This window comes from Ruditapes philippinarum, unplaced genomic scaffold (genome assembly GCF_026571515.1).
Source record: "Ruditapes philippinarum isolate M1 unplaced genomic scaffold, ASM2657151v2 ctg319_1_1_1_1, whole genome shotgun sequence".
Lineage (NCBI taxonomy): Eukaryota > Metazoa > Mollusca > Bivalvia > Venerida > Veneridae > Ruditapes > Ruditapes philippinarum.
In genome coordinates, this window is record NW_026857916.1 from 67,581 (window position 1) to 211,759 (window position 144,179).

Below are 144,179 nucleotides of genomic sequence, written 5' to 3' on the forward strand. Positions count from 1 at the left end.
TTCTCTCTATTTTACAATTCTTATCAGTGTGCATGTATAAAATTGACCTCACATGTCTCTCGATATTTGCTCCAGTATTCTAAAATTGCCAATGGATACAGTTGAGAGACATGATATGATATTAAAATTACTTAATTTCATTAGGAATACAAATCCTACACAGCTGCCCAATAAATAACATTGGCCCACTATTGAGCTATCTTTGCACGTATTTTGGTACTGAACATTAAGGGCAATCTCAACGCCGCTTTGAAACAAGTGCTTCCAACTGAGCTATTTTTACTGACATATGTTAAGGATGCTGCACGATGGCGTACCAGCCAAACACTGCACAGTTTTTCTGTACCTTAACACATAAATGTGATTAACATACCACAAAAGTCTTTAGATTTAAATGTGATAGCAAATTTACGGGATGGATTGACCGGTTGAATGTACACGTCTATGTCAATTCCATACTATGACGGCTGTGACCGAGAGTTAGACTTAGTACGTATACGTGGTATTATAAGAAAAATCACTGACGTCGTCATTTTGCAACACTAACTTTTCCCTTACCATCAAATACATTGCTCATTTGTGTAAAATTTGTGTTTGTTATGAAATCAAATAAATGATATATAATATCATATCTCTCAGCTAAATGTATTGAACATTTCAGCATGATCGGGCAATATTGATACAAATATGAGACCATTTTAACATACACACTTATAAAATTTGTTAAGTGTATATATGAATAACTGTCTAATCGTTTTGAATGAATGAATAACGATTATTTCGATAACAATTTTTATTATTAACGTCAAGAACAAGTTAAATACAAACACAACAATTCATATAGACATCTACTACAGAACAATAACCTTTTTGGCAAACATTATATTCTCTCCGAATATGAGAAATAAACACAACAATGACTATGCTCTGCTGGATAAATCAAATATTTAAAAAAAGGAGATAAAATGAAGTAAAAATAATTAATGAAAAAAGAATTAAAAAAATAAAAAACAAAACAAGAACGTGTTTTGTAAACACAAATGCCTCGGTGCAGATACTTGTAACAATTTTTCAAAAATATTTCGGGTATGCCAAAAAAGTAAACACGGTCATGACATTCTTTTATTGTGAAAAATATCTCTGACTTTGAGAAATAAACGCAGAAAGGACTGTCCTTCACTTTCCTCAGTGCTGTATAGTTAAAAAAAGAAAAGAAATAGAAAAAGGGCCATAATTAAACAAAAGTGATTGCTATAGTTACCGGCCTTTTGTAGAAAACAATTACGTCAAGTTTGAAGAGAAAACATTTGATGGTTTTTGAGAAAAGGCAAATATTCTAAAAAATATATAAAATGAAGTAAAAATAATAAATTAAAAATAATATAAAACACAAACGTGTTTGGCCTACATAAAAGTCCCCGGTGCAGATACTCGTAACAATTTTTCAACAAAAAATGATTATCCAAGCACTCATTTCTGGACAGAAAAATTGCCAAAAAATGTAAATAGTCATGGCGTTTTGTTATTTTGAAAAATATAAGTTGGCATGTCATTGCTATTAAATATTCAACTTATCGTGAATAAGAACTCCAAGCATGAAGTGAATTTGTTACATCTTCGATAGGTTTTGACAAAATGTACCTTAAGAAGTCAACCAAAAAAATTGAAATTAACAAAGTACTGAGCTGAGCAAAAATAAATTATAAGGTTAATTGTATTCAAATTTTGAAGAGATATGGACCTTTTAATTAAGAAGAAGGGCACACTTTTACAAAAATAAATTTTAGGGTTATCTGCCTTTCTGAATTGGTGACATATTTAAATAGTGAAAATGTCCATCAAATGTCATTTAAGATTTCAAAATATGCAAAATAGCCCTTACTCGAAAGCCATGCAGTAGAAATATGGAGAGGAATACAGTCTTAATAAAATCAGTCCTTAATAGCATATAATTAACAAGCAAAGTATTCTTTTATCTTATTATTTTTACATTTCTTAGAATTATTATACAATTCTCAAGTATAATTTCCATGAAATATTATGGTTCATCTTGAGGCACGCACTATATAATGGCGAGAGGGTAATGCTAACAGCTCCTAAAACACTAGCGGTAACTTCATGGGAATATACATTTGTATATTTTACTAGAATACAACGTTCATTTATATATTTATACATAGCCTTTGTATAAAACTGTAACAAACTCTAACAAAATGTATTTTGTATACCATAAGTGTATATAATTATTATAATTAATTCATTGATCCAAAATATCCAAGACTTTTTATTAAAGCCGTTTTTACCCCGATAAATTTTTGATAACGAACATATTTTGAGACTTAAACTTATTGTACATTTAAAATAAAAACTTTCCTCATTTTAAACAACTAGGGAAAAAAAGAAGAAACTCAACAATAAAAACAAATTCACCACTATTTGCAGTGTCCTCACAGAACTATTGTGTAGTCTGGAACTTAAATCAATAAGTTTTTGTCAAAGATGTATGTCTTAATATGACTAACTGTCCTACAATTATGTCGTCCATGTTTTCTCTTATCACACCTTCAAGGATTATCTAAAAACAAGTTGCTAGTGATATCAAAAGTATGTATCTTTAACACTATGTACCGGTAAATTTGTAAACTTACTGTGGATAGTTACTTTCAGACAAAGGTATTAACATTTTAGGTTAAAGCACAACACTTTAGCATATATAAGACATAAATTGATGAATTTGACTATTAAACGCATTTCCTACAGGATGAAGATTTTCACTATTATGGGCAATTGTTATTGACCAAACATCTAAATATATAACTTTGTGTCTGAGTTTTGAAAACTCTTCTCTGATGATTTCTTCAAAGAGAAGTGAAATTTTCGCATCAAACCATCGGCTATCATCTATACAAATATGTGGTCCCTTAAAGAATATTTTAGTATTTGGTTTTCTAATAACAAAACTTTCGATGGCCATGGCCAAATGTCTTATTCTTTCCCTAAATTTTGACGGCGGATACGCGGAAAAATGAGAATTATAATTTATTATTAAAATCAATGAATTATTACTATCATTGTAATTTTCTAGTGAATGCAAAAGTTGGGGCACAGATACAATACCATTTGGTGGAAAATTTGGATTATGGAACGGCATCTCATGTTTAACATACATTAAATTAATTCCATAATTTGTGAATAATTTCTTTGCATGATATTGTTCATTTGGCCCTATGGCGTCTTTCATGTTAACATGTCCAAGATCTAGGACGTGTTCAATGAAATATTCTGCATATTGTCTTACAGTAGAATCTCCAATTAGCACAATATTTTTATTTTTCAGACACCGCACGTAAGATGGTACATCATGTTTTATATTGCTGAAACAATTCACAAAATTCCATCTATTATACAACCAGTAACCACTTGGACCAGATTCCGTCCATGATGACGACACTGGACGCTGACTGCATGAAACCTCCCTTATTGCTTTATTGAATGTTGGGATTTCAAGATACAATGTCTTTTTAAAAATTCCATGTCCTTTATTTCGTATCTTTTCTTTTTGAGGCACCATACTGTTATAAATTGACCCAGTTCCAAAATATTTAATATCTGAGCACTTTACTGTCGCGCGTTTTGGTTTTCCACAAAACCATGACATACCACCATTAAGACTTGTAAAATTGCAAACTTTTTCATATTCAAAAATCATTTTGTTAGCACCACAAGCAGTAAGCTCCTTAAGTAGATTTGTCCGGAATGTTCCCCTTATTCCCCATGCCTTTTGCATAGCAAATACTGTATTTCCGTATTTTCTCAAGGCTTTCATACGGAGACAAGTGTTTTCAAGGGAAGAAGCCAATTTCAATGTCACTTTAGTCTTTCCAGTCCAGTACACTTTTACACTGGCCGTATATGAGCCATTTTTGTGATCAATCACGTGACCGGAAACGGATCCGTCTCCATTTGCTTGGCGTGCCCAGACGACAATGACGTCATCGCCTATTGTTTTTCTTCTATTGCTCATATCAAACGTTTCTATAGCAATTGTTATATTCCCTTCATCATCAAGTTTTATAACCGTTACTCTAGAAAATTTCAGACTTGTCATTTTCAGCCTATTAACAGTGTCCACATGATTGCAGAATGATTGCAATCGTTGTTCCGGTTTTAACTTTGTCACAGTGTACATGTATCTGGAAACGTTAACCTCGCTGTGATTTGCCGGTTTGAACTGACGTAAAAAATTTGCATATCTTTCAGAAGCATATTTGTCCTGAATCTGTGTCAATGAAATTACTAAAATTATAATTGTAGCAGCTGCCAAATAAATGTAACGTAGTTCCTTGGACGACGAACTTGTTTGTGCCATTTTCTAATCGATTTCACTTGGCAAAGCTGAAAGAATAATAATAATAATAATAATAATAATAATAAAGAACTGAAAACGTAAGCGTTAAAGTTATTGAATTACAATATTCAATCATAAGCTATTATAGAGATTTTATCTTAGAAGTTATTGGAAGTGAACAAGAAGACAGTACTATATCACACATTGCATAACTTTAATTCAGTTGACACGAAATACTTGTGCACTGCAAAATATGCGGGACAGTAAATCATTATTGCCCGGTTATTTTTACATCGTTTGACAATATAATTTATGAATGACACTACGTCTGATGCAAAAATAAAATAATTAAAAAAAGAAGTCTATTTGTGAAACTCGAACTCGTGACAAAATATTTGATCGCAAGGAATCCCGATGTAATATTAAGGTTCAAATACCGTTATATTTGATTTAAGGGTCGTACACAGACTTTTGTGTACACATTAAATGAAACGTCACTCTCACATTATCATGCGGTAATTATTTATATAAATAAAATGTAACCTATTCATAGAGTAAGGAATCGTTTGTTTTCTTTTAATATTCAATGACCTTTCAGCAACATTATAAATAGTTTTAATAGAAGGAAACCATTTAATTTTCTCAATTTTCCTGAATACAAATGTGTTGTTGCCTTTCATGTAATAAATATCATATAATAATGTCTCTTTCTTTGTCGTTTTTAAAGTTGTCAGATTAGAACAGTAGTGTACATAATTTTTTATTCATCGCGCGGAATGTTGTAAATGTCGGAATGTTGTAAATGTCGACCGACTTCAATTAAGTTGACAAAATTTAGCTATATATTTATATATTTTTTATATTCTAATAGACTAATAATGGCTGCTCAAACGTATAAATTAGACATTTAGAGATGATATAATTTATCTTAGGCAGCTATGAGCTCACTGGTCGAGGTTAACTTAAATATTGTCACTGACTAAGTCTATGTTTGTCTTGTGATGAAGTACATGCGTCAAAAATTCCGTAAAATAATGAAGAAATACAAAACAATAACTTACATGATCAGGAACAGGTAATCTTTACTTAGTATATGGCGGCTTTGCAATGTGCAATTATCGATGAATAAACCCAGCTTAATTGATACTCACACATTCTTGTTACGTGATAAGACATATTCGTAATGTATACTGATGTAAAAACTTGTAAGTCTTAAAAACTTCATCAGGTTGACACTTCTTGTATCCTGTCAAAAAAACCCCCCATCAATCTTTGACAACTGTATTTGAATATGTTCGTTTTGTAATGCTTTAAGCTACGCTTCACCACATACCTAACATAAATTAATTATGACGTTTATTTTCCCGCAATTTTAATCGTTTTATTGTAGTGTATAGAAATATATACTAGAATAAAAATTTAGAATTAGAATCACGTAAATATTATTCTAATTTAAGACAGCTATCACACTTGTGTTGAGAATAACACAAAACAAAACTATCACTTAAAATTTACACAGTAGCCAAAGAAATCTGTCATCGCACAAACATTTAAAATACATGTATCTCGATTTATTTACAGATTAAGTGAGAAGAACACAATTTTTTTTAATCTTACTTCACGATAACGTTTCAATTATGAAAAAAAAATTTCATGTGCTGCGCATCGTTGAATTTATTTCGATTTTGTTTTTCTATTCGAAAACGTCCCATGATAATAATTTTTATATACATTGTGTATTTTAATACTGATGATATATCCGTAAAGAAAAATTTCTGTCTCACATTGTCTACAGATGTATACTGCTACCAAGAAATGGTGCTTTTCTGATTCGGCGATTGTCTGCAAATGCCATTATACTAACATTGATTAAGTAGACTTCATAAAAATTATTCATGTACAGTTTTATAAAAACTGGTTAAGCTGTTTTAGAAAAACATGCACACAGATCACACAGATCACCAGACAGACAGTGAGACTGACGAACAGCCTCAGACCAGCATGCCTACTTATATCAAGGGTAGAGACAATTAAACACAAGTTTGCGCATTTAAAAAGAAGCATGCGAAAGGTCTTTTGCAGCTGTGGAAAATGTGTTAAATTCGAAAATACTTGGGGATATTTTTGCATAATAGGCGTAATGAATGATTATAAATTACAATTATTTAACAAAATATAATTTACCATATATATTGAATATAGTATCGTAATGAAAGTTTGTTTAACACTTCATTTTTTTAATGTTTTGAAAGATTATATGCATGAGAAATTGACTTTTTTCTTGGCGCATTAGAGATACTTTTTCTACAAACGGAACAAAATATGTTATGTCATCAAACTAAATCTAAAATAGATGCTACATATTTTAAAAGTAGTATAAAAATAAAAGTTTCTAATAAAATTCAATAAGCAAATTTTCGGTTAATGTTTTGTTAAGTATATGGAAATATTTCCTCTACATTTTCCAAAACGGGCATAGAGAATGTTAATCAAACAATTTTAAAGTGTATAAAGCTATATATCTGATGCAAAAATTATTGTTTGGATTAAAAAAAAAAGATTATTTTTAAAATGTTTGTGTGAAATAAAAATGGTGATATTGTAGCTATAATGTTCACTGCTACTATTTATCGGAACATGTAATGGTAAAACACTACTCATAAAACAATGATCGATTTATACATTTTAAAAGATTCAAACGGAATTAAACATCCACCTAGCGCTAAATAACGTAAAAGATATTTTCCGATTTTTCTATGTACCGATTTGTCCACTTCAATATTAATTTTTCGTTTAAGTTTAGTCGTATTTTAAAGCGGAGCATGCGCATAATAGTACATTAGACTGCTCCTAATGATTTTACGCTTTAAATGAAATTCATTCACTACAATCAGATTAGCAAAAATGGATGCCACCAGCAATCAGTTTGAACACTGTGGAGAGGTCTGATGACCATATCTAAACTCAAAGATGTGCCATTTCCTAAAGAATTCTATGTAAAATGAGTGACCCTCATTACGTGTCCAGTTTTGTCTCCGGAGCCATAATTACATTCTTTTTGTTGAGAGCCTTAAAGTGATGCTACATCCTAAATATGAACACTCTGGACATTGATGCTTCTGAAGAGCCGAATTAAAATATTTCTCATACATGTCTATTTAATAAAATATGAACCTTTGTGCAAACCACTTTCAATCCCATTGAGGGCCGTGATTTGTATAGCTTATATTGAAGTCAACAAAATAATGTCCCATGCTTAATTCAATAGCTCTAGGGAAGTTAATGGAAATATGTTTTCTTTATAAGTGTATGTTAAGTTAGTGCCTCCAGTAAGGGGCCTATAATGACCCTCGATAACTCTTTTAAGTTCCTTTTGAAAACTATTTATGTGTATCCGAATACTTGTTCATTCTTAAAACATTAAAATATGTGGAAAAAAGTGATCCCTCAGAACCAGTAAATACAGCAAAATTCCAGACTCGGGTTGTTTGAGTCTGTGCATTAGGGATACTGAAAAAGTGCAACATCACTCACTAAGTTATTAAAATCACCACAGAAACAATTATGCTAATTATATTTCAGATATCTGGCATGTAGCTTTGCACTTCTACAAGTAATTGAAATCATACCCTTGCCTTTGAGATTTGTCTCGCATTTGGGGTACACTTGAAATACACCTATTCTATGTTTATAAAAAGAAAGCATATATCAAGGGGTATTTTTACAGAAACTTTTTGTTTGAATAATTGAAAGAATGAAGGTTATTTCGATATACAATTTTTATTGAGACCGTAATTAACAAATTTCATACGAACACAATTCATATAGACATTTAAAATAGAACAATGATCTGTTTGACAAATAATATTCTCTCAGATTTAGATTTTTGTGTTCCACTTTCCTCAGTGTTTGATATCAGAGTAAAAGAAAAACAAAAAAAAAACACGAGCCGTAATTATGCAAAAGTAATTGCTATAAGTGCCTGTCTGCCCTTCATAGTGAACAATTCCTTCAACTTTTAATGTTTTTCTTAAAAAAGGCAAATATTCAAAAAACGATGAAATGAATGAAAGAAAATAAATTAAAAACAAATAATAAAAAATGGGGGAGAAGTGGGGCATTTCGCTAAAATCAAGTGTCAAGTGTTTTCATTTTTTATATATTTTGTAAACTCTACACCAAATATCGAAATTCGGAGAATGTTATGCCATGTAGATTTGATTAAAGATTCCAGAAAACGTAAAGTTGTTAGAATTGTGTTTGAAATGTAATCGTAGCGGCGTTTCCAAGTTAACGAATTCAGCATTGAAATGGACCGTTTCATCATGAAACAGCATATTTTTCCCTCCAATTTTCATCTAAACAGCAACTCAGATTAAATACAAATACATTTTAAGTAGATATAAGGCATACTAATAAAATAAGATTGAAACCAGATCAAAACATAAGTTAATGAAGAAAATATAGGATATTTGGTCTGGGAGACAGCTCTGTCGTGAAGAAAGTAGTCATGTCGCTAAGGAGATAGCTATATGGTTTCAAAGGGGACCAAAAATGATATGGGCAAGAATGTAAAAGGTTTTCGGTGAAAAAGATCTTAAGGATGTTGATACAACGGGTATAATTATGAAGAAAGAAATAGAAATATGAATGCGATAGTTGCGACAAGAAATATTTATTGAGCTTTTGGTGTACTTGTTTTTAAAGGTTTCTGAGAAGATTTTTTTCGCTATTTAAAATGCAAAGTTAGTTGCCATTTTAGCTAAAGTGCTAGTATCTACACTGTTTGCAGCTTGTCCTTTTTTCCGTAAAACCCCTTGAATATCCAGTAACGCATAGTGGTGCACATAATGCAGACATTGTGAAAAAGTAATGCAGAAGTGTGCAGTTGTATGGAAGAAACGAGCACAACGGAAAGAAAATAAACTGATATATCTATTTTACATGAAACATGAAGATACGGTTGCTGAGAAATTATAATTTAAACATCATGAAAAATATTTCCATGAAAATGTTTATTTTTCAAGATCATTCGTGGGAATTTCGATATGACTTTTGAATTTCGTCGTATCTTAAAATACAATATCGTATATACATGTATTACATTATGGATTTTGATATTCGGCGTATCCGACATATTAGCAAAACTACTCGTGTCTTGATATACACTATGTAAATGTAGCCATCTGAAAAGGGCAAATATTTACTATGTTTATGTTTTGTAAGTTCTGTACAAAAAGTTAAAATTTTATCATGTACTTTAAAGTTAAGTTTTTGATGTAACTTGGAAAAAATGATTGTACATGTATAAACTAAAAGGACATTGAATGAGCGCAGGTTTAATACTTAATTTAATACTACACAAATATAGATACTACAGCATATACAAAGTAAAAGTTGTGTACAGTGAAAAAAATGAGTCGAAAACAATTTGAACGCTGTAAATGTTAATGTTTTGTTATGCAAATTACGTCATGATATAAATGCATAGTAATTACATTAGTATAGTATTGTTTTCATTATTTTTTTTGTGCCGAGATTAATATAATGAATAAAATATACACAAACAATCAGACACTTTGTACGTAACCAAAGAGCTATCTCCTCGAATACATGACTACCTCCTTCACGACAGAGCTGTCTCCCAGAACAAATATCCTATATTTTCTTTATTAACTAATGTTTTGATCTGATTTCAATATTATTTTATTTCTATGCCTTATATCTACTTTAAATGTATTTGTCTTTAATTTGAATCGCTGATTAGATAAAAATTAGAGGGAAAATATCCTGTTTCATGATGAAACGGTCCATTTCAATGCTGAATTCGCTAACTCCACAACTACATTTCAAAAACATTCTAACAACTTTACGTTTTCTGGAATCTTTAATCAAATCTACATGGCATATCATTCTCCGAAGAGTTTACAAAATATATAAAAAAATGAAAACACTTGACACTTGATTTTAGCGACATGCACTAGCTCGGAAGTAGCGACAGAGCGATTTACCGTATAGCTCCGAAAGTTTTAGCTCTATCATTTACCAGGCGTGAATGCATTTCACATTTGATCGTGAATAAGAACTCTAAATATGAAGTGAATACATATGTACTCTCTTTGATACTTTTTGACAAAATGTGCATTTAGAAGTTAACCAAAATATTTAAATTTGAAAAAAAAATTGAAATAGTTTGATCAGGATCCATGCTGTTCGCTAACCAACTCTATTACAAGTAGAGGAACTGATAGCGAACAGCATGGATCCTGATCAGACTGCGCGGAAGTAAATTTCCGGGGCATAATGTCCCTTTAAATGGAGTCCATTTTGAAATTAAACGTGAGTTTCAGGCGTTGATATTGTTTTGCTTATTCATAACATACGCACTATTTCATACTCGTTCGTGTTTTTGATAATATCAACGTCGATTTGCCGAAAAAAGCACATCAAAAATCGAGAGACTGGAACCAAGGCTAGTGTACACACACATAATTAAGTACCTAGTTTCGAGTAATAAGCTTTTATAGTAACTGAGAAGGACCTTAAACGACATACCTCCAGATTGATGCTGAATTTCATGAAAATATTGAAAAATATATTTTGAATTAAAATATTGTGAAGTGATCAAAGAAAGAAAATTACACATTGCAAACGACACTCACAATCCGTGTAAGTTACCAAAAGAGGTAAAAATATGCAATAATATCCCTTACTGCGTTACCATACAATAGAAAGATGGTGATAAATGCTGCAAAATCAGTCCTTTATCGTATACAATATTCAAATTATTACTTGAATCTTAAATACTTTTTCTTTTCTTAAAATTATAGTACAGTTTTCTTGAACTATTTTGGCTCATCTGGAGGCACGCACTTTCAATGATTAGGATAACAAACGCCAACGCCGACGAGAGAGGAATGACAATAGCTCCACTTCTTTTCTTTTAAAACACTATATATTACACTTACAGTATGATTGCAATAAAACTTCCCTCAACAACATATTATAATACTTTAGTAACATATTATCTTGCAAAATCATAAAAAAACAACAACAGACACTTTACAATAAAAACAAATTTACCACAATTTACAGTGTCCTCACTGAACTATTGTGTAGTCTGCATGGAACAGTGTTAGTGCGATCAAATCAGTAAGATTTTTTCAATGTCAAAGATTGTCTTAATATGACTAACCGTCTTAGAACTATGTCGTCCATTTTTTCTCTTATCACACTTATCACACGCTAATTCTCTAGTAAAAATATCAAAAACATTACTGTATTCTTAGAAATTATTTCGCGCTTTTTAAGTAAATACACATTTCAAAGTAAAATTTCACTTTGAAAAAAAAAAAAACAAAACAAAACGGTTTTGCTGTTATTCCACTATTTTCAGATGAAATAAAACATATACATGTTATTTACAATTTGCATAGTTTGAATGAATGTAATTTTACTCGTTAAAAAGGAAGGTGATATTTTTGTAAAAAGTACAATAGCAAACAATACATATATCGATAAATATTTACTATTTACTTGTGTCGGTTAAAATTCATTTCATTATATAGTTAGGTCAATCATTAATTACACAATTATTTAACTCGACATTATAATTCAAATGCACATAACATTATTTGCAGTGAAATAAGTTATGCACATGACATTGTGTGTGTGTGTGTTTGGTTTGTTTACCCTCGCCACCGGAGTGAACCATATGGGCGAGCACATACTTCATTTAAAACTTGCTTAATTTATATGGGAACTAATTTAATTTGTCTACAGTTTTATCGGTACATGTGTTTACGTGTGTGCCATAATTCCTACCACAAGTTCGTATAAAAGTACGTAACCCATGATAGGAATAAGATGGGATTGCTCCCATACTAAGTTAAAATGACGTGTATTTAAAAAAAATTGAACAGCATATTTAAATTACCTAAGGTTAAAAGGGCCGAGACGTTTATAAAAAGCACCGTCTCTTATAACAGGTCAACTATTATAATATTCTATGATTAAAATGATAGAGAGAAAGTCTTGTTAAAGCAATGTCAGGAACGCATTTTCCCAATTCAATGTGGCTAGTCATTAAAGGCCTGATTTGATCAGATACATACACAAAGGAGTGTCAGAATATTAAAAAACAAGTTTGTTTTAGTGTGGAAAAGATAGAATTTAATAATTTTCTAGTATATTTCACCCGAACACCTGCTTAGTTAAAGATGTTCTTATTGGTCTAAAAGTGATTGCCTCCTTTGTTCTCATTGGCCGAAATTTCTTTGTTTACAAAATAAGGAGGTCAATCCGATTTTGTGATATTTTGCAAATTTTCTTAATTTTCGGATTGACCTATATCGACAAGTTTGTCGCGCGAACGTGATAGAGATTTAGCAGGTGCCCTTAACACTCCATTGTATTGCATCTGTACAACTATTAACAAATAAGGATAAAACAACAAAAAGCTTGTAAAATAGCAATTTTTATATCAATGGTCTAATCTAGATTAGAAAATTCCCAAAATATGGCTATTAAGCACATGACATTATCTCAATGAATTGTTTTTATATATTTATCTTATATCCTTTTTGTATAAAAAGTTACGTCATAATGGTATTTTATATAAAAACAATTTATAGGTTTGTCAGTATCGTATGTCGTAGTCTTGGCTTGCAAGAATAGAGAGAACAAGTAAGGAAGCTTAATTGTGATACCAGAAATATGCATGTTCTTTAACACAGCAACTTAACATTTGCGAAATTCGCGGTCGAAATTATTTCGCGAAAGTTTGTCTCCGCGAAAGTTTCTAGGAGTACAGTAATATCTAAGTATGTTGAAGTCCACAAAATAATGCTTCATGCTAAATTTCTTAGCTCTAGGGAAGTTAATGAAAATATGTTTTCTTTATAAATTAAGTTAATTAAGTGACAATTGTTTATACATTGTATGTTCCTTTTGAATACTATTTATGTGTATCCGAATACATGTTCATATTTAAAAAAAAACTAAAAATCACCTCATAAACAATACTGCTTACAGCATAGATATCTTGCATAAAGCTTTGCACTTCTACAAGTTATTGAAATCATACTCTTGTGGTTAAGATTGGTCTCGCATTTTGGGTATACTTGGTTTACAGTTATGCCGCCTGTTGGTCCTCTACAAAGCTTATATGAATCATATCTCACAAATTAGTCAGAATTGGATACCGCCTTAGCAGTTCCATTTGCTTTCATGGACTTATACAAAAAGGACACTAATTATTTTAGAACGAATGAATTAAGATTATTTCGATACAAAACTTTTATTGAGACCTTCAGTAACAAATTTCATACGAACACAACAATTCATGTTGACATTAAATGGAGAACAATGACCTGATTGATAAATAATATTCTCTCCGATTTTGAGAAATAAACGAAAAAATAACAAAATCCTGTGCTCCACTTTCCTCAGTGTTGGATATCAGAGTAAAAACAAACAGAAAAATACAAGAACCGGTTGAACCGGGTTTTGCTCCCCGAGTAGGTTTTGGACACAGAAAAGAATAAGTGTCAGTTATGTCCTTCACAAAGTTCAAAGTGTTAAAATGAACAAAGGACAATAACTCCAAAATTAAGCAAGGCAGAGTTAAGGTTCCTTTTTGCACTTCACTTCTATTTAGTGAGATCAATTTACCAACAACAGCTATGTCTCGAACAAAGTTCAGAGTGAAAAAAATACCAAAGGCCAATAACTCCGTAATTAGGCAAGGCAGAGTTAAGGTTATTTTGCTCTGCACTTCTTTCCAATAAGCTCTATCTACCTACAAAGTTTCATGTTGACATCTCTTAGAGTTATGTCCCGGACAAAGTTTAAATTGTAAAAATGAACAAAGGGTAATAACTCCAAAAATGGGCAAGACAGACTAATGGTTCTTTAGCATTGCACTTCTACATAACTAACGATTTATCTACCTACAAAGTTTCATGTTGATATCTTTTATAGTTTTAGAGTTATGTCCCGGGCATGTTCAAAGTGTAAAAATAAACAAAGGGCAACAATTCCCAAGTTAAGCAAGGCAGGGTTACGGTTTTTGTGCACTGCACATCTACTCAATGCGATCTATCTACCTACAAAGTTTCATGTTGATATCTCTTGATGTTTCAAAATTATGTCCCGGACAAGAATAGCGGACGGACGGACGAACAAAGCGGAGACTATATGCTCATCCTTTGGGGAGCATAAAAAAGAAATAATTGGACAATATTTGTAAAATATACATAGAATGTGGTGATGAAGACGGTTAAAGTCGGTCAAAAATGTTAATCTCTGTTAATAGGCCAACTGTAGCTAGATTGTAAGTTTTTCAACTTAGAAACAAACACAACACTTTAGCAAATATAAGACATAAGCTGATGAATTTGACTATAAAACGCATTCCCTTCAGGATGAAGACTTTCACTATTATGGGCAACTGTTATTGACCAAACATCTAAATATATAACGTTGTTTCTTAGTTTTGAAAACTCTTCTCTGATGATTTCTTCAAAAAGAAGTGAAATTTTCGCATCAAACCATCGGCTATCATCTATACAAATGTGTGGTCCCTTAAAGAATATTTTAGTGTTTGGTTTTTTAATAATAAATCTTTCAATGGCTTTTGTCAAATGTCTTATTCTTTCCCTGAATTTTGACGGAGCATACGCGGAAAAATGAGAATTATAGTTTATTATTAATATCACTGAATTTTTGCTTTCATTGTAATTTTCTAGTGAATACAGAAGTTGAGGCACAGATTCAATGCCATTTGATGGTAAATCTTTATGTTGGAATGGCATCTCGTGTTTAAAATACATCAAATTAATTCCATAATAGGAAGAATTTTTTTGCATGATATTCCTTTGGGCCCCAACGCTCGCAAATTGATTTTTCCCGGGGTCTAGCACTTTTTCAAAAAAATTTTTCTGAATTGTCAAAACAGTAAAATCACCAAAAACACAATTTTTTTATTTTCAAACACTTTGTAAATGTACACATTTGATATTGCAAACAGTTAAAGAAATTCCTTTTACATACAACCAAAAACCACTGGTTCAGATCCGTCCATGATGAGACATGACGCTGACTGCAGAAACACCCCTTATTGCTTTTTTGAATTGGGTTTTCAAGATACAATTTTTTTTAAAAATTTCCATTCCTTTATTCGATTTTTTTTGGGAGGACCATACTTTTTAAAATTTGACCCAGTTCCAAAAATTTTTAAAATACGGGCACTTACTGCCGGGCGTTTTTTTTCCAAAAAACCCAACATACCACCATTAAGACTTGTAAAATTGCAAACTTTTTCATATTCAAAAATCATTTCGCTAGTTCCACATGTAGTAAACTCGCTCTTTTGATTCGTCTGGAATGTTCCCCTTATCCCCCACGGCTTTTCCGTAGCAAATACTGTATTTCCATATTTACTCAAGGCTTTCATACGGAGACAAATATTTTCAAGGGAAGAAACCAATTTTACTGACACATTTGTTTTTCCGGTCCAGTGCACTTTAATAACGCCCATATAAGAACCGTTTTTGTGATCAGTCACATGACCAGAAACAGCCCCGTCTCCATTTGCTTGAGACGCCCAAACGACAATGATGTCATCGCCTATTGATTTACTCTTATTTCTCATGTCAAACGTTTCTATAATGATTGTTATATTCCCCTTTTCGTCCAAGTTAATATTTTTAATTCTAGAAAATCTAAGACTCGTCATTTTCATTCTATCTAAAGTGTCCACATGTAGGCACCGATCTTTCAGCTGCTCTTTCCGGTTTAATTTTTTAATATCCTTAGCAATGGAACATTTTTTTTTTGGTTTTAATTTTTAAAAAAATTTCATATTTTTTAGCACATTTTTTCCTCTGTATGTATTTTTCAAGAAATAAACAGAAAACAAATTAGAAGCTAAACAAAAAGAATATAGGCCTTGTAACAATCGGCCCCATTTTTTACGAACGCTGAAATTAACATAAACAAAAAAATTATAACTGTACAAAAAAAGATAAGCATATCTAAAATTTGTCGCAGCATTATTTTATTACGTTTTCTGTTTAAGAAAAAAAATTTTTCAAAAACATTTAAAATAAAAATTTTCGAATTACCCCCTATAAAATGGCGGGGCGACACAAGTGTTAATAACACCTTAACTATTACATAAAATACATTTTTTAAGTTAAGCACTTATTATCGGAAATAACTGAATCAAAAGGGTTTTAAGTAACAAATTTAAAGAAATTTGAAAAATAATTTTTAAATTTACAGACAAGATCTATCGGAACATGTATTATTTCAATTATCAATAAAACAGTGAGATCTATATTGATACATGCAAAGTAACTATGCTCTTGTCGCAAGAAGACTAAGACATACTTTTATTATGCTTAAATTAGAAGAGGTATTTTGTACATGTATATAAATACTGACTTAAAACAATATTTTTTTTATTAATGATAACAATTTCAAGAAACTTTAAAATAATATATTAGCAGAAATTCAAAAACACAAAATATTCTACAAATAATTTTCTTTTTCATTTCCTGCCTCAGTGGGGTCGAATGTATAGCGGTGCGAAACTTTTAAAGCGGGGTAAAATGTTGCGATACGGAATAATGGCGGATTTTAGACTGAGTATAGTTTGTAAAAATGTAACAGCCATTGACTATTAAAATTGCAAATGTTGTGTGGAGGATGTGGAACTCTGACCTACATGTATTTCCTCAAAATCAAATGAGTTTAGGTCCAAAAGTAAACTAGAAATGTGTCCATAGGTCAAGCGGGCCCCCACACTCCACTGTTTGGTCAATCTTATCTAGATCAAATATTTTTGGGGCTACATGTGCCACAAGTTGAAAACTAAAAATATTTTACTAAGTAAATACTGAATAAATCCACAAGCGAACCCCAAGTACACACGCTGACCAACATTCTTGTAAACTTTCAGGCCTACAGGTCAAATACTTTTTGAGCTATGCATGAACAAGTTGAAAATTGCAAATATATACTAAGTCAAGGGCAAAAAAACTCCAACAAAACTGAAAAAAATCCACATGCAAAATCCCAGGTGCATAGCTTCACAGTGATGTTGATCATTATTCCTGTAAAACTGGTTTATTCTAACTCAAGCACTCAGGAACAAATATCACAACATAATGAAACGGTTTTTACTAATTCAAGGGCAATAGCCCTACAAATACTGGATAAATCCACAAGCAAAACCTAAGGTGCACAACTACACATGCTGGCCAATATTCCTGTAAGTTTCATGGCTCTAGGTTAGATACTTTTAAAGCTATACACGACATACATTGAAAATGCAAAAATTACACTAAGTCAAGGGCAATAAGTCTGACAAAACATATAAATGCACGATCGAAACCCCAGGTGCACAACTTCTCATGCTGATGAGCATTCCTGTAAGGTTTCGTGACCCTATGTCAAATACTTTCGAGCTACGTGTGACACAAGTTGAAAATTGCAAAATTTTACTAAGTCAAGGGCAAAAACTCTTAAATACTAAATAATCCACCAAAAAACCCCAAAAGGGGCACAACTTTACATCTGATCAACATTTCCTTTTAAATTTTAGACCAGGGCAAAATTTTTGAGGACTGGACACAAGTTTAAAAATTTAAAAAATTTTTCTAATAAGGGGAATAACCAGACAAGACAGAATAATTCCACAAGCGAAACCCCAGGTGCACAATTTCACATTTTCAGCATCATTCTTGTAAGGTTTCGTGACTAAGTCAAATACTTTTTGAGTTACGTGTGACACAAGTTGAAAACTGCAAATTTTTACAACCTCAAAGGCAATAACTCTAAAAATACTAAAAAATCCACACGAAAATACCCATGTACACAACTTCACATGCTGGTCAACATTCCTGTAAAGTTTCATGACTCTAGGTCAAATATATTTTGGGTTACGTGCAACACAATCTGAAAATTGCACATTTTCACTTAATCAAGGTCAATAACTCTAAAAATACTAAATAAATCCTCACGAAAATACACAGATGCACAACTACACATGCTGATCAACATTTTCCTATATTTAGTAACGGTAACCTTGACCTTGATCTCAAGGGGTCCAAAAGCAATCTGTACCTGGGTACTTATGTAAGCTTGCTATATACCAATTTTTATTACAATATCTCAAAACTGACTCTAGTTATTGTCCAGAAACCATTTTTCTATTTTAGTAACAGTTTTATTGGCCATGCCGAAAGCAATCCTAAACCGGGGTTTTCATATACTAAGTTTGATTACAATAACTTATTCCTAACTCAAGTTATTGTCCGGAAATCATTTTTCTTTTTTTAGTAACGGTGACCTTGATCTTTATCCAAAGAGGTCCAAAAGCAATAACAATCTGGGTCTGTATATAAGCTTGCTATATAACAAATCCGATTACATATATCTCTTTCCTAACACTAGTTGTTGTCAGGAAATCTTTTTTTCTATTTTTAGTAATAGTGACATCGCCCTTGACCATGAGGTTGTTATATACCAAGTATGATTACAATAACTTATTCCAAACTCAAGTTATCGTCCGGAAACCAAGATGGAGACCGACCGACGATGGACCAACAAGCTGACTCCTTTATACCTCCCTTAACTTCGTGGTGGGGGTATAAATCATCTTTACTGTTCGGGCACCATGACTTGATAGGACCCCCCCCCCCCGCAAGGCTTGTGTTTAAATAGTTCAAGCATAGGCTTCTGAAAATGTCAAAAGACAAAGAAATTTGCATAAGGGCTATTTTTGCATAAACCGTTATTTTGGATTCGGTAATTCCACATTTCGTTTTTCATTTGTTATTTGTTTTTCCTATTTTCGAATAAAGAAACAGGGTTAACATTGCTTTTCAAGTACTATTGTTATGTCATTTGACAATTGAGTTTTGATAATGAAATTACCGTAGCAACCATTGCAGTACTATATTTTTTTTTACTATTTTCAGTATTTTTTTAATTTTTTTTTTAAATGTTACCCCTAGGCACGGATATTAAAAATATGTGTTAAACGTTGCATGGTTACGAAAATATATATGTTAATGCATGTTTTCTTTGTCTTTAATGTATACCTGCCTGTAAGCATATCAAATATACTAAAACTATATGTTGCTTATGTCCGACTGTAATATATCTCTTCAATTTCCGTTTTTGGGGATGTCAAGTTTTATTTTGCAAATAAAAGTTAACTACACGCGTTCAGCTATCGATTTAAGCAAGTATTATATCTTTATGTTTCTATATGTTCTTAATAATAAGGTCGTATCTACAATTTACGCCCCTTATTCACAACAATATATAACAAACTGCCTCAATGTTAAAAGGGCGTATCTGCCAGAAAAGGTCTTATAGGAATGCAAGACTGCAGTCTAACATGATTATATTTCTGATCTAAAGTGCACATACCACATTCTTGGAACTTCTTTTCATGAAACAAGAAATATGTTCCGACATTAGTGTTTATCTGTTTATGTACTTACATAATATTATTAAAGCCACACCAAGCCTCAGAAACAAGTAAGTGTTTTCTTATTCATAAAGGGCAGCCATGATTTTTCTAACGCTTAAATATTGGTTTTAGAGCATGGTACGTGCGTATCTACTGAAGAAAGAAACCGTTCAAAACGCCTAATATAGAATTGTTTGTCATAAAAGTAACAAAACAATACCATTCCCATGGTTTTCGACAAATCCAAACAACTACTGACTATAACAAATATTTACATTTCCCAAGGAAAATTTTCACCAACAGACCTTGTCACCATGTTTGATTCCATGTTCAGTAAGGTTGTTGGCCAAATTGAACATACATCTGCCCTGTTTTGATCTTTTTAAACTTTTATTTTGCTTTTATACCTGTTTTTATCCGTCTTACTAGTAACGTGCAATGTCAAGGTTCCCAGCTATGGAAGGCGTTCGTTGCCAAAATTCCAGACATGTAATGTGTTCCTTTTGAAAACTACTTTTGAAAATGCGAACGTGTATGTCTAGCATTTTTGATTATATTCGTGCAAAGCAATTGATATGTCTCTGAATCCAATCTTTTAATTGGAGGCCACCGCTTTTAAATAACAAGTTTACATGTAGATCTTAACAAATGAATGAACATGGAAAACAAGAACAAATTTACAAGTTCGTATCTTCTATTGCATGTAATACATAAGCAAGTTTGCACACTTACAGATATATATCTGTTCCTGAAATATACAAATGAAGTGTAAAACTCGAATACAGAAAATAGAGTTTAAGAAAATGTGCTTCCAGTTGTAGAACTACAAGAGTACGTTAACGAATTCTGGAGAATGTTTAAGACTAATAAAAATAATTCTGTCAATGAGATTTCAAACGAACAATTGTGTGAGCATTTTAAAACATTAGCGCTGGACCATAATACCCCGGATGATGATATCGAAGACTTTTTACGTGATTTTGATGAACATGACGGAAACAGTACATATGAGGAACTCGATTTCCCTATTACGTCAGATGAAGTGTTAAAAGCATGTAAAACATTAAACAGAAATAAATCACCTGGAGATGATTCCATTATAAATGAATATTTGATTGAAACCTGTGATCTATTAATACAGCCATTAACTACGTTATTTAACATTATATTTGAATCGGGACAATTTCCTACAACTTGGTCAAATGGTATTATTATACCTCTTTTAAAGAAACAACCTGGTGATGACCCAAACAATTATCGCGGGATCACACTCATTAGTTGTTTGGCAAAATTATTCACTTCAGTGTTAAATACGCGTCTTAAAAATTGGACAGATATTCACGAAACAATAACTGACGCACAATTCGGATTTAAACCTAATTATGGAACTACAGATGCGATATTTGTATTACAGTCATTAATTGACAGATACTTAAGTCAAGGGAAACGTCTATACGCTGCTTTCATCGACTATCAAAAGGCATTTGACTCTGTTTCTAGAAGTGCATTATGGTATAAGCTAATAAAACATGGAATCGACGGCAAACTTTTAAAAGTTCTACGATCAATGTACGCAAATGTAAAATCTTGTGTGAAACAAATAGACAAAGTATCCGACTTCTTCAGTTGTGATATAGGCGTATTTCAAGGAGAAATAACGTCAAGCATATTATTCTCGCTCTTCCTAAATGATATTGAAATGACCATACAAGAAAATACACAGTCTGGATTAACTCTTGACCAATTAAACATTTACCTTCTGCTCTATGCGGATGACTGCATACTATTGAGCGAAACCCCGGAAGGAATGCAATCACATCTCGATTTGCTATATAACTATTGTGTAAAATGGAGATTAACCGTCAATGTAACGAAAACAAAAATTATAGTATTCAAAAAAGGTAACGGGCGTGTGAGAGATAACGAAACATGGACATATAACGGCAACGGGATAGATATCGTCGAATCTTTCAACTATCTGGGCTACGTACTAAGCAGTAATGGTTCGGCGAAACGGGGCATTGATGCCCTTGCATCAAAGGCTATAAAATCCATGAACAATTTACTATCGGTAACAAAAGACATATAAATGCCAGTTAAGATAAAATTCAACCTATTCGACGCATATGTTACTTCTATTCTTTGTTATAGTGCTGAAATATGGGGTTTTTCATCCGCAGAGGTAATAGAACGTGTACACCGAAAATTCATTAAGCGAGTCCTAAATGTGAAACTATCGACAAGTAGCCATGGCATATACGGTGAAACGGGTAGACATCCACTAGTTCTTAACAGAAAAGTTCGAATTGTTAAATTTTGCTTGAAACTTTTACACAACGGACAACGGAACTGTATAATATGGAATGTGTACGAATATATGTTAAAAACAGCTGAAAATGGACTGCAAAACTGGGCCTCCAAAGTGAAGAAACTACTTGATGTATGTGGCTTTGGGGAAGTATGGCTATATCCACGTTCGGTAGATATTAACGCGTTTATACCAATATTCAAACGAAGATGTTATGACATATATGTTAGTGAATGGAGAGTGTGTACGCGAAGTAGCCCAAGTATTATGTTATTTAATAGTATTAAACAAAACTTTGGAATGGCAGATTATTTAACATTGATGGAAAATAAGAAATATAGAAATGTAATAACAAAAATACGTTTGTCCTCTCATTGCCTTGAAATTGAACAAGGTAGGCATAGGAACATTCCTAGGAACGAGCGTCTGTGTAAATTATGTCTTCAACGAACAATAGAAGATGAATTCCACTTCATATTAGAATGTCCGGTGTATAATAACATTAGAAGACAGTATATACCACATTGGTACAGAACAAGGCCAAATATGATTAAATTCATTGATTTATTATCATCCAGTGATGTGCAAATTTTATACAGACTGGCAAAATATCTAATCAAAGCATTTGAAGAAAGAAAGACTCTCTTAAATACAAATAGTTAATTAAAATACTTAACTTAAAAATACTGTGTCATATGAAATAACAATTACCAAGTTTGACATTTTCGTTATCATAATTGTATATGAATAGTCAGAAATAGCAAAGCCGAATATCTCAAATCTATCGAAAAAATGTAGACTTTGTATTTATCTTTGATACATTGATTCATTATTGTATATGCTCTCATTACATACTTTTATGCATGCATGTAAAATATTATTGTTTAATCAATATGCTGTTCGCATACGATTTATTAATAAACTTATGTTCTGTTCTGTTAACAAGTTTTAAATGACAAAAGTAGGTTCACAAAGTTAAACGATTTTAAGTCATGCATGACGCCCCGCCCCTCTTTAAGTATTTACGGACAGGTATAAAACCCGGCTCCCCTTCTCTATTTCTAAATAAAACAGAAGGAAAACACGCCGCATTATTCTTCCTTACATATTTTTGTTGCATTTGTTACAAATGTTTTATCACCAGCTAAATCACCTGAAAATTGCTAATTTTACTATTCATTTATACAAAATAATTAAGATAACTTATGCACTAACTTACTATTTAACCTCGTGTTTTCCTGACAAACATCGGCAATTTGGAAATTTAAAGGGGAAAATGACCAACTACAAGCGAGTTATTTTATTCATAATCTAAAGACCAGCCAATATACGAGGGGTGATCCAGAAATAACAGGACTTACTCTCTAAAATATTTATTCTTTACGATTTTTGCATGAAGTCTGTACCAAACGTAATTCAGATCAAACTGATTCTGTTGGAAATTAAAATATTATTCTTCAGATGTATTCCGTTGTTTTATGCGTAGTCATGGAAACACACTAGCGCAAGAGCGGGGGAAGTCATTTTTCATTCACAAATTGCTATTTTATAGCTTATTTTGAACATATTTCGGACTTTGCATTTTGGAGCAAATTAACGTCAGTTTGACATAATGTCCATGACGTCTTTGTTTCAAAGTTTCAATGTCATAACGTTTTTCGTTATCAAACAACAAACTGGACATCATCTGCGCTTGTGTCTTGACAATGGCGTCACATCAGTATCCAGAACAGCGCAAAATTATTAAATTTTGGTGCGAACTTGGTTATTTACCTACAAAAACTTATGAAATGAAAGAACAGTCATCTGCAGGAAAGATAGTATCAAAAACACAAGTTTTTGAATGGCATCGGCGATTCCGTGAAGGCAGACAATCTCTAGAAGATGATTCAAGAGAAGGTTTTAGACGTTTGTTGAAACAATCAAAGACGTCATTCTCAGCGACAGGCGTGTAACCATACGAGATGTTTGTGATGTTACTGGATATAGTTACGGGACTGTACACAGTGATCACTGAACAATTAAATATGTCTAAAGTCAGCGCCAGATCAGAAGTGTGTGGATGTAAACGGTGATTACATAGAAAAGTGACTGTCAGAATAACTTTGGGTAACGTCAACGCCGTCAACGTTTGTTGGATGACTGCCCCAGCACACGCAGAACACATAGTGTGTTTGTATGTATATTAGTGTTGTTTATTGCCATAATGCATTGAAATTTTCAGGAGTCATGCATTAAACATTGAAATTAATGTCAGATATCTTTTCGGGATTTTCTCTTTGTCCGTTTCTAAGTTATGCGCCCAGTCCGGTTATTTCTGGATCACCCCTCGTATGTATTGGTATCATTGAAAAAATGTGTAAGCACAAATTTCATTTTAAACAAAATCTATAGATACGAGTAATTGGTGATAACGTACATATATTTGTAGTTTGAAGTAGATGCCTTAGAAAATAAAGAAGTTATAGTAAAAAAACAAAACATTTTTTAAAGGAAATTCTAAGTTTAAGAGGGAATACTTATCTAAATTTTCATGCTTGACTTATGAATCTCGTCACACTTGTTATGTGCGAGGAACAGGAACATATTTTGGAAGTTTGTAGAAGATATCTTAGAAAATAAAGAAATTATAGTAAAACATAGCATTTTTTGAGAAAATATCAAAGTTCATGGGAAGATAATTCTGAAAATATTCATGCTAGAGTTATGAATCTTGTCACACATGATGAGAGTGGTGATAAGTAACAAATATTTAAAGACTGAAGTTTATCCCATGTGAAATATAGAAGTAAGATTTAAAAAAATATCATTTTTAAGGAAAATTCTCTGTTCAAGGGGAGATAATTCTAAACAATATTGCTTTTAGAGTCATGAACCTTGTCACATATGGTGTGGTTGCTGATAAGGAACATATATTTGAAGTTTGATACATAAAAAAAGTTATAGTAAAAAGTATTTTACTGTACCAAAACTTTAATCTGAAATCTGGACGCCGAAGCCGGGGTGAGTAGGACTAACTATACACCGGATTTCTTTCGGGCGTATAATAATTATTCTTTAAAATAAGTTCGTATTTTTTTTTCAGACTCACAGTATATAAACAAGTCTACTTCCTGTAATCGCAAGAAAGATTAAAGTTAAAATATATAAGCCCCCAGGGACACGTTAAGTATAGTGATCGGACATGTGCTTGTAATCTCAAAACGGGGTACAAATTGAATTGTATAGACTAATAGACTCGCAAAACAGGATGAAGTGATTTCGTTTATATATTATGAGACTCAATGTTATGAAAAATAAAAAAGGTATTTTACCATCACCTCACAACTTCTTGCCGACTGCTAAACTTTACACCAATCATATTATATGAATAATTAAATTCAACTTAATACATACTCACATTTTCTTGGTGCAGTGATGAAATGTGTATGCATTAATATCCTATCTTAGTAAGGTTAACACTTTTTGTATCCTGTCAAAAGTAAATATAAAATTATGTACACTTATTACAAAGTATAACACGACGCATTTTATCTCAGTTTTGACAGTGTAAGTGTAGTGAAAAACGAAATAGCCACGTGTCACACGTGAAAGTTGAAATGCACGAGATCCTCGATGGCATGAATTATTTAGGATTACATATACACTATACACGCGCGCATCGTTTATATAAGCATTTGATATAGAGATAAAAGCTCACATTTTCAATTTTCACATTGTAAAGTTTAAATATTTATTGCAGCATAAAGTTGAAGTAACTATAAATAATCACCATTTTCAACACTGTCCCCTATTCGCAAAAAAACTATCTCGAATAAGCTTGCAAGTTAATACAAAAGTTATTGCCGAGACGCAATGGAAGCAAGAGAATCAGTCCAAAAATAAAACATTTTGTTCTTCTATTCTATCAATGCTTAATAATCAAAGCGGAGGAACTGTTTGTTACACGAGGGATGGAGTTCATATGATAACTTGTCAGGAGTTCTTATGATAACAGTCACGGAGTTCGTCAGAAAACTTTTGTATATACTACAAAAAAACTCGTCAAAAATGTTAAATTACATCTTTAAAAAGTACGATGATCTACGGTGTTCCGTTTGGACACGTTTGGACAATCGTGACATTTTATTTTTTCTGTACCCGCGATGCACGATGGTACGATGGTGAAAACGCGATGGCACGATGGTACGATGGTGAAAACACGGTGGTACGATGGTGAAATCACGATGGTACGATGGTGAAATCGCTATGGCGCGATAGTACGATGGTGAAAACGCGATGTTACATCGCGTTTTCACCATCGTACCATCGTGATTTCACATTCGTACCATCGCGTTTTCACCATCGTACCATCGCACCATCGCGCTATCGTGTTTTCACCATCGTGCCATCGCGCTTTCACCATCGTACCATCGCGATTTCACCATCGTACCATCGCGTTTTCACCATCGTACCATCGCGTTTTCACCATCGTGCCATCGCCTTCCGGTGGACATGCGCATTGTACATCTTTTTCAACAATGGATGAATGCATAACTATGTATTATGTGAGAGGCTATACGTATCGAGACATTTTAAATATAGTGAAGCTTAAAACGGGATTTGATCTCAGCACAGACTATTTAATAAGTGTTGTGTATTAAGATTCAATCATTATAAAACCTTTATGCACTGTGCTTAATTCATCTTGTCTAGATATCTATAACACAAATTTTTTTAAGGTTTTATATCATAGATATGATGCTCAAATTAAGATAAGTTCCAAAAAGCATTATTTGTAAAGATGTTACCGAATTTAACATTTCATGTAAATAAAGGGAGGTAATAAAAATTTATTTTCTGTAAAGTTTAAGTCAAATTTTTCAATAAGAAATGAATGCATATATTTTAATGATTACATATAATATGTATAAATATTTGCAGTACATATTTTACATATTCTCGATGTTTGAAACTTGTTTTATATTAAAGCATTATTATATAAATATATATAATTTCACTGAAGTGTGGTGTTAGCTCAACAGGTACAGCGTTGGACTGTGAATCGGGCGATCGGGTTGGATTCCCCCGACGGGTGCAGGTCACTTTCGTTGTGATTGATCATGAAATCCTTTCTACGGTCATTGACACTGGTCTCTGCTCTGCAGAAGTTTCAGTTCCTTGCGAAAGTGAAGGCAACTAGTACTGGTAAACTGCTTGACAGCCTGCCCAGGAAAATGCGGTGGTTGAACTGTGCTCTTGTGAATTCAATGTGGCTTACTGTCATGATCGGAAGTGAAAACTATCACCACAACCACCACGGTGTACAACCTCAATTACAACATACAAAATCTTTAGAACGGTACAAAATTGTCTTTTGGTATAGCTGTCATGTGTTTTTTTTTCAATTATTCTTGCTTGGATATGGAAGAATGAAAAATCACAATACGTTCAGGTATTAGAAAGTAAATTATAAAACAAAATGAAAATAAAAGGAAAATTAAAGAAAATACTGAGCCAGAAAATGATGCATCAAGAGCTCATACATATAGATAAGATAATTCTATTTCCCGAGACTATTAGAATGTGTATGCCTTAAAGTGAGAAATGTTTGCCCTTGACCTGGTCCGATTGGGAATTTAAAGCCAAAGAATATTATATTACTATGGAAGATTAATTATTACTGCAAAAATTGTAAATTCGGCGCTATAATCCGAGCATAGGTTCCAGTGCCAGACCTGGGGATTGATCAGTAATTTACTTAATTACAATTACTTTCAGATTTTATTGTTATAGATTATGATTGAATTCTCAGATTTGCCTCTGTAATCAATTAAATAACATAACAGAACAGAAGAAAACGTTATTTTACTTTGATTTGTACATAAATGTAGTACATTATCAGAAAAGTACAGAACATTAACTCAAGTTACATATAATATAACACATTTTCAATACTTATATTCAATTAATGATAACAAAGTTTAAAGTCAACGTCACGTTACATTTATCCGGCTTCATCCGAGACCCACATAGACTCTTGTTTGTCTTCTGCGTACATATTCAACGATCATGTCTTGTGGCAAATTAAAAAAAAAATTCGTGATATAAAAATAAAATGTATTTTCAGTACAGATATTGCGACATTTTGTTTCAGTTTTCGTCAACTGAAAGGACACTTAAAGAGATTAGGTTTGAAAAGAAGACAACCATTGGACTTCGGCCAGATTGAAGCAGCGATACAGGTACAGTATACACTCTTTCTACGTATAGCCTCTCACATAATACATAGTTATGCATTCATCCATTTTTGATAAAGATGTACAATGCGCATGTCCACCGGAAGGCGATGGCACGATGGTGAAAACGCAATGGTACGATGGTGAAAACGCGATGGTACGATGGTGAAATCGCGATGGTACGATGGTGAAATCGCGATGGTACGATGGTGAAATCGCGATGGTACGATGGTGAAATCGCGATGGCACGATGGTGAAAGCGCGATGGCACGATGGTGAAAACACGATAGCGCGATGGTGCGATGGTACGATGGTGAAAACGCGATGCTACGATGGTGAAATCACGATGGTACGATGGTGAAAACGCGATGTAACATCGCGTTTTCACCATCGTACTATCGCGCCATCGCGATTTCACCATCGTACTATCGTGATTTCACCATCGTACCATCGTGTTTTCACCATCGTACCATCGTGCCATCGCGTTTTCACCATCGTACCATCGTGCATCGCGGGTACAGAATAAATAAAATGTCACGATTGTCCAAACGTGTCCAAACGGAACACCGTAATGATCCGTTTGGACAATCGTGATTTCGTATTTCCTCCTTACCCGCGATGCACGATGGCACGATGGTGTAAACGCGATGGTACGATGACACGATGAAGAAAACACGATGGTACGATGGTGAAATCGCGATGGTACGATGGTGAAAACGCGATAAAATATCGCGTTTTCACCATCTCAAAATCGCACCATCGCGTTTTCATAAACGTACCATCGTGTTTTCACCAACGTACCATCGTGCATTGCAGGTACAGACTAAATAAAAAATCACGATTGTCCAAACGGAACACCAAAAAAAAGTGAGTTTAAGGTGCTAAATTAAACTTTAATGATTGACTGGGCTAAGTCTAAATGTAATAATGAATTATCTGTGCTGACAGTTTTGGTAAGACCTGAGACCAGTCTGCATTATTTGTGATATCATGATGATGTGGTTGATGATAAGGAACTTATATTTGAAGTTTAAAGAAAAATTATAAAGTTAAAGTAAAAAATAACGTTTTTTTAAGGAGATGTTATTCTAAAAAATATTAGCGCTAGAGTGCTGAACCTTACGGAATGCCGTTAGGGCCATCGCCTATGAATGTGTTGATCTAAAACGCGATAGTCGATAGTACGATGGTGAAAACGCGAAATCACGAAACTACGATGGTGAAAACGCGAAAGCACGATGATGAAAACGCGATAGTACGATGATGAAAACGCGACAGTACGATACTACGATGATGAAAACGCGATAAACTATCGTGTTTTCACCATCGCACTGTCGCGTTTTCACCATCGTAGTTTCGTGATTTCGCGTTTTCATCATCGCACTGTCGAGTATCGCGTTTCAGATCAAACCATTCATAGGCGATGGCCCTAACGGCATTCCGGAATGCCGTTAGGGCCATCGCCTATGAATGTGTTAATCTGAAACGCGATAGTCGATAGTACGATGGTGAAAACACGAAATCACGAAACTACGATGGTGAAAACGCGATAGTACGATGATGAAAACGCGATAGTACGATGATGAAAACGCGATAGTACGATGATGAAAACACGACAGTACGATGGTGAAAACGCGATACTACGATGATGAAAACACGACAGTACGATGATGAAAACGCGATAGTACGATGGTGAAAACGCGATAGTACGATGATGAAAACACGACAGTACGATGATGAAAACGCGAAAGCACGAAACTACGATGGTGAAAACGCGACAGTACGATGGTGAAAACACGATAGTTTATCGCGTTTTCATCATCGTAGTATCGTACTGTCGCGTTTTCATCATCGTACTTTCGCGTTTTCATCATCGTGCTTTCGCGTTTTCACCATCGTAGTTTCGTGATTTCGCGTTTTCACCATCGTACTATCGACTATCGCGTTTCAGATCAACACATTCATAGGCAATGGCCCTAACGGCATTCCGTAGAACCTTGTTACATTGGATGTGGTTGATGATAAGGAGCACATATTTAAAGTTTTACATAGATCCCTGATGAAATAAAGAAGTTATAGTAACAAGAGCTGTCAGAAGGACAGCGCGCTCGACTTTTTTAGTGCTTGCCTATAAAACAAAACTTTGACAGTTAAGGGCACACAAGACTTTAACTAGGAATTTCTAAGTACAAATCAAGAAACATTTTCACAGAGTTATCTTCTCTTGCTTACAGATAGGTCTCATGATGGCACATAAGAACTCCAACTTCCAAAGTAATATCTCAAATGGTTAAGTCAACAAGTGGACAAGAATGAAAATTTTAACTGAGTTTCTAAGTCAAAAAGGGCCATAATTCAAATAAAATCCTTAACAGAATTACCTTCTCCTGCCCATGTTTTGGGACCATGATGGTAAACAAGTATTCCAACTTTCAATTTAATATCTCAACCAGTTCAGTCAAAAAGTTGACTGGTACAAAAAAGTTAACCAAGATTCTAAGTCGATAAAAGGCCTTAATTTTTAAAACAAATCCCTGACAGAGTTACCTTCTCTTGCGTACAGATGGGGGTAATGATGTGAAATAGCATTAAAAGTTTCAAAAGCAATATCTCAAAGGGTTAAGGCAATAAGTGGATTTTACCCATATTCAATGTATTTTCTAAGTCAAAAAGGGGCATAATTCTGTCAAAAACCTTGACAGAGTTATGTCCTCTTGTCTGTTGATGAAGGTCGTGATGGTAAACAAGTATGGTCAGTTTCAAAGCAATACCTCCAATGGTTTTGAAATAAAGTGAGGTGGTACAAAAAACTTAACCAAGCTCAATACACTTTCTAAGTCAAAAAAGGGCCATAATTCTGTCAAAAACCTTGACAGAGTTATGTACTCCTGTCTGTAGATGGAGGTTATGATGGTGAACAAGTATGGTAAGTTTCAAAGCCATACTTGTAATACTTCTGAAATAAAGTGGGGTGGTACGAAAAACTTAACCAAGGTGTGACGCCAACGCTAACGCCGACGCCGACGCCGGGGCGAGTAGGATAGCTCCCCTTTTCATAGAAAAGTCGAGCTAATAAAATCACATTCTTAAGGAATATTCTAAGTTCAAGGGGGTAATTCTGGAACTATTGGTGCTAGAGTTATGAACATTGTCCTTTATGATGTTGTTGATGGTAATGAACATAATTAATTTTGAAGTAGATACCTTAAGAAATAAAGAAGTTATTGTTTTAAAGAAAAATTCTTAGTTCAAGAGAGAATAATTATCAAAATGTTCATGCTTGAGTTATAAATCATGACACACTTAATATGGATGAGGAAAAGGAACAAATATTGGAAGTTTTAAGAAAATACCATTGACTATAAAGAAGTTATAGTAAAAATAGCAGTTTTTGAGAAAAAATCTAAGTTCATGGGGATATAATCCTAAAAATATTCATGCTAGAGTTATGAATCTTATTCCACATGGTGCGGGGGTGGTAAGGAAAAAATATTTAAAGATTTTTCCCTTATAAAATAAAGTAGTAAGAGTAAAAAGGAAAGTTATAAGTTCAAGGGAAGATTATTCTCAAATACAAATGTCTATTGCTTCTAGAGTTATGAACCTTGACACATAAGATGTGGTTGATGATAAGGAACATATATTTGAAGTTTGAATTTGATACCTCAAGAAATAAAAAAAGTTACAGTAGAAATATTTTACTGCACCAAAACTTTAACTTGAAATCTGGACGGCTCTACTTCGAATAGTCCAGCTAAAAAGATACATTCGATTTTTTTCCGGGCGTATAATAATAATTCTTTATTTTTTTTTTATTTCTTTATTCATTTATTTTTCAAACTCACAGTATATAAACAAGTCTCCTTCGCAATAAAAGGTACAAGTTAAGAGTGAGGAACCGAGACCGAAGTGACACGTGCTTGTTATCACAAGACAGGGTACACATTGAATTGTATAGGCTCGCAAGACAGGGTACACATTGAATTGTATAGGCTCGCAAGACAGGGTACACATTGAATTGTATAGGCTCGCAAGACAGGATACACATTGAATTGTATAGGCTCGCAAGACAGGGTACACATTGAATTGTATAGGCTCGCAAGACAGGATACACATTGAATTGTATAGGCTCGCAAGACAGGGTACACATTGAATTGTATAGGCTCGCAAGACAGGATACACATTGAATTGTATAGGGTCGCAAGACAGGATACACATTGAATTGTATAGGCTCGCAAGACATGGTACACATTGAATGGTATAGGCTCACAAGACAGGGTACACATTGAATTGTATAGGCTCACAAGACAGGGTACACATTGAATTGTATAGGCTCGCCAGACAGGGTACACATTGAATTGTATGAGCTCGCAGACAGGGTACACATTGAATTGTATGAGCTCGCAAGACAGGGTACACATTGAATTGTATGAGCTCGTAAGACAGGGTACACATTGAATTGTATGAGCTCGCAAGACAGGGTACACATTGAATTGTATAGGCTCGCCAGACAGGGTACACATTGAATTGTTTAGGCTCGCAAGACAGGGTACAGTGATTTCATTTCTCCATGTTATGAAAAATGAAAAGGTATTTTCCCATCACCACTTCTTGCTCACTTCTTTACGTTTATATGAATAAATTCAACAACTTATATTAATCCATACTCACACTTTCTTGGTGCGTGACGAAACGTGTATGCATTAATATCCCATCTTCGCAATGTTAACACTTTCTATATCCTGCCAAAACAAATAAAAAATTATGTACACTTTAGTACAAAGTATAATACGATGTATTTTTCCTCAAATTTGACAGTGTAAGTGTAGTGAACAGCCACGCGTCACTCGTGAAAGTCGAAATGCACGAGATTCTCGCTTATGGCATGACTTATGTAGGATTACTCACTATACATGTGCGCATCGTTTATACATGTATTTGATATACATGTAGAGAAAAAAGCCCCCTTTTCAATTTGCGTAAAACAGGCGAAATGGTAAAAGTTGTGAAGTTTAAAATCTGATCTATTGCTATTTATTGCAACATATCTAAGCATAAAGTTGAAAGAACGAAAAAATAATCACCATTTTCAACACTTTCTCGTACAGTTGTTTGACCGGTTCCGGCGCAGTTTTTGAACTTTTGCTGTCTACATAAAAATTAACAAATTGTTGGTTTAAAAAATGTACCTGCTAGTAGATATTTGAATCGACTTCAAACCTAACAATTGTCAGGAAATAGATTATCTATTCTCTAGTAAGAATACTGCTTGATTGAATCTGATTGGTTTTACCAGCTCCGAACAAACTGTTAGTTTTATTCATTACTTTAATATTCATTCGGGGTATTGTAAACTCATGCTTTGCGTGCGATGAAGCAGAGCTGCAATTACAACTGGATTTGATTTTTGTCACTATTTATGACAAAATGATGGCTAACAAAATGATATTTGGATACAAACAAGTTTGCGACTTACGAGTCTTAATGGCGGCTAGTCATATGGTTCTGTGGAAGGCCAAAAGATGTTATAAGAAAATGCTCTTGTATTAGATCTTTTGGAAATGGAAACTATTTTAACAGCATAATATTCAAATCAGAACAGATACAAAATAATGGACATGGAAGTTTTAATCAGACATTGTCTCTTAAAATTCCAAACTTTTGAGATTTTATGCAATAGTCGTCCTGCTTTATTATCGTGGATGGAGTCTGAACCAAGTGGTTACTGGTTAAATAATACATGGAATTTTACGAATTGTACATAATACATTATCTTACACCAATTGTTTGAAAAATAAAAATGTCGTGTTTATTGGTGATTCTACCATAAGGCAATATGCAGAATATTTCATTGAACACGTGCTTGACCTCGGACATCTCAATTTGCGAAACGCCATTGGACCAAACGGACATTACCATGCAAAAAGTACTAGTATGCTCAGCAATCATGGAATTAATTTGACGTATATAAAGCATGAAATGCCCTACCACAACAACAAATTTCCATTAAATGGCATTGTAAGTGTGCCTCAGATTTTATATTTACTACAAAACAACGAGGAAAAGTCATTGATTTTGCTATTACATTATAATTCTCATTTTTCCGCGTATCATCCATCAAAATTTAGAGAAAGTCGATGACTTCTAATCCAGTTACCTCTCTGGCGTGGATTCGATCCCCGGGAGATGCATTGGTAGTTTAGCACGGAGGAAGGTAGTCTAGTATTGGTGTAACTCTCAAGGAGCGACGGTTAGGAAACTACCCGCCTATATGACTGAAATACTGTTGGGAAAAGGCGAAAAATGAAACAAAAAAAAAACAACAACAAAACAAAAACAACAACAAAAAACAACAACTTATGTCTTATATATGCTTAAGTATTTTGTTTGCTTCTAAGTTAGAAAACTTACAATCTATCTACTGTTGGCCTATTATATAACTTTGACTAACATTTTGACTTTAACGGGCGCTTCATCACCACGTTCTATGTATATTTTATCGTGTCATCGTACCATCGCGTTTACAACATCGTACCATTGTGCATCGCGGGTAAGGTCGAAATAAAATATCACGATTGTCCAAACGGAACACCGTAGTTTAAATTGTCATAGGTTTGATATCCTTGAATTGGCTCTGCCAATGTATCTCAATCCATATATTGAAGCGACTGGAATTATGAGCTCATAAAGAAATTCTCTATGCTCATATCGAAGGAATGGTTGGTCAGAAAGTGCCACTGAATATACACTGACCAATGAAAACCATGAGATTTGAGACAGAACTCAGAAAAAAAGTTTTATAATCTTGTCCACTGTTCCCAATTTGCATCAAGGAGTTGTAACATGATTTATATTTAAGGATTCATTTTGTTTTAAATAAATGTTAACTTTAAAGGGACTCTGCTAAAGGTGGGACTAGAAATCATCTTTTAAAGATTTATACCATTTGATGATTGTCTGGACCAAATCGTTTGTGTACCAAATTTCAGATAATTTGCTCACTCCGTTTCTCCGGATTTTTTATTTTAACTGCGAAAAATGACTCAGAATGATAAGCATTTAAATGGTAATAAATCAGATCAGTTAAGAATCAGACAAAAATACGAATTTCAGTTTAATTCCGAGTATAATTTTTATTATCTTTTGTTACATATCTTTCTGTTGAAACTGCAGTAGTTGGTCCATGTAAGAAATTCGAATTAGGTGTTGAAGCCTTTGTTCCTCAGCGTTCATTAAGGTACATTTTAAAGGGTCATTTCTATATTAGGCACCTGTTGATTTATATTGATATAATCTCACTTGTTTACTCAGGTCGTATGTCATTATTGGCATTGTTTACATTTTACATGTACCGATAACGCTTTTTGTGTTAACTTGAGAGACTGGCAACTATAAATAATGTCAGAATTATAAAGAGAAATGATTTATTTCATTAATTGTTTACATATTTTCTTATAATCAGCGTACATTTAGCTAGAAAGTTGCATTTATTGTAATTTTACTCGGTAAACTTTGACAGGTGTTGTTGTTGTTCGCTGGGTTGTGTGACTTCCGTTGTCAATAGCAATTGCTGCCTAAACTCAGTAAACAAACCGTTTCAAAGTTATGTTTTATCAAAAGCAACAAACTTATAGTCAATCCATGGTACTAGTCATTTTTATAAATATTATATTATCAATTTATCGTATTTTTATGTAAACTTTCATAGAACTTTAGCTAAGAATTGTTGATGTTCGGACGTTCGGTTGGTTGACAGCGTTCTTTGTGTATGGAAACGTCAAATGTTCAGTTTTCGAACGTCGAACATTGTCAACCGGCCAAAACGTACAGTTGAACATTTTTCGAACCTTCTTATGTTCGTTTTCTCTGATTTGGTATAAATAGGCCAGAAAACGATCAACTTCAGTCAGTTTTCATTTAACTTTCGGTTAGTCTACTTTATTGTCGTGTTCTTCTGAACGGCATATTTTACTTATTTTTAAGGCAAAATAAAACGTAGATTCTAGTCATTAGATTATTATTTTACATTTAATCAATTATTGTCTAAGAATAATTGATAAGAACTTTATAATTTTTGTTTCACATTAATACGGTCACTGACTCGACCAAACTTTATATTTACGTTTCCACATTTTGAATAGAAATTAAACGGCAGTCGCGGTATTAATTTACGTGAAGTCTATATAAGATATATATAGCTACGGGATATTTAGGACTGAATTATATACATGTGTTGATGTTATTTACAATACTGTTATTTGAATATTTGACAATTGAATTTATTAACAGTTTAACACTAATTAAAATTAGTAAACTGTGAACAGTCTTTCTTTTTTGTGACTCAATTCTTATCTTAAACTGGCATACCTCCAGAAGTAAGGAAGTATTATCAAGTACTGTGGAGTACAGTATCCTAGCCATACAGAGTTATATACAGAGTAGACCACTATTGGCAGACGTCATAGTAGCATATTTCAGCTAAATGGATCTATAGACTTTGACAGTCATTCGAAACTATACTTAAGGACAATGAAAACGCACGCCCGCACTATATGCATTTTATTACATGAAAACAAAATACTAACGACTCCATTAGATATATATCATAACTTCAATACAGAAAGCAAACTTAAATACTGAAAATAATTCAAAATGTTTAAAATCAAATGTACACCAGTAAATCGAAGAACCTTAGGTGGAAATCCCAAAATCACACTTTTTCATCACAGTAATGCAAACTTAACAAAGGCAAAAACCAAAATGAAAATCCAAAACAAAGTCACTCATAAATGTCTATTCATAATGTCACCGTCGGGATCTTTAGAAACGACAATATCCTCCATCAGCGTCTCTTACAGATGTACATCGTCGCCTCATAGACCTTACGGTGCAGATAATCGCCTGTGGAATCTGACGCTATTCGGCCGGTAGTGTACAATCTCCACACAGTGATCTCCCCTTAATTCTTCGGCGTAGATCTCTGCCACCAAGGTCCCGATATATCAGAATTTCTGATATACTATATTTTTTCAAAAATTGTTTACTTTTATCTACACCCTGGATGAACAAGTTTTGTCACGTGACCACAAATGCAAACGCCGATTTAACATTTCAGCAAATATTTGCAGATATCTTTTTTTCCACTGCGAGCACAAAAATAAGACATAGACCTTAGGACCCGGCGTAAATTAAGCTTTTATATTATGTGAGTAGTCATTACTAGACTTTAGTAGTTTTTTAGAACACTTCGACACAAATGTTTTTTTCGCAAAGCAAACGCCGATAGGTTTTACTTTTTCCTATCATTTTTTTTCACTGGAAGTACATGTTGAGGTAAAATAATAGAGGATATCTCTTTTTACATGCCATTCCCGTCCCTAACTCATTTATAATTCCATTAGCAAAGTTATATTTGACGTAATCCCATGTCATTCCCCGTACTGTCTAATTTGCAAACGTCGTTTGAACATGTAAAATATGCAAACGCCGGTTGAACATATTAGATATATGATATTTCTTGCATCTCATACACGATTTTCTTGCATCTCAGACAGGATTATCTACCGTTTACACCGGTGCTGGAAAACTCTGTCTTACATCCCCATGTAAGACAAGTCGCGTGCTTTAAATTACGTCATTGATGCGCGCCTTTTATGAATGAATCGCGTTCTTAAAATGACGTCATTTTTCCGTTATGAATGAAGTTGTATGTTCATACGCTACTATAAGAAAAAAGTGCGTAATGAGAATATCAGTTTTCATAATTTCTGTTCCGAAAATAATTGACATGTAACATGCAAGAAAAAGAATCAAACACCGGCTGTCAGTACAGACGGGAATATCTAGCTCTCTGGTAACTGTTTAGCAGAAACTCGACAGAGCCTCGTTACCGCTGTAAACAGTTACTCTCGAGCTAGATATTCCAGTCTGTACCGGCAGCCGGTGTAAGATTCTTATATTCTTGCATCTCAGACAGGATTATCTACCGTATACACCGGTGCTATAAAACTCTGTGTTACACCCCCATGTAAGACAAGACGCGTGCTTTAAATGACGTCATTGACGCGCGCCTTTTATGAATGAATCGCGTTCTTAGGATGACGTCATTTTTCCGTTATGAATGAAGTTGTATGTTCATGCGCTTCTATTAGAATAAAGTGCGTAATGATAATATCAGTTTTCATAATTTCTGTTCCGAAACACCGGCTGTCGGTACAGACGGGAATATCTAGCTCTCGGTTAACTGTTTAGCGGAAACTCGGCAGAGCCTCGTCACCGCTGTAAACAGTTACCCTCGAACTAGATATTCCGGTCTGTACCGACAGCCGGTGTAAGATTCTTATAATCTACCGTTTACACCGGTGCTGGAAATCTCTGTCTTCTTGCACCCCCATGTAAGACAAGTCGCGTGCTTTAAATGACGTCATTGACACGCGCCTTTAATGAATGAATCGCGTTCTTAGGATGACGTCATTTTTCCTTTATGAATGAAGTTGTATGTTCATACGCTACTACATGTATAAGAAAAAAATGTGATATATATACATCAGTTTTCATAATTTCTGTTCCGAAAATATTTGACATGTAACATGCAAGAAAAAGAATCAAACACCGGCTGTTGGTACAGACGGGAATATCTAGCTCTCAGGTAAAAGCGGAAACTCGACAGATATTCTGGTCTGTACCGGCAGCCGGTGAAAGATTCTTATAAACCGGTGGTTATTTAAGTCAAGTTGCAAATATTACAATTTTCTGAACAAAAGACTACTCTCTTTTCTCCTTTTTTATTTTAAAACATTCTTCTTCTTGAATAACAAACTTTTATAAAACTTCTGTATATCCCATATATACATGTACTGGCATGCGAGCAGTTTCCGTACAAAAATCGTAGTTACTTAATCATTATTTTTTATTACGCTCACTCACCAAAATTTGAATGTTACACATCAATATTCGGCTCGTCATACAAATCATGGAAATTCCATCATGTTCTAAACATAGAATAACCCTTAGTTATGAGGCCTCATATGGGGTACCGAAATTATCCATTATTTTGTATGAAGAGAAGTAGTTCCCGTACATAAAATTTAACCCATTATAATTATACAATTTTATTATATCGGACCTATTTTTCATTTATAATTGTTGAACAGACCATTTTCTAAGAGATAAATAGATGTAATTCAGAAAATAGAAAGTAGACAAAACGCGTGTATCTATTACCCGGTACCGTTACCCCCAACGCATTCACATGCGATGGCATGCTTGTATGCATGATATTTTACGCATCAAAGCCATAAAATTATTTTATATAGTCATATTGGTCAAAATTCTGATAATTAAACAAGTTTTCATCACATTGCCTTCTTATCTGTAAACAGGTGGTATTAGTGGAAAACCCTTTAACATGCCTCACGTGTAAGTATGTTTGCGCATGCGCGCAAAGACGGAATTCCCCCATATAAAACAAGGTCACGTTTTGACAACGCACAGGTGAAAGTGATTTAAAATGAGACTTTTTATACGTACTGCCGAACTGACACTTAGATTTTGTCTCGTTTATGTATCTACTTGATTTGAAATGAATTTTTGAAGAATGCATGTAAAAATCAAGCGTTTAAATGAAAAATACGGGTACTGCTTCTGTACGGGAACTGCTCGCATGCCAGTATACATAAAACCATATAATCTTCTCAAAAATCAATTCCACACAAAATCCGTCGGGAATAAACTTTGATTTAAAAATGTAGAAAAAAATTCCATCTTCTTAGGTTGAACTATACAGCGACGTTGAACTACACAGTGAGATCACTTGGAGTTACTAGTTTCAAATAAAATTTAACGAAGGTGTTTTCTTTTGACCAATCTGCAGCGTTGAGAATTTGGACCTAAAGCTCTTGTAGAATGTGCTGTTTCGTTTTTATGTTTATCTTCATAAGCCTCTTGAATAGTTTTAAGAATATATGAAGCCAAAGTTTGTGAAGAAGCTTTAGAACGAGGTACATTAATTGTCAGAAATAAACTTGTTTAATCTTTACGTATGAAGGATTTAGTTCTTTTAAGATAGATAGCAAATGCTCTTCTTGGATGGTCTTAAAATCTGGTACAAAATTTTTTGCTGATGAATGACCAGGTCTATCCTGTTTAGCCAAACCTTGTCTGCTAAAAGTTTCCCCATCTGCCTTCACAGAAATAGCTCCTCCTAATGTTAACGCTTGAAGGTGGCTGGCTCCCCTGAATGTCGTGATAGCTGTAAGAAAAACAAGTTTAGATTTATATGTTAAAAATTCAATTGATGTTTTTCTCAAAGGTTCAAAAGGAAATGTTTGTAGTGAACTAAGAACTTTAGGCAAATCCCATTCAGGCAACAACTTTGTTACAGGAGTTCTTAAATTGAATACTTTTAATTATCTGATAACAAACGGATGTTGACCAATAGGTGTGCTATCAACTGGAGGTAAAACTGCAGATAAAATAGAGCGGTAACCTACTGTAAACCTTTATTGTACAAATCTGATAAAAACTCTGCACAGGTATTTAAGGATGCTGTGAAGGAATCAATATTCTTTTGACGACACCATATCATAAATTGTCTTAATTTACTGGAGTAATCTTTATGAGTACCAGTTCTCCAGCTGGTTGTAAGAAGTTTTGAAAAAACCCTTTTCTCTAAACTGTCTGTCGATAGCAACCATGCAGTCAATTTCAGAACACCTGGATTTGGATGACATATCTGAGATTTTGGTTGTTGTAACACGTTTGTAACCAATAGAAGACATAACGGTTGAGCTCCCGACAGATTCAATAAATTTGGAAACCATGGGCGTAGTGGCCAGAATGTTATTAGAATCAGTTTGCAATGAAATTGTTTAATATGATGAAGAACTCTGGAAATGAGACAAATATAGTTCAGCGTTCAAAAAGACATCAACAGGTGCTTGCATATATTTCAAATGAACAACCGACGTTTGCCCTTTACATAATCAAACGACGTTTGCAAAATCGACAACAAGTGGAAAACATGGGTTTATCTCGAATATAACCTTGCTAATGAAATTATGAATAAGTTAGGTACGAAAATTACTTGTAAAAAACATATATCTTCTATTATTTTCCCTCAACATAGGTTTCCAGTGAACAAAAAAGATTAGAAAAGGTAAAACCTATCGGCGTTTGCCTACGAAAAAGAAAATTTGTGTCGAAGTGTTCTAAAAAATCACAGAAGCCTATCAATTACTACATACATAAAATAAAAGCTCAATTAACGCCGGGTCCTAAGGTCTAGGTCATAATTTTGTGGATGCAGTAGAAAAAAAGATATCTTCAAATAATTACCTGAAATCGGGTCCGTAATTGCTGAAATGTAAAATCGGCGTTTGCATTTGTGGTCACGTGACAAAACTTGTTCATCCAGGGTGATCTACTGCTTTTATCTATCAGATAAGTTTTCTCTCATTTATTTAACAATGTTTATGAATAAATAAATAAATAAATAATATGAATATTTAGAAATAATTTTAAAAATTTTGAGATTATTTTCTACCGAGACGATATTTTGATATTTTATATTTTTTAGCTTTTGAATTTAGTTTTCGTTATTTTGTATACTTTCGATAATATTTTGATAAACTATATCGAACGTAGGCCTCAAAAGTTAAAAATAAAACAGAAAGAGAAAAATAACGTTAGATTTTCTTTGTAACGGTCGATATTTACATTTGGATTTCGACGTTACGTCATGTGACTTTCATCATCATGTGACGTCTTTGAAGGCAGTGATTACAATTCTGCCAAGGGAGGTCATCACTGTGAGGAGTTTGGGTAGTGTAGTGCAAAAACGCTGGTGAAGCCGAGAAAATGTAGACCGATGGACAGCAAAACGGTTGGCGCTTTGATAATACAAAATTTGATTGTAAGATAGACCAGACTGAATCTGTCCTAAATCTATCCAGCGGTTAATTCTTTGTAGAACCATTGCATACAATTAGCTAGCAAATCTTTAGTATTGTTTGAAATTAAGCACCTTTAATAGAGGAAAAGTGTGTATATGCAATTTCAATGTGAGCTTTTACGATTTCTAAAACTGACCATTGGCATAGTTTAATATTCATTTTCATAAAAAATTTAATTGCTCATTTGTGTCTAACATTTCTAGAAAGGTGTGAAAAACAAGTTAATAATTAACAGTTTAAAAATAAATAAATAATTTCATTTCATAAAGTAACCATGAATTGATTAAATCTGTTTTCTGTTGTAATCTTATCACAATTAGCCAAAAGTGTTACTTTTGATTTTTCGGGTACTGTCTTTATAATGCAATAACTTCATTAAAATGCAATCATTTTTCATAACTTTGGTATCTAAATGACCGAAATGCATTCGGTTTTATGAAACTGTGAAAAAAATATTTAAAAGAAATATATTTTCCTTGTTAAAATGCAATTATCCCAACCGTGCGTTTTCATTGTCCTTAAGTATAGTATCATCAGTCCCTCTAACCCTAACAATTTCTATTTTATATAGAACATTGTTATATTTGTGATTGTTTCATTGTTCGTAAATACAATATTGTTCTCTACAGTCCAGTACGATTATTGGCCACCAAGTGTTGAGCACGTTACCACCTTTTTAGGAGGATTAAAGGGGCCTGGTACCATATAGCTGGACCGTAGCGTAACAATATGACATTCCATGTGGATAATGACCACTATCAATGGATGCAAACATGTCGAAGGACAATAAAATCTGACACAGACCAGTTTCAATATAGATTAATTTTACTTTAAACTAGAAATAGGACACTCATTCGTCAATTACAAGTCAGTCACAGTGGCATATTTGTATGATGGTATTTCATAAAAGTCTGTAGTGCTATATTTATAAGTAATATATATACAGCTATAGTATTATAACTTGGGAGTTTAACAAACTAATTTATGTGGTTTCCTTCCCTTTTCAACTATAAATATGGATGGAATAAAGCCCATAAATCATTGGATGTCCAACCCATCACACATTGCTCCCCACTTCATAAGAATGCTTTTTTGGAAGCACTCAACATTTCTCTTTGTGGCATCCACAATTTCCTTATTTATATATACATGTATAACCTCTGCACAGAAAGACCCTCTGTAGAACAATCACCTTTTCACAACAGTAACCTTTTTTTTTCAAAAAGTAAGACTTCACAATAAATTTAACCTCTGATGAGCATCACCTCTCAAAATTAACCATTTCTTTGTCTCCCAAAGGGTGTTGCTATGCAGAGATTTAACAATAATAGTATAATACCAATTTTCATTAAAATCTAACCCACTTTTTCTATACTCAAACATAAAAAGTAAAAGTCACAAAAACGCTTTTTTAAATTTTATTTATTTTTGCCTATTGACAAACAATTCTGGTGGATTTTATGGAAAAAATAATTCAAAGTATACAAATTTCCTATGAAATAATTATCAATCTTTGTACCATTTAAAATCAGAATTTGCAGAATAATGATTAAAAAATAAAATTAAAATTTGAACTCTCAAATAATGTAAATTATAAAAATATAAACATTGTACCTGAATCAAACAAAAATCAAACATGTATAAAAATATACTGATAAGTAATAAAGCAACACAACTAACACTTTACATGCTAAATTTGGAAATGGAAAGTCTGCATATTTACTTACAAAAACATTTTTCTTCATTTTATACTTAAAATATTGTATTAAAATGCATAAATTCCAGGACATTCCTTAAAATGAGGGAATGTAGTTGTTGACAATGAATGCTCCCTGACACAACTAAATCATTACCATGCTATGAAGAAAAATAGTAGAAAAATCTAATTTTGGGCTCAGTGACCTTGAACCCATCTACTTCAGTTATATATATATTATCGTATACACAATAGTCAATATATCACACAGTTAAAGGAGAGCAGTGGCTTGTAGGTTAAGGTGTCTGCCTCTAATCCCCAGGGATCACCTCTTTTTCAAGCCTTTCTTCGGTCACAGCCATGATTCCTCATATGAAACCAGTAATGGGTTAATGCCAGGAAGCAGACTCCATAGAGATTAATATAAGATACAAGAACTTGTATTGCAATCAAGCTTAAACTAATAAAAGAAGGAAACAAACATGGCAAAATCTATTTTCAGCCTAAATGACCTTGAATTTATGACATAATTTGAAGTGTTACCAAGAGACGATACGATGTCCATGTGGCAATATACCTGATTACTATACATCTACATATAATCCTGGTGAACAAATAATGTTACAATGGGAAACAATCAATGTGATCAAATAACAGAAATGAAGGATGAAGCTATGCACTCCCTGGATAGTTTCCATTCAGTCAGTTTTGAATTTGTTAGAAGTCATTTGTAAATTTCAATATAAATAATAAATTTGAGCAACGGAAATTTTTGCCTCTCATGAGAAGTTAAAGCACTTCATATATACTATAGCATATACATACATAACTATGACAAAAACAATAGTAACAACAACAGCAGCGACGACGACGACGACGATAACAACAACAACATAGATTATTCAACAATTCAACATTAGTTAAAAACTGTAAGATTTTCAGAGAAACATTGTAATTTCAGTAATGAAACTAGATCTATTAATCATTTTAAATTTTCTTTCATTTTTTTATGAAAGTAAATGTTCCCACTCATTCAAACAGTCATGATATTAGTATTTATGTTGCAATGTAAAGTAATTTAAAAAAAAACTTTGATAAATGATGGCTAAAGCATGTACATGTAAATGATATTTCTTGTGAAGACATTTCATCAGTCTTAAAACATTCTTAAAACATGGCAATTTTCTACTAACATATCTTTTTTCACACAGAGTAAATATTGCTGAATTTTAACATCTGCTAACTGATTGCATACAGTACATTGAAACAAAACATGTTTGAAACATCTTCTATGTATTTCCTTTTCATCAAATCTCAAAAATTACTAAAAAGAAATAAAAAAAAAACACTTTTGTGACTTAACTTATGTAACCACACTATTCTAAAATTGCTGTCAAGCGTTTGAAAGATACACTTGCATGACTATATACATTGTATATATACATGACTACAAGCATATTTTATTGACATATTTCAAAGACACACTTACATGGCCATATTTTATAAACAATATTCTAAAATTACTGTTGTTACATACACACATTACTATACTTAATTGACTCTGTTCTAAAATTATAACAAAATTATAAAAAAAAAAATCAGAATCAATCAAATTTAGCATTACCTTAGTATAATTCGAAATTCTATATTTTTTGTCTTAAACAAGAGCTGTCGGTAGGACAGCAACGCTCGACTATTCTTAGTGCTTGATAGTAAAAAAAATGCTTGATACAGTTACCTCCTCCTGTTTACAGGTTGGGGTCATGATGGTGAACAAGTGTGCAAAGTTTCAAAGCCATATGTCAATGGACTTTGAAAATAATTGAACTATTACAAAAACTTTAACGTAAATTCTAAGTCGAAAAAGGGGCATAATTCTGTCAAAATGCTTGATAGAGTTACCTCCTCTTGTCTACAGGTTGGGGTCATGATGGTGAACAAGTGTGCAAAGTTTCAAAGCCATATGTCTATGGACTTTGAAAATATTTGAACTATTACAAAAACTTTAACATAAGTGGTTACGCCGACGCCGACGCTCGGGTGACTGCAATAGCTCTACTTATTCTTATCGAATAGTCGAGCTAAAAAGGTAGCAACTAAATGGATAAAACTTCACTTGATAATAAAAAACATTTAAAAAAATAATTTTAACATTTTATCTGTTACACATAGAAAAGGTGTTATTTTTTATTACTTGCATACTAATTATTAAGAATACATGTATTCCACAACATTATTTTGTTACTTCACAACATTATGATGTAATAACTTGTCAAAAGGTTAAATTCTATTGAAAATTCACAGAAGTTATCCCATTACTGCACTAAGATGAAACAATTTACCATCTTATTATGTTGTATATCAATTCTTTTTTATTTGTTCTAATATTCTTTCAGAATTTCTATTAACACTACTACTCACTTAAGTTATACTAATTATAACCCTTGTTAAACCCCAATCTTTGTGTATGATTTGGCTAATACCCATTATGCTAACGATATGATGTGAAAAGAAGACCTACTACAATTTGGCACGACCCCACTCCCCAAGAGCCATTGCAATATCGGGGACATGGTTGACTTTTTCTTTTTTGAAAAGACAAATACATCAGAAAATCATTGTAGTGAGAGGTTGGTTAAAGAAAAGACCATCAATAAATATCAAAGTTAAATGAATTTAAGCAAAATCCAAGTAACTTTGACCTTGCAAAATCCAATTAACTTTGACCTTGCATGTCAAGGTCAAATTAAGGCACAGGTCAAGTTTTATCCAATTGTCTTGTTGTTAGGGTTGTTGTGTCCAAGTATGAAGACAATCCAGTCATTTATTAAATTTTTTTAGCCAAATATAGCAAAAGAAAAATACAGAACAAAACCAAAAAACAACAAAATACCAAAAAACACATCCAAATAGTTTACCTCCCTAAAGGTCATTCATGAGTAAAGATCAAGTAAAATCTTCTTGGAGGTTCTAACCAAGTTTTTTTTTTCCAAGTATGAAGACAATCCATTCTTACATTATAGTTGTAGTTAATTATAGCAAAAATCAAGAAAATTTTAATAACTTTACCCTTAAAACTACTATCCAACACATTTTAGTTTTGGCGATTTTGAAATAAAATGTCATTAAAAGAAAAATGTTCACCACAGATGGAACTAAATGATTATTATACGTCTTGTCCGATGAAACAAACAAGTTTTTGCAATGTTTATAACGCTGTAATTTTAAACCGTTGCAATGCTTTATTTTGTAAATACTGATTTGATTTATAAACACACTTATTAACTAGATGCAAGTAGATCCGTTGGTTGCCGGTGTAAAAGTTGTGCGCTTGGTAAGTTTTTTATCCTGCAATCGATTGCTGCACAATATATCATAGAAAATTTTGTCCATAAAAAGAGACAAAACAGAAGAAAATATCATAATAATCCAGTTAAAACTGTCATTTATATAGCAAGTTCTACCTGCATCAAGCTGTCCTACTCACTACATGTTAACAGAAGTGATAATAGGGGTGTTTATATCTTTGTCAAGTGACACATAACAACCATTAAGTCACAATTATCTCATGGAAACTTGTAAAAAATTTTCTTGTATGCAAATTCAATAACTGTAAACAATATGTTAATGTTTTTAGACCAGCTTTGTGTGGGAGAGTAGCTTTAAAGTCAAGGTAAAAGCATACAAGGCCAGTTTGGTCTTCTTGAGGGCCCTGTCCTAATATTGTTGTATCCCAGTATGAAGACAATCCATTCATAAATAATTAAGTTAAAGCCAGTTAAAGCAAATGAAAAAATATGACCTTCAAAGCCGAGGTCATTTATGACTCAAAGTCAAGCTCAGTCTGGTCTACTTTAAGGTCTTGTCTAAAGGGTTGTTGTGTGCAAATATGAAAAAAAACAACAAAAAACTACAACCAACATAAAAGTTTTTGGATTATAATAGCATTTGCAACGGCAATGACAAATAGACTGTAGCATTAGCACACATTTTTCTTTATCAAAAAGATGGGCTATAAAATCACATTATCTGCTTTATATCACATTCTGTTGAGAATTATTATTCCAAACAATAACTTGTCTCTCCTGTCAATCATCATAACAACCTGCTAACATTTAATTGTTTTGCTGCTTCACACGCAGTTTCTAGCTCAGATTTTGTTTTTGGGAAACTTCTGTTTACAGATTTCAGGTTGAGCTGTACACTGATTTGATCAAGTATCTCTATCAATCTTTTCCTTAGCACTTCTGCTGCATGTGCTTGACCTTGGGACTCCAAACATCTCTTTGACAATCTTATCACACGATGGTCCTGAAAAATACAACAACATACCGTCATATAAAAACTCATTATTCATTGATAACATGCTAAATTTATAACCTGGAGTTAAGAAAGTACTCTTGCAATTTAGCCAATATTTTTTAAAGTCTTAGAGTAAACAAGAGGGCCATGATGGCCCTGAGGTCGCTCACCTGTATATAGGCCCCCACCCCCCAATGATCAATGACCCCCTGGGGCGGGGCCAATTTTGACCCCAGGGCTTTTATTTGAACAAACTTGGTAGACACGTATTAGAACATGTTTCATGCTAAATATCTTAGCTCTAACTCTTTTGGTTCTTTAAAAGAAGATTTTTTAAGTTTTTACTATATGCATATAGGGAAAATCAATGACCCCCTGGGGCGGGGCCAATTTTGACCCCAGGGCTTTTATTTGAACAAACTTGGTAGACAACTATTAGAAAATGTTTCATGCTCAATATCTTAGCCATAGCTCTTTGAGTTCTTTAAAAGAAGATTTTTAAAGTTTTTACTATATGCATATAGGGAAAATCAATGACCCCACGGGGCGGGTCCAATTTTGACCCCAGGGCTTTTATTTGAACAAACTTGGTAGACACCCATTAAAACATATTTCATGCTAAATATCTTAGCTCTAGCTCTTTTGGTTCTTTAAAAGAAGATTATTTAAGTTTTTACTATATGCATATAGGGAAAATCAATGACCCCCCCCGTTGCGGGGCCAATTTTGACCCCAGGGCTTTTATTTGAACAAACTTGGTAGACACTTATTAGAATATGTTTCATGTTAAATATCTTAGCTCTAACTCTTTTGGTTCTTTAAAAGAAGATTTTTTAAGTTTTTACTATATGCATATAGGGAAAATCAATGACCCCCCGGGGCGGGGCCAATTTTGACCCCAGGGCTTTTATTAGCTCACCTTGCACAAAGTGCAGGTGAGCTTTTAGGATGGCCAACCAAATGGCGTCCGTCGTCTGTCGTCCGTCCACATTTTAAATATTCTAAGGACATCTTCTATGATACCGCAAGGCCAATGTTAATGAAACTTGACAGGAATACTCTTTGTATGAAGCTCTATCAAGATTGTTCAAAGAATTCCATTTCATGCAGAACTCTGGTTGCCATGGCAACCGAAAGAAAAATCTTTAAATATCTTCTTTTAAAGAACCGTAAGAGCTAGAGCTTAGATATTTGGCATGAAACATCTTCTAATGAGTGTCTACCAAGTTTGTTCAAATAAAAGCCCTAGGGTCAAAATTGGCCCCGCCCCAGGGGGTCATTGATTTTCCCTATATGCATTTAGTAAAAACTTAAAAAATCTTCTTTTAAAAAACCCAAAGAGCTAGAGCTAAGATATTTGGCATGAAACATCTTCTAGTGAGTGTCTACCAAGTTTGTTCAAATAAAAGCCCTGAGGTCAAAATTGGCCCCGGCCCGGGGGGTCATTGATTTTCCCTATATGCATATAGTAAAAACTTAAAAAATCTTCTTTTAAAGAACTGTAAAAGCTAGAGCTTAGATATTTGGCATGAAACATCTTCTAGTGAATGTCTACCAAGTTTGTTCAAATAAAAGCCCTGGGGTCAAAATTGGTCCCGCCCCAGGGGGTCATTGATTTTCCCTATATGCATATAGTAAAAACTTAAAAAATCTTCTTTTAAAGAACCCAAAGAGCTAGAGCTAAGATATTTAGCATGAAACATCTTCTAGTGAGTGTCTACCAAGTTTGTTCAAATAAAAGCCCTGAGGTCAAAATTGGCCCTGCCCCAGGGGGTCATAGATTTTCCCTATATGCATATAGTAAAAACTTAAAAAATCTTCTTTTAAAGAACCCAAAGAGCTAGAGCTAAGATATTTGGCATGAAACATCTTCTAGTGAGTGTCTACCAAGTTTGTTCAAATAAAAGCCCTGGGGTCAAAATTGGCCCCGTCCCAGGGGGTCATTGATTTTCCCTATATGCATATAGTAAAAACTTAAAAAATCTTCTTTTAAAGAACTCAAAGAGCTAGAGCTAAGATATTTAGCATGAAACATGTTCTAATGGGTGTCTACCAAGTATGTTCAAATAAAAGCCCTGGGGTCAAAACTGGCCCCGCCCGAGGGGGTCATTGATTTTCTTTATATGTGTATAGCAAAAACTTAAAAATCTTCTTTGAAAAAACCCAAATAGCTAGAGTTTAGATATTAAGCATGAAACACCTTTAAGTAAATATCTACAAAGTTTGTTCAAATTTGTTCAAAAGCCCGGGGGTCAAAACTGGCCCTGCCCCAGGGGTGTCATTATTTTTAACTATATGTGTATAGTAAAAACTTAAAAATCTTCTTTTAAAAAACCCAATGAGCTAGAACTTAGATGTTTAGCATGAAACATCTTCTTATGGGTGTCTACCAAGTCTGTTCAAATAAAAGCCCTTGGGTAAAAATTAGCCCGGGGGGGGGGGGGGGGGGGGCTATATACAGGTGAGCGACCTCAGGGCCATCATGGCCCTCTTGTTTGAACAAACATGGTAGACACCCATTAGAACATATTTCATGCTAGATATCTTAGCTCTAGCTCTTTGGGTTCTTTAAAAGAAGATTTTTTAATGTTTTACTATATGCATATAGGGAAAATCAATGACCCCCCGGGGCGGGGCCAATTTTGACCCCAGGGCTTTTATTTGAACAAACTTGGTAGACACTCACTAGAAGATGTTTCATGCCAAATATCTAAGCTCTAGCTCTAATGGTTTTTTAAAAGAAGATATTTAAAGTTTTTTCTTTCGGTTGCCATGGCAACCAGAATTCTGCATGGAATTAAATTCTTTGAACAATTTTTAAAGGTGACCACCAAAGGATCATTCCTGTGAAGTTTAGATGAAATTGGCTTAGTGGTTTATGAGGAGATGTCATTTAAAGTAAAAGTTTACGGACGGACGGACGGACGGACGACGGACGGACGGACGGACGCCGGACGGACGGACGCCGGACGAAAAGCGATCACAAAAGCTCACCCTGTCACTTTGTGACAGGTGAGCTAAAAATAAAACCCAACTTTAATAATAATATGGTGATACATTGCACAGATGTACAAAAGCTTACAGATGGATTATATAGCTCCATACTTGTGGTATGAATTATCTTTTATATTGTCTTTTATTATTACTTCTAGCATTTAAACAATAGAGAATACTTTGATTCACTTGAACTTTTCATTTTCATATACAATGTACATGTATTGTTATCATAGGTTTATGCAAAAGACACCATGTAAAATAGTGTACAAAGTCATTCTTATACTTAAAACATAAAACAGGGTTTCGAAATTTTTGGAAATTTTTTCTAATGAAACAATGAGCTCAATGTGTCTTACAGATAAGGAATGGGCATGCTTCTTAAACAGAAAAATATGTACAAATATTTGCCCCACATCCATGTAGGTCTAATTCCCACTGGAACAAAAACAAATTTTTATGTTAAGAGATATCTTATGACAAGGAAGTAAGTAAAAACTTAATATAATGAGGCTTTGTATTTGGGTCTAAAACTTTTGTAAACATGTGCCAACATAGGCCTAAAATATTGTACAGAGAATGGCACCTGTTATTGTCTTCAGAGTGAACGAGCTAATCTCGAAAGCCCGCCATCAAAGTGTGGGTGAGATAAGTCAAACTGTACAACAGATTAATGTTACTTACCTTCATTTGTACTTTAATGATTTCCATCAGATTTACTTGATGTTGGTCCAAGTCTTCCCCTTCAGACAATAAACACAGTTCAGTCTCTTTCTCTATTGCCTAAATATAAAATATATCTACCGAAATAAACTTGAGGTATGATAACATGAAACTATATCAAAATTTTACAGTATTGAGGTCATGAAGAATTGTGATTTTACAGTGTTGAGATTATGAGGAATTGTGATTTTACAGTGTTGAGATTATGAGGAATTGTGATTTTACAGTGTTGAGATTATGAGGGATTGTGATTTTACAGTGTTGAGATTATGAGGAATTGTGATTTTACAGTGTTGAGATTATGAGGAATTGTGATTTTACAGTGTTGAGATTATGAGGAATTGTGATTTTACAGTGTTGAGATTATGAGGAATTGTGATTTTACAGTGTTGAGATTATGAGGGATTGTGATTTTACAGTGTTGAGATTATGAGGAATTGTGATTTTACAGTGTTGAGATTATGAGGGATTGTGATTTTACAGTGTTGAGATTATGAGGAATTGTGATTTTACAGTGTTGAGATTATGAGGAATTGTGATTTTACAGTGTTGAGATTATGAGGAATTGTGATTTTAGAGTTTAGATTGTGAAGAATTGTATTTTACATTGTTGAGATCACAAAGAATTGTGAATGCACAGTGTTAACTTAAGATCATAAGGGACTTGTGTTTTATCTAGGAAATCAATTAACATTTATATATTGGTCAATTGTTTTGTAAAGCATTCTTTATAGAATTGATATGTTAAAATAGATATATACATAAATGATATGTTAAAATAGATATATGCATACATGATATGTTAAAATAGATATATACATAAATGATATGTTAAAATAGATATATACATACATGATATGTTAAAATAGATATATACATAAATGATATGTTAAAATAGATATATACATACATGATATGTTAAAATAGATATATACAGTAATGATATGTTAAAATAGATATATACATAAATGATATGTTAAAATAGATATATACATAAATGATATGTTAAAATAGATATATACATAAATGATATGTTAAAATAGATATATACATACATGATATGTTAAAATAGATATATACATACATGATATGTTAAAATAGATATATACATACATGATATGTTAAAATAGATATATACATAAATGATATGTTAAAATAGATATATGCATACATGATATGTTAAAATAGATATATACATAAATGATATGTTAAAATAGATATATACATAAATGATATGTTAAAATAGATATATGCATAAATGATATGTTAAAATAGATATATACATACATCATCTAATGGTTTGAGCAACTCAGGTACTAGTCCCTTCAATTTGTATTTGTCTCCTAGATGTATTGATTCAAACATCAGTTGACGGATGTAAATCTGAGCACTTACTATGGCCTGAAACACAGTAAATGTTCAAAAATGTCCTGATCTATGATGAATAAAGCAATGTCGGCCAGTAATACACTTAATATAAAATGTACTTGTTTGTAATACAAACAAAGTACTAGTGTGTAATAAATATATTAAACAAAGTCCTGAACTACGATACAACACAGTAAAAAAAGCCCTGATCTATGATACTAAATAGTAAATAAAGGTTTGACCTATGGCACAAAACCTTACACAAAGTCCTGGCCTTCAAAACAAAGTCTTGGCCTATGATACAAAACTTTAAACAAAGTCCTGGCCTTTAAAACAAAGTAATCAATTTTTTTTTTTTAATGCGTTTATTTAAGGTCGCCGCCGGAAAGCCCATATGGGCGACCGTACACTCAAGTCGGGTCATCCTAGAGCGTCCCGCCGAGACTTTTCGTAGATTTTTTTCCAGCTTTATTGGTGGAGGAAGACCCCAGGTGCCCCTCCGGGCATTATTTCAGGCACGAGCGGGCACCTGGGTAGAACCACCGACCTTCCGTAAGCCAGCTGGATGGCTTCCTCACATGAAAGATTTCGACCCGAGTGAGGATCGAACCCACAGTGGTGAGGGACCTGTGATCTCAAGTCAGCGACTTTAAAAAAAAGTAATCAATGTAAAATCATATGATTTTAATAATAATATTTTTACAATATTTCATTGTAGTTGTCCTTTACTTTGTGAAGCATGTATATCAATCTTTCAGTTAATAATTGATACAGTAAATATATAATATAATTCTTAAGCCAAATACATGTATTCAAATATGTTTGAAGAAATAAAATTATAATTTGTCAGCTTTTATATTTTACAACATTAATCCCATTGAACAGATTAGTTTAAAACAACAAAATATATTTCATCATTTTACTACAAATTTAAACAAGAAACATAATGAACGTACATTTTTATCAACAATTTTCTGTATATATTCCAGCACTTGTGGCGGAGCAGCTTCACCAAGCTTTCTTTTCAATTTCCTGAACGTATTTACATTACCAATGTAGAATTCACTTTTTGCCTGGAGAAAAAAACAAAAACAACAATTATAATTGTAAGCAAATAGAAAGAAAGTTTTGCCTCTAGTGGTTTTGAAACTTTTTCGAAGTGCAGAGTACCAGTTTTTGTGCACTTCACTTCTTTATGATATGATCTATCATACTTTGAAGTTTCAAGTTCATAGCTTTATAGTTTAGGAGAAATGGCCCAGATAAAAGTATGAAAATTAACTAAAGGCAATAACTCAAAAAGTAAGAAGTGCAGAGTACCGGTTCTTGTGCACTGCACTTCTTCTTAATGAGATCTATCATTTCTATGAAGTTTCAAGTCCATAGCTTTTATAATTTAGGAAAAATGGCCCGGAAAAAATTAAAGTATGAAAATTAACAAAGGGCAATAACTCAGAAGTGCAGAGTAACAATTCAGATGCACTGCACTTCAGGTTATTGAAAGAATCATGCATACCAAGTTTGGAGACGATCCTACTAATAGTGACTGAGTTATGCTCCTGATAAGCCTTAGGGGCCGCCAACAAAAGTAACCCCTATATGCTGCCTTTTCAAGGCGATACAATAGTAACAATAATACATGTATTACCTTCATATAGTTCCTAAGAAGTTTTCTTTGTGTGTCTGTTTCACAACCGTCCTGAAGTTTTTTTATGGTGGGAATCTTTAAAGACATTGTGGCAAAATAGTCTGATAAATCCTCCTAAAAATAATGTAAAAGTTAAACTAGTGTTTCTTAACTGTTTGCTTCTGTTTCTGTGCATATTTTCAAACTGTACCCCCAAGTCAAAATTTGATTGATATAAACTTTTGACAACTTAGATGATAAAAAATTCTTTAGATACCCCATCATACAATAATTACAATAGGCTAACACTTAGACAGAACAATCAGCCACAACTACAGGCCTGGAACATGACAAATTCATGTACTAATAGTGTGATTACTTACAGTATAAAATACACAATAGATTCAAAATTAATGACCTTTAGATTAAGGTTGCTGGAAGCAACAGAATCTACTCATGAATACACCCACACACCATTTGATCAGGGTCTGCACTGTTCATAATTCAGTCAGTCAATATTTTGAAATTTTCCCTAAAAATGATTAATGGTTTTGTCCAGAATGAAAGACGGACAAGTCCACTTAAGATTTTTAGGTAATAGTTAAATACAGGATCTTCTAAGGATTCATATCTGATATTTTAATATGATATATGAAGATTAAAACCACACAGTTACCTGAGCTTTGGCTAGCACCTTGGTATTACTGCCATCCCCTGAAGCTTTACTACTGTTTTCCAGGCTTTCTACAATGTCTTGGTACTGTAATCAGATTATAAACAGATTAAAATTGTCATAACATGACAATAAATAAAGTTAAATCCTTATTTAGACAATTCTTAACATATGCAGTTTCTTTCCTACCTAAAAGATTTTTATTAAAAATCCACCCCTGCCACCTCTATTGGAAGCTGGATCTACAACTATCAATGTACATGTATGTCATTTAAAGCGGCCTTCAGCACTTTATTGTTGGAAAAACAATTCTGTGGTGTTTCAAACTAAATACATGTATATCAGTAATTATACCTTGGAAAACTCACTATGTCAGTAATTTTATCTTGGAAAAGTGCATCATATTATTATTAAGTCTTCTTCAAACAGTGTCCCGAGAGCTACAAATGTATTTATAACGCACTGCACTTCTTATCAATAAGATCTATCTTCCTATGATGTTTCAAGTCCATAGCATTTATAATTTATAAGAAATGGCCTGGACAAAAATAAAGTATGAAAATTAATAAAGGGTAATAACTCAAAAATAAGAAGTGCAGAGTAACGGTTCTTGTACACTGCACTTTTTCTTAATGAGATCTATCATCCTACCATAGCTTTTATAGTTAAAGAGAAATGGCCTGGACAAAAAATAAAGTATGAAAATTAACAGAGGGCAATAACTCAAAAAATAAGAAATGCAGAGTACCAGTTCTTGTGCAATGCACTTCTTCTTAATAAGATCTATCATCCTATGAAGTTTCATGTCCATAGCTTTTATACTTTAGGAGAAATGGCCCGGACAAAAATAAAGTATGAAAATTAACAAAGGGCAATAAATCAAGAAAATAAGAAATGCAGAGTACCGGTTCTTGTGCACTGCACTTCTACTTGATCATATCTATCATCCTATGAAGTTTCAAATACATAGCTAGCTTTTATACTTTAGGCGAAATGGCCCGGACAAAAATAAAGTATGAAAATTAACAAAGGGCAATAACTGAAAAAATAAGAATGCAGAGTACCGGTTCTTGTGTACTGCACTTCTTCTTAATGAGATCTATAATCCTATGAAGTTTCAAGTCCATAGCTTTTATACATTAAGAGAAATGGCCCAGACAAAAATAAAGTATGAAAACTAACAAAGGGCAATAACTCAAAAATTAAGAAGTGTTATGCACTGCACTTTGGGTCATTATAAGAAGCATGCATACCAAGTTTGCAGTCAATCCGACTTATAATGACTGACTTATGCTCCAGACAAGCTTAAGGGGACGCAGACACCAACAACGACGCAGACACTGCCGACAAAAATAACCCCTATATGTCCCCTTTTCAAGGAGACACAAAAATTGCAATATTTTCAGCTTATTTCTTTAGCCTGAGTGACAATGTGGTTATTATCTAACTTCCATGTGTGAGATATAGCATATTCATGAAAAACAAATGGAACTTTCACTGTGAGTGATATACTGTCAGTGATATGGATTATATCACACATATAAAACACAGGTTAGTATGAAGTGAATTATCAAGCTGATCTTGGGGCATCCATGGCCCAGTGGTTAAGGTCATTGACTTCAAGCCACTTAACTCTCCCTGCTTGTGGGTTCAAATCCCGCCAAAGACTCTGGATTCTGTCATGTTAGGATGCTATCCAGCTAGCTTACAGAACATTGTTAGTTCTACTCAGGTGCCTGTTTGTGCTTATAATAATGCAAGGAAGGGCACCTGAGGTCTTCCTTCACCAGTAAAGCGGGAACATTGCCATATGACCTATACTGTGTCTGTGCAATGTAAAACCTAATCAAACAAACAATCAAACAGATCTTTTTCATCAGTATACAGTTTTATACAATCTGACTAAACCTCAGTACTTATATTTCACATACAGTGTAGCAATGCTGCAATAATATCGGAGCTGTATTTCATCAGATTGCAGTTTTATAAAATTCTAAGCAGTCACACCTCTCTCCCTCCCTAACAAACCCAGATACATTAAAGCATTACCTTTGTCATGTGATCAGTAATTTTATTTTGTAGTATTGTAACAGACAAATCAACAACAATCAACTTTGAAATGACCCCTTCCGCCTTGTCCTTGACCTCTGACCTTAAGTCTTGTTCGACTTTGTCCACTTGAAGGTCAACAACATACTGTCTACAAGATGCACACACATGTAATAGTAGAGACACCTCTGGTTCAACCTCAGGACTCTGAAATACCAGAAACAAATTGTTCCATTGTTCAAATATCAGTACATGCACAAGGTTGGCTTTCAAGTACATTTCATTTAAAACTTCAGCACAATTCAATTCAAAGGTGGAAAAGTTAAGCCTCAAGTTGCATATGAATAGAGAAGTTGCTTATTTCAATTTTCACCTAATAAACCTGTCCAATCATTTCAGGAATACCATGCTAATATAATTTTATACTCCCCAACCATTGAATAGAAAGAGAGGTAAAAATAAAAAGTTGTATCCAATGACAATATAAATTAAACTTACCCCTACTACTTTGATGATCACTAATCTAGCTTCTGTGTTTACATTATCATTCACATCATCTGGTATATAGACTAGAAGCTCCTTGTGTATACACACCTTACACAGAACCTGGCTGCAGAGTTTACACGTATATTTCTTCTTCAGTATGTTAAATCCTGTCGAACATCTCTGACACTTGTCTGATATACTCTCTTGCTATGAAAAAAAAAACAAAAACATTTAAAGATGTCTTACAATTTTTGTATAAGTTAGGCGTTACATCCCTCCAAGACTGAAAAGGTCATAAAGCAACTTTCCAGTTTTACTTATAGAGGGAGCTCAAGTGTCCCTCAGGTGCATTAAATCAAGAATGTATCGACACCTGAGAAGAACAACTGACATAATGTCAGTTAGCTGGATAGCTTCCTCACATGACAGAATCCAAAGTTCTTAGTCGGATTCAAACCCATAGCAGTGAAGGACAAGTGGTTTGAACTCTGTTCAACCATGAGGGCAAGTGGTTTGAAGTCAACAAACCATAACCACTTGACCATAACCAACCCTATTAAAATATTTTCTAACTCAATAATTGTACATAAGAAGTTATAACATAGTTTTAACCAACTTTATATTTATATACTTGTATAAAATAAGAAAACGTAATTTATTTACCATCCAATTAGCTGATTTTTGCCAATCTGGCGTGGTTATCATAACCTTCACTTCATGAAGAGTTCTCTTCACCTCTGATGCTGCAACACTCTTCATAAAACCTTCCCGTAATCTGTCACACTCACTTGCTAAGTCTAAACTGAAAAGATAATGCCAAATCATACATAAATATGGAATTAAAATATTTTTCAATGTTATAAGAAGTGTGTGGCATATTATATTATATATATTATATCATTAGGCAGTAATTTCTATTATAAGTAAAGAAAGCTATTCCTTCCTAGTTCAAGACATACTATTAAGCACTTTTTTAGGCTTAGAGGACCTTGAAAATGAAAAAAAAGATCCCTAAACCTAACGATAAAACAAAGATTGGGATTGAAAAAGCCAAATCTATATCCCTTTGCCTTTTTGGGGATAAAAAGATTCTTTTTTGTATTAAAGTAATAACAATTTATATACAACTTATTACAAATTGTATAAAAGTAATATGTATAAAGAAATTGCCATTTGTATAAAAGTATTTTTAATCTGTATAAAAGTAATTTCATTTGTATAAAAGTAATGACAATTTGTATAAAAAAATTACAATTTGTATTATAAAATATCATTATATAATAATATATAATTGCAATTTGTATGAAATTACTAAAACAATTTGCATAACAGTACTAAAAATAATTTGTATAAAAGTAATTACTTTTGTCTCCTAGACTTGTGTAAACTTGATTTGCCACGCTGGATGACACTCAATTCTTGCTTTTTATTCAGTTTAGCTGCTTTAAAAGCTTTCAACTGACTCCTAACAGTAACTTCATTGTTGCGATCCTCTTCAAAACATGTCTGGCATACCTAAAATACATAAAAGCAGAGCACCTTTAGGAAAAAGACACATCTCTTCTCAAACAGAGGTCAAAATAAACCTTTATTGAGTAATGGAAAAAGTTGATTAGAATGGGCAAGGAGCAGGGCCATTGTTCACCATACAACATTGTTAAATTTCCTCAGGGTCAAGATGAGTTGAAGTTAAATTAGAAGATGTTTCTAATGTTCGAACTCATCCTAGCTTTCACCTAGACAAGCATCCTGACCAAGTTTGATGATGATTGAGGCAAAAATGTGACTGCTAGAGTGTTAACAAGGTTTTTCTATTTTTAGCTCCGGTGACCTAGTTTTTCATCCGAGATGACCCATGTTCGAACTCATCCAAGCTATCACCTTGACAAGCATCCTGACCAACTTTGATGATGATTGAGGCAAAAATGTGACCTCTAGAGTGTTAACAAGGTTTTTCTATTTTTAGCTCCGGTGACCTAGTTTTTCATCCGAGATGACCCATGTTCGAACTCATCCAAGCTATCACCTTGACAAGCATCCTGACCAACTTTGATGATGATTGAGGCAAAAATGTGACCTCTAGAGTGTTAACAAGGTTTTTCTATTTTTAGCTCTTGTGACCTAGTTTTTCATCCGAGATGACCCATGTTCGAACTCATCCGAGCTATCAACTAGATAAGCATCCTGACCAAGTTTGATGATGATTGAGGCAAAAATGCGACCGCTAGAGTGTTAACGAACTAAATGTGGACGGACAACGGACAATCATCGATCCTAAAAGCTCACCCTCTCAGCATGCTCAGATGAGCTAAAAAGTCTAAACCTTACAAAGTTTCCCCTCATGATAAAGATTAGCATGTTAAAAACGAATACTACAAAGTTTACCCTCAAAATCACAATATAAAGGTTTTAACCAGGATCATCATGAGCAAGTTAAAAAATGTAAACGCTATAAAATTTTTCTCTCAGTCCGGGTCAAATTTTTGAATTTTCAATCAGGGTCAAGATAAGACAAGTTCAAGTTTATACCTTATAAAGTGTCCCCTCGGGATCAAATTGAGCAAGTTTACTCAGTTTTCTTCTAAATTTGACGCACTCATTACAAAACACTTCACCACACTTCCTACAATGGTGCTGACGCTCAATCAATGTAAACTTTTTACTGCAATTTCTGTTAGAACAGAATTGCCTGTCTTCACTTTTTATCCAATGTCTTTTTGTTATTTCTGAAATCAAAACATTGTCATTTCTGAAACACAAAGTACTATGGCTTTTGTTTGTAACTATACAGTTACAATGTATTTTGGTCAAAACTTTAATGCAGTTTTGACTAATTATTATAAAAAAGAGCTTGACAAGTTCTAAATCTAACCTTAGGAAAAAACAACATCTTCCCAAAATTTAAAACATTAAGTATAACAGTAGTTAAGATCAAAATATTGACTTTACTTAGATAAATTAATAAGTATATTTATTGAATGGTAAAAACCATTGTAATGATTGTATGGCATTATAGGATAAAAATGCTATATTTGTATTTTGTTACATATTACTAATTTTGCTCTGCAGCTTTAATATAATTATGATAATTACAAAGAGTGAAAATAGAGAAATATGTGGAAATAGAGAAATATGTTACTTGTGCTACCTTGATTTGCAATATCCTCATCCCCAAATTTTAGGTCCAAACTTTCATTTTTGTTATAATCATAACTTGAACTACTTGATGACCTGTAACCAATGCTGCTGGCTGGTTGGACATATGAATTCAAATCACGACTCACAAACTCCCAATCAGACATTGTACCTTGAAAAACATCACACTCTGATGTCTTATTAAAGCATTTAAAAGTTTGTCCTTTTTTTATCACAATTAATTTAGAGAATTAATACATTAATTTACGGTACTAAGTCTTAATTTTTAAATCTTAAACAAGAGCGATCAGTGATCACATGTGTCGCCTCATGATGGCCAATTTCATGTTGGGACAAGTTTTGTGACAGACGGACAGACAGATGGACAGTGCACAACTAGACTTGGTACTGATCATTCCTGTAAAGTCTGGATAAAATTGCATCAGTTGTTTATGAGAAGTAGTCCGGACAAGCTTTTGTGTATCTGGTAACACACAGAAAAAAACACCTTTTTATCAAAGGGCCATAACTCGGCCAAAAATCATTCAACCGGAAAACCCGTGCAATATGCACAAGGACTTGAGCTACAGATCAATCCTGTAAAGTTTTATTGAAATTGCATTAGTGGTATAAGAGAAGTATTCCGGACAATCTTTAAAAATAAAAATTATTAAAGGGCCGTTACTCTGACAAAAATCATTGAACCGGAAAATGCTGACAGTATGCACAACTAGACTTGGTACTGATCATTCCTGTAAAGTTAAGGGACTGCGTTCAGGGCAAAGTCAGACGAAAACTTCGCCGTAAATATTTTCACTTCGCCCTATATGATCTGAAAAGCGAAATTCTAATCGCCCTAAAATCTCTATGAAATGTGTGACATGTATATTTCTCCACTTGATAATACTGCCTGGGGGCAGATTTAATTGTGTAATCTGATGTAATAAGCACACGCGCTGAAGCGTGGCCATAGCGACATTTGGGATTCCACATTGCTAAAAATAGCGCATTGATTATATGGTAAATTAAGACTGCGAAAAACCCTGATATGAATGCAGCAGATGATAACTAGAACTGCCACTGTCATGGCGTGAATATCCCCGCATACCACTTTGTCAGAATCAACAGTGACCATTGAGAGCTCAAAGACAACCTCCCTGCATAATCTGAGGTTACAAAGCCAGTACATAGCTATGTTATGTATTCTACATGCTTCAAATGTGAAAATGTCAAAATCAATACACTGCGGAGAGGCATTCTTAAGCATTTGAGCAGACAAGCTTATTATAGTAAAATCCCTGTGACCTTGACCTTTGACACAGTCACCTAATAATCTAAAGGGGTCATCTTCTAGTCATAAACAACCTCAATACCAAATATGTTGACTGTTGACCAAAGCCTTCTTAAGCAATTGAGCGGACAAGCTTTTTTTAGTCAAGGTCCCTGTGACCTTAACCTTTGACCTGGTGACTTCAAAATCAATAGGGGTCACCAAATGGTCATGACAAATCTCCATGCCAAATATGAAGATTGTGGGTCAAAGGATTCTTAAGTTATTGGGCGTACAAGCTTTTTGAAGTCAAGGCCCCTGTGACCTTGACCTTTGACCTGGTGCCCTTAAAATCAAAAGTGGTCATCTACTAGTCGTGACTAACCTCCATGCCGAATAATTAAGACTGCAGGTCAAAGGATTCTTAAGTTATTGGGCGGACAAGCTTTTTGAGGTCAAGGCCCATGTGACCTTGACCTTTGACCTGGTGACCTCAAAATCAATAAGGGTCATCTACTAGTTGTGACTAACCTCCATGCGGAATATGAAGACTGCGGGTCAAAGGATTCTTAAGTTATTGGGCGGACAAGCTTTTTGAGGTCAAGGCCCCTGTGACCTTGACCTTTGACCTGGTGACCTCAAAATCACTAGGGGTCATCTACTAGTCATGACTAACCTCCATGCCGAATATATAGACTGCGGGTCAAAAGATTCTTAAGTTATTGGGCGGACAAGCTTTTTGAAGTCAAGGCCCTTGTGACCTTGACCTTTGACCTGGTGACCTCAAAATCAAAACGGGTCATCTACTAGTCTTGACTAACCTCCATGCCGAATATGAAGACTGCGGGTCAAAGGATTCTTAAATTATTGGGCGGACAAGCTTTTTAAAGTCAAGGCCCCTGTGACCTTGACCTTTGACCTGGTGACCTCAAAATCAATAGGGGTCATCTACTAGTCGTGACTAACCTCCATGCCGAATATGAAGACTGTGGGTCAAAGGATTCTTAAGTTATTGGGCGGACAAGAAAAAAACCAAGACGCCCGACGGCCAGACAGCCGCACGGACAAGCTGATTCCAGTATACCCCCCTTACAACTTTCTTGTGTGGGGGTATAAAAAGCTAGCTAATTGATAATTAAGTTACCTCAATTTATATTTGTGTTTTATTTACAATATCCCTTGTACGTTTTGTTTGATTTTCAATATTCCCGAAACGTTCTGTTTGATTATCAATTTTCCCTTTATGTCCTGTTTGATTTACAATATCCCATACATGTTTCGTTTGATTTACAATTTCCCCTATATGTTTTGTTTGATTTACAATATCCCATATACGTTTGCCAGTCCATTTTTGTTATATCACCATTACATTTATGATAGTAATATTCATCATTAAAACTGATGTAAATTGATAGAATTTGGATAATTATTATGAATAAAAGAACTTTTCTTCTTAATTAATTGCATTTAAAGTTAGAGTCAGAAACTGTTGAACCTAAAAAAGAAATAAAAATGTTGTGTTGATTTAAATCAAATGCTTAAACTTTATTGAGCAACTAGTACTTCAGTAAATATCATCATAGCCATTTTCAAATACACATTTGTTTATTTTCTGCGCCATATACATGTATATTTTATATGCATCTACATAATAAAGGTGTACATGTATATTTTGTGAAAAAAAATCCAATGATATAACTCGATTTGATGATCACTTCTCCCTAAATTTCAAAACTTCTCCCTATTTTTCCTGAAGGGAGAAGTCACTTCTCCCTAAATTTTCAGTCCAAGGTAGTCCCTGAAGTTTGGATGAAATTGCGCCAGTAGTTTATGAAAAGTAGTCCGGACAAGTTTTGTGATGGACGGACAGACAGACGGACAGACAGACGACGGAGAAGTGATCCCTATATGTCGCCACTACTCCGTAGAGGCGACACAAAAATGATAATACAATGATTTGAAAACAACTTTCAAGAAGAATATTTATTATTAAAAAATAAACAAAGTAAAGTTAAATTGTTTCTTAAATTTGAATTTCATGCGTGGCAAATGTTATGTATCAATCAAAATGGATCAAATTGAAAATGTCCAAAGTTATAGAAGTCTGTTGGATCAAGCTAAACTATGCATGTACATTTACTTTCCAGAAGAATTGTCATCGATATTCTTCTTCATCTATAGTGAATACACATTTGAAAAAAATGATAATTTTGACTAATTTATTATTCATATCTAGAAATTATGGAAATTCCCCCATAAATATACAGAAGCAGGTGTCAAATTGTATAAAATTATGCTGTCATTAAAAAATGAACATATGTTATCAAAGTGATTGATAAAAAATTGTCAGAAAAAAATCATGCAATGAGCATAAATTCATGAATATGACATATTATAATTGTATGAACAAAACATGTATTTTGCTGAAAAACAGGCATGAAAGTGAATTAATTATAGACAAGTAATTCAGTAACAATAAGTAATTAGGCCTATTTTTTATATTGGTGTATTTTAAGCCAATATTTGTCATCTGATATATAGATATATCATCAATATGCTTTACACAGAATGACAGCTCTATTTTCCAGCCCCTTTGAGAAGTTTCTAGCAAGGGGTTCAACGTACAGTAAATTATTGGGAGATACATGTAGATTTAATATAGCAATTAAATTAAACCGACAGTCTTTCTTAATCAAACTAACTTTATAATTTCATTTCGACTGAATTAGTTACCCTTGTTTATACAGTGTGAAGGGTTGACCCATTTTACAGACTGTTTTTCTCCTAGGACTACTGTCAAACCATGTACATGTATCTTTGATAAGTCTATTTAGTTGGTTATCAAAAATATATAGCCTTATTTATGAGCCGTTGAACAGTTTTACACATTGAACCAGTATTACTGCTACATGTATACACGTATCGGTTACCCAAATTGTACAAACTTTTTCCTACTGACAAACAGTTGCCGTGAGTTGGGGGAAAAAACACCGCCCGTCAAAATGTGATGGATGTCGATGGCGTTTGAATTTTGAAAAAAAATAAATCAAGAGAATGAAAGATTGTCAGTGAGTCAAGCTTTGTGGAAAAGTTTTACATACTTAGCATTTATAAATGAGATAAATTTTGTTTATTGTCAACATTAATATCGTTTATTGCTGTTTACCTTTGAAAGTGAAAGTAAATTCGCTTGCTTCCGGGTTTTATAATCGTGATCAACCAGGCGCTTGCTTGACACAAAATTTTAACAATATAAACTTACATTAAAATTGCTAGTATAAGTACGTTAAGTGTATAAATCAAGACTGGATGCAAGCATTTTAAAGAATTGCATTACATGCATGCGCATTTTATTCTAGTTTTGCTCGGCAACTGAAGGAAAAGGTATTAAAAGACAAATTTAAGTAAAATTATTTTCATCTGGATGAATAAAACGCTTGAAAATGAAAATAAAATCGGATAGGACATTTCGGATTGTAAATGGTCACAAATTTTTGAAGATTAAAAATGTTATTGTGTCCTATCACTAAGTATCAAGTAAATCTATTTATGTCAAATTTTGTTAATGAGACTTTATGACAATTGTTAAGTAATTAGAAAATTGATCATTGAATAAATTAAATGTAAGAGAACTTCACACACATCATGACATGCACTTACACAAATGTACATTTGTATCAACTGCATGCAAAGACATAATATGAAATTAGGCAAAGCCTATGAACGGGGAAGTCGTTAAAAAATTCCTTTCATTCTTTCCGTTTTAAAATTGTCATTCGGTATTACATGCACAGCTTCCGTTTTCACTTGGAACACTCGACGTTTATTATTTATCCGAAGAGTTGAGATTTGTTCCGTTATCAGAATACCCCGCCTTTTATCATTGAGTTACATTGTAAATGGCGGCGCCCGACTAGAACTGACACTGAAAATTTCATTGATAGGTATAGAATTCTATATATTTTTTAATTGTTTTTTATTTGATTTTCTTTTAAATATACACGTGTAGTCTATAGCCGGGCAAGCCAAAGCCCGGACCCGCTTCGCGGGCCCGGTCTTTGACTTCCCCGTATTATCATGACATGTGCTTACATTTGTATCAACTGCATGCAAAGACATATTTTATATTGTGTCTGATTGGGGGGATGGCATTTAGATTTGCCCTTGTCTGAATGTTAGCACATGGATTGTACCGCATGTGCTTGAGTCATCAAACTTTACAGTAAAGTTGATTAGCATATGTGAAGTTGTGCACCTTGGGTTCGTGTCTTGATTAATTCAGTTTTATCAGAGTCACTGCCCTTGACAATGACATACTAAGGATTTGTAATTTCCAACAGTGGCAACTAGCAAAAAGTGCATGTACACATACATGTATGACCTGGAGTCATGAAATTTTAAAGAAATGTTGATCTGCATGTGAAGTTGTGCACCTTGGGGGTTTCTTGAGGATTTATTTATTATTCATAGAGCAATTGCCCTTGACTTAGTAATAGAATTGCATTCTTTAACTTGGGGTTTGCTGTACATCAGTAGACGAACAAAAAATGGAGTGTGGCCCTGGGTTCATCTGTATCCTATGGACAAATTTCTAGTTTTTGTTTAAACAGCCAAGATTTTCAGTTTTTATGTTTTCAAGGTTATTTGATCTCAGTGGAGTACCCTCTACTTTTGGAGTACATATTCAAAAAAACAAAAATGTATAAAAATATGTAAAATGAAAATTTGATATGTTTTGTAGTGTCTGTTCTTTGTTTTAATTTGAAGGAAATATGAGCAATGTTCAAAACATTGGATCCAGCCATTTAAAAACTTGAATGAAAATGTTGTCATAGGTGAAAGTTGTTAATCACTGATAAAAAGCTGGAGGCTATGGAATTAGATCCTGGAGGTATGATTTTCTTTTCTTTTCCCCCTATATGATACACAGAGCTCTGTCACAAATCATGGTTCTTCTTTTATAAATTAACTCTTATTGAGCTTATTGTTTCAATCATGATAACTTCCACTGATAAATTACTGTATATGTGGAAAATTTTGCAACATTGAAATATTTTGTGATTTTTGCAAAATGAAATTATTTGCAAATATTTGTTTAGGCAAACGTTCTTTTATCATTTTAAAAAACGTCTTCATACAGCATCTTACATGAATAAGTTTGACTGTTCAGGTACTGAGATAAATTTTTCTCATTGCTTGTTTGTTTAAAGTTACATTAAATAAATATGTAAAAATATTTTGCCGTCGGCCTAAAAATCAAACATTCTACAGTTTCATTAACCTGTTTAATAGTTTTGTTGTAAATCTCATCAAATATTGTTCATAAATAAGGATTTTAAACGGGAAACCCCACGGTAACACTAAAGTTCGTATACGAATTTTAACATGCAAATGAAGACTATAATGAGCTCGTGTATGCGCTACGTCACAGTTTTATAGTTGCTATCCGGAACACAGCAAATGTGATATTTTCTAGTGCAAACACACTTTAACCGTTTAAGCTTCACGGTGCACTAATCCTGGGGTTCAGTAAAAGTAATCATCTCGTAAAAAGATTAAATTTGTATGAAAACATCCGTTACGATGCGGAAATATACCGTTAAATTAGGACTGTCACTTATAGTCATGTTTGTTGATTTAATACTGATGTACGGATGATCCGAAGGCGGAGTTTCTCATGCAAACAGAAATTGTACTTCCCATTTCGCCACAATGAGGTTACCTATTTTTATGCTAATAAAACTCATTTTAGTTGTTTGGACACTAAAATAAGACCTGGAGTCGATATAAAACCCAATTTATTAATGAAATGTCGCTATTTAGTTTTTTATGAAATTTATTAAATGTAACTTTAAGTTTGGTCTTAACAAATCACAAATGTTTCAATGAAACAATATATGTGTTAATAACACTATAGTTTATTCATATAACAAAAGAATGTTTTAAAATATGACAAAGAAATGTGTGATCAGGTCCTTTATCAAACTAACAATGTGTATTTCAAACAATTATGTAAATAATAAAGTATTGAACAACTGAATGGAACGATTACAATAACGGCATATTCTTACCTGCTTTATTAATGATATCAGAAAAACAGTAATAAATTCAAGAAATCATATTTTCGCAAATATTTCTGCAAAAAGTCCACTCTTTGACATTTGCAAAATTTTTGTGACGCATAAATATCCACTTATACAGTACCAATTGAAATTACACATTTTTAAAAGGCTAGAAACATAATTATATTAAAACAGTGAAACTATTGAGTTTGAACATAAGTGTATAGAATAATATTTTAATATGGGAGTACATGGGAGACCCGTGAGGGGTTTGTCAATAACGGAAGATAGATAGATGTATAAGTGGCAATACTTGCAAATTATGTAAATTTATGGCAATTAATCATAAAAAATATTTGTTGATAAAACATAATATAAAATATAATGATGGTGCATTTAGTAAATTTATATGTCTCTCAAGGGTGCAATCTTGGATTTTAGCTCATCAGGGCTTTAAGCTTAAGGGTTCCCTATAGCACATAGATACTGTATTATTAGTGCATATCTTCAGGAAATGGATATGAGAATGCTTTAACCCATTACCAGATATATACGCCTTTCTACGCCTTTTTCACCCCCCCCTTTTTGCTTTCTCAAATGGTGAAAAAATGCCTTATTCAGGTCCCCAAACACTTGTTTTTGTTTGGGAAATGTTGTTTAAAAAATTGACCACTTTTTCGGCGCTGTCCCCCATCCAAAAGATACACCAGGGGGTTGCCAGAAGGGGGATGTACCCCCAAGAAAATTTTGGACTTGTGAGAGGCTAAAAATGACCCCAGGTCGATCATAAGGTAACGTGTAACCAATGCTGAAAAGCCTTTGACTCTATCTCAATCCATTGAGAAGTGGCAGCACTTTGAAATCAATTTTGATGGAAAAAATCAACGCAAAATAGTGATTTTTGGCAATTTTGAGATGTCCCCAAGTTGCCATGGTAACAGAAAATTTAACAAAGGCAATGGTCCAGTCAACATTTGTGCCAAGTTTGATTAGTATTGAAGCAGTTTTTATAGTTTTATAGCAACTTGAACTTGTAACGGGAGACTTTTCAATGAAAACAGCCATTTTTCACAAAATGCTCATGGGGTACATGTAATGGGTTAAATATGTTTTCATCATGATTTAGTTTCAATAAATCTGTTAAAAATAGGCTCAGGTAGAAACTCAGCTAGTCTGTTAGAGAATAACATTATGATTTTGCAATCATACATTTGTACATCACTATTTTGTGTTTTATTTTGTATATAGAGAGGGATAGGAAGAGAAAGAGGACATCAAGTGGAGGATGTACACTCAACTCACAACATGTGTATGTACTGTACTTATGTTACTGTCCTTATAAAGCTGATAAACTGATCAATAAATCTATTGTGATTGATATGTTGTTGATTATAGTTAGATATTTTATGTACATTTGTATATACTTATGTTAAGTAAGAATTTTAATTCAGTGATATTAGGATTTTTGCTGCACTGCATTTGTTATGGGTCTGTTATGTCATCTGTTGTTCTTTTTATCTTTAACCTGCTAACAGCAACTGAATTAACCCATGTGAAAAATGAAGACCAAAATCATGGGGCACATCTGTCATGGTCTGGACTTTTCAGCCAGTACTTATTTTGAAATTGTCCCTAAAAAGGATGTATGGCTTGTTCAGATTGAAAGATGGACAAGTCCATTTAAGATGTTTTGAATGAGGGTTAGGAATATTTAAAATATTTAACACTCAAGCAAAACATGTAGCATATTATCTCCATAACTACATGTAGTTAAGATAATCACAAGAAACTTCACACATGCTTTTTGGTGTTTATGATTTTTATTGGATTTGCACTTTGTGAATGGCTGTCGTTTAAATGTCAAGTATTGATGAAACTTATTAAGATTTCATGTTTCTGTTTCATAAAATTAAACCAGGAGAAGATTATTATTGAAATCTTCTCATAAAATTATTATACAGCTTGTTAAAGCTTTTAAAATATTGAAAGGGGGAATTAACAAGAATTTCAAAGTCTGATCCTAGCTTTTAATGGAACAGCTACTGATTTGTTTTGGATTAAAAAGCTGGACTGATTGCTCAAATCAGTTGTCTACATCTTTTGTGAAACCACTTGTTATGTCAAGATAACCTATAGGAAATAAACTAATCAGTTTTTACTTTATGTGAAAGACATACATGTATACTCTTAGTATATGGGGTAAATTTTGTTTTAACATGGATATTTTTATTTACAGGACCGAAAATTTGAATCATTATGGGGAGGTAATCCTGCACTGTACTGTCAACATTACATACAATATACGAGCATGTGGCAACTCTATTGTGTTGAAGTATGTGTGTGCTTTGTTAAACTCAGGGGGAGGTATACTTCACATGAGGAACCTAGATGCTGAAGTAGTTATGGCTAGATTTTTTTACTTTAAAATTTAGGAAATATTCAAATATATTAAATGAATAGACTAAAATAATGTGTAGACATTTGCTTCATTTTAATTAAAGCAAATGTGTATACTTTCATATCAGTTTATTTTGTTTTCAGGATAAAGTTAAACTTACTAAAGCTCTATGATGAAAGGCTGTAATTAAATTTAGATAACTTTTGAGTCCACTTATAGATTAACAGGTATACTATAATGATTCCATATACATATAAGAGAGAATAGTTAAGCCCCAGTAATGCTTAGACTAACCCTAAATCATTAGATTTAGCTATAGACATCTTTACCCTCCACTATCCAGGGTTGAAATGATATTTGAACAGGTGTTTGGGAAATATTTACTTGGAATTGCAAATGAGTTTTACTTATGTTGATACCGCCTCCGTGGTCGTGGGGTTAGAGTCGATGACTTCTAGCCCAGTTACCTCTCTGGCGTGGGTTCGATCCCCGGGAGATGCTTTGGTAGTTTGGCGCGGAGGAAGGTAGTCTAGTACTGGTGTAATTCTCCAGGAACGATGGTTAGGAAACTACCCGCCTATATGACTGAAATACTGTTGGGAAAAGGCGTAAAATGATACAAACAAACAAACAAACTTATGTTGATGATTGTTATTGGGCTTCATGGGCAATGGAGTTAATCAAATTAATATCAAATTATATGAACAAACTACGAGAATGGCAGTTGATTTTAGACAAACAGACATGTAAGAACTTGTAAATGTTACAGCTGTAAATAAATGCCACCATTATAGGAAGAGTATACTTAAGAAATAATATCAGTATCTGCAGTGTTTATCAGCTATTTAACACTGGTTTGGAGTTTTGATGCCGAAGAATTGACCATGAAGGATGTAGGCATAATTCTCCTATAAAACAGATAGGTCAGCTGAGGGCATTGTAACACAATATATGCATGGTGTAAAAAAGGAATGCTTACATGTCATGTGACCTGAGATGTGACTTCAATAAACCAAATGTCAGGAAAATTACTTATATGTAGTTTAACATATTTTATTAATTTTCTATAAGGATAGAAATAGATATCGATTTTTCGTGCGTTTTGGTATGATTATGCACACTTTATCATTCAAATGCTTTGTAATTAATCACTTTGGCCTTTTGTCCTTTGTGATTATATTCCTGCCCATTTGAACTCAAACAGTGCATTATTCTACAACAATATGGACTCAAAGTTGATATCAATTTCCTAAATGTAATATCGTTTTAGAAATAAACAATATCATTACTACTTGAAAAACTTATTATTCAGCGTGGTGTAGTTCTGTCCAAGCATCTGGACACTTGGTGGAGTGGGATGGAGATTAAGATGGCTGAGATATTGTCACGTGATGATATCTGTAATTACTTTGATCTGGTTGGTAACCATGACGATAAAGATCTCTACTTGTTTGTGAAAACTGCTGAGCATTTGTGTTCTCTACGTTACCATTGTAGACTTCCAACAGGTGATTTAGACTTACTTTTGATTATTTACGTTAAGCATTGTAGAAAACTAAATGTAATAAAGATTTTAAACTAAATTATGGAACTGTAATGTTGTAAGTTATAAAGACTGCCCCTCAAGAATCTAAATTTGTCCTTTAGTTCTACCATTTAGGCTTAAATCTGAACTACATGTATCCCCTTTTACCAATATGCCTTTTCTCATGTTAAGCATTGTCTCAGCTTTTGTGGAAGAAATTTCAAGCCTTAGAAATAAACATGATTGGAAGTATATAAAATTGCCAATAATAATATCATTGAGAAACATGAATTTACTATATGTATCCACATATTCATTTGAATGAGTCTTTGTTGATAATGTTGAATTTTTACAGAAGCAAATTTATGAACAAGCCTTAACTCTAAGCTAAAACTAATTGTGATTGTTACATTGCTAGTTTTTTGTATTGTAATTTTAGATTACATGGTCCAGTTTTGAATGTTCTCTTAATTTGATTTTCAGTAGAGCATAAACTTGTTAGTTTTCCTTCATTTTTCCTCATTTTGTCAACCTTGATTTAACTTATATCACCTTCATTTGTTGATTAATATTTTACAAAAATTTGTGTTTTCCTCTGGACTTTCGTATTTTCCCATATAGCAAGATCATGTTCTTAGCTTTGTTGAAGTTATTTGTGGATTGTCCCTTGAAGTTTCCAGAATTTTTGCATTGAATAGGCCAGGGTGTCTTGGGAGGGGTTAGACATTTGACCCTGAAACCCCTGTTGGATCTGTGTCCTATCTTGCATTGAACAGATTTCTCAGTTTATATTATATATAGAATATTAATTTTGATAATGCCATCTGTATATAGTATAGATAATATAATTAATTGATGTATATATATTTATTTAGACACAGCAACTCATGAGGTAACTTACCAGTCACTTTTACGTCTGCTTGTGAATCACGGAGAAGCTGGAAGTCTGCAAGAGTTACCTCCCATTCCAGACAGATATATATTTGGTAGATCTGCTGAAGAATTGAAGAAAGAAACCAAACAAATACAGTTTAAACAGTTATCAGCACCACAGAATAAGTATAACAGGCTTTATGTACTTTAATAATTTGGAAATTATTTTAAAATTTCTTTTTGGTATGAATAGTAGCGCAGCTTGCCTAAATTTTCATAAGTTAAAGGCACATTATGCCTCAGAAACAAATAAAGTTTTTGTTCATTAGAAAGGACAAACATAAGTTAATCATGTTTAAATTAAATTAAAAAGTGGTTTTCTAGCGGTTATAAGCTTATTACCAGAAAAAAGTAGAGCTGAATTTTGTTATTTGTCATAAAAGTAGCAAAATGTAAAAGTTGTATTTTGACTTCCATAAAAAATAATTCACTATAACTGTACTAATTCCTAGAAAGGAAAGAAATGAAATATTATTCATTTAATTGGTAAATGAGCAAGTTTTTGGAAACTATATAAACAGAACACCAAATATAAACAACTTTTGAGAAATAAAATAAAAGCCTTTCTTGGAATAATTGTTCTCTTTAACATGATTTTTTTGTATGAGAAGGGAAACAGTGTATCATCTGTATGCCAGGAATATTTTCTTTGATGTTTTCTTCATTGTCATACATTAACTTTCTTAAATCTCTTGTTTAATGCATTTGCAAGAAAATAAAAAATAAATCGTTGATTACAATTTATATAAAAAATATTTATTCTAAAATTGATAAAGGACTTTGTAAAGAAACTTCAAATGACCGCTTACCATTAGAATGAAACTATTAAAGGTGAATGACAAGGTACAGTTATTAGACAAGGGGCATAGTTCTCAAAGCTATATTTTTGAGTTATGCCCCTTTTAACTTAGAATTTTGTCAAAAGTGATTATTTAAAATATGAGAAGTGTTAACACCACATGATGTGCTCTTGTTATTTCTTAATAAGTACACAATATTTGTTCATGACAAAACAAGTCATGTAATATAAAGTAATTTTAATAAAAATCTTTTCTTAACATTACTAATATTTTGTTGAGAAATTATTTTATTTTATATAACATAGATCAGGAGGAAAGAATACACTACCAGACCGAGTTAGTGGACTGATGATAAAGTATGTGTCTGCCTTTGCTAACCATGAAGGTGGTCATATCTACTTTGGTATAGGAGATGCTCGTGCATCTGTCATAGGAGAAGAGCTAACTCTACCTGATCAAAAAAATTTAGGTAAAGTGAAATTTTATCTGTCAAATGTAGTCAAAGAAATTAGAAAATAGGAAATCGAAGTGTGGATCATTTTTGATTTTGATCAAAATCTTTATAAGCTTCTTTATAAGCTGTGTTTTTGTTCCAATATTATTCAAAGATTTGGCAGTTAGTCCAGGATAAATAGCATCACATTTCATATTTTGTTACATATAGGGCTTGTCCTTTGTTACCAGTTTATACTCATAATTGTATATTAATAAATCTGTTTTTTTTTTAAAAATACTGCATATTTGTAACATTGGGTTTCATTAGATAATCATAACATTTATATAATCTATATGCATGGCTGCTGTCAATTAAGGAAGTAAGTTTCGTTTTTAGCTCGACTATTCGCAGAATAATCGAGCTAATGCAGTCACCCATTTGTCGGCGTCGGCGTCGGCGTCGGCGTCCCTGTGGTTAAGTTTTTGTATGTAAGCTGGTATCTCCATAACTACTGAAGGGAATGGATTGAAACTTCACACACTTGTTCTCTGTGATTATCTAAGATGATTGGCACAAGTCCCATAACTCTGATTTGCTTTTTTTCATAATTATGCCCCCTTTTTCTACTTAGAAATTCTTGGTTAAGTTTTTGTATGTAAGCTGGTATCTCCATAAACTACTGAAGGGAATGGATTGAAACTTCACACACTTTGTTCTCTGTGATTATCTAAGATGATTGGCACAAGTCCCATAACTCTGATTTGCTTTTTTTCATAATTATGCCCCCTTTTTCGACTTAGAAATTCTTGGTTAAGTTTTTGTATGTAAGCTGTTATCTCCATAACTACTGAAGGGAATTGATTGAAACTTCACACACTTGTTCCTTGTGATTATCTAAGATGATTGGCACAAGTCCATAACTCTGATTTGCTTTTTTACATAATTATGCCCCTTTTTCGACTTAGAAATTCTTGGTTAAGTTTTTGCGTGTAAGCTGGTATCTCCATAACTACTGAAGGGAATGGATTGAAACTTCACACACTTGTTCTCTGTGATTATCTAAGATAATTGCCACAAGTCCCATAACTCTGATTTGCTTTTTTACATAATTATGCCCCTTTTTCGACTTAGAAATTCTTGGTTAAGTTTTTGCATGTAAGCTGGTATCTCCATAACTACTGAAGGGAATGGATTGAAACTTCACACACTTGTTCTCTGTGATTATCTAAGATGATTGGCACAAGTCCCATAACTCTGATTTGCTTTTTAACATAATTATGCCCCTTTTTCGACTTAGAAATTCTTGGTTAAGTTTTTGCATGTAAGCTGGTATCTCCATAACTACTGAAGGGAATGGATTGAAACTTCACACACTTGTTCTCTGTGATTATCTTAGATGATTGGCACAAGTCCCATAACTCTGATTTGCTTTTTAACATAATTATGCCCCTTTTTAGACTCATGAATTCTTGGTTAAGTTTTTGCATGTAAGCTTGTCTCTCCATAACTACTGAAGGGAATGTATTGAAACTTGAAGAGTTTGTACCTTTTCGGACAATTTTATGTATTCATATAGGTAAGCATTATTATACTCAATGAAACACCCTTGTGACAAATTTTCGAATAGTCGAGCGTTACTGTCCTCCGACAGTTCTTGTTCCTCAAAACAAGTTATTCTGCTGTACTATAAATTCATTATAAAGATGTGTGACATGTTATATGGCTGTTGTTTGCAATATAACCATTTATACTGAACCATATAACCTATCAGATATCTTAATGGCTAATAATATATTGGGTATGTTTATTGTTTTTCTACCAGAATGGTTGGTAACAAACAGAATGTACAATATGATGTGGAGAGACAGTTCCGTGAGGCCAGTCAGAGGTGTTCACTGGGATATAAACTTCTACCCTGTAGAGAAAACACCTAAAAATGTATGTAGAAAATACACATTAAATATTGCTCAATAAATCACCTGGCTAGTTGCTAGTTTGAAAAATAATCATGTGAAAGTAGCTAAAAAACACATGAGTTAAAACTTTAAAAAATATATAATAAAGACAACATTTGTATATGAAAGGCAGCTAGAAATCAATTTTAAAAGTTGGATTGAAATATAATCAAGTTAAATTCCACAAATTAGGAGATCAAGTGCTTTTGCTATAGAGCAGATTTTTTTTTGTGAATTTTTTGAATCCTGTGACACAACAAACAACTTTGATTATCATATGCATTAAAGTTACTTATCATATATAGACAAGTTATATCAGTTACTTTAAAATAAGATAAAAATGAAGAAATACAACACATCAACACCATTGCAGGTTGAGTAATTTAATAAGTTACTGGTTTAGGTTCTAACGAACCTTCATCACTAAGCTTAAAGTGAGAACTCCAGCGATAATTGGCAAGCATCAGTATGCTGATTTGTTGCCTACAAAGTTGAGTGAAAGTTTATAGTTTAGTCACAGATGTAGATCTATGTCTCTGGTTAAGTGTATATTCTAGTAATCCATGCACTGTATTTACAGGCCAGTAGAGTAGTAGTTGTTGTGTCTGTGTGTAAATTTCCTGGTGGAGTTTTCACCAACTGCCCCACCAGTTCATACATCAACACAGAGGGTCATGTGGTGGACTTCACTTTTGACCAGTGGAAAGAAGCTGTCCTTAACCCACTGAGAGGTATAGTAATGGTTCAGTAATTTTATTTTAACCCTTCACCTGCTGGAATCAAATTCACAAATGTATGATTAACATTTGCCACCAGTATAGCGACAGGTCGGCCCAAAGAGAATCGGCACAGTGTTGGGATAGTGTAAAAAAGTAATCCTAGAAAAAAATATATATTGTATATATAATATATAGTAAATAGTTGTATTTTGAAATCCTCTAAACTTCGAACAGACTGTTGTGCAAATCTATTATAGAAAATTCAGCATGTTAAGAGCAAAATTGTAAGAAATTAGTTATAACACAAAGCTGTATTTAAATGTAGAGTAAACTACGATGTCATACACTTAAAATCTGTATTATTCCGCAAGTTCACATTTTTTTGATTTTCCTAGACCATATTTGACACAAGAAAATTTACGGATATGTACACCATCATGTTATCTCAAATTTGTTATGGAAGTCAAGAAAGAAAAAAATGATAAAAAATAAGCAGATGTAAATTATTCTCAGGAATGGATGAATATTTAAACACATTTGGTTACGTAAAACAAGATGGTGGATATTGATCAACTCTAAGGGCCAATCAGTCTCGTGCAAGGGATTGTGGGTCAGGATTGGAAAATTTTCTACTTTTAGACCTTCTTATCCCTCTGTAATATAAGTCTTTGATTATAACATTATTTATGTAAATTTGTTCATGAAGGAAACTTTCAGCTTTTTAGCTCACCTGAGCATATGCTCAGGGTGAGCTATTAGGATCACTTTTCGTCCGTCGTCCGTTGTCCGTTCACACTTTTAAAACAACATCTCCTCTGAAACCATAAGGCAGATCATAATGAAACTTCACAGGGATGTTCCTTGTGTGAAGCCTTAACAATTTTGTTCAAAGAATTCCATCCCATGCAGAACTCTGGTTGCCATGGCAACCAAAAGAAAAATCTTTAAATATCTTCTTCTAAAAAACCCAAAGAGCTAGAGCTTAGATATTTGGCATGAAACATCTTCTAGTGAGTATCTACCAAGTTCAAATAAAAGCCCTGGGGTCAAAATTGGCCCCACCCCAGGGGGTCATTGATTTTTCCCTATATGCATAAAGTAAAAACTTAAAAAATCTTCTTTTAAAGAACCTAAAGAGCAAGAGCTAAGATATTAAGCATGAAACATGTTCTAATGGATGTCTACCAAGTTTGTTCAAAGAAGAGCCCTGGGGACAAAATTGGCCCTGCCACGGGGGTCATTAATTATCCTTATATGTGTATAGCAAAAACTTAAAAAATCTTCTTTGAAAAAAACCAAATAGCTAGAGTTTAGATACTAAGCATGAAACATCTTCTAGTGAGTGTCTACCAAATTTGTTCAAATAAAAGCCTTGGCGTCAAAATTGGCCCCGCCCCGGGGGTCATTGATTTTCCTTATATGTGTATAACAAAAACTTAAAAAAATCTTCTTTGAAAAAACTCAAATAGCTAGACTTTAGATATTAAGCACGAAGCATCTTCTAGTGAGTGTCTACTAAGTTTGTTCAAATAAAAGCCCTGGGGTCAAAATTGGCCCCGCCCCAGGGGACATTGATTTTCCTTATATGTGTATAGCAAAAACTTAAAAATCTTCTTGAAAAAACCAAAATAGCTAGAGTTTAGATATTAAGCATGAAACATCTTCTAGTAAGTGTCTACAAAGTTTGTTCAAATAAAAGCCCTGGGGTCAAAATTGGCCCCACCCCGGGGGTCATTGATTTTCCTTATATGTGTATAGCAAAAACTTAAAAATCTTCTTCGAAAAATCCGAATAGCTAGAGTTCAGATATTACATTTTCTAGAAAGTGTCCACAAAGATTGTTCAAATAAAAGCCCTTGGGTCCAAACTGGCCCTGCCCCAGGTGTGTCATTGTTTTTAACTATATGTGTAAAGAAAAAACTTGACCAGCTAGACCTTAGATGTTTAGCATGAAACATCTTCTAATGGGTGTCTACCAAGTTTGTTCAAATAAAAGCCCTGGGGTTTGAACTGGCCCTGCTATGGGGGCCTATATACAGGTGAGTGACTCAGGGCCATCATGGCCATGATGGCCCTCTTGTTTTAACCACTCTTAATTCTGCTACCTGAAAAATATCAGTAATGGTGTCCAATGAAGAAACATGGTTGTGACCTTACCCCAGTAGGGGTCACCTAGTACAATGTCATAAAAATCATATTTTAATGGTCGCTCAACAACCCTTTGCTTGGTAGATCGCAAAGAGAAATGGAGCAAAAACGATGACCTGATTTTAATGAGATTGAATATCAAGTGTTATAATGTATACCCATGTACATGATTTTAAACTGTTGATTATAACTTTAATGTGATTGTTTGTTTCAGATGTACCAGAATTACATCACAGATTTCAGAAGTTATCTCTGATGGTACCGAGGGCACCACTGGTGTTTACATTACCTGACACTGTACAGATGATCAAAACTAAAGTACTTCTTGGTAAGTTTGAATCAACATCTCCAAAATTAAATGTGTGCTAGATATGTAAATTAGGACATGTTTTGATTACAGGGGTATCATTGAACTGTTTGGCTATGCATAGATTCCTACATGACCCTAGGGTCTTTCAAATAGAAGGATCCTCCCTGATGGCCCTAAATTTTTCAATTTAAATTATCAAATTAGTGGATTACAACCAGAATTTCACCACAGAATATTTCTTAATAGAAGAACACATGTCAATAGATTAGTTAAATTTAATGTTACATGTGTATATCAAAAAATAGGTCGGAGTAGGGATTCATCAATTAATATTAAATATGATAACAATTTGCCCCCATTTAAGTGACAGTATGTTGCATTTTGATGAACGGCATTTTTTTTATATTTAAATTTGAAAAACTTCCAGAATCATCTTTTTTATTGTGCAAAATAGCCCAAAAATGAAAAATGTTGCAACTCAACCGAGTTAAGAACTGCACAAAAATTGATATTCAGTTTAGTTTTGAATATGTTCTTAATTATTCTTTGCAGATTTTTTTCTATTTTATGTGCTTCACTTGATCATTTTAAGAATTTCAAATTTTATGTTTAAAGCATTTTGACCTCAGTGGAGTCATTAATAATGAATGCTTTGTTTCTTTGTTTACCTGTATAAAATTCTAAAGCATGTACACTTAATACCATCAATGATTTTGGTTTTCACTGTCAATTTCAAGAGTATTCTATTGACTAAATTTATAATAATGAAAAAAGTCCATTTAAAGTAGCATGCCTTCAGACTCATGCTCATTTTCATGAAAATTTTGAAAATTGTATTTAAAAATGAAATATTGTGAAGTGAATATAGAAAGTAATTTATGTATTGCCTTCACACTTGCAATCCACATAAATTACCAAAGGTAAAAAATAATACAAAAATAGCCCTTACTGCGTTAGTCATGCAGGAGAAATTTGGTGATACATAATGCAAAAACATTATTCATCACACATAGCATGTGAATTATTACTTGAATCTTGTTACTTTTCTGAAAATCTTTGTACATTTTCTTCAAGTTTTATTTTCTTGAAATATATTGGCTAATCTTGAGGCATGTAGCTTTTAGGTATTAAGGAGTGTAATTGGTTGTAGGTTACTGTATATCAGAACAAACCACACACGTTTTTATACTGTATCACTCGAATCACAGATGTCTCATTATGATGATGTTGTTGTTTATATTTCAGCTAAACCAGATGAGGTTCAACCAAGATTGTACATTGAAAGTTATGCAGAGACCAAATATAGAGAAACCATTAGAAATGTATTTAGTTACTTCAAGGGAAAGAACTCTATTTGCCTCGGTATGGAGTGCTGGGGACTGAAAATACCCATGATGCATTGCAATGATATTCTTTGCGACATTGCTGTAGTAACAGAGCTGGACAGTATACATGTGCTGACATTAGTTTTCATGATTACACCACAGATTGAGCATCATTCTCAGACAGTTGCTGCTGTTTTGAAAAACAAACTTGTCCAATATGGTGGCTGTACGGAGAAATTCAGTGTTATTTCACATATCATTGACTTAAGAGAGCCCAACATACATGAGATTTTAGATAGGGAAATGTCAATTAGAGATATATACCCAACTCATTTTTGCTCAAATAAAAGGAAATTTGAAAAGATTATAACCTCAATGGCTATCAGCATGGGTGCTTACATGGCCAGATCTCAGACAAATACCTCAATGAATCAAAATGGCAGCTATTATTTTCTACTGACTCATGATCAGTTTGAGTTACTATGGACGCAGCAGTTTGTGAGGGAATTATGGGTACATGGTCCGGCAGGGGCTGGTAAAACTGTGGCGGCCATTCAGATGATTCAGGAATTAAGGAGGCGGGGCTGTAACTTTGATAATATACTCTACCTGGCTGAAAATGAAAAATTGTGTGACTTTGTCAGGTATGAAAGACTTTTGCATTGTTCAAAGTGAGATGATTATTTTCAGCTGTGTTTCTGATGGTTTTGACAGAAATTAAAAATTTAGCTATTAATTTGTAGATAAAATTTTTTCAAAATTATCTTTATTTTATTACAGCTTTAATTACAGCTGTGATTTTAAAGAGCATACGTATTTGAGCTGATGATAAATATAATTATAAAGTATTATGTTAACAATAAGGAAGGCAAGTTGAAGGTTTGTTGAGATTTAGCTTGTCTGCCCAAACAAAAGGCCAAGCTACTATGATATGCATCATCATCATTGTTGTTGCGGCGTAAAAAAAAATTAATGGAGCTTATTACTCAACCTACTTTAAAGGTATCCATATGAAACTTGCAATGGTTGTCCTTTACAAATAATTGTTATCACTTTATGAAGCGCTCCTGTTATACAGTATATTGTCTTTGTTATTCTGTAGAATTCTATTATAGATCTCATGACCTATGCCTTGTCACAACAAGAAGAACATTGTTAGCAGATGAACCTGACAAAAATCTAATGAACAGAAAATATGGAACAGTGTGCAATGTTATTGTAGATGAAGTCCAGAATTTCAAAGACAGAGATGGTGACTGGTACTCATTGGCTGAAAAACTAGCCAATCAGAGGGCAGCAAATCATTTACACCGGTGTTGTAACTATTTTTGGCTGTTTATGGACTATGCTCAGAAGGTTCATAAATTTGAAGCAGGATTACCTTCGGTGATCGGGAAGAATAATTTCATGCTCAGTGAGGTGAGCAGAAGTACGAAGGAGATTTTTGATTTCACATCCCGTTTAATGATGGCGTCAGAACATGCAGAGAATATTTGCAGTCCTGTATTTCAGCACGTCCAGAGTCTTCCAAAACTGGCACACAATTTCTCATCAGGGAAAGGTAATATAGTATAATCTTAAAGAAGAATTTATGAAATAGAAAAGAAAACATTTTACTGATTTATTCATTGTATCAATTAAAATATCTACATAGCACTTATACATTTAGAAGGTATTGAATACTGTAATTGTTTACGCACAAGATTGTACAAAGAAAATGTTTTACAATTAACTCTTAGAACTGAAATCATACTTCTAGTTTTGTACTGTGTTTAATAAAATTTGTTAGTTATGATTTTGAGATGAATTTGAAAGTGAGTATTATCATTATATTTTATCTTAAAAGACAATTTTGTACATTTTTTCTAATGTAAATACAGCAATTTTCAGTGGAAAGAAAATTAACCAATATCTATTGCTTTGTTTTAATCATATTTATATGTCCAACACATATTAATGGGGTTTGTTCAGATTTTCATAACACATTTTACAGAAGGCCTATAATAAAAGGAGAAAAAATAATGAGTGTACTTTACTGGTAGTTGCACAATAGCCTAAATTAAACCTGTGATTGTATCACTCTTGTTGATTTCATAAGTTATTTCTACCAAGCCTTGCATTCTTATGATTTTCACATTATAATCAGATTAAATATTTCTAGATGAGGATAAATGTTGAATACTTATGAATATAAATGTTTCCCAACTTGAAATTACTTTTATCACCAGGGGTGGACATTTTGTCATGTAAAGAGGCAGAAATGAAGAATTTGCTGAACAGGGTGGTGTCAGGCCTGCTGAAAAATGGCGTCCATGAAAATGATATAGCCATCTTGGTGGGTAAAAGAACAGAACTTGATAGACTTCAATCAACTCTCTCTGATATACACCTGAATGAATCAAACACATCTGAAATGTCACAGAAACAACAAAATGAGAGGGAAATGTCCACTAGAAGGTATGAATTTTTCTATAGCCTACCTGAGCTTAATTAGCATGATAGTATTCATGAGATTAAAATTTTAGCAAGACTTAACTCCACTCAGGAATTAAGAATAATTTGGTAATCAGTAGGTACTTACAAACTTTTATTGTTACAGCTTAGAAAATAAGCGCAATAAGTTGACTAATCTTTTGTGATGGGAAGTGCACCATCACCATGAAGCTATAACAGTCAAAGTTTGTTTGTATCTATGGATTAGATGGGAAAAACCCACATTAGCCGAGTTTTGGATAACATCTATTTCTTACATAGATCAGCTAGGGCACTTAGATAGATTTGCATAATATAGTGAAGAAATATACACAGAAATAAAATGAAAATAGTGTAATTGAGCTATTCTTAGCCTGATAAGAGTGAAAAGCATTGCAATGCTTTTCAAACTCGGTTCAATTTTCAGTTAAAATAACTGTTCACAAAATACAGAGTGAGCCAATGATCTGAATTTTTGCACACATGTTATTGGTATAGAGCTACATGAAATGGACAATATGGAAAATTATTTCCAGTCCTGTCAATCCAAAAAATCTCAGTGGAGTCCCTTTAATGAAACTTTTCCACAATTTTTGTCTTAATAATGTCCGGATCAAGTCGGCATCATGTTGGTAATCTGGCTTCTTAAACTATGTCATATACCATATACTTTAAAGAAATTGCTTTTATTTCTCTGTAAGCAAGATTTTGATGTCATTTAATCACTTTCAAGCTGTGATAATTTTTAGGTCAAAGTCAGATATTTTTCAGAAACTAGGTCATTGGCTCATAAACTAGGTCATTGTAGAGTTATGATTATGATTTTAGTCACAAAAAAAATCCAAAATGCCAGTTTGAAAGAAATATATTGGTATATTTCTTTAAGAGTGAATGACACATGCACAGAATAATTCAAAAGCAATTATAACCCTATCAGCATAATGCTTTGTTCCTGACCATTTCATCCAGTTGAAGTACACTTCCATGTGTTTTGAATTACAGACACATTCTTTGTTACAATTCTTTCCAGAATTGACCATCAAATGTTCAGTTAGATATAGCTTTTTTACCCTTTAATTTTTTATAGATTGAATTATAAAACCAGTAAAACATGATTATAATGTTCTCATTTTCCCCACAAAAATATTATACCAGTGTTAATATCTAAGGTATCATAGATCATTGTCCATTTGCTGACTAAATACTTATCTTATTCACATTTTTTTCCATCTTTTATAGATCTGTTGAAGAGCATTTGAAACACTGTGGTTCAGATCAATATGTAGGTCAAAGTTCAAAGGGTAAAGGTCAGTCAGAAAAATTAGAAAGTTCTCAGTCGGAGTATGAAGATGTTTCTGATGACAGTTTGGAAGACTTTGATTCCATAGAAACCGGTAATCAATTCTCAGTGTTGTCCAGTGACAGTTCAGATCACTTAGCAACAAATGAAAAGGAAAACACCAGTATTGCCATGGAAACGGGCGGCACTCAAAAAAAATCCAAAGTCAAATTTTATAGAAATGAATCAGAATTTGAAGATTCAGACACCTCAAGAGATCATGAGAGTCCTGGTAAAAATAGCCTGAAGAATGAAGTTGTTAAGGAAAATGGGGTTGCCATAGATACTGTGAGGAGATTTAGTGGATTAGATAAAGCTGCTGTTATTGGGATAAACCCGTATGTGAATGAGGAACATGCAGATTTTAAGAAGTTCCTGCTGAGTTTGGCTACAAGGGCAAAAGATAATCTAGTGATTATTACAACATCTGATAATATTAAACAACAATTAGACAAATTTGTTTAGAGTGAATTTCAACTTGAGATAGGATAAAAATTTTAACATTTTGCTTAATGTAAAATAAAAGACAAATATTCAATTTGATCCTAAATGATGTAAAGAAGTGAAGTATTGGTTTATCACAAATCATTAAAAGTATGGTACGTGAGTAACCTAACATTCAGGTACTTGAAAACTAACCATAAATCAGGAGTAAAAAGTGCAAAGATGAAATATATATCATGTTAATCTTACTTATCAAAGAAAACGAAATTTGTCTTTTATGATTGTCGTGCCCTTGATGAATCACATAGAAAACAAATTACCGATGCTGACATATGTTCCTAGTATGATTTATTGGTTTGTTAGCGATTTCAGCAAATTATGAGCCATTTTGATCCTCACGTTTTATTTATAATATACTTTCTTAAATTCACACTAAGGTCATAGTGAAAGCTAGCTCTTATTATATTATTTTAATGGCACTAACACAATCTAGGTCATATAGTGCAGAAACAGGAAAGATAACTTTGGCTAACCTCGGATGTAACAAACTTTTAACAACACCAGGGGTCAAAACCACCTCACCTGCTGAAGCTAAGAGTTGCATAGACTCCATAAGGAGGGACAGTTTTTATGTCAAAGTTGTTTTGTTATTTTTATGAAGCATTTATATATAGACATATCTTATGTATTTGTTCTTTATTTGTTTTATAAATGGATAAATTCATATAATTCATATGTAGATTTATTTTGATAAATGTCGAATATACTCAGTGATTTATAGAATGCCAAGGGAGGTAACTAGACTCATATTTTAGGATAAAATTGTGCATGGTTTTGAAGCATGTATTTGTTTTGTTGTTTCTTTTTACTGAAGAAAGATTTAGGTCCCGGTTTTTATTGTTAGTACTTTTTATATACTGCTAGTATTTCTTGTTAGTTAGAATTTTAGCTCTTATAATATTTTTAGATTTTATACATATATATATTTCTTTGTTACATTTTACTAACCATTTAGAATAAACCCTTTAACCCCAGGATTGATGTTTGTATTGTTTAGTTAGTGTCGCACTGAACTGTTGTTGCAGATAAATTTAATCCCAAAGCCGGTCATAAAAATGCAATTTACATATATGTATCATTTAGCCTGTTAGGACAGTTCTTGACATACAGTACGGCAATTTTGTACATTATTTCTGCATGGCAGGAAGTGTTTGGTAGAATTTCCGTATGTAAAATTTGATTATGTAATCACAATCGGTCAAGGAAAATGCATTACTTCACAGATGTCGACCTGATTATTACTCCCAGGGTATAACTTCATATATGTCATGTTTATGTTCATTGCAAGTCATTCATTTCTAGGAAATTACATTACAAATGATCACGTGACGTTCATTCCCAGCGTCATAGATATATAATGACATGACGTTCATCCCCAGCTCCTATGGCTCGCCCATTGCATATGGTTCATTCCGGTGGCGAGGGTAAACAAACCAAACACACACACCCAGCTCCTAACTTCTAGATAGTAACGTGATTGATGTTTACGTGACATTCCTTCTCATAATTAAACGGTATTTTGCCCCCACTTTTATAGTATACATTATTACTATAATTTTTGCCTGTATCTTATTCCCAGTGTAAGTGTACTTCAAGTAAAGAAAAGCAAATAATACTTAGGTTGGTGTTAAGGAAATAAGGAAGTTTTTTTTACAAATAATCACTTTATTAAATTGTAAAAACATATTTGATTAACATTTATACATTTATTCAGTAAAGTAAGTTTTCATCTAAAAATAACTTTTGAAACGATAGTTTTACAAATCGTAATCAGCTAGGCTGCTTAAAATGTCTACATCTAGAATAAATAACTTATATGTTGGACTATAATAACAACTTTACACCTGGCATAAGGTCAATAAAATAATATCCATTTCAAGAAAATAGCGTCACCAATGTATAATAAAGTTGATGGAAGGTGTCGTCTGCGTTTCAGGATTGTTCATTACAATGTACCTCGTCGGATTGATATTTCCATCTTGTAAATTGTCGTCTGTAAATGTGGTAACGATTAAGCATAATGTAATTTCTAAATAAGCTTACGTTTGTTTTCCTTCGTAAGACTGATTCGAAAAAAATGTGACAAATTTTCAAAAAAGGTTGGATTTTTTAAGCAGCGTGCCTCCAGATTTCGCTAATTTTCATGAAAACGTACAATGTAAAATATTGGCCAGTGAACAAAAAATGTATTTTATACATTGTTAAGGGCATTTTCATTCCAAGTGAATTACCAAAAATATGTCAAAATATGCAAAAATAGCCCTTACTGCATTAGTCATGCAGTAGAAATATGGTGATAAAAATTGCAAAATCAGTCATTCGTTGCATATAACATGCAAATTATCACTTGAATTATGAATGCTTTTACTTTAATACATTTCTCTCTAAATTGATTTCCTTGAAATTTTTAGGCTCATCTGGAGGCAAGCAGCTTTAAGTATACTTGGTATTGTAATCATTTACTTAAAATAAGATAACATCAACGTTTGAGACTGTGTTACATTGTTAACAGAAGAGACAGGACAATGACGAGAAAAGTTAGTCCTATCGTCTGCCCAGCCATATTGCCAGTACCGCTGGCGTCGTTTCTGTAATCAACAAATCCTGAAATATAAACATAACATATAAGTAAGTAAGTAAAATGCAAATCAATGATTTATGTATAACCCAATATGTGCTCTGCATTTATTATTTATTCTATTGCTTATATATGGCAGGGTTGAGTCCCCCATACTGTAGAACACCACACAAATTATTTAAGAAACATGGATTAATTTAATATTTTATAGGGTTTTAGGGACTGTGAAGTTAAATATTTTGTAGGGAACGTCTAATTATTACATTAATTTTGTTAATATTAGGAACTTTTTATGTATTTATTTTCCGATGATATTCTTAGTTTTTTGCTATATTTAACATTTTATCAGGAAAAAACTGCATTGACGTTCAATTTAATGTGCTGACAGAAATAAGGTAATGTAATTCTTACTTGCAGCTCCAACTCCTTTGCCCTTTCCACTTGTCATCAAACCACCAGGCAATCCCCCTGCTCCCTCGGCACCTGCTCCTGCCTCGCCCCCGAGACCACCAAGTCCTCCAAACAATCCTGGCATGAACACTAAAACAATGAAAAATGAAGATACAGATACAATGTATAACAGTACCTATAAATTAAAACTACTTTACGACCCGTCATCGTTACTATTTTATTCTCTACATTACAGGTTGGAGATATTTTTTTCGGCAAACTGGTTAATAATTGTTTGTTTACTCCTGTATCAGTGTGCATGCATTATATTGTATGTCGCTGTTTGACAGATTGCACGTATATCACTATGCTGTGTTATATCTGCAATAACGTATGAGCCGCGCCATGACAAAACCAACATAATGGGTTTGCGACCAGCATGGATCGAGACCAGCCTGCGCGTCCGCGCAGTCTGCTCAGGATACATGCTGTTCGTTTACCAACTCTATTACAAGTAGAGAAACTGATAGCGAACAGCATGGATCCTGATCAGACTGCTCGGATGCGCAGGCTGGTCTCGATCCATGCTGGTCGCAAACCCATTATGTTGGTTTTGTACTTTCGGCTGCCAAGAATCGCTTGCACTTATAATTGATGAGTCATAATCTAAAGCTGGATAAAATTAAATTAACGGTGTAAATAAGAATAACAATAATCATTTCTGTTTCTTAAATCGTTACCGATAGCGTTCTCAAAAGAATTTTTATCCAAAAACTACCAGTGCCGTAAAGTTGACAACGAAACCTTCTGTTTAATGAAAAGAATGATTAACTTAAATTTAATGATTTATGTGTCAAGGTCTTACTGCCGCCCATTCCAGGCATCATCATTCTACCATCTTCCATCATATCTTCCATCATTTCCATAGGCCCCTCCCCCATCTCCATTCCTTCCATCTCTATATAAAATAAAGTAACTTCACACTCTGTTTCAAGTCAAAATAATGTGTATAATGATGTGATTAACACAAATGCATTTTAGAAAGAAATTCTTGTAGGTTAGTAGACGGAAGTGCACATATATCTTTAAAACCTGAATAACACATTTTGTTCGAGCATTGAATAGACAAACAGACGGTAGTGTTTCTTTACAAAGAGGCCACAGGGAAGACTGCCTAACTATGTTGCCTCTTTAAATTAAGTCTTTATTATTATTATTATTATTATTATTATTATTATTATTATTATTATTATGAAAGACTGATTATTTTATCGAAAATGCTACTTTATTTTTAGCAAATGGATTACAAATGTTACAATGTAGGTCTGTTTGTTGGCTATGTATTATGAATCATATATTTCTATAGCAAATTTTAAAAGGAAAGTCATTTTTACCCATATCATCTCCCATCATTGGTGGCATCATCCCGAGAGGTGGCATCAATCCTGCTGGAAAAGGCGCTGCATTTCCGGTTCCTGTCCCACTTCCGGTTGTGGGGGCAACAAATGGGTTAGCAAGGGGAAACGTTAGAGGCGAAAGACCTTGTGGGGCTTTCTTCATCATTGATGAATACATCTTCGATTGTGCTGTCATAGAATTGGCCATACCGTGGATGCTGAATGCGCAGTCAGACGGTGCTTAAATGTTTATAAAACATGTATTGTAACAAACGACAATTTCTACGACGGCGGTTCTAATCTTGCATCAGTTTTTTTTGTTTTGTTTTTTTAAAAAGTTAATAACTTTAGATTGTTGGGGTGTTCATTATAAAAATTATTACTCAGCCGAACAAGAGGGGGATACACATTTCGTCAAAGTTGTCGTCTGTAACGATATGACATAAAACATGTTATATAATGATAAAATTTATGAGCATATAGACTCATTGAGGGCGAAGATTTTGATTTTATAATATATTTTATAACGGACTCTGATATTATTTGATAAAAGACTTACTGTGCATAGCCCGCATGGACAGTGTAATTTCAGATTGACCTGCAGTGCCAACACATTTTTCATATTGGTCTGCCATGCAATTCATTGTCTTCGTGTATTCACTGAAAGTAAGGATGAAAACATTTTGGTCAACTATGTTTGAATATAACCGATGTTACCATTGGTCAAAGTTACTGCGAGATTAATGATCAATACATGTACATGCTTTAGATTAAAAATGTCATCGTTTCCTTAAATAATAAAGCAGAAAAGAATTCAATGTTACCTACAATGGTAGGGTCACTTCATTTCTTGCTTTCCTTAAAGCGGTCTTCAGCTTTTCTGAAGGTTAAATGTGTTATTTATAAATAAATCGTTTCATATAATTGTCAAATCAGAAGAATTAATTTAAGGGAAGAATGAATTGGTACATAACCCCTCGATACCCATAATCTACCGGTCCGCACATCTTCAATTTATATACAGGAACGAACGTCACTGCGCGCTATAATTAAATATGGTATGGTGCACTTTTCTTAAACAGAACATAATAGTTTTTTTCCCACAAAAATTAAAATCTGACGGCCGCTTTAATGGTTTAAAATCTTTACTGCCAAAGCAATTTCTTGTGCTAAACTCATATTATTGAAATAAAGTTCAGTATCAAGCCCATTTTGTACTCGAAGTCATTGTATTTTTAATACATGTATAATGAAATGAATTGTTGATTTTGAGTATTTTCGTTCCTCCTTTAGAATCGGTGGTGTGAAATCATAAGTTCATAAAACCTTGTGCAACTAGTACAATATTGATTTTACTGGACTCGTTCGCAGCTGCAAAACTTATATTAAACTTGACTAGCGTCTCGTCCAATATTGATTTACAGCTCTGTAATCGTTCAAAGAATTCAGCATTGTACTCGATATTTTTTAATTAGCTAAGTAAAATGAAATTCTGTCTTACCCGCATGCTTGGAATAATGCATTGGTGTCAACATTACAGGTTAGAATGTCGCATCTGCCATACACACAGCTAACACCTGTAATCATGTTAAGAAACAGTCTACAATCGTCTTTTCTAAAAATTGGAATATCGCTTTTTTCATATTTTCAAGCATCGACCTGGGCTAGGTAGCACTTCTGTAAAATTTGAATGCTTTAAATTCCAGGTATCGCTTAATTTGTGTAAGCCGAGGAATTATACAACACTTTATGTAGAAACCAGCTAGACAGCTATTTATCTAGAGAAGAGATGGCACTTTTTCTAAAAATCAAACAACGCTTTATCTCAAAGTCAGACAATGCTTATTTTACAGACAAACAACGTTTTGTCAAGAGAAAAAGAGTTCGCTCTTTATATAACGTTCCTGTAGTTCTTTACACTGGAGGAGATATAGCGGTTTATCAAAAAGTCTAACAACCAAAGACCAGTCAGATTTTATTCAAATACCAGACAGCGCCAAACAGTGCTTTGTCTTAAGAACAGATAGCGCGTTATCTTAAGACAAGATAGAACTTTGTCTAAAGGCCAGAAAACTTTTTTATCTAAAAACCAGACAGCACTTTGTTTAAAAAGCAGACAGACTTTGTTTCAAGACCAGACAGCACTTTGTCTAAAGGCCAGACAGCGTTTTGTCTAAAAGGTAGACAGACAAGACAGCGTTTTCGCCAGCGCCCCAAAACCCAGTTATGTGCCCCAAAACCCAGTGATTTGCCATACCTTAAAACGCAAAGGATGTAGAGCAATAATCTTTTGCCCAAAAGTGAAAGAACAAAAATAATATTGTTGCCTTCCATCATTTAAAATGAGCCGCGTCACGACAAAACCAACATAATGCGTTTGCGACCAGCATGGATCCAGACCAGCCTGCGCATATGGATGCTCGTATTTTTTTTGAAAAACGAATTAGAGTTAAATCAAGTTTTGCCAAATAACATTAAAGTTGGGCCCTTGCCATAATTTAATGTCCCATCAAAACCCATGAACAATTGACGCTATGGATTGAAACGCGATTGAGGGATTCATAATGACGTAGGATAATCTGTTTGCCCACAATGTATAATAAAGGCTCCTTAAAAAGCCGCGCAGCACAAACGTCACAGATGGTCCATGACACCTGATAGTCTGACAGAATGCAATGTCGATCTTCATTAAAAGATACAAAAAATAACAGCATGGATCTTCAACAGCTGCGTAAGGATGCGAGGTTAGAGTTCTGTATCCATCTGTCGATAAGGGCCATTATGTTTGGTTTGTCGTGACACGGCTCAAATTTACTTTTTATACGGAGGTATTTTGATTGCATTTATCAACCATCTATATGACTATTTATAATCATGCTAGATGTTTTAAACGAAACATATTGCGGCTGCAATCCCCGAAAAAACTTTAAGCAATTTGAGTGGGAGCTTCCATGGTAACCAAAATATGTCTTAAATAAAATTGGTAGCGTATTTTTTTATGGCTCTTCAACTTTGATTCATATTTATGCATTTTAAATCGACCTTAATCATCGTTCCATTATGTCTACTCTAGTCAATTGTTTAACATGATGTTAGTGCCTGTTTATTGTTATGTATAAATATAGATTTGTTATATATTTGATCAACGTGAGATTGCGACATGCAGCAAGAAATATATCGTACTATATAATAAAGTTTGGTGGTTGAAAACATTTATTGGAACTTACAATGCAACACATTAAAACAAAATCAGCAAGGACGGTTCAACTTTGTGTGTGTCCCCTTCACCCAACTTCCTAACTTGTGAAATAATATATCTGAAATGACTATTTTATCAAATAACTTGTCATTTTTTTAAAGATTTTTTTTCAAGGCTCATATTTAAATGAATTGTGACTTACATACAAATATACATATCCATTTGAATATAATATCCATTGCTGAAATGTGTATCTCTCTCTATATTTCCGAAAAACTTTAAAATGTTTTGTTTAAAATACAGTTGTTTACATGACAAGATAATTAAGTCTATGTTTAATTACCCATGTCTAGTGATTATTGTAATTAATCAGAAGGCCCTTCTACAGGTTTCTTTGATAAATTTTATTTCTAGGTCTTAAATCTTTTTATCATTTTGTTTTCTTTAAAAAATATATATTACTAATTTCAAAAAATTTGCCGTAATGGAGATGTCGTATTTTTTGTTGTTGCAAAAAACTGATTTTATGAGTTAAATAAGTGTGTAATTCGGGCCTCATTTAATAAATGTGTAATTCGGGCCTCATTTAATAAATTCAAATTAAGTATATCGATTACGTTCGATGAACAATTGACTGTATTGTGTATTGAAGACGTCTGATTGATGTGTGGACTTCATAATGGACGTAGGTATCTGTCCATCCTACAATTTGTATACAGCTGAGCGCTTATATGCCGCAGGCACAACACGATCACGATGGTCACATGTTTGAAACAATGATTATCTAAAAAACTTTTTGACAAATTCATTTTAACATTTAAAAAGATCACCCATAAAAAATACAGATGGAAAATACTTTCAACAGCTTTAAGCGTAAAGGATGTTTACAAGGTTAAGCAGTTTTGTTTATCCACTCATTAATTTCAGGGACTTGATTGTTTTATGTGAGGAAGCTATCCACCTAGCTTACGGAACGACGGTGGTTCTACTCAGTTGCCCGTGTGTGCCTGAAATAGTGCACGGAAGGTCTTCCTCCACCAGTAAAACTGGAAAGTCGGTGCGACATAAAATCCAACAACAACAACAACAACAACAACAAAAATAAATAGATAAAAAAACAAACAAAAAAAACAAACAAACAAACAAATAAATAAATAAATATTTCAATATCTGCAAGCTTAATGAACTTGTCGCCGAGATCGTTTTAAAAATTACGAAAGTTTATCATCTTTATGATAAAATATGTATTTATCTGAGAATACTCTGTTTTTCAGATTACTGAATACCCAGGAATTACATCCAATGCACGACTTGTTGAAAAACACCAGACTCGAATGCATATTATCAACATATAAATGTATTTGAGCCGCGTCACGACAAAACCAACATAATGCGTTTGCGACCAGCATGGATCCAGACCAGCCTGCGCATCCGCGCAGTCTGATCAGGATCCATGCTGTTCGCTTACAAACCCTATAACAAGTAGAGAAACTGATAGCAAACAGCATGGATCCTGATCAGACTGCGCGGCTGAACAGGCTGGTCTGGATCCATGCTGGTCGCAAACGCATTATGTTGGTTTTGTCGTGACGCGGCTCATTTATTGAATCGATTTGTATGTTAATATCAAGTTTTGAAACACATTTACTAGTAACTATTTTATATGTAAAAAACATTCCAAGTCATAACAGGCATCAATGCAAATTCTTTTGGCAATTCAACATCTCCGATGATTATGTTAGAATAAACTTCTGAATGTTAACAGTCCTGATTTGAACGGAAAAATGAGCTCATTGTTTGGTCATACGTCAATGAAAGTTTCTGCTGATGCAGAAATACAGTGTTCTGTATACGTTACTAGTGACCTTTCTATAACACTCTAAAATCTTCAAATAATAAATTTCTATAAAATTAAATAAAGACGGTACAAAATGGTATTGTAATGAAATTTTCTACAAAGTCCGAATAGGTGAGTACAATATCTTGTATTAAGCAAACATTGTCTTGCAGCATTGGTACATATACGTTATATGAAAATGTAAGGCTGATCGTCTCATAACCATCACCGGAAGTGACTGACGAGGAAGGAAACAATGTATATTACACTAGGGAAAGTAACTCAGCATGAGCACTTGAGGTTAGAAACCTCTAAATTAACGATTTTGTCAAACCATCCTCCATACAGTAACTTCCAACAAACAAACAACCACTGTCACAAAATATACAAACATTTGATAACGGTTAGTTGTATTTTTTTTGTAAACATATACAATAGAATTCAAGTTGTGGGATCTGGTAAAAATGGTATAAATCTTAATATCTTAGATTTTCTCATCCGGGCGGTCAATGGCGGGGTATAAATCTCTGGACCCTCGACATATGTGGTATTTTCCGGATCATCTACATTCTGCCACGTTGCTATCCCCCGCTCTTCGATAGTACCTTAAAATACATAAACATGCATTAAAGCAGCATATCTCCTTATCATGTTTATTTTCTTGAAAATTTTGAAAATGTTTTTAAATGTAAAATATTGTGAAGTGAACAAAGAAAGTAATTTAGTATTGCAAACGGCACTTATAATCTACGTAATTACAAAAATAGAGGATAAATTATGCAAAAATACCCCTAACTGCGTTAGTTACGCACGAGAAATATTGTGATACATATTGCAAAATAAGTCATTCATCGTACAAAATATGTTAATTTTCATTTGAATCTTGAAATGTGTTTACTTTTCTTAAAATCTTAATACATTTTCTCAAGTTTGATATTCTTAAAATATATATCCACTGGAGGCATGCAGCTTTAAATAGTTTATGCACACTATAACCGATAATTATTTTACATGCTCCTGACCCTTTTTATATGCTCGTAAGCTTTCCAAATATGCTAATTAAATTGTATCAATAAAATTATCTTTCAAGCGCGTGATATAAATGTACAAGTAGTCAATCATCACCAACGTTTTCACATATAGATGACTTATTTGGTAGATTGTTAATTACTTTATATTTTAACGAGGACGTGATGTGAATTACAATTCATTCGTTTTGTACATGTTATAGGTGAACCTGGCAGATTTATTTTTAATATATGAAATTAAAGATCATACCTGGGACTGTATTATCTAGAATACAGGCAAGAACGCCACCAAACATGTTTGGATTGCCAAGAAGAATTTTGAAAATTTCGTCTGCCTTTGCATTTCCTAAATTAACAACAACAAAACATCAACTTAAACAGCTGCAAATAAAATATAAAGCGAGTTTTTTTCCACGAATGACACCACAAAACCTGAAATCAGGTCTGAATGTATAAAATTAATACATGAAATAAAAGTGAATATATACATGTAGTTATATACAGTGCATCAATTGACCCTTCAGACGCAAAGATCACCTACCTTGACGCAAATATCACCTACCTTGACACAAAGATCACCTACCTTGACGCAAAAATCACCTACCTTGACGAAACTAGCATCAACTTTTAATATATCAATACGAAATATCCACCAGATTTTACTGATTATTTTATTTTAAATGAAGTTTATCAACTTATGTCAAATAAGTCAAACACGGCCTATTTTTATTGTAGCCCTTGTCATGTAATACGAACATGGTCATATTGGTCTTAAATTTTGACATTACTAAGACATACCTGTCTGTAACTCTTTCGGGAACGTCTCTATCCAGTAAGGCACCATCAACCCGGCAAATATAGCAGTTCCAATTATTGCTAGATTTCGACTCGAACTTAGGTCAATAACTTTTAAATTGGATAATACGACACCAGTGAACATGCCAAACATGGTAATTAAGGCACCACCTGTGAAAAAAGTTTCGAAAATTTACTCTTATTTACAATGCGATCTACTGTAGTTTTTTTTCCGGCGTAACATTATTTAAATGTAAGTGATTGGGAATAACGCCGCATCTAACTGACACTTGGCATGTGTCTTTTATTATTACATATTAAATTTTGCAGAAATCAAAAACCAAATAACACTGATGTTTAGATATTTATAAAATGTGTAAATCTTGAAAAACTTAATCTTGGAGATTTCATAAATCTTAAGATGGCTATTTCACAACTATTTTGATATTATTTCGTTTAAATGCAATTTAGACAGACTACAATTTCTCAGTTATTCAGTTAATTTTTTCTCCTTCTTTTCATGATATAACCAAATTCATTACCAAAAGACAATATGAGCCACGACAAAACCAACATAATGGGTTTACGACCAGCATGGATCCAGACCAGCCTGCGCATCCGCGCAGTCTGATCAGGATCTATGCTGTTCGCTGTCAGTTTCTCCACTTGTAATAGAGTTGGTAAGCGAAAAGCATGGATCCTGATCAGACTGCGCGGATGCGCAGGCTGGTCTGCATCCACGCTGGTCGCAAACCCACTATGTTGGTTTTGTCGTGACGCGGCTCATATGTGGTCTTACCTAAGACAGGATACGGTATACAGATAAACACTGCAGATATTTTGCCAATGATGCCAAATATTACATATATCATACCAGTCACAAAAAACACATGGCGACTTGAAACCTTTAAAAGAACAGACATTTAAATAAGTTTTATAATATTCGTATCGTTTCGTCTCCTTTTTAAAAGGCACACATTTGTTATATAACATGATGCTAAAATGACTTTTCAGTGTCATTTACATTTGTTATTACCTCGTTGTGGTAAGACATCAAACCCTACAATTAATGACTTCACTTACCACATAAGACGGTGCTAGGGGCGTGAAGGATGTTGCACTTTTCCATTATACATCATGTGCAGACTCAATCAAACCCAGTCTGCAATTTTCATGTAATTTTGTTGTGATAAATGCTTCCGAGGAATCACACTTTATCCAGATTTTTACAAAATACCTTAAATTTTAAGACTTTAGTACAAAATGTGAGCGCGCAACTTTAACGGCAAATGTTTTCATCTTTGCTTTTGTCCTAGTGGTGCTTTTATTAGAATAGAAGCCTACCCTCGTAACCCCAATAGCTCCGATGTTCCCTCCGTAGGTCGTGGTCGCATGTCCACAACCTAATAAACCCGCTATAGCCGAGCAAAAGCCTTCGATGGCGATACCTCTGTTGACCGCATGTGATGGCGGCGGTGGCACGCGACACATTGATGCGCATGCGTAGTAATCACCAATGGAATCAAGAATAGAGGTGAAGGTCGCTATCATGAATCCAAGGAAAACACTCACGCTGAAGTCGATTGGTCCAAACTGCCCTAGAAAAAAATATATGGATCCGGAAATATCTCTTTGATTTTGCAATTTTAGAGGGAGATAAAACAAATCAAGTAAAAATACTATATAAGTACAAGGTATAATTATAATAATTGTATTTTAAAACAAATTACTTCAGTGTTTACTTAAACCTTATACCACTTACCTGGGTAAGGAAAATAGAACCATTTAGCTGTGGTGAGAATGTGACTTCTGGCGTCCGTTCGGGTGTAATAGGAAGTGGAATTTTTGTCGTCTGCTATTACGTCAGTTACAGTTAATATCCCACAAACTGCCCAACCAATCAGAATTGCAATAAGAATCTGCAAAAAATAAAAAAAATCGTCAATTTCGTTGAAATTTTAAGTGAACATTTAAAACCTGTTTATATTCCAGGATATCTTATCTATCTAAGAAAAGTTTATTTACAGGCTACAAGTTTCATGAACTCTAAAATGATTTGTCATTATTATTGGAATGCTTTGATTTAACTCACTGATATTGTATACCATTTTAATTTGAATTATTTCATTTTCTAATTCAAAGAAATGGCTTCTGCAAAAATGTTACATATAGTTTAAATTTATTTTTACTGCAGTTTTTACACTATTTGAACAACCCTGAAGTACAGTCTCAAATATTCGGATAAACATAAATTGGCGAAAATATGACCTTCACCTACCGCAAACATTTGATGAAAAGGATACCTAGTAATGTAACAGCCATGTTTTCTTGTCCATACCGGAAACGGAAGCTTCAGTTTAGACATGTATAGTGCCAAAATTAAAGAAATCGCGCATGTCCTGAAGTTAAAAATAATTGGGTTAATAGTTGGGTGGTTGGTAAATATGTAAAATGTAACAACATAGTTCATATTTTTTAAGCAGTTTCACGTTATATTTTTGATACTTAAATGTGTTAAGTGTTTTCATTTCTGATATAGGACATTATTTTATAGATGTTCTTATATCTAAAATCTATACGAAATTCCTCAATAAAGTGTCATATCATTAATATAAATGAAATTTGACATTGTATGAATAAATTGTATATTTACATAAATGATATTCCCCATTGAACCTTTGCAAATGTGACCGTCGCTCTAACGATATAAATTCCAATCAACAATATGGCAGGAACTATGGTAACTGGACCGATAAACCGTAACAGTATACCAACTAGACCCGTCGAACCAATCAGACAATGAATCAACCCAGCCAGGATCAAACTTCCCTGAAGCTGAAGTTTATATATGCATACTCTGATAGTTATAATGTAAAATATAGATTAAAACCATAACTTCCGATAATTATTATTCACTATTAATCGCTTGGGCGGTTGTTTACAGACGCAACATGTGACGACATTATACATGATGACGTCAATAAACGCGATATGAAAATTTGAAACGAAATTAATAGCCTTCCTTAACAAGAGGCCGTCGAAGACGCGTGATGCTCCCCGAATGGGTACTTTGTCACAAAAAAGGTTATTTGCACCGCCGACAAAAGTAATGTTGCGCCCATATATATATATATATATATGTAACAGCACACATGCATGCAAGATAAGTTTATTTGTGTCTCACCTGTCTATACAATTATTCCATGCTCTAATTATTCCTTATTCTTGTAGACCGCTGAAACTGGCTATTTAAGTAACACTACTTAGTATACTGCAGTATAGTACGCACGGAGCCAAACAATGGGCAATGTAGCGGCCCAAATGTTGCCCGCGACACGTCGTCTCAATATGGTGATCATTTCTTTGAAATAGTTGTAAAATCCGACTTTAGATAACGTTGTTATGAGCCGGACACGATTTTGCTGCAAGGTCATGATGTGACATTGACCTTCAAGGTAGCGACCCAAATGTTGCGCTCGACACGTCGTCTCAATATGGTGATTTTTTCTGTGAAATAGTTGTAAAATCCGACTTTAAATAACGTAGTTATGAGCCGGACACGATTTTGCTGCAAGGTCATGATGTGACATTGACCTTCAAGGTAGCGGCCCAAATGTTGCGCTCGACACGTCGTCTCAATATGGTGATAATTTCTGTGAAATAGTTTTGTAAAATCCGACTTCAAATAACAAAGTTATGGGCCAGACACGATTTTGCTGCAAGGTCATGCTGTGACCTTGATCTTCAAGGTAGTGACCAAAATGTTGCGCGAGACACGTCGTCTCAATATTGTGGTCATTTCTGTGAAATAGTTGTAAAATCAAACTTCAAATAACGAAGTTATGAGCCGGACACGAATTCGATCCGGGACGTACGGACGGACTGACGGACAACCCGGCGATTATGTGCTCCCCCGAATTTTTTTCGGGGAGCATAATAAATGACATTTAAGATATTCAGGTTTGACATGATGATTTAACTTTTATAAAGAGAATACAAAATATAACCCTATGTCTTCCATAGTGTCAATGAAAAGAGAAAATATTATAGCCTTTACTACCAGAATAGAGCCTGACCAGCCGACACACTCGTGCAGTCTGACCAGGCGCTATACTATTGTCTGACCAACAGGAAATTTTCATCTTAATTTTTCAAAAAGGACAATGTATAGGTCCAGGTCAATTTGTTTCAAGAAGTTGAATAGTTAAAAGGTAAAGGTAAATAAGTTATCCAAACTGCGACTCTTTGTCACTTCATTCCCATATTAGTTATTCTACATATTAGATTTACTTACTGATTGAATATTCGTCATCACAATAGGTCTTTTGATAGCTATCATGTCTATTGTCTCGTTTGCCAGCAGGGCCTCTTCTTGTGATCTTGTAACTATCAAGTAAAAACAGAAGTAAGACATATGGTAACGGCTATATGACCTGCCAGGAATCTAACGAATTTTTAATACAGCAAACTCCCTTTTTAGAGGAAAAAGTGAGATTTCTTCGTAACTTGACAGCAGTCTTGTATATAAAATTATATATTATTAATGAGTCAAAATTATCCAATGAAAACGTATGTTGCAAACGTGCAGTAAGATATAGATTCTATATGTTATTGCGACGTCTATTCATATGCCGAATTTCGTTAAAAAATTAAGATGTTAATATAGCCCTAGCAAGCCCTCAATGTGATTCTGTTGTCGGACAAGAATAAAAAGTACACAATCATTTCTTTTTTCGCTTTACAATATCAAGCTATTTCGATGTTCAGTTTGTTTATTTTGCTGTTCACTAATATATCAAAAGCAGTTTACATTCAGTTCAATAATGAAAAATGTAGGAAAAAGCTTAGGTTATACCAAGTTCCGGGTCAAGGTCACAACGGTCTTTGTCAATGGCTACCATAACTAGAAGCGGTATGACGTAATCGCCTGCTGCTCCTTGAAAAAGCGGAAGTCGTGTGCCAACAAATGTCATCAATAGCGTTGTTACGCCGCTCATGAACAAAGTAGTTCCAAGTAATTTCGCTTTTATTTCTTCGTCAGTTTCGGCACAAATTACTTCTGCTATCAACAAAGATACTGTAAGGTTCCCTGACAGTGAAAGAAGTGCTTGCTGTAAGAAATTTAATTTAAACAAGTAGCTTTAATTAACTGATCATTTAATTTATTGATATTAGTTATTAATGAGTTTGACATCAGCCGGCGTCCTCTGATCAAAAATTAATTATTTTTATTTGATTGTAATAGTGTGATGAATTTAACAAAAATATTTTTTTTCTATATCAATACTTCATCGAATATGCCTAATGACAGAGAAACAGTTCATTTGGGCAAACATTGTGCAAAGATTTCTTTTTGTTAACATGTTATTTAAATTGTTGCAGTGTCTTTTTACTTAACGGTTATCAATTATGTTTAAAAAGTTAAACGTGGACTATATAATTAAGTTTCTTCTTATTATTTCTACTGCGATCGAGCAATATCAGTCGCTAACAAGCGTGTCTGTTTTATAAATAGTTACTTTTTTGTATAACTATTAGATTAATGCGTAAAAAGGTTCTATTCGACACCATTTAATCAGTTAAGCCATACCTGGAATCCGAAAATGATTGACAAATGTATAGGTGGGGAATCGCTAACATTGTAAATCAACGCTGTGTCGGATAAATCTTCTACATCTTTCTCGATTGAATCTTCAAATGTCCCAGAAACCCCAGTCAGCACGTGTTCGACATCGGCTTCCCTTTCCTGTAGTAAAATAAAATAAAATGAGTAACTCTATATTACAAATGTGTGTAACTGAACGAAAGATAGAAAAAATATGTTATTAAAGTAATGGAAGCAGGGTCTTTCAAATCGAAAGACCCTGATAGAGGGAAATAAAAGAAAAGCATTCTGGTTGGAACTATTGTATATTGCTATAATTAGGACAGATAATAACTTCAAATCTCACTTGTTTGTGATAGGAACGCGCCACGTTGTATTTCTACGGTGTCCTGTTTGTGCCAATTAGAATATCGCCCTTTGATATGCGAGATGTTGACTAAATGGATACAGAAGCGAGATTAACATTCTCACGAGAAAACTAAAGCGACATTTAAAGTTTGATTTGTTTCATGCTTAACTTAAAACGAACTACTTCAACGACGTCTTATAGCCTAAAATTAAATAATCAAAATTATTTCATAAATCAATTGGTGCATTTAAAATTAAAAACTTTGCAATGGTTATATATAAATATACCAAGTATTGAAGTGATACTCGATTCCTATGCGACTTTTGCTCCAATTTGCACAAGACATTTTACTTTTACAGGGAAATGGAGTAATTTTGTACACAAGTTATAGGTCCGTATCTGCACCCACTTACACCGAATTATTGATAAAATATTGTCGGTCCCTTCATGTCATAAACCTCAATGGAGTCCCCTTAACCATCACTTTCGACTCTGTATAAAAGTATCTATTTCGGGGAACTTCGGCTGAAACCGCTGGTACTGGATTAACTTTAATGCTTGCAAGATCGCGACTATGTATAAGATATTCGAGAGTCTTTTTCAGTGAACTTCGGCTATGATTGTCAGTAGCGGGAAAATAAAACGATTTTTAGATAGGCCCAAACAGGACACCGTAAATAAAACCTCATAAATGTCCTTTATAATAATGCAAATGTTTGTTTCAAGACACAATTAGAAATAACAACCGTATGCTACTTTGTGTCAATTTTAAAATTACATCGCGTGAATCGTATGAGCGCAGAAAGTTTATAAATTATCATACATTGAGCACATCTTACCTTGGCGACATTATTTCCACCTATAGTCGATCCATTCTGGCAATCTTTGGACCAGTCAAAACCTTCATTTACCTTATATGTTCCTCCAACAATATCCATACTTAAATCTTTATTTAAAACCTGGATATACTCCGCCGTAAATCATATACCATAAACAAGTTCAACTAGGCCAACTTTAATTAGGATGTGCAAAACACAATCGCTTTCACACAATATGAAACAGGTAAAACGTGACAAAGTTCAGAGTTGTAACTGAAAAGAGCTCTTTGTGTACATCGCTTCACATCTTCAATTTTCTTATTCAAATGATTCGCCCTTGGACTTATTTTAAATGTAAACAGGTTTTTGGTGTAATTTACATATCTGTTATTAAAATCTGATCTTTAAGATAAGAAGAAAAAAGTTGGATATATCACTTACGTTTCACATTAGACGATGTAAACAAGTTCATTGAACGCCACCATTCCTTGATGATCTTGTTTACCATATTGTATTTTATATTAAAAGCAACTATGTTGTTTATTAATATCAATGTTAATCCTCATACAAAATTGTTGTTTTTATACGCGTTTTAAAAAAAATGATAATCTGCATACGTTCATTTAGGACCTGGAAGATTATGAAAGACGAATACTGGTTATAAGAACGGACCCTAATCTATATTTACAAATTGTATAACATTCACCTTTAAATACCGCTTTTTACAGCAGTAAATCACTATTATATATAGTATAAAAGTCAAAAATGTTCTCAAATAGTCTGTATCTTATACATTATAATAATTGAGTTGTGTCTAAGCATTTATAGTAACAAATACTACCCCTCTTTCAAACTTTACCAGACTTACTTTATTATAGCTACTGACATTAATTGACAGATTGTATATAAATATAAAATAATATTAAAATTGATAAGTTAAGGATTTTATCCTTTCTCTGTTTCAATTTTACCTGGACATGTGCACCTATATGCATAGATTTAATTTTCTAACAAAGCTTATTTTACCCCGGTCTGGTATACTCGCAGAGGTAACGCTCTGAAAATGGCTAACATTTTGACAGAAAATCAAGATCACTCTTCTATTAGTTTCTTTATTCTTCATTTCTAACATTGAGACGTTGAAATATCATGATTTTTTATATTTTTTCCCAAGAAATAAAAGTTATTTAAAAAAGATGTATCAATAAAATCTTTTATTGTTGAACAAAATAAGAGTCACTACAACTTATTCGCTCGAATCCCCAACTATCTAGCTGTTTTATTTTGTGAAACAAATGTTACGGTTATATAACAAGATATGCGTTTCTATATAAATATGCAAGAAAGATGTGTTCTACAACATGGTCCAAACACCCTGTCTCCACCAGGGGATTCAGTTGGTTTTTCGCGCGAATCCCCAACTACCAACTAGAACAGTAAGTGGTTGGTAATTCGAACTTTGCATGTTTAATGGATATAACTAACAGAAGGTTTTTGGTAATTCGAACTTTTACCTCTGAAAAAAAAAACCACGTACTTTTCCGAATATTCGTATAACCAACAACCTTTTGGCAAATATCGTCACGTGTTATTACACAAGTACTGTCATATAGTTTTTATTTGTTTGGGTCGTCAGACCAAACAAATAATGGTAGCGAAATTTCAGAGCATAATGCTGTTAATTGCAAATGCCTAAAGTAGTCCACTTTTTTGAAGCGGTTACTTCCCTTTAATGTGTACACTAACGCCGAAAAATTCAGGGGAGATCAATGCGTAAAGATTGTCAAATGAGAGGCGCATTAATTTTCAAGCAAAGTAGTTCCCGAATGGTCGAAGATTTCTAATATTGTTTCATTCTTTATAGATATACATGCTTACAGTAAGCTCCATGATTATTTACATCTGTGTTAAACAACAGGTTTAGCGTCGAACTAATAAGAGTTACAAACCCTAATTTAGAATAATATGGTTTTCTTCAAGCCGTTAACATATAACTTCACCGTGGCCGAGGGGTTTGCACGCTCTCTTATGAATCGAGAGGTCTGGAGTTCAAATCCCAGTTGAGGCAACTTTTTTTTAAATTTTTTAAGTCAAATAAACATTGAATTGACTATCAGTGTTGCAATTAGTCTTATAGCCAATTTACTACAGTTAAAACACTGGAAAGCATTGGTGGCACTATACAAAAACAAATTGGTTTATAATCTCACAACCTTCACCTTTCTGACATTCTGAGACCCAAACAAATTCAGCGCCTTCTGTGCTTTGATTATTAAATGGCTTTATTAGGCTATACTCCTGCATCTTAGTTTAAGTTACAATATCTTACACCGGTTGTCGGTACATACCGGAATATCTAGCTCGACGATAACTGTTTGGTAACGAGGCTCTGTCTGTGATGACATCCGGTGTTTCTTTCTTGTTCTTGAATATTACATATTAGTTAGAAATCAGGAAAGAAATTACGAAAACTAATATTTTCATATTAATACTTTTTTCTAATAGAAGCGCATGAATTTCCATTTTTAATTATAACGGCAAAATGACGTCATTCTGAGAACGCATTTCATTCATAAGAGCACCCCTTCGTGTAGATAATTCTTATATGCAAAAAAACATTATATATCTTTACTAGTCGTGACCTGACATTATGGGTCGTAGCATAGCATAGCATAGCATAAAGCATAGCATAGCATAGTATCCAGTAACGCCGGAATGTTAAAATAACGCACGAGTCGTGCAATAAGTAACGTAGAAGCGGATACCTAACATGATTTCCAACGCGGTAAGTAAACTGGCCAATATATTTCTTATTTAACCGAGCTGAAAAAAGAAATAGTCGCATACGGCTTCGAAGACATTACTCTACTCTTTTATCCCTTATAAAGATTATTTACACGAAGATGCTTACTTTTCAAGATCATTCGTGAAAATGATGGCTTCAGCACCGTTCTGGGCGAGATTTTGGCTTTTTGTCGGCTCTCATAAGTACAGCAATGCATATTATACTGTATAATTTCGATTTTCGGTAGGCAAATGACATTTACTCAACTTCTAGTGAAAATTGAAAATAAGCTGATAAAATGTGATTCGATTCGTTTTTTATGACATAGCCGACATACGTGAATAGTGCTATACACAATGAATATGGCATCTCTTATTCATACCTCCTTTTAGATGGTGTTTTGTTAACTTTAAAACACTTTCAGGAGGTGTTTTGTAATTCTATTGAAAGAGTGCTACTTCATATCAATATTTGCTTCCATTTCGTTAAATATATCAAAATAAACAATAAATATATCAAAATAAACATGACAAAACCAATGACAAGCTTGTTTATACGGGGAATCGATTTAGATACATTGTATGTAAGTATTAAATTCAGCAACTTATGGCGATAAAGAAAGGTGTCACTTTCTCGATAAGCTGATTACATTTACACCTGTATTTATCATTATATAGATTTTTGTGTCATACATTCAATCGTATGTTGTATTACAAAGAATGACCATGATAATATTACCATCGTTTGACTCGCGTCTTTTTTCTTATTTTCTTCACAGTTACGTATTGTATTCTTAATATGCTGTATGAAGGTGCAAAATGAAACGTTAGAATACGGTAAACACCTGTACCTAGATTTGTTCTCCTTGACGGTTCTAGAGTCTAAAAGCTTTATTGCTTACATCTCTCAATCTTAACACTTACCTTTATATTTGTTTATACCCACATTTAAAATATGTTAAACAAGAAAAACAAGGAACGGCGACATTCAATGAACTGCTGGCCATCAGTTTACCACAAACTCTTTTAATATTTAGAACAGAATTGTGAACAAGTACATATAATGAAAGTATAAAAGTATAAAATCGAAGTCATGTTACATATCAAAAATCACCTTATTTTTTTTACTTTTAAAGCATTTTTATAAAATTTTCTTACATAAGCCAGTAAACAAACAAGTAAAAATAAATAAATAAATAAATAAATAAATAAATAAATAAATAAATAAATAAATAAATAAATAAATAAATAAATAAATTAATTCAAATTCAAAACGAATTTAAAATAATAATTATCAAGGTAGGTATTTCATTTATATGATTTTTTTTAATGTCATTTCTATAAATGCACCTCATTAAATGCTAATGTATATGTACAGAAAAAAGACAATGGAGCAAGAAAATACATAAACTGTAAGTATACAATATTATGCTGACATATTATGGAAAGTAGGTGTTGGTAGTTTGAATACACATTGAATTCACCAGAGCACAGTTCAACCACCGCATCATTCCTGGGCCGGCTGTCATGCAGTATACTTGTACTAGTTGCCTTCACTTTCGCGAGGAACTGAAACTTCTGTACATGCCAGAGCAGAGGTACAGTGCGAAAGGATTTTATGATAAATCACAACGGAAGTGACCTGCGCCGTCCGGGAATCGAACCCTGGCGCCCATTCACATCAAAAACGCTCACCTTTGAGTTACCGAGGGCTCTATTATGGAAATTATACATAGAACTTTAAAAAACGGCATATAGTTTCCTGCTTCTCATTGGCTCCTTTGAATTAACGAAGAGTCTTGCTTTTTAATTGACAGGTCATTGCAAATCAAAGATCATTAAAAACTTGCGATTTTTTCATTTTCATTTTGGCATCTAATTTTTGTCGGTACCTATCTCATTTTCGGAAGCAGATACACAATGTTCATTTCGTTTTTAGTTTCGTTGATCAAGTTCAAATCTGACATTTAAAGTCTTTTTACCAATTATTATGGTACTTATTAAAACACATCATAGAATTGATCATCATAGACAGAAATTAACAAATTCGTTCAAAAACCTACAAGGAACAATGGATTCAAGAAACTCAGCAGGTTGCAAAACTTAGATCGTCTAGACCGTTAAAATTTTGCCACTGAGCACTATTTGAATCTTTATTTCAGTAGGACACTACCTTTATTTCAGTAGGACACTTTGAAGTTTCTTATTTTTCTTATTGATATTTTATCGCCCTGGAACGATTTAATGAACAAGTGAAAACGTTGCCTAGCTATACTTTTAAGAACACCTTTTTGAAAATTGCGGCAAATTGATTGGTCATCAAATGAACACTTAACATTATTAGACAAATATCACAATAAATCGTTACAATATCAAACAAATAATGTACGTAACGCACCAAAAATTGATAGTACATGATATAATTTTAAAACTGATATCGCGATTATTTATTCCCCTTAATGCTCCCACTCGGACTCCATAACAAAATTTATCCCGTTTTCAAGCTTGAACTAGGCAGTAAAACTTAAAACTATTTCAAGTACTAAAGCCAATCTTTGGTGCGTTACATTATTTTTTGAAAAAGAAGAAGAAAAAAAAACACGCACGCACGCACACAAAAACAACAGTCCGATTGGGAGCATTTTGCAAGTGCTTGATGACTAAGTATCATACCAATGTAATAATTTCTGCCAAAATTTTCTAAAGGCCAAATTGTGTGTGCCAAAATCATTCGATAATTTCTACATGACTGTGTTTGTGTATAGGTATAAATATTGTGAATATGTTTACTTCAGTACTTTGTAACATAACATCAAACATTTAAGGTGCAACACTATTTACCGCGAAACATGTAACGGATATTTTGTAAAATAAGGTCAATGAAAGTTTTGTTGCTGGTTTTTTTACTTATTAACATATTAATTTTGATACTTATTAATATGATAAGTTGTTAAAATTTGTCGAAAATGAGTAACGTTTTAGTTGTAAAAGAAAATGTACATGCTAAGATTATTTTTCATCACCTTCAAATACTGTAAAGTGACGAAAACAGAACAATGTTGCTCTACTGTCATGTCACATTACAAGTCTTGTAAGTCTTGTTAGTACCATTGTTTTGTATTGTAATTATTTTCTTTACCAGGTAGGAATCAATATAAGCATTTGTTTTTTAAATTTAATACCAGGTCCCATGGACAGTGCATTAATATGCAAATTTAAATGATTTACAACATCCAGAATAAGGTCCAGGAGTTATCTTCATAGTAAATGACCTGTGAACAGGAATGATTTGGCAAGGTATCTGTCATTAGCGCATTTTTGCGCGGAACTTCAGTTGCTGCATTGCATCAACATTTGTTCTTGTATAATCTATTCTAGTTTCCTGTCTTCATTTTCTAAGAAGTAGTGTAAGTGAAAGAAGTCCAGTCTACGAATAGTCTATTTTTAAGTTAAATGGTTTGGTCAGTTATAGCCCGTTTCGACTTAAAAAATCATTTCTAGTGTGGAAAATTAAAAGTCAACTTATTATTTTTACTATTGCTTTTGAAATGAACAACAACAAGATAATAACACACGTCTTTTTACATAATAATATAACAACACATTCAAATAAAATGCTAAGTGGATTTCTTTATTTCTTTTTTTGTGAAACATAATTTATTTACAAAAATCGTTCATTTATTTATCTCTTTTCTGAGAGGTTTCCACTGATTATGTTTTTGGTTTTTAATTGGTTTCCACCAATCCCTTTCTCACAGATCATAAAATTAAAGTTAAGTTGTTTCACACACATTTAATATAAGCTTGGATACTTTGTCAATAAGTCAACCAAAAACGAAAACAGATCTTGCATAACAAACTAGCTAATCTGAACAAAATTGGCGGAGTAAAATCAAAGCACATACTAAAAGCAAACTTCTGCTTCTAGGTCTCCCGCCATTTTCTGCTGCAGAGTTAACGTCATAGTTCCTGTCGGTCATTCTGTAAGCGGTAATATAGTCATCCAAACATACTTGTACATATGTGATAGTACCATTCTGCGTCTGTCTCGGAACAAATTCACCCGGACCAAACATTAAATTACCAATACTGACACTCTCGTTGCCATGGATAATGAATTCGTCCTTATAAAAAGTAATTGTGTCACAGAACTGAAGTTTGGACATTGCAATATTGTTAAAGCACATGTGTGTGGAACTGGAATTGAATTTTGCAAATGTCACGGCATGTTCGTCAATTGGTTCAAAGCCTGATTTATAAATCTGTAGAAGATATGTAGTTTTGTTGTCCTTTACCATTTCATTGTAAGATTCAATGCCTTTTACATATTCATTGTAAGCGTGCTTGATATTTACATTTGAAACAGCCCTTATATAAACAATACTTATCTCAAAAGATTCAGGTGAATATTTCATGTCTAAGACTTCAGCAAAACAAAGTCTATCCATATCTATATTTAGGACAGCAAAAATGTTGCTTTCAAATATGTCCGAAGGTACGTGCTCCATATCCCTTGCATTTGTTCGGTAGATCATCGTAAGCCTGTACTCCAAATGTATCCCCGATAAATGTGAAAATACTGGTTTGCAAACGCCGGCTACATTTAACTTTGTGACTGCGCATGTGTAATGAAAACATGCTTCCTGAAAAGAAATGATTTATAATTGTAAGTTATTTTAGAAAGTATGATTAAAGTAAACTAGTAAAAGAGATCCGCCAGACATGTAAATGAGTTTCTTTTTCAATTAAATCTTTAACATATACTCAAGATTAAATCATTTAGACTTAAAGAATATAGATGCAGAGATTTTTTGTATGACCAATAATATCCCGCAAATTATAAATAACAAAAAAACGATATTCATTATAACTGTTGTGTTAAAAGCGGATTTTGCAATAAACATGAATGAAATGAATGAATACATACAGAAAAGCAAGGATGTGAAAGTAACCCAAAATTGTACGAACATTTGGCCAAATCTAGCAAGAAAATAAATCAATTAAAGTTGATGAACTTGCGCATACCTATAACATATTAGACCCCATTAAAACTGTTTCAACGAAAATATTCACTTTTCAAAATTATTCTATAAAAAGCATGACCTGAGCATCGTATTGAAGGTCACTTGAAGTAATGTTTTGTGTTCGTCGATATAAATTTATTGGTTTAATGAGGCATATACACCTGTAATACCTTTTTGTTTTTAATATTTTCGGTATACATCACATGGTACGGAACCGTACACAGGATATAATCGTGTTTTGAGTAAAATTAAACAAGAGGTAAGACAAATTCGATTTTTCAGCTCATATAACATTATTTGACCTTGATTTTGTCATAATCACCCTTAATATACGCCAGATATAAAACATTTCAAGTATCAAGACAACAAAAAATATGATTTAATGCACGATTTAGTTAAAATCACCGTTGCTCGTTTAAGAAATTGTATTCACAAGTACAAATATTATAAGTATCAGTTATGATAAAATAATCCTTTCTACCTACTAGTTATCTAAATACAACAAAACCTTAATAAATCTTTAAAAGATTAGATATTCTTTACTTTATTCTTTAATTTGGTATAGTATTCAACAGGCAGGATAAATATTAACTCAATTTTTTACGGAAAGAAAACACAATTTTTTACGGAAAGAAAACACAACTTACTAGCTCATTATTGTACTTCTTTGGAAAATCACAAATATTCACTTCTGAAATGCTAGTCTTTGAAGGTACCTGCTGATCAATATTCAGCGACAAGATGGATGTGAACGGGACCTCCGAAATTTCGTATATCATATCTAAGCATTCCAGGTAATCACCTTTTAAGCCGGAAGGGTTCGCGCACTCCATGCAAAACACATTTCTATAAATGACGTTACCACTTTCAACCGGTGCATAGTAGTGTTTACAAAGGTTGTCAAGGCTTGGATTTGTTGCAGTCTGAATACAATATTTTCCTCAAGAAAGCAACGATCTGCTTTCCCTACGGCTTTTTTGTTGGTGGGGTCCAAATCAGTGAACAGTTAGGGTTAGTTGAAATGAAATCTAAAATTGAAAAGTTTTCAACATCAGACAGTTTCGGGAGGCCATATGATGAAGCTATTGCTTGATTACAGATCATTTGCGTTTGCCACAATACAAGATTTTGCGAATCATTGTTGCACTTTGAGCAAAACACATTCTGTAATGCGATTTGTTCTTTGACTAAAACAGGTATCATTTCTTCAAGGTCAAACACGTTGGGCGCAAACATTTTCTCCCTCAATTGATACTCTACATCATCATTGCAGTTCTGAATGAGCATATAACTTGAGTTTATATAAGTCTTACTATTGTAACCGGCGCCAGAAACAACTATGTTGGCACATGTTTCTTCTGTAGCAGATAAAGGTGAATCTTGATTGTGGTGATACCGAGATCCGTTAGTCATATCTAGGCAACAATTACCGGCAACGTAGCACCGTTCAGAACAATCGCAAGGTAGACAGCATTTACCACCTATTTCAAAACCATGTTTTAGGGTATCATGTTGGCAGGTATGTGTAGTTTTACAAAAGGACAGCATGGTTCTAATCGGTGCTTCAACGTCAATTGAAAAAACATTTTCTAACGACGGCGAATCATCTTGGACTGAACTAGGAAAAAATTGTTCAGGAAAGAAAGTAACCGAATCCTCTCTGACAAACGCTTGATCAGGAACAGATGGAGTCAAAAAATGTTCACCATTTCCTTCAGTTGTTGATTTTGTTAAATGAAATGAAGGCGTTGTCGCTTGTGTAACAAGCCAATTTTTATTCATTAAAGTGCCTTCAAGAAATGTGAATTCCTCGACCAGCGATACGGTGAATACCACTGCCAATACCTTTATAAACATAAATTTACCCATCTTAAATTGAAAAGAGTAGGTCTGATAATTCTTGTTTATCTGAAAAAAAAATCACAAACTTTTGTTTAAAAAATACCAAGTTTTGAGAAAGAATGTTCGTTAGAAAAAAGAGAAACACTATGATATATTATGCATGTCACAATCATGAATATATGGCAACTATGATTTAAGTATCGCTCAAGCCGGTGCAAGGGGGCATGAGGGTAGATGCACTTTTTCATTATCCCTCATGTACAGACTCGACTCAATTAAACCGCGTCTGCAATTTTCATGTAATGTTGCTGATTTTCCGAAAGCTTCACTTTTTCCAGATATTTTACATAGTATTACTCCGACATGTTTGCGCGCGATATATTAGTTTTTACCATGTTAAGTTATTTGTTGTTGTTTTTATTTTCCGTGTCAATTGCAAATATTAATCAATCATAATAAATCTTGAGTAAATATTCATTTTATCCCTGGTTGTTTCCTACATTTACATATGCACATCAATTTTGCATTAAAATGTATGAAACAAGCACCTGGTATTGTCACAAAACCATCATTTCCTACAATAACCACGGGTTAACCCCTTCAGAAATACCACTTGGTCTTGTTTACATGAGAGTATTTCTTTATTATGAGCATTATTATGAAAACTACAGCAAACGAGCTTACTTTCCCAAAAGCAATTAAATTGTGAACCGCCAACAACATGCACCAGGACACTTTATAATAATAATAATAATAAAAAATTACAAAGAGTAAAGAAAATCAAAGTACATGGTATTATCTATTACAAATTTACTTTACGTTCTTTCACCACAATATATAACGTAAATATGTCTTTTAATAGTTAATACTAATTGACAGTTGCACAAATTGCACTGCTTTAACATAAAATGGAATGTGCGGAAAATACGAATTAAGCATTGATTTTTAATTAAAAAGACAATTTATAATGTTAAAACTTCATTATATAATAACCCGTTAGACTTAACATATAATGTTAAAGAAAAGCTCAAACTACCTTAAACAAATATTTTTTTAATATCGTTTGGAAAAATAACATGCAAACTACGTTATATATGTAGTATAAAATTGCATGACTTTTAATAGACACTATTTAGATTTTATGAGATTTTGAATAAAATATTTTAGTTTAATATAATTGCATTTCTTTTTGGAAATACTATATTTACCCTTTTTTATTTATATTTTATATATGTGTGTGTGTGTGTGTGTGTGCGTGCGTGTGTGTGTGTGCGTGTGTGTGTATAAAATACATAAACATATATATGCAAATACATTACACATTAAATCAAAATGCTAAATGCACTAAATGCGACGGACATGCAAGGTTTTTTTCCAGAAAAAAACCCACAAAAGACACAACAGAGACAATTTGTTCCATACAAGTACTAGATTTGTAGAGCAATCTTTTTTAGGTGTCCCAATCTGATATCATTCAGATTTTCTACTTTTAAGTAGAACACGTCCAAATTTTTAAATACAGAATGAAATTTATGCCTCAAAACTCTGGTCAAACTTGTAAATCAGTGTCCCTATCGATTTATTTGTAAAAAGAAAAAACTGTCAACGAAATATTTCTAAAATAAAACCATGCAAATAAACTTCAAGCATGCGAGAATGTTAATTAGAATTGCTTCGCGTTATATCATTGTTGACATATAGACAATAGAATATAAGTCATTAGTATTTTAATTTTTATTTGTCTTGGATGTGTCTCATTAAAAATAGTTTTGGTTAAAACCATCTGCAATTAATGGTGTATTTTTTAGATTTTTTTTTCATTCACAAGGTAAAGATGTAGAGGCCAGAGCACATCGTTTTAAATTTAATTTAGATGTCACTTAAGCACTACAGTGTTAACTTGTCCCTTTCAATTTCACACTAAATTCCATTTTCAACTTGTTTGCTTCTTACAATTGTATTGCATGTAAACAAAGTAAGTATCCGCTGATTTATTTCATGTATAATGTGTACTACCTAATCGCTTGTCCGAAAGTCAGCACAGGTGATGTAGTGGTGATTTGGTGAATAGTTCCTACTTATAATTTCTAGGAATTATTGAGCTTACTCCTTAATTATAGCATAATTTGTTGTCCTCCTTTTTTGACAGCGGTAAATCGTTTCAGCAGTTATTTGCATATTGCGCAATAATACTACGGGGTTACAGCGTTGTTATCAATCAAATACGTTCATATTTCAACTTGGATAACTTAATTTGAAATTGAAAAGGCTAAATATGGAAGTTTTTAAGATATCTCGACAAAGAATGGCAGTTTTATAGGATCAAATTCATGAAATATTTCTTGGGCTGTTATTCGGTTGAGGACACTTGCGCGATTGTAGCCGACGAAACCCCATGTGTAGATGACATAGCTCTGAACGCGCCTGAGGGCGCGTCCGTCGCATTAAAGTATTATTTGTCAAAAGGCTATCTTTTGATTAGGAGTGGACTTATTTGCAGAATTTACCTTGTTAACAGAATGCAACTCAGTATAGGTTAAAACATGGTAGGTCATATTTAACTGATATACGAGTAATGAAAATACGTAAAATACAGTCCAATTTGTTAAGACTTACCAATTTTGTTAAGAGATAAAACCGTTATATATATAATATATATTTATATATAATATAATATATAATGAAATTCCATTTACATGTATCATAAATATAACACACATATTGCTATTGAAAACATACAACAGCTAGTAATCTATTCTTTTAGCAAGTTTTGTCTACCTATCCAGTTACCTGCGAATAAAAGATGGCACTTATATCCTAACTTACAAGAAATAGATATCTTGAAATAAGAAAACAGGAGAAATTGCTAAATACCTTTATATTCCTTTGCGTGAATGAAATATTAACATTGGCAATTTCTCTTCTGGTCCATCGGAACTGTCAGTGAAAGTGTGATTACGACATCATTGATAAATACAAGAAGTGGACACCGCAAAGCAAATTTATAGGTTATAGATGTTGTAAACTAATTGATTGACACTTTGGGTTGTATATCTGTCATAACGAAATAAAAAGGATGGGCTTGGCTTATTATTGGTTAATATGAAAATTGAAACATTCGTTATTATTGAAATTATTTTCCGAATTAAATACAAGGACAAATGGTACGTGGCTTTTTTTTTCTTTTTCACAAATGGTACGTGGCAGCTGTAAAACGTTGCAACTAACTATTATATGTTATTTTGGTTTTGGACTGATATATGTGGATATATTACCTGTCAAGATTTTATATCACCCGAGCCGTCAGGCGAGGGTGATATTTTAGGTTTAGGAATGTCAGAGTATGAGACAAGGAAAAAGTAATTTACCGCTAATTTCATCAAACGTCAATTCGTCTGCCTGCGAAGCAAGATCTCGGGCAAATACTTCAAATGTTCTTTGCTTATACTCTTTGCTTATACGGCACTTTATTAGCCCCTTCTGACCCAATCATGTAGGGAAGGGAGTCCTCGGGGTATTCATAAGCTCCGTGACGTATTACTGCTTGAAATCACGTTTTTGAATGAGACTTCAATGAGGGCAGACTGCAGACTTAATTTACGTCCTCATGAAAACTGTTTTTGTTGAACAACATACAAGTTCTCTATGATAAACCTTCTCAGTTTTAGTGGCGAAAAAACTCTTTCTTAATTTTTCTAGAATAGAAATTGAATACAACATGGTATATTAATATGGTATATTAATATTATCTTTACATTTTTTCAACATCATCAAGGAACATTAACAATGAATTTCATCGTGGAATATGTTACTTATACTAAAATTAAATTCTCAAAAAACATGACACGTGCTAATTTTGCATAAAATGACTGTTAAACGTTCAATATAAACTTATAAAGACAAACGAAACAATAATAATAGACATTTACCAGTAGGCCAATAGCACTTTTAATACAACAGTTGCTCTTAGAACAATCAATAAACCTTGAAAACAAAAACAATACATCTAAGGAATTATGGCACGCGCATCTACATGAGAAATGTAAACAAACTTTCGAAGCGCAACCTCCACAGGCTTTCATTGTGGAACATTTTTCGTTACTCACGCCAGGACCCAGTCCGGAGACTTTAAATCGAGTCCCCGTGTATGGGTGCTTAAACACTTGGCACGCTTAAGAACCAGGAGAAGCTTCTGGAATTGGGGCGTCTTTCTATATCTGTAATTGCACTATCTTCGTAAATCTAAAATGACTAATACTATTCTGGAGGACTCGCCCATAAGGGCAACCGGTGGCAAGTATAAATAAACGCAAATACACACATATTTTGAATTAGTCAGAGTGACCTTGACCCGAAGAAGTCCAGACCTGCTCTCTGCAAATCATCTCAGTAAAACATGTATATATATTTCTGCTATATTGATTTAATTTCTACTATCGGTTTAAAAGAAACATTGCTGACACAAAATTTTGAAATTGAAACAAAATTACTTAGTGTGGCCTTGACCTGAGGAAGGTCAAACCTGCGCTCTGCACATCGTCTCATGGTTTACATTTCGCTAAAAAGTTTCAATATCCTTTTGCTGATTCAAAAGATACTGACCGGAAACGAAAACTCCCTATATGTCTATATAAATCAATTAATTCCCGGCACACCGTCTCAATATAAGTAATATTTTTGCCAAACAGTTTCAATTTCTTTCTATCGGTTCAAAAGATAAAGAGCGGACACCATTGAGAAAGGTCGAACCTGCACTTTGGATATCGTCCCATTATGGTTAACACTCTGCAAATTTGTTTTAATTTCCTTCAATCGTTTCAAAAGATACAGACCAGACTCAAAACCTGCTAACAGACTGACGGACGGAAAACCAAGTGCATAGCAATATACACCGAAATTCTTTATTCGTTTTATTTTGTAAGCATCAATGTTTAAATGTTTTTGATTAGACAGGGCTCGCGCCACTGAAAAAAAATGCATTCAATAAGATCATTGTAGTTGTTTCGACAATATATCTCATCTTAGATAAAAAAAAACTGTTTAAGATATTAATTTAAAATCGAAGTGAACAATCCAAGCAAATTATGCGATTCGAACATTTGCTCAATGACCCGCTTTCGCAACCAAGGTTTACTAGAACTGAAACTGTTCTGACGCAAACAGCCCTGGGCACCGTTAGTACAAAACAAGCAGTAGGTACTGTGCCAACTAAGTTTGAAGTTATACTCCGCCGAGTAGAAACTGGTAGATTTATAGTGAAATGTTTAGAATTGTTGTTACACAAGATTAAAACCAAAGACTCACATTATAATATTGGGACTTTCCGCGTAAAACAAATAAAAAATACCGTTGGAGCTTTTTCTAATACAGCTGAATCGTTTACTTAATAAAGGTAAGGCAACGTTAAAGAACCTCCATTTAGTACGATCATGAGGTGAAAACGATTGATTTTTATTCGATTTGATTAGATGTTTTAACACAAATTAATTCATTGTCTTCAGAAGAGATATAAATATAATTAGAGTTTAGTATGTGGGTATCATTTGACATACGAAATCAAAGAGTACCATCAAGCATTGAATTGAAATAACTATTATATTTTACTCATATAATAAAAATACCATAAACTCAAAATTATTTCAAAAGTTTATAAATGTACAACGTTATCTTTTCATACAAATCATTACAAAACGCAAAAAGCATATGCAACATTTCGGTGTTAAAATCACAATTTAACTTTTCACTTTAGCTTTCTTTTCATTGTAGCAAATATTTATAAATTAGAAATACCTACATGTATTTACTTTATAAGTATAATACTGGAACTGAATTAGTTAACTGTTATGGAATAATATCATCAGATATTAATTTTGTAATAAAGAAAATTTCTGCTTATATTTAACACTTCAAGATCTCTATAGTATTTATGATTTAATAAGAATTTGTCATGAATTACGACACAACCATAAAATGTTATACATTAAATTTTGTATGATATGTATTTTGGGCCGATGGCCTTTATGTACTTGTAAATAAATCCACCGACTTGAGTTACTTATCCAATCAAACCTCCAATTTTCGCTATTGGTAAATTCCCCAGTGCCTACAGCGCTTTGATTTAGATTTGATTTAGATTTGGAAAAAAATCCAATAGTGTAAGTGTGAATTTCAGCAAGAAGGTTGTGAATCTTATGGCGATAAAGAAATGTGATGATTGTGTCGATATGCTCTTTACATCTATCATTGTGCTTTACACCTGTGTTTGTGGTTTGGAATGGTTTGTGTCAAGTTTTCTCACGTTCAAAAATTTTCATGCTGTGTTTTGTAAATGGCTTATAATGGTGTGCCAATTATATGACACATTTTGCATCACTCACGACGTCAATATTCACATCTTTCTTGTTTTCCCGACAAGTATGCCTTACATCACATTCTAAAGTTGCAAACTGGAGTGTTAAAACAGAATAAACACCTGGTACATATCTCGTTGATGACAAGTCCAAAATCAAGGCCAGTTTTATTTATTGTAGATCTTAACACTTACTTATATCGGTTTATTCCCACATTCATACAATATGAAAGAAGGAAACCGCGAGCATTATATAACATCAAATTATACTGTAAGCTCCTTCAAGTCCAACGTTATTCAAAATACAAAAATACCATACAAGCTTACGCAAAGATCAAATCCTTCACATAATATTAAGATAGGGAAGAAGAATGAGTATATTTCCAGAAAGACTATTGCTGATAGCCCAACATGCACATGCGGGCTGAGAGAAACTGTATCTTTTTACCAAATACAGAAATATACGTCAAATATCTCTTACTAATTGAAATTGTCCGGCAACAGTAAATAACATTCTTTACAGCAACGATTATCCAAAATCTATTTCAGATTGTCCAAAAATTCTTTGCATAATCAAAGCGCTTTTGTAAGAATTATTATCGAAGATCAGTTTGAATGAACTTGGCCTATCCGCATACTCATATTCATTTACATGTTTATCTTAAGTATTTAAAATTCGGACATATTCAATCATATTTCTGTCTACAGTTTTCCTTTCTTCTGCCATTTGTCCATAAATAACCATAGTCTCTCTATAGTGTTGATTCAACAATCAAATAGTCTCTTATTCTTCATTGTTCATTGAAATAGCTCACAAATTAAACGCAACATTTTTATATCTTCATTTTGAAAATGTACCTTTACTGGAGAGGATTTAAAGATTGTTTTACTTGTTTTCCTATCCAGTCTTATTTTCTTTGTCGTGCAATGTTTGCAAATGTTGTTTATGTACAATTTATTGAATAAAAAAAAATTATAACTTATTATTTGCATAACTCAACATAGTGACTCAGCTACTTTATAAAGTTTAAAAGTTAATCAAGAATAATGTGTCAAGTAAAATGTGAATGTAGACCATCACCTCAAATGGACAGTAAACACAACTTGTGATTTTTGTTAACACTGTTACAAGGTATTTTTTTACACCCGTTATTCTTTCAATATCTTTGTGTTATAATAATGAGTTTGGCTTAAATAAATTCCAGTTATATCTACGTCTGATATAACACACTTGAGAAAATAACAGTTTTTATTACTGCCTATAACAACACAAAAATTAATGTGTTTCCCCTGTCAGTTATTTGTTGGTGCCATAGTGTTATCGGAAAATAAAATATATCTCAATGAATGGAAACACTGAAAATGAAATAGAATTATAAACACAAAGAAATGTTCTCAGTTGTGTCAGAATATATGATACATTGAGAACTACAGGTACCGCAATAATAAACAGTGATATATTTCAAACACTTAATAATCACTTTTTTTTATAAGCGTTAAAAGTAAATAGGGCGTTGATGTCCTCCTCACACAAAAGGTGATTTGCAGGAGAATCAAAACATGTAACTGTAACACGACAGGTTGTTTAAATTCCAGATATCTGGAAATGTTGAATGTGTGTGTTTTTTTAAAGTGATTTAATACAAACAACGCACGAGTTTACAAACATGTAAAAACATTCATGTTAAGCTGGTACATGTATACCAGAAAATCCATCAAAAGAGTTTGTGTTGAATAAAAAGAAAATTCGATGTAATGGCAAGGTGATTCGATCTGTTCGTTTCAATCGCTTTTAACAATTAAATCAGTAAATATCCATCGAGTCACCTTTCATAGTAAATACGCAAGCATACATCCTGTTATCGCAAGTACAAGTTAACATGTTTAGGCTCCAATGAAAGCTACAATAATTGGAAGTATTTTAATTAGTATTTGTAATCGCAAGATATGATACACATTGAATTGTATAGGCTTATAAAGTGATTTCCGTTCAGCATCTTTAAATATATTGTGCCTGACGGAGAGATCATAGGAAGAAGAAGAAAAAATAGTGTTTTTTTTGGTAACTTATACATTAACAGTTTATCGTTACATACAATTATTACAAATATAATAATTATGTGGGCACATGACAAAAGCAAAGAAAAATATATATTAATAAGGCCATAAAAATTTATCTAATGGCATTCTAGAAAATTTGTTTCGAGCTGCAAAAAAAGGTAAAAAAAGAACATCACAACATCATTATCATTCATATATATATATAAAGAGCTCCAGGAAAAAAAGAAAAGAAAACACCAAAAACACAAAAAAGATATCTAAACATAACGGCTTCAAAAGTATAGTATTACATGTATATTGTTAACAATAAGGATAATATGTTGTACCAATTTTCATTCATATCTAACTAAATCCAATGAAAGTATCAATAAATGTTTAAGTGACATTATTTCAATCCAAGTGTAAATAGCAAGTGTTCAGGTAAAATCAAAATAACTTATATAAAAACTGTTTTTATATTTTACACTAAACATTTGTGATTATCAATTATTGTTCAGTTGCCATTAAAATAGAAAATCTTTCGAAATATACAACTAATTTATCTCAGTTTGACAAAAAAAATAAACATAATGTTAACAGCGTTAGACTGTTATATCTTGGAATAAATGTTATAAAACAGTTCAAGATTTAAAAATTTTATAAGCAAAACATTTTACAATGTCTACCATATTGGCGGTTCAATAACAAATAATGAGAAAAGTATGTAGATCTACATTAACATAATGATGATGCAAAATTAATATGTTTTTTTTTGAATAGATTAATATTCAAATTTCGATAATTTTGACTAAACATTCATTGTTTATAATTTCCAGTTTTCTATAAACATAAGACAAATACACAGACATAGACATAAACATAAGACGATTCAATTTCATGTTGAAATATTTTAGTATTAATAATCCATTTCTAAGGTTTACATAATTATGTATGTGGAGATATAAACTACCACTGCTCTTTATTGTCATAAAATAACTTTGTACGAGTGTATTCTATTTCTAACAAAATAGACGAGTAAAACCCATATTTTTAAAATGCAGATGTTTGAAGTCGTTTTTGTGAAACATGATTGTAAAATTAAAAATTATTTTAATTATTTATATCCCCCCCCAGCTGTATTATAAATCAAAGTTTATCATTTAACGAATATATTCTTCGGCAGAACATTGTACATGTAAAAAATAAATAAAAAGTGCCTTGCTTTTTTAAAAGGACTTCATCGTTTTCCAATCCATAGCACCGCCATATAATAATCTGAACCTGGCACCTATATACAATGTAGTAGGTTGCAACTTTTACAGGTGTCACGTACCATTTGTCCTTGTATTTAATTCTGAAAATAATTTTAACAATAAAGAATGTTTCAAATTTTATATAAACCAATAACAAGCCAATCCCATTCTCTTTATTTGGTTATCACAAACATACAACCCAATGTGTCAATCAATTAGTTCACAACGTATACAGCCAATAACTTTGCTCTGCGATGTCCACTTCTTGTATTTAGCGTTGATATCGTAGTCACACTTTCACTGACAGTTGCGATGTACCAAAAGAACAATTGACAATGGTGATATTTCATTCACGCAAAGGAATATAAAGGTATTTAGCAATTTCTTCTATTTTCGTATTTCAAGATATGTATTTCTTGTAAGTTAGGATATTAGTGCCATCTTTCATTCGCAGGTAACTGGATAGGTAGACAAAACTTGCTATAAAAATAGATTACTAGCTGTTGAATGTTTTCAATAACAATATTTTAATTATATATAATTATATATTATATGTGATATGTAAATGATGAAATGCCATTTACATGTATCATAAACATAACAGACATGGTAAAGTAGGGTGGCTGATTTGTGCTGTCTCGTATTTTGCTCGCAGAGCTCCAGACGAAAACAAGAAAATACAACAAAGTGGTTATAATTGTTGAGTCCAACAACTTTATAGAGAATATTTGTTTGTTTTGCATGTAAGATTGAAATATATTTCACTGAGTGAACGCCAGATGCATTATTTTCACGAGTGGCGTATACGTAGCCATAAGTGAACATAGAATAGCTGGTGTTCACGAATGAAATATATTGCAATCTTATATGTAAACCAAATAAGTTTTCTTTTTATTTCATGCTTTTCAAAGTGATTTTGCCGCGTAACGTCGCGCATTCTCCTTTATTACATCATAACATCATGACGTCACATCATCAATTTTGAAATATAGTTCTGTATAGTTCTGTTCTTTAATGTTGTTACATTTTTAATATGGTGTATGGACATATCGACTTTCTTTTACTAAAGAAGCAGAATTTAGGTATTACGGCATTTATTTTTGCCTGTTATTCCATTTAGTTATGATATTCTTTTCATCCGCATTCAGATATAGTCCGGCTACAGTAAAAATTATATTTCATAAATTTCACTAGCGGTTTATCAGAATATAATCATCTGATATATTACAGTAAAACACTGGGAAGCATGAAATAATTTGAAATACTGTGAAGTCATTATTTATAGATAATTCAACAAATTTCATCAGAAATTAAAAAAAAAAATACTAGCATATGAAAAAAACTGTTATATACGTGCTTTGTGTTAACATATTTAAGATTAGGCCATGAATTACAATTAATTTATTTGAAAATGAAGTAGTGTTTCTCGTTAGCCCTTTTTAATGTCTAGTGAGCAATTTATCTTTGTGTTCTTTTGTAATCATTGTAACAAAGAGGTGTAAATCGATGTCCTTAAGTATTTTGTAGATTTATTTAAAATTTATATAAAGCAGGGGTTTGCGCCAGTCTTGTTTTATGACAAAACGCAAAACCTTAAGAAACGAAGGAATGAAACTCAGGATCTCATATGATTTTGAATTACTTAACGACTTTGATAAGCAAAAACATGCTGTAATATATTGAAACTTCGAAATAACACTCGGTATAGTACAAATGTAAACACATTATAGACTTAAAATTATTGGTATGTCTTTGTTTAAGTTTTAAATAACATTTTAAATAACTCTTAATAAATTTTTACCTTTTAATAAAGGTCAGATGTTTGTATACACAGACATTGTAATAATTGTCTTTACAAATCTGATATATTTTATCTCATTACAAAATTGGTTAGTCTTAACAAAATGGGACTTTTATTTCTCGTATATCAGTTAAATATGACCTACCATGTTTTAACCTATATTGAGTTGCATTCTCTATTAACAAGGTAAATTCTGCAAATGGGTCCACTACTAATCAAAAGATAGCCTTTTGACAAATAATACTATAAAGATGCACACTTTTTGAGAATCTATATTTTTTACCTTTAAAATAGCGATCTATTATTTGACAGATTTTACAGTTGATATGATGTGATGTTTTAATATTTCATATTTTTAATGTGTAATGTATTTGCATACATATGTGTATGTATTTTATATAAACACATACATATATGCCCGTATTATAACAGACTTTAGTTTTAATTGTAAAATATGTAAAATATCTTAAGTCTCTAAAGAATGGCAATGTACAATGTTTATATTTTTATGTTGAAATGTATGTAATTGTGCACAGACGAAAAACTAGGGTATATATAGTATTTCCGAAAAGAAATGCCGTAATATCATACTAAAATATTTTATTCAAAATATCATAAAATCTAAATAGTGTCATTTTAAGGTCATACAACGTTCTGCTACATATATTACGAAGTTTGTATGTTATTTTTCCAAACGAAATTAAAATTATTTGTTTTAGGTAATTTGAGCTTTTCTTTAGAATTATATGTTAAGTCTAATGGGTTATTATTATATGAAGTTTTACAACATTATAAATTGTCATTACATTATATTCCCGCACATAACTTTTGATATTAAAGCAGTGCAATTTGTGTAACTGTCAATGATTAACACCTGATGGTATTAAGTATTAAAAGACTATTTACGTTTCTTACTGTGGTGAATTATCGTAAAGTAAATTTGTATTAGATAATACTATGTGCTTTGATTTTCTTGATTCTTTATACATTTCATTACTTTTAATAACATTTAACAACATTTAAAGTAACTCCATTCAGGTCTAAAAGCCTGTTGCAACGTTTTTCAATTTGGGGTCAATTTTCACAATTAGAAAAATTATTCTAGAAAAACGTAGGAAGCAAATGATCTGAAATGTTTCACACAAGTAAATGGTCTAGATATACATATTTTTTTAGTCCAGGCATGTCATAATAAGGATAATAAGTTTATATTTTTAATAAAATATTAATAGTAACAAAAGGTTATAATTTGAATAGAAACTTTGTTTTGTTACAATTTCTTGTCACTTGTTATCATTGAATAATTAAGATAAAAGAAAAAAATTCGGACATATTTTTTAAGTGGATTGCTTCCCTTGTTGAAATATTATTAAGGTCATAAAGTGTCCTTGTGTATGTTGTTGGCCGTTTACAATTTAATTGCTGTGGGGAATGTCAGTTCATTTGTTGTAGTTTTCATAAAAATGCTTATAATACCGGAATTCTCTCTTGTACACAAGACCTAGTGGTATATCTGAAGGGTTAACCCATAATTATTGTAAGAAATCATAGTTTGTGACAATATCCGGTGCTTGTTCATACACGTTAATGCAAAATTGATGTGCATATGTAGATTTAGGAAACAACCAGGAATGAAATGAATCGGGATATATTATGATTGATTAAAATTTGCAATGGACATAAGAAATAAGAAAAACAACAAATAACTTAACATGGCATATAAACAGATAATTATTATAAGAGTAAACGTATGACCGAAATAGTCGATTGCCTCCTATACAACATATAATATTAAAAATTTACGGTAAAAACGAACGTATCGCGCGCAATTATTTCCGAGTAATCCTATGTAAAATATCTGGAAAAAAAGTGAAGCTTTCGGAAAATCAGCAATATGTACATGAAAATCGTGGACGCGGTTTAATTGAGTCTGTACATCAGGGAAAATGAAAAAACTGTATTATCCCTCACGCCCTTTGCACCGACTTGAGCGATGCTTAAATCACAGTTGCCATATATTCATGACTGTGACATTTAAATATTTGATAGTGTTTCTCTTATTTCTAACGAACATACTTTCTCAAAGCTTAGTATTTTTTTAAAGCAAATGTTTGTGCTTTTTTCAGATTAACAAGAAATACCATATCTACTCTTTTCAATTGAAGATGGGTAACTTTATATTAATAAAGGTATTGACAGTTGTATTCATCGTATCGCTGGTAGAGGAATTCACATTTCTTGAAGGCACTTTAATGAATAAAAATTGGCTTATTACACAAAAGACAACGCCTTCATTTCATTTAACAAAATCAACAACTGAAGGAAATGGTGAACATTTTTTGACTCCACCTGCTCCTGATCAAGAGTATGTCAGAGAGGATTCGGTTACTTTCTTTCCTGAACCATTCTTTCCTAGTTCAGTCCAAGATGATTCGCACGTAGAAAATGTTTTTTCAATTGACGTTGAAGCACCGATTAGAACCATGCTGTCCTTCTGTCAAACTACACAAACCTGCCAACATGATAACATAAAACATAGTTTTGAAAGAGGTGGTGAATGCTGTCTACCTTGCGATTGTTCTGAACGTTGCTACGCTGCCGGTAATTGTTGCCTAGATATGACTAACGGATCTCGGTATCTCCACAATCAAGATTCACCTTTATCTACTACAGAAGAAACATGTGCCAACATAGTTGTTTCTGGCGCCGGTTACAATAGTAAGACTTATATAAACTCAAGTTATATGCTCATTCAGAACTGCAATGATGATGTAGAGTATCAATTGAGGGAGAAATGTTTGCGCCCAAACGTGTTTGACCTTGAAGAAATGATACCTGTTTTTAGTCAAAGAACAAATCGGCATTACAGAAATGTGTTTTGCTCAAAGTGCAACAATGATTCGAAAAATCTTGAATGGTGGCAAACGCAAATGATCTGTAATGTAACAATAACTTCATCATATGGGTTCCCGAAACTGTTTGGGGTTGAAAACTTTTCAATTTTAGATTTCATTTCAACTAATCCTAACTGTGCACTGATTTGGACCCCACCAACAAACGTAGGGAAAGCAGATCGTTGCTTTCTTGAGGAAAATACTGTGTCAGACTGCAACAATCCAATCCTTGACAACCTATGTAAACACTACTATGCACCAGTTAAAAGTGGTAACGTCATTTATAGAAATGTGTTTTGCATGGAGTGCGTGATCCCTTCCGGTTTAACAGGTGTTTACCCGGAATGCTCAAATCTGATATTTGGCTTTTCGGAGGTCCCGTTGATATCCATGTTGTCGCTGAATGTTGATCAGCAGGTACCTTCAAAGACTAGCATTTCAGAAGTGAATGGTTGTGATTTTCCAAAAAAGTACAATAATGAGCTAGTAAGTGGTGCTTTCCTTCCGTTAAAATGGAGTTACTATCTATCATGCACGTTGAATTCAATATCTAGTTAAAGAATAAAATAAAGTATTCTTAAACTGACTTTTAAAATCCTATAATACCGAGTTAAGGCGAAAACCCGTTCAAGATTTATTAAGTTTTTGTTGTATTTAAATAATTAGTAGGCAGCATGTTTAAAAAGCATTATTTTATCATAATTGACACATATGTTATTATATACCAATGTGATTTAGAATTTTTTTCTAGTTTACATTTAAACTGATATATATCATACTACCACGCTTAGAAAGCACAGGGCATCGGCAGAAGGTTTGAAGACATGGGATGGTGTACTGTGGACCAGCTGCCGATGTCCTGATTAATGCCGAGGGAATTGGCACTACTAAGTAGGATAAGACGACGAAGATGGCATGCTAGAGTGAGCCCTTAGCACGGATAGACGGTTTAAACGGCAGGCCTTTGTCCGGCACCAACAGCCCTTTTAAGGGCTATCCTTTCATATTGTCTCAGGTTACTGTACATTTAGTTTCTTATTGACCGCCGTACATTGACCTACTTTTGGCTCAAAAATTCATATTTTATGCTATTACTCCGTGGAAATTATATTGACAGAGGTAAACCTCCACTACTTTGTGCTTCAAAATTAATTCTTTAAGGGTATGACTGGTGACAGGACTGGTCCGGGATTTGTACTCGATAGCGAAAGTTGCATTTTGTGACCTTACGGGCGGTTAGACCCTCATTAAGCATAGACTACACATACTCACCAGTCTCAAGTAGTGGTCGGAAACAATATCAAGATACAGTTACACCAAATTTGTTAAAATCTATGAGTGAAACAAACGACACAGAAAATAAACAGACCAAATATCTAACAGTTAATCAGATAGAAAAAAATCATTTTACACATACGGCTGACTGTTGACTGCTGAAATATTATATTTTATCTGACATTTTAAATATTCACATGAAAGTCGTACTGTAGAGACATTTTTGTTTTGTCCGAATTAATAATTATAAAAAAACTTAATTATTTAAATTTCGTTTTACCTAATACTTTAGCTTCTAGAGTAATATAACACTGAAAAGAAAAATATAAATAGTTAATCAAATACTTTTTAAAATGTTATCTGCATTGCCTCGGCGCACCATTTCCAAGGTCGGCGTTACCCAATAAAAAGTGTCATTATCTCATTTTATTTGCTTATTTATTAGTAAAACGATTTTTTCTATTGTTTGGTAAATGCCCTTGGTACACGTGCTACGAGTCAAAACAAAATGAAAGTAAACTTATTTCTGATTTGTTCTCACCGTTGAATCTAATTGCTACTAATTGCCACTATGTTTCAAACTAAAACACAATCAACTACCTTTTAATGTATAATGAACAGTCACACGTTTTAGAGACCACTAATGGAAGCAGCTTAAAGTGTACTTGGTCTTTTTTTGCTGTGGGTAGTTCTTATTTTGGATATATCTACCAGGCATTTACCAAACTATTTGTCTCAACATCAGACACAGTTATAACATACTGGACGTCGATTACATGAAATGAGGAGTGCGGTCCAAGATAGAGCTGCTAGAATTTTAAGAAAATTGTTATCTATCTATGGTAAATATGGACAGACACAGGTTAAATAGAAATTTTTTTAAAGGTCATATTTATGAAAAGGTCGAAACTGTAAAATGTTACAAACTGGAGTTTAAAAGTTTTTTCGAAAAATATGATATGAATAGATGAACTAATATTGATATGGTCTTATCTAGGGTAAAATTTTTAAGAGAATATTACTGGTTGTTTGGTTGCAAGATGTCAATAGAGTAAAAGCCCGTACTGTAATAGGACAAAATAGACTGAGGCTGTATAGAACTATAATAAGAATCATAGAGGGGCCTCAGCAAAATTCATGTGATAAATATCATATTCGCATAGTCTTAAAACGAAACTAGATTTTTTGTACTTGGGGATGCAATTTTTTAAATGAGCAACGGTGATTTTTACTAAATAGTACATCACATCCTACTTTTGTTGTCTTGATACAGGTAAAAATTTCATATCTGACATATATTAGAGTAATTAGAACAAAATCAAGTCCAAATTAGTGCCATATGAGCTAAGTAATCGATTTGTAATTTCCCCGGTTTTGTTTTTGTCAGTACACGATTATATCCTGTGTACGCTACCATACCGTTTGGTATACCGAATGTTATAAACAAAAGGTAACAATTATATGACTCATTTAACCAATAAATATCAACTTTCAAGTGAGCTTCCATAACGAATGTCAGGCCGGGCTTGTTTATAGAATGATCATGAAAAGTAAACGTTTTCGTTTGAATGTTTTAAATGGGAGTTTAATATAATATGTTATAGGTATGCGCAAATTCAATTCTTCCTTCAATTTGACCTGGTTCATTTTCTTGCTACATTTGGCCAAATGTTCGTACAATTTTGGGTTACTATTGCACATTTCACATGTTACTTTTACCCTTGCTTTTCTGTATATAAGCTTTACGATATTTATCGCAAACTCCGTTAAACATAATCGTTATAATGAATATCGGGATTCTTTAAATGTTAAAATTCGCGGGATATTATTGATCATACAAAAAATCTCTGCATCTATATTCTTTTAGTCTTAATGATTTAATCTTGAGTATATGTTAAAGATTTAATTGAAAATGAAACTGATTTACATGTCTGGTGGATCTCTTTTACTAGTTTACTTTAATCATACTTTCTAAAATATCTTACAACTATGACTCATGTCTTTTCAGGAAGCATGTTTTCATTACACATGCGCAGTCACAAAGTTAAATGTAGCCGAAGTTTGCAAACCAGTATTTTCACATTTATCGGGGACACATTTTGAGTACAGGCTAAGGATAATCTACAGGACAAATATAATGGATATGGGGTTGTTACCAGTGGACATATTTGACAGCGATATTATGGCTGTCATGAATTTAGGTAGAAATAAACTTTGTTTTGCTGAAGTCTTAGACTTGAAACAATCACCTGAATCTTTTGAGATAAGTATTGTTTATATAAGGGCTGTTTCAAATGAAAATATCGAGCACGCTTATAATGAATATGTAAAAAGCGTTGAATCTTACAATGAAATGGTAATGGACAACAAAACTACATATCTTCTACAGATTGATAAATCCGGCTTTGAACCAATTGTCGAACATGCCGTGACATTTGAAAAATTCAATTCCAGTTCCACACACATGTGCTTCAACAATATTGCAATGTCCAAACTTCAGTTCTGTGACACAATTACTTTTTATAAGGATGAATTCATTATCCATGGCAACGAGAGTGTCAGTATTGGTTATTTAATGTTTGGTCCGGGTGAATTTGTTCCGAGACAGACGCAGAATGGTACTATCACATCTGTACAAGTATGTTTGGATGACTTTTATACTGCTTACAGAATGATCGACAGGAACTATGACGTAAACTCTGCAGCAGAAAATAGCGGGAGATCTAGGAGCAGAAGTTTGCTTTTAGTATGTGCTTTGATTTTGATTTTACTCCGCCAATATTTTTCAGATTAGCTAGTTCATTATTCAAGATCTGTTTTCGTTTTTGGTTAACTTATTGACAAAGTATCCAAGCTTATATTAAATGTGTGTGAAACAACTTAACTTTACTTTTATGATCTGTGTGAAAGGGATTAGTAGCTTTATATAGGTGGAAACCAATTAAAAACCAATAACATAATTCTTTCAATAATTTAGTCAGTGGAAACCTCTCAGAAAAGGGTTATATAAGTGAACGTTTTTTGTAAATATGCTTCACAAGAAACGAAAGAAATCCACTTAGTATTTTATGTGAATGTGTCTATGTTGTTATATTGATGTTATATATATATAAAAAAACGTGTGTTATTATCTTGTTGTTATTAATTTGAAATGCAAAAGTTGACTCTTTTTAACTTTCCACACTATAAATTGATTTTTGAAATCGAAACGGGCTATAACATACCAAATCATTTAACTAAATAAAGACTATACGTAGACTGGACTACCTTACACTTACACTACTTCCTAAGAAATAGAAGGCAGGAAACTAGAATAGCTTATACAAGAACAAATGTTGATGCAATGCAGCAACTGAAGTTCCGCGTAAAAATGCGCTCATGACAGATACCTTGCCAAATCATTCCTGTTCACAGGTCATTTACTATTAAGATAACTACTGGACCATATTCCGGATGTTATAAATCATTTAAATTTGCATATTTATGCACTATCCATGGGGCCCGGTATTAAAAAGAAAATGTTTACATTGATTCCTACCTGGTTAAAAAATTACAATACAAAACAATGGTACTTACAAGACTTAGAAGACTTGTAATGTAACATGACAGTAGAGCAACATTGTTCTGTTTGCGTCACTTTACAGTATTTAAAGGTGATAATAAAAAAATAATCTTAGCATGTACGTTTTCTTTTACAACTATAACGCTACTCATTTTCGACAAATATAAAAAAACTTATCATATTAATAAGTATCGAAATCAATATGTTTATAAATATATTAAAAACTTAAAAAAAACAATATGTTAATAAATATGTTTAAAAAAAAATTAAAAAATATAAAAAAATAAATTTCATTGACCTTATTTTTCAAAATGTTCGTAACATGTTTCGCGGTAAATGGTGTTGCACCTTAAATGTTATATTTGTACCATAATGATATATATATGTATTTATTCATTTCTATACACGTTTAAACACATGTAGAAATTATCGAATGTTTTTAGCACACACAATTTGGAAATTTTTGGCAGAATCTATTACATTGGTAGGATACTACGTCATCTAGCACTTGCAAATGCTCCCAATCGGACTGTTTTTCTCGACTTATAGATAAAATATTATTTATGCTAAGAAATCGTTAGAATATCGAAAAATAATGTAACTATCAAAGATTGCCTTTGATAATTGAAAAAGTTAAAAAAAACTTTTAAGAAGTCAGTAATTCTTTAAACTTTAAAAAAAAATTATATCAAGTACTATCAATTTTTGGTGCGTTACATACATTATTCTTTTGAATTTCTATTAATTTCATAGAATAAAAAACATATCAAACCTTCGAATTGATGGGATGTTCTCAAAATAAATAAATAAGTAAAAAATAAACAGTCCTGTTGGGAGAAAATGCAGGTGGGCGATGGCGTAGCATCCTGCCATTGTATAAGAAAAGTTTGAAGTGATATTTGACTAATTATGTTTAGTGTCCATTTGATGACCAATCAAATTGCCGCAATTTTTTAAAAAAGCCCTTCTTAAAAGTATCGATGTGCAACTTTTTTCACTTTGTTAAGTCATTCCAAGGAAAGGAAACTTCATAGTATCCTACTGATATACCCCGGGCTATTTGCCTCAGAACAGTTGTAAGTAGCCTTGCTTGCGAAGCAAGGACATGCTCGAATCGCATAACTGGTTCATACTGTTCACTGCGATTATATATTAATAGCTTAGAACAGTTTTCTATTTAAAATAAGATAAAATGTCGAAACAGTTACAATGATCTTATTGAATGCATTTTTGTCAGAGTCACGCGAGCCCTATATAATGAATTACATATATACATTAATGCTAATATAATTATCCGTCTAAAATACATTTATACACCAGAAAGAATTTCGGTGTATATTGTTATGGACCTGGTTGTCCGTCCGTATGTAAGTATGTTTCGTGTCCGGTCTGTATCTTTTGAAACGGCGGAAAGAAATTGAATCAACCTGGCAGAAAAAGTTAACCATAATAGACGATGTGCAGAGTGCAGGTTTGACCCTTCTCAGGTCAAAGGTCACACTAAGTCAATTGTATCAATATCAAACTTTTGTGTGCGCTCTGTATCTATTGAACCGATAGAAAGAAATTCAATATTTTTTAAAGCAGAAATATTACTTAATAATATATTGAGAAGGTGTGCAGAAGTTCAGACATCCTAATATCAAGATTAGCCCCGCCCCGGGAATTAATTGATTATATAGACTTAAATAGGGAGTTTTCGTGTCCGGTGAGTATCTTTTGAACCAGTGGAAGGAAATTGAACCTACTTGGCAAAAATTTTAACCATGAGACGATGTACAGAGCGCAGGTTTGACCTTCCCCAGGTCAAGGTAACACTTATTCATTTTGTTTCAATTTCAAAATTTGTGTCGGCACTGTTTCTGTTAAACCGATAGGAGGAAATTAAATCAATGTAGCAGAAACTTTTATATTACTGAGATGATGTGCAGAGTGCAGTTTTGGACTACCTCGGGTCAAATTTAAGGTCACACTGACTCATTCAAAATCCTTATATAAGTGTTTATATTACAAAGGGAGATTACAGTGTATGAATTTAATTTGTTACCTCCCTTTATTTCCCAAAATCTATTTCTTTATAATGTTTGTTTTTATAAAACTTTATCATATTATATTTATTTTTTTCTGTTAAGATTATAATAATTGAGGAGGTTGTAGGTTTATATGATTCGATTATTTTGAAATAAGACAATCTTATTAATTGAAACCGATGAAGGTATGCATTATAAATGCATGCGATATTCCTTATTTAAAAAATAAAAAATTACTGTATTCGCCTAAATAAATTATCTTTAGAGTTGATTTTTTTACACAAATCATTTACCTGACAATGCCATTTGAGTGTATTTATAATATATATACCAAGTAGTTTTTGTGATACTACATTGTCAAGAGTTGAGTCGTTAATTTTCAAATTCAGTACTTTTGCAATCTTAAGCATACATTTAGACCTTTTAGGATGCAGAAGCATGTTATTTATTTTACACCACTAAATAATCATATAAAGGCTATATTGTAGTTTTTCTTCTATATCTGATATGTCATCTTCAGGTTTATGCAATGTTGAATCACCAGCATCTATGTCAACATTCTCTCAAAATTTTGGGACCTAAAATTGAGTCTTGTGGAACGCCAGAGGTAACATTTTGTACGTCAGATTTTAGGTGTCTAGTATGAATTATTTGCATACGATTAGACAGATACGACGAAAAGGTTTTCATGATGGTACAGAAAAATGATAAAGTTTGAATTTATATAAAAGTATTTCATGGTCAATATGGAAGAACCCTGCAATTGTTCCAAAAATCATTTTACTGATATTAAAAAATGTCTAATTTGTATAATTTGAATAAAAGAATGGATAAGATATGTATTGGAAGCTGCGTTCCTTATTTACAAGTCAAGTAAAGTTAACAACTGCCAGTCTTTTTAATGTCACCATATATTAATAGTGTGACCAGGTAGAATTTCAAACAAAACATATCTACATTGTGTGAAGTCAAAACATTTTTATTTTATATTTACAAAGATACTGTGTAGCAATTCTCAATATTTTCTAATATCAAATTTAAGCATAGTTTATCTTTAAAAACTAACACTATTGTTGTTTTCAAGTATATATGCTCCGTGATAATTGCTTGGAGGTTGTGTTGTCACTTACTGATAACAACAATAATGTTGGTTTTTCAGTAATAAAATATATATACTCCATGACAATTGCATTGAGGTAAACGCCGACCGTTTAGCTCAATGAATCGAGCGACCCGGGTTCGATACCCGGACGGCGCAGGTCAATCGCACTGTACCTCTGCTCTGGTATGTACAGAAGTTTCAGTTCATTGCGAAAGTGAAGGCAACTCGTACTGATAAACTGTCTGACGGCCTGCACAGGAACGATGCGGTAGCTTAACTGTGCTCTGGAAAACTCAGTCTGGCTTACTGCCGTGATCCGGAGTGAAAACTACCAACACCACCACCACCATGGACGTAAATTATCACAAATCTGTGCTTCAAAATTAGCTCTTTAAGGGCATTACTTGTGACATGTCTGCGGTCTGTACTCAACAGCGAAAGCTGTACATAGCATATATAATTATCACTAAGTATTAATGTGACAAGAGCATGACTTGACTTGACTTGAAGTATATATCGTTATGATTTAGAGCATGGTGGTCATGTGAAACAGGAGTAAAGATACCGCTAACGGAATTTCTAAAGTAATCAATATCATATATATTTACTCTCCTCTTGGTACTGCACTTTATTTTATGTCAAACAGAAATAACACATTATAGTTCTGACTGCTTACCGATGTCAGACGTTTTGACGTTTTACTACAGATACTCAACAATTTCGATTATACATACATGTTTTTACAAATTTCCAAAAGTGTGGAATGTGGATTGGCAAAATAAAGTCCGGATTTCTTCTGTTATTTTCGAAAGCTTATATGTTTTTTGTTTTATAAAAACGCTATAGACCAATTTTTATGCTTGAACAAGGGATATTCTTTTTGAGTAAAAATACATTATATTTTTTGTTCAAGTGGTTTGTTAACTGCTACTTTTAACCTTTTTCATATAAATTTACTAGCAATTGGTGTAGTATTGTGTAAACGTGCAGCAAATGTGCATGTAATTCCATAATGACGCATTTTAGTCTATTTGTGTCTGATTCCAAAGATTTGACCCAAACAGTCAAACTGCACTCTTACTAATGTAGCGAGTTTTCTTTCGCGTTTTAATCAAGATAACAGCTCTGTAAGAAGGTAATTGGGCAAAATGATGCACCGTCCCATTGTAGATCTAAACAAACACAACACAGCTTGATTTACTCAGAAGTGTCTCCATTATATTTATGTTCGTTTCAGCCATTTTGTATGATTATTTACAAGTGCTTTTGATTAAAGTGAATTTATCGGCTAGTATTGCAGTTATCATCGAGATGTTGAAATGACCTTCATAAGCCTCTCCTGGCTTTGGAATATATCTGTGTAGTATTGATTTTGACATATGTCGCTACCAATCACCTTGCTTAACCTGTAAATTATCCATGGCTCCATTATATGTATCTAGATGCGGTAAGTACTGATTTATGTGTCGCTGCGATATTTACTCATAACTGCACAATTTGTTTACCTCTTAGTTTTTGTAGTTGTCGCACTGCGTGATCAGCACTTTCCTAGGTGTGCTAACGGATGAATCTCGACCTCCATTCCAAGGTTTTCAAGTTAATTATAATGTTCAATATGACGTCTAAAACAATTCATCTATTTAATGAACAGACAAAAAAAGAAGAAGTTATGTTTGGTTACAGGAAACTACAAATTCTAAGGTTTGATAGAAAATTAGATAATATAATAAAAGGGATGTTTAACAGAGTTATGTACACAACTACAATTTGTACACAACTACATCATATTTAGGCTTGTCGACAGCTATTTTAGTATTGTGCAGATGTTTTTTTAAAAAAATGTGATAATATATTTTTATTTAATAAATAACCCGGACCCTGTGACCCTATCGTAATATATCTTATATGCTATTCATTATCTTTATTGCAGTGAGGTCTGTACAAAGATATGATGATAATAACTGGATTACACTTTAATGTATATTGAGAATTATTACAGCACACAGTAGAAACAAAATTCCACTTTTTGATTTCTTGCCATTTTCTGCAGTAGATGTAACTCTTTTCGCCTTGTTGACATTTTTGAGTGTGGCAATATAATCATCCAAACATACTTGTACGTATGTGATGGTGCCGTTCAGCGCCTGTCTAAGAACGTACTCCCCAGGCCAAAAAATTGCATTTTCAATATGAATGTCTCCATTGCCATTGATTTTGAATTCATTCTCAGAAAAAGTTATGGTGTCACAAAACTGTAGTTTAGACATCGCTATATTGTTGAGGCAGTCATGTGTGACTACAGACTTTGTGAATGAGACGAATGTCGCAGAATTTTCGAGTATAGGTTCAAAGCCCGATTTATCCATTTCTAGTAAAAATGTATTGTTGTTTTCCTTTACCATTTCATTGTAAATTTCAATACTCTTTTTATATTTCCTGTAAGAGTTTTTAATATTTGTTGCTTGAACAGTTTTGATGTAGACAGTCCTTATTTCAACAAATTTTGCTGAAACTTTTATATCTATCAATTTAGCGTGACAGAATGATTCGGAAGATTCATTTAATCCAACGACAGTCATTATATTACTGTCAAATAGTACTGTTTGAAATGATTTCCAAATGTCTGCCCTTGATATTTGATAGATCAGCTTTAGCCTGTACTCCAAATTAATGCCCTTTAAGTGTGAAAAAATTGGTTTACAATCGTCAGCCACATTTATTTCTGTGATAGCACACGAAGAACGAATGCAGGTATCCTACAAAACATGAAACAAGTAAGTCAAGCAAAATGTTAACATGTATATATAAATAAAAGAACAAAATATCGACACGCCGCATCGGGACTCAGACCACGGGTCGGTCGAGTATGCTAACTACACCCACACACGCACGCACGTACGCACGTACGCAAACATTCATACTAGTCGGTGTTATTTAGAGATTCCGTTTTCTATTTATTAAAGGGTGACTTAACTTGCTGTAATAGAATCATGTTTTTTAAAAATTACAAACCGCCATAAACAATACTGATGTAAACATTTTGCCAGTAAAACTCAAGTCAAATTTTTTAACATATAAAGATGGCACAATATGTAACAGGATGTGTTTAGAATGTTTTCATAATCTTGTATCAAAGCCTTTTACGTGTATCAATTTATGCCAAGGACTAACACGTCCATATTAAGTTAAATCGGTGCAAAGGGTAAATCTCCACTCGTTGTGTGTTTAAGTGTGCAATACACCCATAAACAGTGCCTATATGAACTACGGAAATAATGAAGGAAAATTGGATGAAATCCAAGAGTAATCTGTCCTGGCTTGCGAGCAAAACCGATCTGGCAAATGCCAACACATTACAAATAATGCTATTTTCAAACTGCTAATTTATTGCGATTTGTGACCGATATAAAACTTCAACATATTTTTTTACACCACAGGTTCTTAAATTAATTATCAAATTTACCACCTGTCATGATCAGCCATTTTACATACGACACTGTATTAAGTTTTGCCAGGTTACGCACGTGTCAACTTATTTAATTCAATTTTATAAAGTATGTTAAAACATACCCTAAAGTGACTTTGGCTTTTGTGTGTTTTGCTAAAGAAAAACTTCCATTAAAACAGGTAAACAAACAGATAAACAAAATAATAAAGAATGAATCTTGGAACCCAGGCCTGGACATTGTATGTTCAATTTCCTGTTTTTGTATTTTATGGATATATTAAAATTGTGTTTACCTTAGACATGTAATTTGTAAAATTCATATTGTGTGTTCAATCTTTCTGATTTTGTAATTAGAACAGTATGTTTATTTTTTTATCTTTAATGCTGGGTTTATAAAAGTTGATCAAACAGAAGTAGAATTCCTTGAAAGATATTACTTTTTAAATTTATACTTCTATAATAAACATGTATAAGAACAGACTTACAAGTTTTTCGTTGTACCTCTTGGGGAAATCGCAAATGTTGTAAGCTGAAATATCAGTATGTGGAGTTTTTTCTTCAAATACACTCGGCGACAGAATGGACGAAAATGATACAACATCAAATGATAACTGCAGTGGATTACATTTTCTTTTAATACCTGTAAAGTTCGAAGGATTTGCACACTCCATGCAAAACACATTCCTATAAATGAAGTCACCACCTTTAACCGGCGCATAATATTGTTTACATAGGTTGTCAAGGATTGGATTGTTGCAATCTGAAACAATATTTTCCTCGTGAAAACAATGATCTGCTCTCTCTACGTTTATTGGTGGGGTCCAGATCAGAACACAGTTAGGGTTTGTTTGCATGATATCCAAAATTGAAATGTTTCCATGATAAGACAGTTTCGGAAAGATATGTGATGCATTGCAAGTCAATTGTGTTTGCCATTTCACAATATTATGTGAGTCATTGTTGCACTTCGAGCAAAACTCATTTCTGTAATGTCTCTTTGTTCTTTGACTAAATACTGGCATCACTTCTTGAAGTTTAAACACGTCAGGATGCAGACATTTTTTTTTCGTCTGAGAATCGATAGATTCAGGGCAGTTCTGAAAAAGTAAGTAGCTTGAGTTCATAAATGTTTGGTTGTTGAAATCGGCACCAGTGATATATGTTTTGACGCACGTTTCCATCGGTCTAGAAAACAATTGATCTTGATGAGGGTGATGTTGCTTGGAACCATTTGTTTTATCTAGACAACAAGTACCGGCAGCATAGCAATGATCAGAACAATCACAAGGTAAACAGCATTCATTTACAGTTTCAAAAATGTCTGTTAGGCTCTTATTTTGACAGGTATGTGTATTTTGACAAAAGGACAGCATGGTTTTTATTGGTGCTTCAACGTCAAATATATATGGATCTTGTACAAGCAAGGCACTTGGCGATGAGTCAGAAATATTATTTACTGAAGAGAGCGCAGAAAGTTGTCGTCCATGGTGCATGTAGTTCTTTGTATCCGAAGTCGCCTTAACAAATCCTGTTTCGTACACTGTTGTTGTAAATGTAGAGTGTTCTTTTACTGAAGAAAATAAACTCGTTGTCTCTCGGGTAGTGTACATGTCTTTACCTTCCACTAACGCATTTTCTTCTGCCAATGATGGAATGATTACAGATGCAAATAGCCAAATCGAAAACGTTATGCTATTCATCTTGCCATGTACTTGATACTTTAGATATTCTTACCTGCGGAAAGAATTGGAGATATTCTTTGCTTTGAAAATATGTATAGGAAAATTGAAAATTTGATAAGATTTCCCTCATCATCATTCAGTTAAGGCCTAACAAATATTAAAGATGAATGTGTTTCTTTAAATTGTTTGTAAAATAAACAATAATTTTATCATTATCTTATTACCATCATTATTATAATCATTATCTTATTATTACTATTATCATTATTATCAAGACAAGCAGTAGCAAAAGCTATCTTAAATAATAGTCGTTTTTTCTTATGTCTTTTTCAAGAGGAGCATGATTATTATTATTATTAATAATAATAATAAAGTCTTTATTTAACGAAGGTAGCTTATTTAGACAATGCATCAAAGCATTAGAGATAACAAATTTAATGCAAAATCTTATTTTCAATATGGCCTTCAATAAACATGACAATGACCATATTACAAGCAATTACAAAGATACAACACAGTACATTAAACAAATTTTAACAAAGAAGACAGATATAACTTTATATTATAGTATAGGTATTTTGTCTATAATTCATCTTTAGATTCCCCGCAAGTAAATCAAACAAACAGTATTATTAAAAAAAATGGCGGCGATTCAACTCTCGAGTTAAAGTTTTATATTTTGTTGATGGTAGGTTCGAGCAAGTTGGTGATCGTTGGCGCAATTTTCATATAATTATTTAATAAAGGCACATTAAATCCATATTTTTCAATAATTTAGAAATGTCAAACCTGTGTTTATTAAAGTTTTATTAATGGATTTTAGAGTATGTTAGATGTTTAAATACAGAGGAAAGTAGTGCAGTAGTGTCATAAAGGTATGAAAATGTAAACAAAATAGTATTATGACTTCTATACAAAATATTAATGCACTATAATTATACCAATTGTCAATAGAGCAAAGAAAGCAAAATATTGTTCTATATGTGGCAAATAAATATTTTTGTTGAAACTGCAACAAGATACCAAAAATAACAGTTTTTAAGAGGTAAGGATAATAGCATTTCTGAGGTATAAGTGATAGACCGAGCATCGAAACACGAGTACGAGGGGGCGTAGCCCCCGAGTATTAATCAGATTCCCGAGTGTTTTGATGTTCTTTCTCTTTTGTATCAATGTCAAACATTAAAACACGTTCCCTGTTGTCACAATATGAAACCCCGGGAAAAAGTAACCAATGAACGAGCATCTAAATACAATATTTCTGTCGCTTTCTCTTTCTCTTCTGTCACAATAAGTAAATCCCAGCAAAAATGAGCCAATCAATGGGCATGCTCTGGAGTGCGGGTAACTAATACCTAATTACGATTTAACTCTGACACATTTTCAACAGAAATGTCTCCAAACTATGATACAATGGGCCTTTAAATGTATTTTTTTTGCATGGCGATGCATGATTTCGGACTTTTATTATCGTGAATGTGCGGTTACATGCTTTGTTTATATTTTCTATGAACAAAATAATATAACGGTGAATTTATAAAAAACTTATTTCAAGTAATGTTTGTTTTTTCTTTTCTGATGAATGACAATTATAGTAAAATATAAAATGGAAATGTTTGGTTTATTTTTTAATGAAATAGTGTAATTAAGTGTTAAATTAAAACAAAAAAGAGAATCACACTTGTTAAAGTGTGAATTCATGAGTGAAACGCATAATCCCTTGTTAGTGATTGGTAGGTCCATGTTGCTAGAAATAGAAATTTATGTTGGTATCAGCCTTAAAAGAAATGTGCTAGACTAGGCAGTATTTTGTGTGTGGGGGTGGCAGAACCCGTCAGCTGGGCAGAAATGAGCCGTTTTGGGGGCGAAATTAAAAATCATCAAGGCTTAAACTAACCTTTAATAATCAATTAAATTTCTATACATTGAAAACAAGGATAACCATGCTTATATCTTTGTTGTTTTCCTCAGTCGAATTCGTTCCAAAACATTTTAGGGGTTTTCTTTATGTTAAAAGATTCTGTGGGGGGGGGAGGGGGCTTTGTTCAATAACGGGGTAGACATTTACTTTTCTCAGATAGGAATGGAGCCTACAATTGCTCATATTGTTCTTGTCTGCTGAAAAGATGGGTGCCTGCATGCTTAATACAGAATTTAGACTTAAATGACTTGCCTTAACCCTTTACCTGATTTGGATAAAACTTAATTGAAATGTGGGTATAATTATACATTTTCCATTAAAAGCATCTTTTATGACCAATGAATGGCCCTCTGGTCATATTACTTTTGTGATACATAACGGCAACTGATACTTATTGTTGAACATTTCTATATGCATGTAATAATGATGAAAAGGCCAATAAACAGAAAACAAAATGAAATGAAACTTGAATGTTTGAAACACTTCAACTGTGAATCATATTCAATTTTAGCTAGACCTAAAGCAGCTTTCGGGAAAATGTTGTTTCACTTCATTCCGAGAAACAACACGGACTTTATGTGTTATCAAAGTTATTATCCTGTCCGTGCTCTACTTTGTGCCCTGTCCCGTTTTTGCTTGGGGTCCTTCTGGGCTCCTGACCGCTTGTCCTTGTTGCTAGGTCGTGTGGGGGTTGCGTTCATTGAATGCCGCCTTGCTTTTTTGATCTTGTTTAATAATCACATGTTGCAGATGTGATGAAAAGTTTATCATCAACCGTGATTAAAATAGGCAATGCTAACATACCGGAAATTAATCTGAGATGTGTTTGGCGAAGTATGGTTGCTGGTGGTGGCTGCTCATCCCTGAATGAGACAAAGGGGACAATAGGGCATTCCAGGAAATCATGAGAGGAATTATTCGAACATTAAGAGTGAAATATGTTGCATGATATTTTGCAGGATGAATTGATGCAAGCAGGAGAGGAAGTGAGAAGACTTGCCATTAAAAATGATTATTATTTTCAGGTTATACAATCAAAAGCTGTTATTAGTGATGATGGCTGGTCCAATAAAAGCCATTAGCATACCTATTATGCAATGAGTGGTATTTGAGTCATGTTTGGTTTAAAGACACAGAATAGAGAAAAACAGAATCCATACAGAAAGCCCAAAGCAAAATTGAAAATGCTGCAGGCTTGGTTTGATTGAGCCTGTTTATGGACAGTACTGGAAAGTGCAAGTTACGTCCACGCCAGCAAGCACCGGCTTAAGCAGAATTCAACATTTAAACATGAAATGGTAAAATAATGAATTAAGAAACACCCGCAGATATGTTTATACAGCGGTTATCATGGAATCTTCAATGTGATACAGAAGTTGCTACATAATGGAATCAAACAAAAATTATGTTGATTTGTAGTATGGCAAGTACTGAAAACGAGAACCTTATAAACATAAATTTGACTCTTTATCTGAGTCAATGGAAAGTGACATTATATTACAAGTTTTTTTCAGCTATGTTAAAGGAATTATGGTGTAAGATACATGTATATGCAGATGATTCCGATAGAGACGGTTTGGTACATGCTACATGCTACTATCATTAAGAATATAA

At 33.1% G+C, this 144,179-nt stretch overlaps 7 protein-coding genes across 11 annotated transcripts; 2 read left to right on the forward strand and 5 right to left on the reverse strand.

Annotated features, from left to right (window-relative positions):
- Positions 1-788: 788 nt before the first annotated feature.
- On the reverse strand, positions 789-33,238 carry LOC132751513 (NXPE family member 3-like). Its single transcript, XM_060741688.1, has 3 exons — positions 33,033-33,238; positions 5,410-5,594; positions 789-4,395 (listed from the first exon to the last, which is right to left on the reverse strand). The coding sequence occupies exon 3, from the start codon at positions 4,367-4,369 to the stop codon at positions 2,705-2,707; it is 1,665 nt and encodes a 554-aa protein (XP_060597671.1). The 5' UTR covers positions 4,370-4,395; positions 5,410-5,594; positions 33,033-33,238; the 3' UTR covers positions 789-2,704.
- Positions 33,239-46,819: 13,581 nt separating this feature from the next.
- On the reverse strand, positions 46,820-65,837 carry LOC132751516 (uncharacterized). Of its 2 annotated transcripts, none has more exons than XM_060741693.1 (13): positions 65,803-65,837; positions 61,380-61,538; positions 60,761-60,957; positions 59,595-59,746; positions 58,895-59,033; positions 58,244-58,438; positions 57,746-57,952; positions 55,700-55,783; positions 55,045-55,158; positions 54,353-54,469; positions 53,316-53,429; positions 51,990-52,088; positions 46,820-48,320 (listed from the first exon to the last, which is right to left on the reverse strand). In XM_060741693.1, exons 2-13 carry the CDS (start codon positions 61,531-61,533, stop codon positions 48,105-48,107), a joined length of 1,788 nt encoding a protein of 595 aa, XP_060597676.1. In that variant the 5' UTR covers positions 61,534-61,538; positions 65,803-65,837; the 3' UTR covers positions 46,820-48,104. The 2 variants fall into 2 exon arrangements, with proteins under 2 accessions (XP_060597676.1, XP_060597675.1); XM_060741692.1 differs by lacking the exon at positions 65,803-65,837 and adding an exon at positions 65,738-65,787.
- A 44-nt stretch (positions 65,838-65,881) lies between these two features.
- Positions 65,882-86,335, forward strand: LOC132751514 (schlafen family member 13-like). Of its 3 annotated transcripts, none has more exons than XM_060741689.1 (14): positions 65,882-66,020; positions 67,404-67,527; positions 69,947-70,007; positions 70,935-71,094; positions 72,409-72,604; positions 73,497-73,680; positions 74,660-74,823; positions 76,613-76,728; positions 77,326-77,476; positions 79,827-79,940; positions 81,168-81,891; positions 82,363-82,808; positions 83,476-83,704; positions 84,959-86,335. In XM_060741689.1, exons 2-14 carry the CDS (start codon positions 67,509-67,511, stop codon positions 85,521-85,523), a joined length of 3,129 nt encoding a protein of 1,042 aa, XP_060597672.1. In that variant the 5' UTR covers positions 65,882-66,020; positions 67,404-67,508; the 3' UTR covers positions 85,524-86,335. The 3 variants fall into 3 exon arrangements, with proteins under 3 accessions (XP_060597672.1, XP_060597674.1, XP_060597673.1); XM_060741691.1 differs by having other exon boundaries at positions 67,404-67,522; positions 69,945-70,007; XM_060741690.1 differs by lacking the exon at positions 65,882-66,020 and adding an exon at positions 66,095-66,173.
- Positions 86,336-87,482: 1,147 nt separating this feature from the next.
- LOC132751517 (uncharacterized) lies at positions 87,483-93,471 on the reverse strand. Its single transcript, XM_060741694.1, has 7 exons — positions 93,329-93,471; positions 91,429-91,504; positions 90,487-90,587; positions 89,925-90,167; positions 89,396-89,488; positions 88,552-88,680; positions 87,483-88,166 (listed from the first exon to the last, which is right to left on the reverse strand). Exons 1-7 carry the CDS (start codon positions 93,363-93,365, stop codon positions 88,060-88,062), a joined length of 786 nt encoding a protein of 261 aa, XP_060597677.1. The 5' UTR covers positions 93,366-93,471; the 3' UTR covers positions 87,483-88,059.
- Positions 93,472-94,709: 1,238 nt separating this feature from the next.
- On the reverse strand, positions 94,710-103,785 carry LOC132751518 (solute carrier family 23 member 2-like). 2 transcript variants are annotated; one of them, XM_060741697.1, is made up of 12 exons: positions 103,580-103,785; positions 102,377-102,532; positions 101,642-101,897; positions 101,081-101,172; positions 99,440-99,621; positions 99,065-99,185; positions 98,549-98,705; positions 98,131-98,384; positions 97,586-97,691; positions 96,790-96,957; positions 96,242-96,337; positions 94,710-95,568 (listed from the first exon to the last, which is right to left on the reverse strand). In XM_060741697.1, exons 1-12 carry the CDS (start codon positions 103,676-103,678, stop codon positions 95,405-95,407), a joined length of 1,851 nt encoding a protein of 616 aa, XP_060597680.1. In that variant the 5' UTR covers positions 103,679-103,785; the 3' UTR covers positions 94,710-95,404. The 2 variants fall into 2 exon arrangements, with proteins under 2 accessions (XP_060597680.1, XP_060597679.1); XM_060741696.1 differs by having other exon boundaries at positions 102,377-102,535.
- Positions 103,786-109,973: 6,188 nt separating this feature from the next.
- LOC132751525 (uncharacterized) lies at positions 109,974-112,274 on the reverse strand. Its single transcript, XM_060741710.1, has 2 exons — positions 112,014-112,274; positions 109,974-110,985 (listed from the first exon to the last, which is right to left on the reverse strand). The coding sequence occupies exons 1-2, from the start codon at positions 112,197-112,199 to the stop codon at positions 110,206-110,208; spliced, it is 966 nt and encodes a 321-aa protein (XP_060597693.1). The 5' UTR covers positions 112,200-112,274; the 3' UTR covers positions 109,974-110,205.
- Positions 112,275-126,781: 14,507 nt separating this feature from the next.
- LOC132751526 (uncharacterized) lies at positions 126,782-131,931 on the forward strand. Its single transcript, XM_060741711.1, has 2 exons — positions 126,782-128,031; positions 130,829-131,931. The coding sequence occupies exons 1-2, from the start codon at positions 126,817-126,819 to the stop codon at positions 131,612-131,614; spliced, it is 2,001 nt and encodes a 666-aa protein (XP_060597694.1). The 5' UTR covers positions 126,782-126,816; the 3' UTR covers positions 131,615-131,931.
- The last annotated feature ends 12,248 nt before the right edge of the window (positions 131,932-144,179 follow it).

Bases quoted from the DNA above. Each gene is read 5' to 3' on its own strand.
- LOC132751513 (XM_060741688.1), bottom strand. From the start codon at position 4,369: ATGGCACAAACAAGTTCGTCGTCCAAGGAACTACGTTACATTTATTTG.
- LOC132751516 (XM_060741692.1), bottom strand. The intron at 55,159-55,699 runs GTAACTGTGTGG...CATTATTTTTAG, and splicing joins AGGTGCTAGCCAAAGCTCAG to GAGGATTTATCAGACTATTT. The intron at 53,430-54,352 runs GTACGTTCATTA...ACTGTGTTTCAG, and splicing joins AGAAAATTGTTGATAAAAAT to GCCATAGTAAGTGCTCAGAT.
- LOC132751514 (XM_060741689.1), top strand. The intron at 70,008-70,934 runs GTATGTACTGTA...TTTTATTTACAG, and splicing joins ACACTCAACTCACAACATGT to GACCGAAAATTTGAATCATT. The intron at 72,605-73,496 runs GTGATTTAGACT...ATATTTATTTAG, and splicing joins CCATTGTAGACTTCCAACAG to ACACAGCAACTCATGAGGTA.
- LOC132751517 (XM_060741694.1), bottom strand. From the start codon at position 93,365: ATGGATATTATATTCAAATGGATATGTATATTTGTAT. The intron at 90,168-90,486 runs GTAAGTCTTTTA...TAAACATTTAAG, and splicing joins GTCCATGCGGGCTATGCACA to CACCGTCTGACTGCGCATTC. The intron at 88,167-88,551 runs GTAAGAATTACA...TTTATATTTCAG, and splicing joins CAAAGGAGTTGGAGCTGCAA to GATTTGTTGATTACAGAAAC.
- LOC132751518 (XM_060741696.1), bottom strand. From the start codon at position 103,678: ATGGATATTGTTGGAGGAACATATAAGGTAAATGAAGGTTTTGACTGG. The intron at 99,186-99,439 runs GTAAATATACAA...TTTTAACTTCAG, and splicing joins CAATGGGGAATATCATTTAT to GACATGCGCGATTTCTTTAA. The intron at 98,385-98,548 runs GTAAGTGGTATA...ATTTTTTTCTAG, and splicing joins GTTCTATTTTCCTTACCCAG to GGCAGTTTGGACCAATCGAC.
- LOC132751525 (XM_060741710.1), bottom strand. From the start codon at position 112,199: ATGGAGTGCGCGAACCCTTCCGGCTTAAAAGGTGATTACCTGGAATGC. The intron at 110,986-112,013 runs GTAAGTTGTGTT...ATTTCTTTTCAG, and splicing joins AGAAGTACAATAATGAGCTA to GAAGCATGTTTTCATTACAC.
- LOC132751526 (XM_060741711.1), top strand. From the start codon at position 126,817: ATGGGTAACTTTATATTAATAAAGGTATTGACAGTTGTATTCATCGTA. The intron at 128,032-130,828 runs GTAAGTGGTGCT...ATGTCTTTTCAG, and splicing joins AAAAGTACAATAATGAGCTA to GAAGCATGTTTTCATTACAC.